The sequence below is a fragment of the Nomascus leucogenys genome, chromosome 5, assembly GCF_006542625.1.
Source record: "Nomascus leucogenys isolate Asia chromosome 5, Asia_NLE_v1, whole genome shotgun sequence".
NCBI lineage: Eukaryota > Metazoa > Chordata > Mammalia > Primates > Hylobatidae > Nomascus > Nomascus leucogenys.
This window is the reverse complement of record NC_044385.1, coordinates 72,024,791-72,168,969: the sequence shown is the minus strand read 5'-3', so window position 1 is coordinate 72,168,969 and position 144,179 is coordinate 72,024,791. Positions and strand designations below refer to the sequence as shown.

The 144,179-nt window shown below is 43.4% G+C and overlaps 1 protein-coding gene across 1 annotated transcript; it reads left to right on the top strand.

The window, feature by feature from the left end:
• The first annotated feature begins 51,241 nt into the window (after positions 1 to 51,241).
• On the top strand, positions 51,242 to 134,159 carry SIAH3 (siah E3 ubiquitin protein ligase family member 3). The gene is made up of 2 exons (XM_012506912.2): positions 51,242 to 51,495; positions 127,355 to 134,159. The coding sequence occupies exons 1-2, from the start codon at positions 51,361 to 51,363 to the stop codon at positions 128,027 to 128,029; spliced, it is 810 nt and encodes a 269-aa protein (XP_012362366.1). The 5' UTR covers positions 51,242 to 51,360; the 3' UTR covers positions 128,030 to 134,159.
• Positions 134,160 to 144,179: the final 10,020 nt, after the last annotated feature.

Here is a 144,179-nt window from a genome sequence, read left to right as displayed (position 1 = left end):
CTTTTGAGATTGCTGGAGTGGGTGGTGGCGAGGAATTATTACTAGTTCCACAGCAGGTATAAATGGGCACCATTTCAAGCAACTATGCTGTTACTTACAGGACCCATTGAGTTCTTTTAGAGTCTACAGTCCAGTTCCTGGAGGATGGATCTGAAAGTTGCTTCCGTGTTAGTTCTTCTGATATAAACTCAGATTTAAATATGTGTGTAGCAAAATAGTGCAAATTTTCCCCCTGACATACCTTTATGACATAAAGTGAGATCATCTAGGTTGTACATTTGAATTTTTGTTTTTATGGTGCACAGTATTGCTACTTTCATTGGAAAGAGGGAAATGCAAACATATTTATTTTTCCAGAATTGGCTTTTATGCAGACAGTGTTGCCTATCCCAGTGCTAAGAAGAGGAAACAGCAAGTGCAAGAACTTGGGGGTTGGGGGTTAGGGGTGGTGGGAAGCAGGGCCCCGCAGCGTTTCGGAGTTTGGGTTTGGCTGGGTCTTCTCCCCTCTGCTTCTTGCCCTAACAGGGCTTGGACCTCTTTCTCAAAATGAAAACCAAACCAAAACAACAAAACAAACAATTCCCTCCCCAGAATCTACTTTTCCTCCTTTCTGTCACACAGCCCAAGTATATATACATATTATTCTATCTTTTTTTTTTTTGCAGGAGGGAGGAAACATTTGACATTTTTTCATGAGTATTTAACCATACATAGTGGGAGAGACACCCTTATTATGCTACTACCTTCAGTAAAGCAAAGACTGACAATGAATCCTGTTACTGGGACACACCAGCCTCATTACTGAAGGTGCTATGTAAGGCTACGTGATGGTCACCTATGCTGTCCTGTCTCTCCAGTGAGTGCTAAGCTTGTTGAGGAAGGGATTGTGGCAAATCTTTTTTCTAACCCTAGAATCATTTAGTTGCAAAAAACTAATTCAATTCAAATTAGGTCAAGTTTTTTTTTTAATGCCTTATTGGAAGGTTATAGTAACATCTCACACCATCACAGAATGGAGAGCAGGAAGAGTAGCTGACCTGCAGACAACAGGAACAGTGCCTGGAGCAGAGCCGTCCCACCACCTTTCAGAGCCATGAGGTCTCCCTCATCTTCGTGTCCCTCTGTCTCCTTTCTCTGAATCCACTTTCTCTTCATGCCTGTGCTCCCATAAAGCAAAAACAAACAAACAAACAAAAAAACTATCTTTCTTTGACTTTGTGTTTTTCTAATGGAAGTGCCATTGGCAGCTCAGGTGGGACAATTCTTTGTTGAGTTGATTGTCTGATGTGTTGGTGTATATTTTGCATCCCCGAATGAATGCCAGTGACATCTCCTCACTTGTTCATTGTAGCAAACTGAACTACCACAATGCCTTTCCAAATGACTCCAACTCTGTGATAAGATGGGTAGAGCATCCACTTTCAACAGAGTTTCAGTGTCTTCAGTTCAGATTTTCTAGAAAGAAACTGATTGGTCATCCTGCAACAATTAACTTGGACCCTGGTCCACTCAGCCATGATTGGAAGGCTGCCAAGTCCTGCCCCTTCCACAGGAGCTGAGAGAGGGATTATTCCCAGAAAGGGGTCTGTGACCAGGCAGTTATCCCCAGATAATTAACCAATTTTTTCCCTCTTTGCTCCTGGACACCTAGCTTTTGGTAAGTGCCTATAAATATGTATTAATTGTTGACTGACTAAAGGATGGGGCCAATGGAAGCTAAGGGATAATGAGACTGCCAAGTATAAAAGGGTTACTGGAGAACCTCCAACCAGCCTGCACACTGGGAGGAGTGCTCACTAGTGCCTGTTGAAATTTATGAGGTTTGCGGAGGGGGGTGGGGGGAGCCTGACCGCTCCTGTTCCAGTGTAGCACCTGGGATTCAATCTGTGAGGTGGCAAGCCAGCTAGCTAGCAGGACTTTTCGCTTTGCTGAGAGCTCCTGTTTCCCTTTTTGCCCTTTTTGCCCAGAAATTTCCATTTTCCTCACCCTTCAAAGTGTCTGCAAGCCTAATCTCTTATGGTTGTGTGACAAGGACCCTGTTTTTAGCTGAACTAAGAAGAAGGTCCTACAACAATAATAGTCATGTTTGCTCAGGAGGCCCTGATTCTGTGCTGTCTCTTGCCGCACTTTTGGAACCAATACCTCCAAGTCATCTATTTTCCCTTCTCTTTTCCTCTGAATCCCAACCTTAACCCTATCTTTCATTTTCTGTTTCCACTTTCCCTCATTTTGCATTTTTCTATACCCCCTTCAATGTTTTATGTCCATAAACATGTGACCTTAGTGGTTCTCACTCCTCTTGCATACCTGATAACGTAATATTAATTTACTAAAGCCTGAACATACTACTTTATAATCACAAGAATATATGAAAATGCCCTAATTTACCCCCTGAATTAACATACTTTTTGCTTATGTGTTTGCTTTGCACAGCTGTTCACCATTTGAAGAGGTCATCACAATGCTCAAAAGATAATCAAAGAAGCTACTTGAGAATAACATGCCCTTTTTAAAAATAACAAACAAACAATCCCCATGCTGAACTTGGAATGGTAATGAGCTCAGGCAGGAACCCAACTGCGACCTCCACGGCCAACCCACCCAGATGGGATATTTGCATTTTATACAAACCATTTTATGATACTATAAATTTCACATTTTTTACAGTTACAGGTCTTAATCATCATGAAAACCATTTCTGCATGTATCTTTGGTAAACGGAATTAAAATTTCCACATGATCTGAAAATGCTAAATTGTTAATAGCTTCTCTAGGGCTTTGCAGCTTGCTTTGACCTCTGATGATCTCGTCATTGTTTAGGCATATAAAAATCACAATTTAGGCTGATGAGCCTAATTTAAGTCTCCAGGCAATTTTCAGTCCATTTTTGCTGCTTTTTCATGTTCTTCACCACAGAAAAAGCCATTTTATAAGCAACTTGGGTACAAAATAACAGACCCCAATTAACAAACCTGGCATATATTATAAACATCACTCTATCTATTGCCATCTCTAAAGCATTCTTTTGTAACATTCAGTCACAATGTGTAATCCTTAGATTTCTAGTTGTTTTATTCAGTAGTTGGCCCATAAACAAATCTGCTCTTCCATTTAAAATTTTCTTCTTAGAGATGGTTTTAACCTCATTCATTTGAAGTTTTTAACTTGTTCTTTTTATATTTGCTTTAATTTTAGGTCATACAGCTTTTTGAAGCACACTCAAGCAAACTTCTTGGATCTAGATAAGCATTTGATTTAAAAGTGATCTTTGGGCTGTTTAATAACTTCTTATGAATATTGTGTGCTCTATGGGAATTCTTCTGAGTTTTTCATTCACTGGCATTTTCTTTATCAATTCTGTATATTTTGAGTAAAAAGAAAACATAAAATAGGGGATGTGTTCACAAGACAATAAATATAACAAGCTATTCTTGATTTAACCATGAAATGAAAGCTTGTACTTTGTTGAAAACGTCTTTTGCACAAAATGAAGCCATTGATTATTTCTGCAGCTATTACCTGCCATAGTTGATCAACAAACACTGGGTGAATACTGAGCAGGAAGTAAGTGGCTGACTGGCTCAGGAGCAGCAGCACTATCTTTGCTGCAATCTTGAGGACCCGGGACTGGAAGAGCAGTGAGTGTACTGGTTGAGGCTTGTAAACCTTTTTCTCCCACCAAGTGTGTGTAGTTGATGGAGTAATGGGGAGATAGAAAATTGACTATTCATTAAGTTTTCATGAGAATAAGTGAAAACTGAAGAACCTGGACACACTGGTAAAGGTTCTGATGAATCCATCTTGTCCTTATGGTTTTGGGTCATATGAGATGCTGAATTTGTCATTTGGATTCATGTTAAGAATTTCCGGGAGGCCGAGGCGGGCGGATCACAAGGTCTGGAGATCAAGACCATCCTGGCTAACACGGTGAAACCCCGTCTCTACTAAAAATACAAAAAAAAAAAAAAATAGCTGGGTGTGGTGGCGGGCGCCTTCCCAGCTACTTGGGACGCTGAGGCAGGAGAATGGTGAGAACCCGGGAGGCAGAGCTTGCAGTGAGCTGAGATCATGCCACTGCACTCCAGGCCGGGCAACAGAGCAAGACTCCATCTCAAAGAAAAAAAAAAGAATTTCCTAGTTGATCTTGCCTACTTCAGTCTCATCACACTGCCCCTAGTTTATCCTTTCCAAACGTAAATGTGATTCAATTACGCCCCTATAAAACTCTTCAAAATTGTCCTATGGTTTGTAGGGGAAAAATACAAATGAGTTGGCAAGACCTCTAAAACTAGCATCAGTTGGCCCCAAGCCACCCATCTGGCCATGCCCCAAAGCATTCCCCCTTTGCTCATTCCACTGCATGGAGCCTCTGCAATGAATCAGTTTTCTCCTCATGTGTATGCATCTAAAGAACTCTCCCTTTTCTGCCCTTACAACCCCTTAGCAAACTCCTATTCATCCCATAAGACCCAGTTCAAGCACTACCTCTGAAGTTTTCCCTGACCACATCCCTCTCCTAACTGAATTAATAGTCCCCTCCTTGCTGACACATCTCTGTGTTCATATCTCTATTCCAGCACTTATCATATAATATTGTAACTACTTTTCTCCGACAGGCTAATAGTTCTTTCCTTGGTTACATAACAAAGACACACAGGAAGACTTTTTTGAAATACTTGTTCTTATGCTGCAATCTTAAAGATTCCAATGTAGTAGGACTGGATTGTGGTAGAGCTCAGGAATCTTTTTTTTTTTTTTTTCTTAAGTGTTGGAGGTGACTCTGACCAGGTGCACGTCTGGTTGAGAATCATCACACAGAACTGGGAGTTCTGGGCAGGCCAGGACTGGACCTTGTTCATTTTTGTCTCCCCTGCCCTTAGCAGAGTGGCACTTAGTAGACTCTCAGGTGATGTGGAAAGAAGAAAGAAGGAGAAAAAGGAAGGAAGGAAGGAAAGAAGGAAAGAAGGGAGGGAGGGAGGGAAGGAGGAGGGAGGGGAAAGAAAGGAAGGCAGGAGGAAAGAAAGAGGAAGGAAGCAAGAGAGAGTGAGAGCAAATGAGAAAGAGAGAGAGAAAGAGAAAGAGAAGGCAGAGGAGTTCTAGACTTATTGGAAGAATCTTACACTCTGGGAGAAAAATACTTTCTGTGAAAAGATGTCCCCTGGTTTAGCTATAAGGACCAGATCTATCTCCCAAGAAGATAGAAACCAGAAGATGGATACACTTAGAAAAGTGTACTGGTATCTGCTGAGTGTATGGGCACAGTCCAGCCATGGGAGTTGTTCCTCTTCTTCTAGTTATTGTGTAAGCGCCAATCTGAACCATCTATAGAAAACACCTCAATCAGCCTCTTCAGTTTGACCTGCAGTACATCACCTTCTCTGGTAGTCTGACACCCAGTTTCCGCTTCTGTAAGTGGAAGCCTCGCCAAATATCCCCATTCTCAGAGCAATTGTGTGGCCATCAGGCAGTCCGTATGTCACTGCAGAACACAGGGATCCTCCTCAAGGCTCCATTTGTCCGTCCCGCCCCAAGCCCAGAGCCACGGCCAGGCTGATTTGCTCTGATGTCAAGGGTCTGCACAGGACTGGCATCTTGCAGACTAGGATCGGGCAGACACAAGAGAAGATTCCAGAGTGGGGATCTTTTCAATCTCTGGAGGAGCTTTCCAGTGGCAGGCATAGTGCCATCATTTTGCTCTGTACTGAATACCAGGCTTAAGGCTAAGCACCATGCAAAATCAGCCCCACCAGGGCTGCCAGACTGGTGCAAAAACAGATCTTTCCCAACTACTGGGATAACGCTTTTACACTCCTGGTTTTCGCAATCATTGGAAAACAGACCTCAAGATTTCGGCAGCCTAGGTGCCCGATATGCGCCTGGTCAGAGCTGTCTGGAATTGCTAACCACTGTGGGATTTTGTTTTTAAATATATGCACTGGTTATGGAAGGAAAACTCATTGTGCAGAGCCCTGCATTTCAAGCACAAAACCTGATATGAGGAAGAATTATGATTGCAGCAACTACAGTGCAGCTCCACTTTGGGGCTCTGCCAGAGTTCCCATAAAACCCTCCTTTTTCTGTAGTCTACACCATGCTCTCTCTGTAATCAATTTAAGAGGCTTTTATGAGATGCCAGAGCATGTTACTTAAAACATTCCCATTTATTTTGCCTTACTTTATGTTTTTATTACACAGAATTTGAATTAAATCCATTTGGCAATATTTTACAGTGGAGGGAGGCCAGGCGGGGGTCCGTCAGGAAGAGAAAAGGCATTTGTCATGGAGGGAAAGCGCACATGGTCAGGTGGCTTAGACTCCAGCAAGGGGAAGAGAGATGGAGGCGCCCGAGGGTGGGGAAGTGCGCCAACCCTCCCCTCAACTCAGTGAGACATGGAAAATTCCTCATGCTCTTCTGGAGCCTCTCTCCTTCCTACAATTTTTGGTAATTTTTTTGAAGGGCTGGCTCGGCCTTCCATTGTTCCGTTCAAAAATCTTCCATGACAAAATTTGGCTTCAGAATAAAGACCAAATTCCACATTGTGGTATTTTTCATCACCTAGGATTTTCCCTCAGTCTGCCCCTACCGCTTGATGAAGTTCTTTCCTTCTCTTGCTTTTTACTCTCCAGCTAAACATGAAGTGCTTCCTGTTCATGCCTCCTGCACCAGCCTTCAAATCCTACCCCATGGTTGAAGCCAAACAAAATGTCAGCTCAGCCCCCATATTTCCCTTGATCCTTTCAGAAGGAAGTAGTTGAGCCCCACTGTGAATGCCTATTGCATTTTATTTGTACTTCTTATGACAATTAACATGTTTTGTCTTGATGTCTGCAATACATGCCCTTTGTTTTCCAAATTATAAGTCTAGAGCAACAGTTGCCTGAATATTTTATCTTTGAATCACACTTACCATCTAGCCCAGTGACTCGAACATCAGAGGACTCAGAAAGTACCTGTTGAATGGCTATGTGTGTGCTGGCACCAATAAGCAAGTTCAGAAATAAGAAACATTTGCCACTTATCTGTAAGTGGGGCTAAAGCACTTGTTTTAGAGGCTGTTTCCACTGTTGCAGCTAATCGCACACCCTACCCAAAAGCAGACGGGAGATCACTTGAGTCTGCCCCATGGCCTCATGCTCTCACAGATCAGCCTGCTCCATGCCCAGAGCCACACCAGGCTGATTTGCTCTGAGGCCAGGGATCTGCACTCAATGACATCTTGTAGAAGCAACTTGGGCAGACAAGAGAAGAGTGGCATCAGAACGAAATCCTCCCCATTTCTGGAGGAGTATTCTAGCCACAGGAATAGTGGCATCCTTTTCCTCTGTACCCAGTACCAGGATTGGGTTCACTTGGCTGCAAGAAAGAGAATCTTATTTGGCCCCGAGGACCCCTATGGTGCTGTAATCAGGCCAAGCCCCCGGGGGACTCACCCGGATCTGGAGACTGACAGAGGAAGATGGCGGAAGATGGCAAAAGTTTAGTCAAGGACCTAAAATGAAGCCAGGAGGCCATTTTGGCTTGAGCCTCAGGCACATCTTAAGTAGAGAACACTAGACCCTGGAGATCACAGCCCCTGCTTGAGCAACTGCCAAAACACCTGCTGTTACCTTCATTATTTCCTGCTGAGCTGGGCAGTCCCTGACCACAGGCGCCCTTTTAGACTGTTACAACCAACCCCTTGACTCCAAGCCTGCTTTAGATACAATCACACCAATTGTAATATTTGAAAAACAGCTCTTGTAATTGCCCCATCTTCTGGTTTGGCCTTTTTTTCTTTAAAAGCTTGAACTTCATTTTTGTTCTCAGGAGCACTTCCCAAAGTAACTTTAAAATGTTTCTTGGGCTGTGGTCACTCAAATTTGGCTCACATAAATTCATCGTTGCCTAAGCCATGCCTTAGTTTCTTTCTAGGTCCACAGGACTGTGCCACAGGGTTGAAACTTTATTCTGGTGTTCCACCTTGACTGGATGCAGCCACACACTTCATATCTGTTTTTTTTTCTGTGGAGCCACCAGCAGGGCTGTTCACCTAGATAAGGTCTCCTTATCTCTGACTCTGCTGCATGACCTTTTGGCTATAATTCCTGCAACCAGTGGGCACATGCACTGTGTCTTTCTTGGTTTGAATTTCTGAGAAAAAAAAAAAATGGGATGGGTCCTGCTCATCTCTGTAAGCCAGATGATCACAGCCCTTGGGACAGGTGCCTTCCTTTGAATCAGTTAGCAGAGACCAGGAAGCAGGGGCAGGTGTGCACCATGGGTGTGAGCACTGGGAGCTTGATCAGGCAGGCACCACAGCAGATATGTCCAATAGTATCAGTGCCGTCCTCTGCCATGACCTTACAACTAGGGAAGGGTGAGGAAGAAAGGCACTCTGCTCCCTAGTCAGAGCAGCAAGAGAAACCTGGTGATCAGAAGATATGGCAGCTCATTTGCTCAGATGTCAAAGCTCTGACACACTGCAGATGAGACCTGGGGAGAAATGAAATGACTACAGGTGAGCCCAGAGTTACTGGTGCTATGATCTGCTATTGGTGTGGCTCCCAAATTCATATGTTGAAATCTAATCCCCAATGTATTTGTAGTAAGAGATGGGGCTTTTGGGAGGTGGACTAGGTAATGAGAGTGCAGCCCTTGTGGACGGGATTAGTGACCTTATAAAAGAGGCTTGAGGAAGTCTTTTTGCCCCTTCCACCATGTGAGGACACATCGAAGTTGCCGTCTACGAGGAATAGGCCCTCACCAGACATTGAACCCACTGGCGCCTTGATCTTGAACTTCCCAGCCTCTGGAACTATGAGAAGTAAATTTCATTGTTTATAAATTACCCAGTGTATGGTATTTTATTATAGCAGCCTGAATTGACTAGGGAAGTTGCAAAATAGAAACTAAAAATATACATAAGGGAGAGAAAGAGAGAGGAAAAAAGTATTTTAAACACTTTAATTAGTAGCTGAAGCCAGAGGCCAGTCTTTTGAACTGAATAATAACCTGTTATATTTTAGATTCATTTTTTATGCTGGGTCCTCATTTTTAAGACATTTGAGGTTTGGCCTTGGATACTTGAAGAGAATAAGCCCTCATAAGACATTGCTTGATTCATGCACAAGACACAACAGCTTCTGATGTTCATTGCAAGTTTTGCCTCTAGAAGTGACTAATGCCCATTCAATTCTTACCTAACAAGCTCTCCATTCTGAGCAGCTTTCGCTCCTTTATAATCACAGATGGAGAGCCATGATTAGCTGTTTAATCTGGTGACCACAAACACTAGTTATTTCTTTTAGCAGATTCAAGCAATCGCCCCCATGTATCTCTGAGAGAAGAGTCTGCTAAGATCTGATTACAGGGTGCTAATGATCAAGGGTAGTGCCCTCCTCTGCCTCCTCCCTCCTCCCTCCCCTACTCCCCTTTCCTCCTATTCCCCCTCCTCCTTCCTCCTGTTGCTTCTTTCTCTCTTTCTCCCTCTAGGCATGCTCTGGTTGAGAGGACAAAGCCAATAATGATTATAACAGCCAACAGCTATTGAATGCTGAATACATGCCATGCACCCTGGCAAGCACATTCTGTAATTACCTCATTTAATTCTCATGACAGTCCTAGGAGGCCCATATCTCTGTTTTGCAGAGGGAACCACAAAGCAGAGAGGATGAGACCCAGGGAGGCCACCCCAGAGTTCCTGGGTCGTTCCACTGGCTTCTCTTTGTATCTTTTATGCTCTCCTCCCAGTCCCAGGTAGGAATGCAGTTGAGGGAGAGGGGGAGGAGGGCACAGGGAGATGAAGGCAGGGCATACGCCCAGCAGGGCTGGATTTGACAGAACTTACTAGGTATGAGACCTGAAGCGAGCTACAGAACCTCTCTGGGCCTCAGTTTCCTCATGTGCAAAAGGAGAATGATAACAGCATCTCTCTCATTGTTGAGAGGGTTATCTCATGCCTGAAACAGATGAACAGCTCAATTAATGAAAGCATTACTATCACGTTATCGTAATTCACTTTAGGGCTACGCTGTGGCCCATCCCTGAAAGGTCTTGCTTCCTGAATGGACTAAGACAGCCGGGAAATAAAAACTGAAAACATACACAAGGTAGACAGAGAGAGAGAGGAAGCAATCTGTACTGTTGATTATTAGGACTTTCTGAATTTACCCTTCCTAAGAGAACTACAAGTCTTTGACAAGAGGGAATCTTTTTTCGACAAGATGGAATTTCTGGATCCACAAGGTGATAAAATGTTCTTAGGTTGTGGCACATGGTATTAGTTTAGGTTACATAATTTGCATAACAATTTCTGAGATAATAGATGCAATTATCCTCATTTTACAAGTGGGGAAACTGAGGGACTTGCCCAACATCACAACTGGGTGAGTGGCAAAGCCAACATTTATAACTGGGCATGAATTGGCAGCAACCCCACCTCTTACCACACGGAATTGCCACAACCAAAAGAGCAGAAAGCCATGGGAACGTATCTGGAAGAGACCTGAGTTTCATCAGTGGGTCCCTGTCTGCGTGGGCTTTTTTCCATCCAGCAGCCCTGCCACCTCCTGCTCCCTAACCTTGGCAGCCCCTGCCCCACAGAAGATTTAGATCTAGGAGTCAATGCCACTCTAGCACCAAGACAACAGAAATATATGACGATTATGGGCTACTTGTTTTGTCAATTCATTTTAAATTTCACATTATTTTCTGTTTACTTTCTTGGCGAAAATTCCACATTCTGCTCCTCTGCGCTGTGGGTGGGGGTCTTCAGATCTCTATTATGTTCCCTTGTTATTTTCATGCTTTAAACAAACAAACAAGCAAACAAACTTTTTTTTTTTTTAAACTTTTGTCATTCCCTGGGGGTTATACAAACTCTCCCAGCTTCAGTGATCTCCTCTCCCCGGGTCACATTAAAATTTACACCTGACCTCTGGCCCCTGGCATCTCCCACGAAGTTTCTCATCTCCTTACAGCCAGGGCTTCTCTTGTTCTGACTCTGTTGATGGAGAAAGACAAATGTGAGGGGACTTATCTTTTGAAATCTGGTCGCATCCTGTGTTCAACATTTGCTGCTTTTGAGTTAGACAGATGAGTGCTTTTTAAAGAAAAACTTGAACCGTTATTTCCATTTCCCTCAAAAGAATTAAATTGTGGCTGGGCATATAATCCAAGCACTTTGAGAGGCTGAGTCGGGCGGATCACGAGGTCAGGAGATTGAGACCATCCTGGCTAACACGGTGAAACCCCGTCTCTACTAAAAATACAAAAAATTAGCCGGGCGTGGTGGCGGGCGCCTGTAGTCCCAGCTACTCGGAGAGGCTGAGGCAGGAGAATGGCGTGAACCCGGGAGGCGGAGCTTGCAGTGAGCCGAGATGGCGCCACTGCACTCCAGCCTGGGTGAGACAGCAAGACTCCGTCTCAAAAAAAAAAAAAAAAAAAAGAATTAAACTTCATCAAATTCACATAGATTTTATTCTTCCAACAGAAAGTTCCTTAGTGGTCTTTGCCCTGGGCTGGAACAATTCTATTTCATACATAATCTTATCAAAGCTAGAAGACCCTCATACTTCAGCCTTGGAGGCGTCTCCTGCCCCACCCTTGCCCTACCCCTGCCTGGAAATCCCGTGTACCCAGTGTTGCGTGACAGTGGGTGTGCTTTGCACTTTTCTTACAGTGGAGAAGGAAAGTAGGGGCCTCCCATCCCAGAATCTTTGACTAATTTATTATCCAACAGATTGCGAGCACCTATATTATGTACCAGGCCCTGCACTAGTCATGAGGATAGAAGCGATAAGGAGACCCTAGTAGGGTTCTAAAGGAGAAAGAAATCACACTCCTGTCTTCATCCTCTGAGTTTGAAACCAATGGAGAGATATTCAGCAGTCGGAAGGAGGGAGATTAAAATACCAGCTTTATTATTGGTAAAAATGGATTGAAGGATGTGGCTTAGATGTTCCACCTCCCATTACTTCACAAGCTTGTCCAATGCATTACTGCAGAGCCAGACCACTTGAGTGTCCTCCCCAAAAGGGCTGAGTGTGTCCAGGGAGCTTGCTGTGAGGCTGAGGGCTGATGGACGTATGCTGGTTCCTCCATGGGCAGCCAGATTAGAGACAGAGAGAAAGGGCAGAGTCCAGTGTACCAGGCATTTCAGCTCATCAGCTAGATATGCCAGTTACTCTTCTGCAAAGAAGGAGTTAATGTTGGGGGCAGGAAGGAATGTTCTGGCCGAAGCCCTTCCACCTGGAAACACGGCCAGGAAAATAGAGATGCCTCCCTATCGAATATGCTCCCTCCTCCCATAGAGGGAACAGCCCAGCGGGAAGAGAGAAAAAGACTTATATAAAACAATACAATCATTGCTTTATAGAGCAGGTGGTCTCTGGACTAAGGCCAGAGGATGAGCAGGGCCCCACCTGCTGGACAAGTTGCAGGAGAACTAGGGTGCACCAAAGATCACAGATGCAAGAGCCTGAGGTAAAAAGGGTGAACATGAGAGGAGTGTGGACCTGTGGGAAGGGACAGAGGCGGCCTTCCTCCTCCATCTCTTTTGTGGTCAAGGAGTAGAGAACTGAGCGCAAGACCTGGGAAGCAGAGGCACCGCAGGGCAGAGACTGTCTTGTTCATTGCCTGCTGCAGTGCCTGTTACGTGTCTGTGCTCAGCAAAGATTTGTTCTTTGAATTCACATCATGATGCTTGGGCCTCTCTATATCCTGCCTGGAGCAGGCCACTTTTCCTTTACGCCTGTTTCTTTTAACTATGGAGATCCTAGTCCAAGTCACCTTCTCACTTCCCTGAGCCTCTGTTGTCATTCCAGAGTGATGTTTGTACAAAGCCTGGTGCTCTCAGAAGCACAGCTCTCAGTAAATACAGAGTTTTATTATTAGACGATACTGAATTTTAAAAATGTCAGTTCTGGCCTTTTCATTAAAGCAGAGTGAACTCAGGTCTGCATACAATTTGCTTCTTCTTCATCAGACACCTCCCCTGAGGCCTCGGCTCTGGGCTGAGGGCATGAGTTCAGGTGGCAACCAAGGTCACAGATGCACAGAGAGCTAGGCAGGTCCTGCGGGGAAGGGAGCCCACCCAACTGGAGCACTGCTGCCCAACTCCTGCGGAATGCTTAGGAGCATAGGTCCAATGTGGCATGTCAAAAAGAGGCAGAAATTAGTATTTTATGTAAAATCTCCTGAACTGTAAACACTGGGTTCAAGTTCAAAAATGCTAAAAACATTTTTGAAGAAAATAAATAAGGCCAGGTGCAACGGCTCACGCCTGTAATCCCAGCACGGAGGCCAAGGCAGGCTAATTGCTTGAGCCCAGGAGTTCAAGACCAACCTGGGCAACATGGTGAAATCCCGTCTGTAGTAAAAATACAAAAAATTAGCCAGGTGTAGTGGCATGCTCCTGTAGTCCCAGCTACTCAGGAGGCTGATGCAGGAGAATCACCTGAGCCCAGGAAGTCAAGGCTGCAGTGAGTCGTGATCCGGCCACCGCACTCCAGCCTGGGCGATGGGAGTGAAACATTGTCTCAAAAAAAAAACAGAACAAAAAAAAACAAAACAAAAACATTAAAAGGTCAGACATGATCTAGCTGAGGGCTGAATTGGCTCTCCCTCCCCTCCCCCAGGCTCCTGGCTTCTGATCCACTGCAACCTGACCCTAATGTCAAGTTGGACCCTATCACAGGAAGGAGAGCCGAGGTCTCAATGGAGTCAGCCTCAGTCACCCAGGGAAGTACGGTGTCTGCTGTGCATGATGTTTTAAACTACTGGTCCTTAACATTTCCAGCTTCACACTAATTTTTCCTTTCACGTTTTCAGCTGGAAACTTGTCCTAATTAAGTTTTATGCCCGATAGTGTTGATTCTTAGCCAAACTGGGAAGCTGTAGGGTGAGGTACACAGAGCAGAGCCTGGACCATCAGACAGGCCTTGGTTCCAATCCTGATTTCATTACTTTTTGACTGTGGAATTTGAGCAAATCACTGAACTTTTCCAGGCCTCATCTGCAAAAGAGGGATGGCCATAATCCCTATTTCAAAGGATGACTGTGAGAGATACTGTAAATGAAGCACTGAGCACCTGTCCTGGCAGAGATCAAAACCCAGAAATAGGGTTTCCTTGTCCTTGATGCTTCCCACCTTCAACACACAACCCCAAAGAATATGGGAAGCCAGATGGGCAACTCTTGGGGAGAGAAACTAAGAAGGAGACCAGAATCAGCTGGCACTTTGAGCATGTCCTAAATTCTCAGCAGGCTGCTGATCTAACTAGAAAATAATTTGCCACACGCATAACTGGTCTCCTTTACTGATGGGATGAATTTCTTTTCAGAACAGCCTTTGGGGCGCAGAGCCCTGGCATGTACCATCAGCCCTGCATGAGTAGACAGTGGTTCTTTCTCTTGGATGGAGATGACTTCCCTTCCTCCTCTTGGACTTGCACGGAGCTTGATGTCTCCTTCCTCCCAGAGCACTGACTATTCTACCTCATTTTCCAGTTGCCTGTGGGCAGGTTTCTGTCCCTCATTAGAATGTCAGTGGACAGCAGGTGGGATTGAGGGCAGGCAGAATCTGTGCCTCCATCATCATTTTATTTCTCTCTTCCTCCATCAACCTGGTTGGTGGCTGCTAAACCCTCACCGCCCCCCCTCCAAAAAACAAACAAACAAACAAAAAAAAAACCAAAGAAACCCTCTGTTAATTAAGGGGCTAAGGCCATGAGGCATGAACACCACGGTGCCTAAATTCTCTATTATTCCTCTTCCAGCTTTTATCCATGAATAGTTTTCATGTACTTTTCCGCTTTAGAGCTCTCAATGATATTGAAATTGTTGCCTCCATTTCTAGATTGTTGTCTGTCTCCTCCATTACATTATAGATTCTTTGAATGCCCATACAACTCCAGACATAAAACTGAAAATAATGCACTGTGAGGAATAAAAATTAGATCTTAAAAAATTTATGTTTATTTTGGTGAAATTCACACAACATAAAATTAACCGTTTTAAATTGCACAATTCAGTGGCACTTAGTACCTTCACACAGCTGTGCAACCACCACCTCTAGTCAGCTCCAAAACATTTTCATTGCCCCAAGAAGAAATTCCGTACCTATTAAGCAGTCATTATCTGTACTGCCCTCCTCCTAGCCCCTGTGTTCTGTCTCTACAGATTTACCTATTTTGGATATAAGGGGAATCTTTAATATGTGACTGCTTTGGTTTGGATATGGTTTGTTTCCACCAAAACTCATGTTGAAATTTGATCCCCAATGTGACAGTGTTGGGAAGTAGGGCCTAGTGGGAGGTGTTTGGGTCATGGGGGTGGATCCCTCAGGAATGGCTTGGTGCCATTCTCGCAGTACTTAGTTCTCATTCTCAAGAGACTGGATTTGTTCTCTGGGAATGAATTCTTCCTGCAAGAGTGGGTTGTTATAAAGTGAGATTCCTCCTCCCGTTTTGTCCCTCTTTGCATGTGTCTGCTTCCCTTTAACCTTCTCCACCACGTTATGACAGCACAGAAGCCCTCGGCAGATGCCAGCACCATGCCCGGGAACTTCCCAGTTTGCAGAACCATGAGCTAAATAAAACTTTTTTTTTTTTTTTTTTTTTTTTTTTGAGAGAATCTCACTCCATCACCCAGTCTGGAGTACAGTGGCGTGATCTCAGCTCACGTCAACCTCCTCCTCCTGGGTTCAAGCGATTCTTCTGCCTCAGCCTCCCGAGTAGCTGAGATTACAGGTGCATGCCACCACGCCTGGCTAATTTTTGTATTTGTTAGTAGCAATGGGGTTTTGCCATGTGGGCTAGATTGTTCTCAAACTCTTGGCCTCAAGTGATCCACCCGAAGTGCTGGGATTACAGGTGCCCAGTCTAAACCTCTTTTCTTTATAAATTACCCAGTCTCAGGTATTCTGTTACAGCAACACAAAACAGACTAAGATAGTGATTGACTTCCTTCATTTAGCATATGTTTTCAAGCTTCATTCATGTTGTAATGTGTATCAGGACATCGTCTTTTTTTACAGCCGAGTAATATTCTGGTGTGTGTGTGTGTGTGTGCACACGCACACACACACACCACATTTTGTTTATTGATTCATTTGCTGATGGCCACTTGGATTGTTTCCAGCTTTTGACTATGATGAATACTGTCATTATGGACATCCATGGGGAGCTGGGTCTTGTTCACCATTGTAGTCTTATGGCAGTAGTCCTGCAATCACTATTTATTAAATAGTTGGGTGGATGCTCAAAAAAGGCCTGTAAAAAATGCCAATGCAATAGATTTTAAGCTCCAAGTTTAAAAGGTGATGTTGCCTCTTCTCCTCTAGCCCCAAGGAAAACAGCTCACACTGTTTTGGTGCTTGACAAATGCTATTGGTGCTGACTGTTGATAATATAGGCAATAATAATGAAGGAGAAACCAAGAATGATGTTTCTTCTAGAATCGGTTCTGGTAGTAGCATTGCATTTCATAGAATCATAGGTGAATTTATGATCATAAAATTGGATAATTTAAAGACAAATGGCTTATGTTTTAGATGTTCCTCAGCTCCTGCAGAAATCCAGAAAAGGTTAATCTTGTGTGGATTAGAATCCAAACAAGAATTATGATATTGGAAAAGAGCTTCACATCATCCCCACTCCTGCATAAGGGAGCATTAGAATTGCAGCACACAGAGCAGGGCTGCTGCACGCTGGGCTCTGGAACCACTAAGATTCCAGCCTACTGAGAGATGATGGGTGACAGGCTTTCCTCTTTGGAGGAAAGGCAGCAAGCGGACCTGGAGTCCAAGAGAAGAAGCTGTGAACAGAATACTGACAGATCCTGAGGAAAGAGCCACGCGGTGACATATCAAAGCAAATCGCATTGTAGGAAGAAAAATCAGTCATGTAATGGCCTTTTCAGTGACACCTGAACAAATTGTTAGTAAGTATTTTCAAGGTATTCATGTGAATATAAAGTATATCCTAGTTTATGACACATTTTGAACTATAATGAATTGCACAGTTATGTCGTTAGAGTGCCACTCTAAAGTTGTGTGGGATGGAGAGCTTGAAACAATCAGTGATCCCACATTGATTCACTTATTCATTCATTCATCAGACACTTATAGAGTAATTACTATGTGCAAGGCTCTGTAGTATGGATGACTGAGTGGAGCTCATGGTCAATGGTGAGATACAATTTGGTCTTGAAGACAGAATAGAAATTTACCTGGATGCGCATGGACTGGGGAGAGGAAGGCATAGGACTGAAAATCAAACTCAGTGAAGATGGAAAGATATGACATAGGGACAAGGTTATTTTAAACCGCAGATAACGCAATTATTAATTTTGAATTATTTGTGATGCTCTATGGCTGGGCAATATTCAAAGAAAATGATTTTGGAGTAAAATATCTTACTTGTAATTTATTAAACAATGTTACCTACCAACACTTAAAAAAGAATCGAGGTGATTTACAATAAAAATTCCTTATTCTCAACAAAAAAGAATTCTCTTATGAGCCAACCTGAAGTTGGAGTGGACGTTCTTGGTAGTCCACGACCCTCGCTACCCCCAGGTATGATGACTGTCTACTGCCGACAGGACTCCTGTGACTCTGCCCCTGTGCTCAGGTGCTGGGTATCTTGCTGTGTGCTCAGATGCTTGTCATTGCACTCCGTACTGGTTGGCTTCCTCCTCTTCCCTTTCTCATTTCCCCACTTACTTCCCAGTGCTTCCTGAGACCTCCTCACCAATAAGCTATTTGCATTCCAATGTTTGTCTCAGGGTCCATTTTAGGAGGAATCCAACTGCTGTAATTTGAATTGTGTCTCACATAAAGATACATTGGAATCCTAACCTCACCCCCTACTTGTGCATGTCACCTTATTTTGAAATAAGATCTTTGCAAATGTAACCAATCAAGTTAAGATGAGGTCATCCTGGATTAGGGGAGACCCTAATCCAATATGACTGGAGTTCATATAAGAAGAAGAAAAGAGACACAGACACACACAGGGAGAAGAGTGTATGAAGATGGAGGCAGAGATTGGGATGACACATCTGCAAGACAAAGAACACCAATGAGTGCCAGACGCCACCGGAAGCTAGGAGAGATGTACAGGAAGGAATGTCCCTCAAACCTCCGGAAGGAGCCAATCCTGCTGACATCCGGATTTTGGACTTCTGGCTTTGAGAACTGTGAAAGAATATATTCTTGGTTTTTTTAAGCCACCCTGGGAAACTAATACACCACCCTATGACAAAAGTATTTCATTCTTCTGAATTTTCCAAGAGTCTGGGGCTCCCAAGTCCCTTATAGCTGGGGTCTACATTGTTCCTGCTGTGGCATCAGACTATGATGACCAGAGAGATCAGGCAGAGGGGATGGAAGAAAGAGATGAATGGACTTTTCTGGAATCTTCCTGGGTGGTTAGAGCCAAGGAAAATAACAATGCAACAAGATATTACAAAGAGAGGATTGGAGAGCCTAATGCTTCTGTAACATTTACAGATCTTTCTACACACATCTACAAACCCTACACGCACATGTAACTGGCCTTGTACATCTTTTAAATACCAAGGTATGTTGTTTGTCCTCTTTAGATGGATCACAGCACTTATCAAAACCTGGCATAAGACTGACTTGCTGGAGGGTGTATAATTTTGAAACTTGCCTGTGTCAAACTATGCATTCCAAACCTCTTTGCTTTTTACATTTCCATTCCATTTTTTAAAACAAAAACAAAAAAACCCCACAGGCACAATTATTGAGATCTCTTGAAAATTATCTTAATTCTTTATCAAAAACAAATTCCAATTTTCAAATCTTCAAATGTTTTTATCTTCTTTCATCTGCCTTCATTGAGCAAGCTACCTCTTCACTAGCTTGCATGCCAGTCCATTTCTATGACAGATAAATCTTCTGAGTGTTTGACTTTGAATTTGGAAGATGGGGCAAAGACAGAGGAAAACAAGCACAGCCTGATAAAGACCCTGCAAACCCACTCCTGAGGCTGGGGGAGATGCTTCATATGTTTTCAGTAAGTAAGTTTGACTCCTGGATTTTCATGCCTTAGACTAGGGTCATCAGATAGATACTCACAGCAAAACCCAGTGTGGGCCTCTGACTGCAAGTGGCTACACCAATTTGGAAGTCTCTTTTAAGGATTTGATCCTGCCGTTCTGCAGACAGGGGTTGCCATGGTAACTCCCTTGGGGGCATTTTCAACTAGGCAGAGACATTCCAATACTTGGAGATGGTTGGTTAAGAAAAGTCTCTCTTGACAAATAGTTGGTGTTTTAATTTGGGGCAGAGTCAGAAACTCTGCCTGCAGCTCTGAGTGATCCTTTGAGCAGAAGAATGCCGGTGATCAAAGTAATCCGTGATGTCTGTAATCAGATTCCCAGTGGGGGAGCGGAGGGCCCAAAGCCCTTTGTGGGAGGACTCTTCTTAAGAAAGCAGCCCAGTCATCTAAAGACCCTGTTAGCGCTGTTAAGAGCAGAGTTAATGATGTTGATTTTAGAAAGGGATATCAGCATTCTCTTTCTTTTACTCACTTCCTCACTCATTCGCTGTTCCCGTCTCCCTCCTAGAATCTTCCAGTCTTTCCGAGTTCTTTTTCTCTTAGCCCACGTACCATGTTGGATTTTGGATTCATTTGAACATGGAGTTCAATTCCAGTTGTGTGACCTTGTTACCTAATCTCTCTGGGCCACAATTTTCTTATCTGTTAAAAGGAGATAATACTACTTATGGTAAAGGATACCTGAAAACAGTAAATAGATGAGATCTGTAAATTGCTTAGCATAAAAGGAGCACAGTGCTATCCAATAAACACTGGGTCCTTCCCCTCTTGTAACTTTTCTTTTGTAGTCTTTGTGTAAAGAAGAATGACTATAAACTAGAGATAAACATATTATTCACCATAGTTCTGTGGGAGGTTGGCTGAAATTAAAGTGTTTGGTGGTATTACTGTTCAAATGGAGGAGAGACCTTCACAGGACAAAGGTGTGATATCCTCCAATAGTGTTAGAATGGGATGAGTAGGAATATCAATTAGTCAACAGAGTCTTCTGTGACCATTATGTGAGTCCAGACTGATGAGGGTGGGGGTAGGAGGAAGGGCAAAATTGTAACAAATAGCACAATACGAATGTACTTAATGCCAGTGAACTGTATACTTAAAAATGGTTAAGATGGTACATTTCATGTTATATATATTTACTGCAATTTTTTTAAAAAAGATCACAAGTGGTTTCTTGAGGATTTTATACCAGATGGAATAATAATAATGTAGAATGAAATTAATGCATTAAACTAAGAAAAAATCCGTTTAGGTTTTTCATTAATAACAACAGCGACATGCTTCACTGGCGCTCTGCAAAGAAAAAAGCTGCTGTACATTTTGAAAAGCCAGTGAGAGAATGAAAAATCATCAAATCCCACAGATCACAAATGTCTGTTCAAATCTCCTTGAACCAGGATCTTATGCACACACAACACTGATAAAGCTTCAGGCTACCTTTAAAACATCAGCATTTGGTTTTCTCTCTAAATGTCTCCATATTTTACCCCTGAAGGTAAATTAATCTCCATGGAATTGCAAAGTCATTAGACAACTGCATGAATTGCAAAGTCATTAGACAACTGCGTTTTGCCAGAAAATAAGTGAGAGCTTCTGGCTTCTCATATTACCCAGATTCCCGATTCCAGAAAACATGGCCTCCTCCTGGAGGAAGGCTACTTCTCATTTACGGGATGGGCCCTAGTGAGGCACTAGGTCCTGGGCTTCTCTTTGATAGGAAACTTTTTAAATATTACTGATTCAACCTTATTACTCGTTATTGGTCTGTTCAGGTTTTCTATTTCTTCATGATTCAATCTTGGTAGGTTGTATGTGTCCAGGAATTTATTAATTTCTTCCAGCCTTTCCCATTTGTTAGCATATAGTTGTTCATACCAGTCTTTTATGATCCTTTGTATTTCTGTGGTATCAGTTGTAATGTCTCCTTTTTCATCTCTGATTTTATTTGAGTTGTCTCTTTTTTCTTTGTTAGTCTAGCTTATAGTTTGTCTATTTTATCTTTTCAAAACACCAATTCTTCATTTCATTGATCTTTTATAATGTTTATTTAGTCTCTACTTTGCTCATTTCTGCTCTGATCTGTATTATTTCTTTCCTTATACTAATCTTGGGCTTAATTTGTTCTTGTTTTTCTAGTTCCTTGAGGAGCAACATTAGGTTGTTTGAGATCTTTCTCCTTCTTTGATGTAAGCGTCTATTGCTGTGAACTTCCCTCCTAGAACTGCTTTTGTTGTATAGGTTTTGGTATGTTGCGTTTCCATTTTCATTTGTCTTAATAAATTTTTTAATTTCTTTTTAAATTTCCTTGTTGACCCATTGGTTGTTTAGGAGCATGTTGTTTAATTTCCATGTAATTATATACTCTCCAAAGTTCCTCCTGTTATTGATTTCTAGTTTTATTCCAGTGTGGTCAGAAAAGATACTTGATATAATTCTGATTTTGATTTTTAAAAATTTGTTAAGATTTGTTTTGTGGCCTAACTTATAATCTATCCTGGAGAATGTTCTGTGTGCTGTTGAGAAGAATGTGTATTCTGAAACTATTGGATGGAATTTTCTGTAAATATCTGTTAGGTCCATTTGGTCTAGAGTCCAGTTTAATTCTGATGTTTCTTTGTTGATTTTCTGTCTGGATGATCTGTCCATTGCTGAAAATGGGGTGTTAAAGTACCCTACCACAAGTGTATTGCAGTCTATCTCCCCCTTTAGATCTGTTCAATGTTTGCTTTACATACTTAGGTGTTTCAATGTTGAATATAGATATTTTTTTCAATTGTTATATCCTCTTGCTGTATTGACCTCTTTGTTACTATAGGATGGCCTTGTCTCTTTTTACAGATTTTGGCTTGAAGTCTATTTTATCTGATATAAGTATAACTACTCTGCCCTTTTTTGTTTCTATCTCAAAATTTTTGTTGTAAAGGAGGCTTCAAGGATGGTTGTATTAAATTACCACTTAAAATGGCAAATGTAGTAAATTATTTAATGACTTTTCACTGCAAGGTTTGGGCTTTTGTTTTCTTCAAATTAAAAATGAAAAAAAAAAAAAAGCAATTTCAGCAAGACACCGTTCAATGTTTTTCAATCCTGTGGAGTTCCATTCCCAGCTTTACTGCCGGAAAAAAGCATGTCAATCATGTAACTGAAAGGAGCCGAAGGAAGACCTTTCCAGGGGAGCTCTGATTCAAGGCGTGAGGACCAGTGCCAGCAACCACCAGGTGGCTTCTGCTATTCTGGGAGTGAATGAGGCCATGTGCCAGAGGTGCGAGACCACTCATCGGCCAAAGACAGAGGCACTAAACACTGACCCCTGGGTGACACGGATGAGCCTGTTCCTGCCTGGCTCACAGGCTCCCTGTCAGGGAGAAAGAATCGTATTTCTCAACCTTCTTATATTAACACAGGACAATTGGTGCTTTACGTTCTGTATCCTTCTGAGTCCTCACACCAACCCTGTGCAGTAGGTACAACTCTGCCCATCTCCTCCAAGTGGAAAACGGCTCAGAATGAGAAAATAACTCCCTGAAGTTAACACAGATAGTGAAACAGGGGGCCAGTAGGACTCTGGAACCCTCCCTGCTTCCGCCACACCACAAAGCTTCATTCAGCAAACTCAGGGGAGAAGCTGCAGCAGCTATTGGGAGAGGAGGTTTTTCCAGTTTAGTGGAAAACATGAAAGTTGGAAAGCAGCAATAAAATATGGTGCTGCTAAACCGACCAACCAGTTAAGGCCAAGTTCTAGGGGCTTTGAGTGCTGCGATGAGGCTTACTGCCTGTGTGGAATAATTAATGGGTAGCCACTGAGGAGCTGTGAGGAAGGCGACGTCTACACCCGATCTTTAGGGCATCTCTTCCCACAGCTATCTGAGGACAAACCAAAATGAAAGGGCTTTATGAGTGTCAGACAAGAGTGGGGGCACTAGGAAGAGACACCAGAGAACACATGATGATGATGTAGGCTCCAGAGTGTGGACTATGTCTGTTTTCTGAACAGTGAGACTTTCTTTCTGTACACATCCTCTCATGGGGGGAGGCAGCATAGTGAGCTGGTCATATGCACTACCCCGCTCTGCCTCTATAATTATAGCTGTGTAATTTAGGGCAAATTACTTTCCCTCTCTGTGCTTAGGTTCCTCTTCTATAAAAGGGGCATCAAACATGCACCTCACAGGATTATTCTGAAAGATATCTGAGAAAAAGATTATTTAATATGTAGCAGAGTATTACATGTTTATGAATGGCAGCCATTATATCACTATTTGAAATGGATAAAAGTACTTTGCTCTTTCAATATACCTGGGCAGGCAGGTCTGACTAGAGTGAAAACTATGAAGCAAGTAAAATTAATCTTTGATCTTCCATCTCTAATTCTCATCTCCCAAGCTTCAAAGACCAATGATTATTTTGTAACTCATTTGGTGCCAAACCTGACCCAAAGTCAGGAAGGCTAATGATAGGCTTTATTTTACTTAGTGTGAGGACACATTTTGCTGCTGAAGTGTTCATGTGTTTGCTATTGGGGAGTTAGGCTGTGGTGCCCAGCTGTTTCATCAAATACTAGTTTAGAAGTTGTGAAGGTATTTTGAAGGCGTGATTGACATCTACAATCAGTTGACTTTAAGTAAAGGAGATAATCGTTAACTTGCGGGTGGACTCCTGTGTGTTGGTTTGTTAGGGCTACCGTAACCAAGTAACACAGACTGGGTGGCTTAAACGACAAAAATGCCTTCCTCACAGTTCTGGAGGCTGGAAGTCCAAAATCAAGATGGTGGCAGGGTCGGTTTCTCCTGAGGCCTCTCCTTGACTTGCAGATGGCTGCTTTCTCCCTGCATCCTCACATGGCCTGTTCTCTGGTGTTTCTTCCCACTACCCCACCCAGTCACCTCACTTAACCTTCTTCACCTCTTTAAAATCCCTGTCTCTGCTGGGTGCAGTGGCTTAAGCCTGTAATCCCAGCACTTTGGGAGGCCAAGGCAGGCAAATAGTGAGGTCAGGAGTTCGAGACCAGCCTGGCCAATATGGTGAAACCCCATCTCTACTAAAAATACCAAAATTAGCCAGGCATGGTGGTGCATACCTGTACTCCCAGCTACTTGGAAGGCTGAGGCAGGAGAATTGCTTGAACCCAGGAAGTAGAGGTTGCAGTGAGCCGAGATTGCAACACTGCACTCCAGCCTAGGCGACAGAGTGAGACTCTGACAAAAAAAAAAAAAAAAAAAGCCCTGTCTCCAAATGCAATCACTTTGGGGGTGAGGGCTTTAACACATGAATTTTGGGAAGACACATTTCAGTCCATACCAGCCTCATCCAATAAGCTGAAGGTCTTAAGAGCAAAAGCAGGTTTCCTAAGGAAGGAATTCTGCCTCAAGACTGAAACGTGGAAATCCTGCCTGAGTTCCCGGCCTGTCTTATAAAGTTTAGACTTACCAGCCTGCACGATCATGTGAACCTCACTCTTTTTGTTTGTTTGTTTGTTTTTTGATATGGAGTCTTGCTCTGTTGCCCAGGCTGGAGTGCAGTGGCACAATGTTGGCTTACTGTAACCTCTGCCTCTTGGGTTCAAGCAATTCTCCTGCCTCAGCCTCCCGAGGAGCTGGGATTACAGGCACTCACCACCACACCCAGCTAATTTTTGTATTTTTAGTAGAGACAGGATTTCCCCATGTTGGCCAGGCTGGTCTCAAACTCCTGACCTCATGATCCACCTGCCTCAGCCTCCCAAAGTGCTGGGATTATAAGCATGAGCCATCATGCCCAGCCAGAACCTCACTCTTTAAATCAAATCTCTTTATGTCTATCATATGTATATTTTATATGTGATATATACTTTATAGGTATATTTTAAATACATATGGTATATATCTAATAGAATATCTATAACTATATCATATTAGTTGTGTAGTTGAACATATATAGTTGGATTTTCTCTAGAGAACCGTGACTGATACACTTGGTAATTATCTTAGTTTTCTCTTTAAAGAACCCTGTGAGGGAAGAAGGGGAAATGTATTACCCTTTTTTTTCAGTTGAGGAAACAGGTTCAGCATGTCAAAATGACTTGGTGACTCTCAGAGGTTACAGAGCTCGAGAGGGAGTGCCATGCACACCTCTCTTCTGGCCTCTCGCCTGGGGCTCTGTAGGTCGTGCTGCCCAGAGGCTGTGGGCACCAGATCTGGGGAGTCAGGGCATGCTCCGTGAGTGGAGCCAGGTTGAAGAGAAAGTGGTGAGAATGTCAGTGAGAGTAGCTCATTGAATATACATTTTATTCAATAGGGACTGGCCTTTTGAAAGTGAGCCCCTTTTGGTAAAATGGAAACTCATTTTATTTCACTAGATAACACATTTTCTCAGTCTTCGGTGGTCAGTGCTCCTTGCCATTTGATCTTGTCCGTTGGCCTTATAAATGATCTCAACCGTGACTCTGGGCTACTAATTAAGTCTGCTAAACACTGAGGATTTTTTGCCTCTAGCAGTGCTAAAGAAATCAAGTGTTTTGCTGGTAAGTGACTAATCTATCTGAATATATTAATTATTGCATGAACTGCTAAAGCTTTTAGAACACTCTAAGAACATTTTAAGAATACCTTGGTAAAGAAACATCTTCCCCATGACTGTTCTTTTCATGGCCAGAAGAATGTCTCACACCAAAAGAAAACCTCTGTGTTAGACACATTGAAATAAGAGCTCAAAAAATTAGAATTAGGTTAAGTGATCATTAAATGTTTGATGAATGAATAAATGAATGTTCTTTCATTGTGTTCGATATGAGTTCTAAATTTCTTTTTAAAGAATCAATATGTCAGTATGTTCAACTCTTTGCCTTCTACTTTTAAACTTAACTTCCTCATAAAGCAAACTTTTTCGATTACCCGCTCTACCCTGACTCATTCCAATCACCTGCTCCACCCTGACTCATTCCGATTACCTGCTCCACTCCCGATTACCTGCTCCGCCCTGACTCATTCTCCACTGTGACTTTCCCCACCCTGCATAACAATTTCTTTCCCGCCAAACCACTCACACCGTCACTGTCTTTAAATTAGCCGATTGGAATTAGTTTAACTTGTGTAGTCTAACCCTAGCCAATAGGGGAAAGACACAGCAGCAGGGGCCACATGCGTCAGGGATAAAAACCCCTTTTCCTCCCTTGTCCAAGTGTGCGCTCACCATTGCTCTATCTGTAAGGGCACACCCTTCTATAGAGGTAACTTGCCTTGCTGAGAATTAAAAAGAAAATTTTATATTTGAGTACTATTTTTTTTGCAGCACCAAAACTTTATTTATAATAACTGGCTTCCCCTCCATCTTGGATTTTGTTTTAAATGAAGGGAAATAGTACCTTGGCTACATATAGCCACCTTAGATCTTTCAGAGAAATTAGACACATCAAAATAAGGACTCAAAACATTTCTCTCTTCTGATGTAAGTACTAGTCATCTATTGTCCTTGTTGACAGAACATTCCATCCAATAGCTTCAGAATACACATTCTTCTCGATAGCACATAGAACAGTCTCCAGAATAGGTAATAGGTCAGGCCACAAACCAAGTCTTAGCAAATTTTAAAAAATAAAAATCATATCAAGTACCTTTTCTGACCACACTAGAATAAAACTAGAAATCAATAACAGGAGGAACTTTGTATTTGCATAAATACATGGAAATTAAGCAACCCAGTGACAAATCAGAGAGTTACAAGTGTGGATGGTGTATGTCCACAAACCCAACATGTGTTTCATGTATAACCAGAGAAACTCCTTCAAAGGCAGGCCAAAGAAATGAGGGAGAAGGTTCATAGCAGCACTGTTTGTAAATCCCCAATCTGGAGCACACTCCATGTGCGTCACCCATGGAGTGACACATACATCGTGGTGCAATTATAGGAAGGAATGCTGTGCCACAGTGAAAATGAATAAGCTCCAGCTGCACACATCATCAGAGATAGATCTCACAAACTACCAGGAGCGGAAGAAGCAAATCTCGGAAGAACAAGTTACATAGACCTCAAAGACAGGCCAAACAAAACTCTCTTTTTCCTGATGTATACATGGGTGGTAAAATCATAAAGAAAAGCAGGGAATTATCATAAAAGTTAGGATGATGGCTGCCTCTGAGGAGATGGAGGAAAGGGAGGGAAGGAGAGTCCAGAGATGGCTTCTAAGGCACCAGCTCTGTTCTGGTTCTGAATCATAGCAGTAGGAATTCAGGTTCCTGCTTCCTTAGACTCTAAAATAGATAAATTGTATATATGCTGCTGGATGTTTATTTCAATTTCACAATAAACATGAAGGTTAGGCTGGGTGCGGTGGCTCATGCCTGTAATCCCAGCACTTTGGGAGGCTGAGGCGGGAGGATCACTTAAGGTCAAGAGTTTGAGACCAGCCTGGCCAATAAGGTGAAACCCTATCTCTACTAAAAATACAAAAATTAGCTGGGCGTTGTGGTGTGCGACTGTGCTCCCAGCTACTCAGGAGGCTGAGGCACGAGAATTGCTTGAACCCAGGAGTGGGAGGTTGCAGTGAGCTGAGATTGTACCACTGCACTCCAGACTGGGCGACAGAACAGGTTGTCTCAAAAAAAAAAAAACAAAAAAAAAACAAGAAGGTTAAAAAATAAACAGAAATACATAGTATGTCTTACTCTAATACACACATTCATATATCTGTGTGTATGTGGATACACTAAAACGAAAATTTCACAAAGAAATGTATCTTTATTACGAGAAGTACACTCATATTTTAATCCTATTCTATTTGTTCCCATTTTTAAATGCCAGTTGTAAACTACTAAGCTGATTTCAGAATCCACTAATGGATTACAACGTATAATTTAAGAACACTGCTTTAGACTAACGATAAATACCACTATTCCTCCTTGCTTAGCTCAGAAAGGCAATTTGAAATACTTGGTAAAGTCCAGTGTAGCAAGGGCAGCCCTTATTCTCAGAAGGGATTTACCTCTTTTGATCCGACATTTGTATTTCAACAGCAGAGCTTTTCCCCCGGGAAGCTCGTCCAATAAGTGGCTGCTGGTTATTGTATTGCAGATTCAGATGCCCTTATCATCTTTTTCAAACAGTTGAAGAAAAAAGAAAAGACCCTATGCAACAGTTTAGGGGCTGTGTTTCTGGGGTGGAATAACAGCATTGCCAAGAGACAAAGTATATCATCAGGAAATAAGCAACAGAAACTATTTGCAGAGGCAGCAGGAGTAAGAACCGTAGCAGGCACACCCAAGAGACAAGGAATGCTGAGATGAAAATGGAGCTGGGATAGCGCATCCCGTGAAGAGCACTTTGTTCAGTGCTGTCCTGTTGTGGTTGGCAAAATATGTCCAAGGTACGGCTTGTGGATGGAAGAGCTGCTCACTGGCCAGATAACGGGGTGGCAAGAGAAATAATCAATAGACAACGGGGGAACAATAGACAATCCTTCAGTGCCTAGATTACTCAGAACATTCCTCTCCAGTGATTCAGCTTTAGCATTTTTTTTAAAGCAATGTCTCGCTCTGTTGCCCAGGCTGGAATGCAGTGGCATGATCTTGGTTCACCACAACCTCGACCTCCTGGGATCAAGAATCTTCCTGCCCCAACCTTCCAGGTAGTTAGGACTATAGGCATGTGCCACCATGCTTGGCTTATGGGCTTTTGTGTGTGTGTGTGTGTGTGTGTGTGACAGTTATGGAGTCTCAATTTTTTGCCCAGGCTGGTCTTGAACTCTTGGCCTCAAGAGATTCTCCTGCCTCGGCCTCCCAAAGTGTTAGGATTACAGGCATGAGCCACTGAGCCTGGCCTAGCATTGCTTTTAAGGTTGAGAATGATCCCAGGTAGAACAAGCCAGCCACAACAGAAAGACCAGGTGCCTGCTTGGATGGTCTCATGTCTTTCAGGATCCCTGGAGTAAAAGCCTTGCTGCCTTCTGACTTTCCTAGACACTCCCAAGTTCAGAACTGAATATACGTCCTATTCAATAGGACAATAGAAGCAAAGAGGCATTAACAGTTTTCCGGGGGGAAGGGGCAAGTTCGGCAAATGATGACTTCCACACAGCCTCCAGAACCCAGTTAGGCCAGGGTGAGAGCCTGTGGGGTGCTGTTTCCAGGCCCCCCTGCTCATCTAGCAAAGCCCCATATGGGCTATATCAGATGGCCTCTGCCCTGGGTTGGTCTCAGACCCTTCTTCAGGGTGTGACTGGAGGAGGGGAGGCTCTGGCTGCTTCTGAGTACTTTGGGACACACTCTATTCAAGCTTTGAGAAGGTAAGCAGATGGAGCATCCACGTGTTACCCTCTGGGAAGGGTCAGAGTTAACTGCCACCCAGTTCCCACACTCAACCAGAAGGAGATAGAGTACCAAGTGTCATTCTGACAAATCCCAGCTGGTGGAGAGGGTCAGAACCTTTAATGTGGGCTGCCAGAAGGCAAGGGGATCATCTGGGCTCCAGATGGTCTCTGCAGAGGGAGGACAGGGCTGCCAGAGTCCGGCCTAATTGCATGGGTGGGTTTTGGTAGGACAAGGGCAGCAATGGGAGAAAATGAGGAAGAAGAAATGACAGCACTCTCACGTTCCCCTATTTTCTCCATAGTCGCTGAAAATTTCTAGCTGGAGTCATAAAATCTGGGCTTTCAAATTCCTTTCACTGCAGTATTTCTCTTCCTAAGTAGGAAGGAGACATTCTGCAACATTATTGGCTCTCTACAAATCTTTTTAAAGTAAAAAAAAAAATTTCTTACAGGGGTAACCAAGTTAAAACTACAAATCTTTTGTCACCTTTTATGTAGAGGAGAAGACAGTCCCCAGGGGCAGTTGGCCTGAATATACTCATAGCCTTAGTTTTGCATCAGGATACAAGTAATGCAGAAAATTAGAGCATTCTGTCCTCCAAAAGTGTCCATGAAGGAGGATCTGCTGAGATGACACAAGACACATTCCCTTCACCCCGGAAAACTGTTTAATGCTTTCTTTGTGTTGTGGATAGGACTGCAATATTGCAGCTGTGTGTGTGTGCGCGTGTGTGTGTGTGCATGGTTTTTCACAACTTAGAGAAAGAACAAGCTTCAGAGAGAAAGACCAGAAACTAAAGGAAACACAAATGTTGGCCTAATCAGGAACCAGATACTACTTTTCAGGGTGGGGCTTTTAGCTCACGAGGCCTTCTCCCCAACAGCCATGGCTCTTGGCTCCTAGCCCAGTCTCCTGAATAGTAATGCCTGTTTCTAACGTACGGGATAGAGAGGGCTCAGATATACATTTTAGGTAGCCCCTAAAAGGAAAACCCAAGTTTAAGAAGTATGCCATCAAAGCTTCATTAAACAAAGACAATGTTTCACTGTAGGTGCACACATCTTGATAAACATGGAGATACAGCTGCTGTGGCTTTCTCCTGTCCTACCTGTAAATGCACCAGAGGGTAATGAGCCATGAGCACATCCAATAACTCTAATAACTGAATAATAAATAAGCATGCAATCAGGACACACTGTGAGAGAGTAATGCCAACAGGCTGAGGCAGCACCTCCCCGGGGCAGGGCAAAGGCAGGTTGAGATGAGCGAAGAGAGAGACCCTCTCATATTGTTTTATATTGTTTTATACTCAGTACCTGTTTTAAGAAAAAAAACAAAGAAGTGAAATCAAAGACAGGCAGCCCGGCGCCAGGCCCAAAACCAGGCCTGGGCCTGCCTGGCCTAAAGCCAGTAGTTGAAAATTAACTCATAACTTAGAAACCGATGGTATTCATAGATTCCAGACATTGTATAGAAGAACATTGTGAAACTCCCTGCCCTGTTCTGTTTCTCTCTGACCACCAGTGCATGCAGCCCCTGTCAAGTACCCTTTGCTTGCTCAAATCAATCACGACCCTTTCATGTGAAATCCTTAGGGTTGTGAGCCCTTAAAAGGGACAGGAATTGCTCACTCGGGGAGCTTGGATTTTTTTTTTTTTGAAATGGAGTCTCGCTCTGTCCCCAGGCTGGAATGCAGTGGCGTTATCTCGGCTCACTGCAAGCTCCGCCCCCCAGGTTTGCATCATTCTCCTGCCTCAGCCTCCCAGGTAGCTGGGACTACAGGCGCCCGCCACCAGGCCCAGCTAATTTTTTGTATTTTTAGTAGAGACGGGGTTTCACCGTGTTAGCCAGGGTGGTCTCGATCTCCTGACCTCGTGATCCGCCCGCCTTGGCCTCCCAAAGTGCTGGGATTACAAGCATGAGCCACCACACCCTGCCAGGGCTCAGATTTTAAGGCAGTAGCTTGCTGATGCTCCCAGCTGAATAAAGCCCTTCCTTCTACAACTCCGTGTCTGAGAGGTTTTGTCTGCAGCTCATCCTGCTACAGAGACAGATCAAAGAGGAAATATTAGGATCACCCATTATAGATTTCCTGACCTTGGCATTTGTCCGGGATGTGCAGCCACAAGAAAACTCCTAAATACATAACTAGCACATCACCACCAGCCTTCTTGGAGCCCTGATAGAGTCTACTGAAACCTTGGTAGTTGTTTTCACGTGGGCTTAAGATAGTCCCTGGCAGCTTCAGGCCAGTCGCCTTGAATACTTAGATCATGGCAAAATTGGATGGATTCTGACTTCAGCATCAATCAGCTTCTTCACCAGGAAAAAAAGAAAATGTGTGTGGTCGGTGAGGAAGGGAATTAGGTTATTGAGTTGGAAGAATCAACGTAATGGAAGGGAACTAGGAGCTACAAAAAGTGTGTGAATCCATTGCCATGTATAACTCATTCCTTGAAACATTTTTTTTCCTCTTTATGACTCCTGGAGGGTTTGGCTCAGTGATTTTGGACAATGTATGAGGCTGCATTTAAATCTGAAGCAGGGAGGATGGAGCTCCTTCACTGAGGAAAGAACTATGGGGCAACGGCGAGTAGAGAGGAACAGCGGATGCGTGTGAGGACTTGCAGAGCTCACACTTCTTGAAGGAATGCAAAGAGGAGGCACTATCTAGTTAGAGGAGTAGTCCCTCTCTCCCAGGAGCCTCTACCAGGAATGCCATAGCCACTTTTAATAGAAACACCCAGAGCTGGCCTTTGGCCATGTTCCTTTGGGCCCTGGGAGAGGAAAAGGGGCTTGGGGCCAGTAAATTGTGGTGCGTTCTATTACTATTGTTAGCATGACCTTCAGAGTAGCAACAAGGTACTAGAGTGGCATTTAGAAATGGAAGACACAGTCTCTATTTCAGTCCACAGTGTAAAACAGTTCCAAGGTCACACATAAATTAATCTAACAGTTCTCTGTATTCATTTTACACACTTAGCATAGTACCCTGTACACAGGGCCTTTGGCAATGGTTGTGGCTGATGACTGAAGGAGAAAGGGAGGGGGAGAAAATGAGGGGGAGGAGGGGAGGAGGAGAAGGAGAAGAAGAAAGAAAAGGAGAAAAGGATCAAGAAGAACTGAGGGAGAGAAGGAGGTAGAGAAGGAGGAGAAGGAAGAGAAACAGAGGGAGGAGGAGAGTTTGGTGTTGAGACCTTGGAATGGTTGGTGTAGTCTTTTCTGCAGAAAGGGGTAAAACAAATGATCTATAGTATTTCTTATAGCCTATGACAAACTACTTTACTTTCATGTCAGTCCCAAATTCTATAAATACTAGTATTTCACCTCTCGGTGTTGAGCCTATAATCATTGAATAATAAATACCTATTAACTGATTTTGTGAATCTATTTAATGATATGTGAGTGGAAAAACTAAGCCTGCTCCACCACCAGGCAGCTTGTTAGCAGTGGTGTGCAAAGAGAAACTGATTAGGCAGGATCCCAGATGGAGAACTGGTCCTTGAGTACTGAGCTTTTTTGATTCCATTGCTAAGTCCATCTTTTCTGCTGTGAGGGGAAGAGTAAGAAAGCATCAAAGCTGTGATGTCAGAGGCAATGCCTTCCTTAACAAAGGAGAATCACACACTACCACCAAACCATTAGGAGCTTGAAAAGTTAGCTTTTGTTTCTCTTAGAGAAGTCCAACTTCTTATTCTCTCTGTTGATGGAAGTGAGTGGATTTTGAGCGCCTGCTGTTCATTCATTCATGCAATAATTCTCTGTTTAACTAGATATCTGCTAGGTGCTGTACATCATTCATGCCAAGCCAATTTAGAAATTGTTGGTGCCCTCAGGGAACTTTCAATCTAGTAAGTCTTAAAAGTATTTATATATCACTACAGCTTAAGGCAGGATAAGGTAAATGCCCTGAGAGAGTTGCTTGGGAAATCTAGCAGGTGCCCCAAGGTGATAGAGATGTGGCGAGAGAAGAAACCTGCCATCTCCATTGTTGTGTGAGGACAGGAGAAGGATGGTGCCCATGAGAATGCTGATCATCAGGTCCTGAAGCTGATCTGACACTGCAGGTGTACAGCCAATGTGCTGCCTTCCCACCTCAACCCCCTCCTGCCCCCACCTGGACACACTCTTTGCTGCCTCTTTAAGAAACAGTGACTTTTGGCCCTCTGCTTTGAGTTTCAGGTTCTAAAAGTCTGAGACTACTTCAAGCGCTCTTAACATTTGTGCAGTCAGGAGACTAAATCTCTGATTACAAGTCAGCAGTCCAAGAAAGGAACAGGGTAACACGATTGCATGCTGACATTTCTGTAGTGTCCAATCTGAGAAGTGCTGGCTGTTTTCTAGGTTATCTATTCTATGAGCACTCAAGGTGAAATATCCCAGCATTATCAAGAAATAGCATCATTTCAAGCCCTGCCATTACATGCACTAAAAATATCAGGTCTCAGGGTCTGCAAAGAGGAGGAAAAGAAATCAACTGTCTTCACTGAAACACACACACACACCCCTGTGCGCACACATGCACACACACATACCCACACACGGTTTCTCAGTACTACCTTTGTTTATATTACTGACTTCTGTTTTTTTGTCATTAGCCCCAGAACCTTCTTGATGAATTTAGGTTAGCAAATCTCAAAGAGATGCTGTTTTTATGACAACATGGTAGCAGGGCCTCTCCTAGAATTAACCAGCTGCCTTCACTCACTATAGTACATGATCCAGACTCTTTACAAGGAGCTGTCTGGTATTGGTGTCCGTGAGCATTTTCTTTTTTACAAAAGAGAAGGAAATCCAATCTAAGAGGTTACCATCAACATTGATGCTAAAATGCCAGTGGAGGGTGAAAAATAACAGATAATGCTGAGAACAATTTTCCTCCCCGGATGCCCTCATGGGCCTCAAGGAAACCTATCATCTGCCCTTCTAACCAGAGAAAGAAGGTCATAGGACAGCAAGCAATTAATACCTAAGAAAAGCACTTTCACTTTGGGAGGCCGAGGTGGGTGGATCATGAGGTCAGGAGTTCAAGACCAGCCTGACCAACACGGTGAAACCCTGTCTCTACTAAAAATACAAAAATTAGCTGGGTGTGGTGGCACGCACCTGTAGTCCCAGCTACTCAGGAGGCTGAGGCAGGAGAATTGCTTGAACCTGGGAGGCAGAGGTTGCAGTGAGCCAAGATCACGCCACCACACTCCAGCCTGGGCAACAGAGCAAGACTCTGTCTCAAAAAAAAGAAAAGAAAAGCACTTTCCCCTATTTTTTTAAACGTACAAGTAAGCATAAATTTAATGGAGAAAAATTAAAAATACAGACAAGTAAAAAGATAAAACAAAATTCTACTAGCCAGAGAAAGTCACTCTAAATATTTTGGTGTATATCAATCAAAACTTGTGCATGGGTTTTAATGGAATTATTTTTATATATAATATTTTATGACCTAATTTCCTTTTTAATATGTCGTAAATAGCTTTGCATATAAATGTTAACAGAAAAACCTTAGTCAAATTAAATTTAACAGAGTTTAATTGAGCACAGAACAATTCATGAATTGGGCAGCCTCCCAAGCCAGAGTGAGCTCAGGCAGACTCCAGTGCAGCCCCATGGTAGAAGATTTATGGACAGAAAAAGAAAAGTGACAGACAGAATATTGAAGTGAGGTACAGAAACAGCTGGATTGGTTACAGCTTGGTGTTTGCCTTATTTGAACATGGTTTGAACAGTCGGCCCCCTTTTTTGATTGGCCAAAACTTGGTGATCGACACAAAAGTAAGTTGCAGTCTGTTTACAACCCCATATAGGTTATAGTTCACTATGTAGAGAAAAACCTTTAGGCTGAATTTAAAACATGTAAAGAGGCAGCTTTAGGCTAAACTTGATTTAACGTATATAAACATATATTCGTTATATTCCTATCTGCAGGAATTCTGCCTGCAAACAGACACACTTGTATATCATCATTTTATCATTTTTAATGGTTACATAATATTCTATTCTCAAGATGAATTGTAATTCATTTATTCAATCCTGCATATTGTTGGACATTTAGGTTGCTTGCAGCTTTTCACAATGAAAAGAATACCCTAATGAGTATCCTTGTATATACATTTTGCTTTCTTGTCCATCATTTTTTTTAGGATAAATTTCTTAGAGTAGAATTGCTAGGTACATACACATTTTTGAAGCACTTGCTATATATTTTCAAAGTGTATTCCAGGAATATTGTTCTCATTTACACTTTTAGCAACAGAATCTAAGAGAACCTCTTTCCCCAGACCCATGAGAGGCACCTTTTAAAATCCTGGGTATCATCTTTGCCCTTGGACTTCCAACCAGGACATGCTGCTTTTCTGACAGCAGGTTATAGAAAGTGCTCTGCACCTCTCATGTGTACCAAACAAAAAAAGATGGGCAAGCAGCCATAAACTGGGGGATAACTGAGATGGGCTGTCAGAACCTGGTGAAATTTTGCTCCAGAGAAAGAAAGAGAGAAAAGAGCAAGGTATCATCCTCAGAGATACATGGCTCAGTTCTCTTTCCTTTTTGTCTGTTTTAAAAGGAAGCCATACCTTGAGTTTATAGAGCATCACCCTTCTGAGAAAATTAAATCACCCCAGCAAGGTCTTGGCTTTCAATCCTTCTCCAGATTCAAGTACAATAAAAACTCATGCACTTTTATGTAGATGACTGAAGCAAATCTTCCTGCTACTGTATTCAGTGTAGGTCTGATGATCTACTTCACTATGGCTGGCCTAATGGCAGGGTGGAGGGGGAGACTCTGGTCCCGAGTGCAGTGCTCCCTTTAGATATTTTCCTTTTTAATTTAATATGTAAGATATTGGCATAAACATCTATTAACTGCCAAATCTGTGGAACAAGTTGCCTTTTTGACATTATTCTTGGTATCAAACTTTTGTTGTCCTTTGTTTTATTTCCTCCTAAGGAAGCACAAATAAAGAAAATCTAAGGTCTGGTCCCAGCTACTCTATGCCATTAACGACATCAATAGGACCCTATTCGTTGTGTGAGTGACTTATTAGGGTTATGGTTACTGACTTCACAGAGGGTTTATGGTATGAGAATTACTGATGTTTAGACAGTGCTCTGTGGGGCCCCTTGATGGTTATTTTTAAGTGTCAACCTGGCCAGTACCCAGATATTTGGTCAAACACCAGTCTAGATGTTTCTGTGAAAGTATTTTTCTCTATGAGATTAACATCAGTAGACTTTGAGTAAAAGAGATTACCCTCTTTAATGTGGATGGGTCTCATCCAGTCAGTTGAAGGCCCTAGTAGAAAAAGACTAATCTCCCTTGAAGAAGAGGGAATTCGGCCTGCAGACAGCCTTTGGACTTGAATCACCTAATTGGCTGTTCCCTAGGTCTCCAGCCTGCCAGCCCCCTCTGCAGATTTTGCACTTGCCAGCCTCCACAATTGCATGAGCCAATTCCTTAACACTCTCTCTCTCTCTCTTTCTCCCCCCAAGCCCTTCTCTATCCATCTATCTATTTGTTGGTTCTGTTTCTCTGGAGATCCCTAACACAGGCCCAGTGCCAATTTGTAACAGAGCTTCCTGGTCAGGGTTTCTACCTCACCTAATCTTACTTTTAAGTCCCGGCAGCAAGCACAGGTGAATTCCATTCCTTCCCATGCTCCAGTGAGAATGATAATCCTAGCAATGTCCCAGGTACCACACCGAAGTCACTGCCCAACACCAGGAGGGTGGCCTCAGCTCCCCTGTGTATAGAAGAGGAAGCAAAGGACCCAGAGGGTGGGCTCCCTGCCTCTAGCCTCATATGTGTGACTATGAACAGCTCTGAGCCCAGGGTTCAGAGCTGCCTGATTCCCAAGTTCAGGCTTTTTCTCTATGCCATCCTGCCTTGTTGTAAAGTGGTTTGGCATTTGAAAACATATTCATTCCCAACTGGGCACCAGCAGGACTCTAAATGCTCTTACTTGTGAGTGAGTGAAAACCACCCAAAGACTCTTTCAGGTTCTGAACACACTAAATGAGGTTCCGAAGGAGACTCAGAACAATATTCCTGGGATACACTTTGAAAATATATAGCAAGTGCTTCAAAAATGTGTGTGTACATAGCAATTCTACTCCGAGAAATTTATCTTGAAAAAATTACAGACAAGAAAGCAAAATGTATATACAAGGATACTCATTCGGGTATTCTTTTAATTGCGAAAAGCTGCAAGCAACCTAAATGTCTGTGTTAGGACTCTGTTTCTCCAGTGTAGGACTACTTAGATTCTCAGCCTCTCCACACTGATTGTTTCCATGTCTCTCTCTTCATGCCCAGCTCGGATCCTTCTCTAGGACCTGTTACAGGTAGAACTGGCCTCTGCCCTGCCTAGAGAGCCCCTGACCCAGCTCTTCACAGGTTCCCAGTGGCCGTCTCAGGGCTGCCTTCTGGAGGGGATCCTGTTGGCCACTCTCTCCTTTGGATGAAATTTCTTTAGCACCCTCTCATAATCTCTCGCTCCCTCCTTGCTGCCGCATTCTGCTGCCTTCATCCTCTTCCTTTGCAGGTAGAAATATTTGTAGGCAAGAGCTAAGGGGAGGAGAGAAAGAGGAGGAGGAGGAGAAGACCAATGCTATTTCTTTCCTCTCTTCTTCCCTCTCAAGTCCGGGCGAAGTAAAAGCATAATAAGCATCTTTCAACCATGTGAATAGATGCCGCGGCAACTGTCACAGAAAAACATCAATGTGTGTTAGCACTCAAGGGGGTAAAACTGTAAGAAAGCCTGTCCACCACTGTTTGGAGACGTGGAAGGGAAAATGACAACATGACAAGAGCCACTGGGCTCCCATTGTGTTCTAGGAGGATTATAATATGAAAAACACCATTTGCCTTTCATTGTTGACATATCAAGTGCTAGGGAGTAGGCTCACTCAGAAAGTGTTTGCTGTTTTATCATATTCTTTCCCATTTCCGTAGGAAAAATTTACAGAATCATCTGCCTCTTTATTCCCACAGTTTTCCCCTCCCACCACCCTCCTTGTTGCCAGAAGCAGCTGCTGTTGCCTTGGCAACGTTACAGAATAAACTTGTTGCTCGTGGACCATCTGTACCCAACCGGGCTGTGTGGAGGCTGTTTGCCTCCTTTGCTTGTTATCTACCAAAAATCAGACTACATAGTTCAGCTGCTGACCATTCTGAACAGTTCTACGAGGGCTAACTGAACTTCTCATTCCTATCTCAGAGCCGGAAGGTGAGCCCCGATTCATTCCCTCGGGTTCAGGTCTTTCCCACAAGACCCCTGGTAAAATACATGCCTGTTACCAGGGAGACGGGACCCATCAACACATTACAATCCAAGGGATTAGTCAATTTTCTTGTAGAAAATAGAATCTCAATGGATGAAAGCATAGGGCCTTGATGTGAAAAAAAGAGTGTTTTAAAACTGTATGATTTTTACTGATTTTTAAAACTGAGTTATCTATTTCTCCGTATTCCAAAAGGGATATAATACAGTGATTATAAAAATAATATTTGCTTCTTAAAACAGATTTTAAAAATAATTTTTTAAAAATTGCCAATAATCCTGCTACCTGAAGACAATGACTGTTACTATTTTTGTATTTTTTCTTTCATACTGTACAGCATACTTCTTTTTTTAAAAAGATGAATTTTTTTATAAAGACAATTTTATATCCAAATTTTCCTAACTTAATATATGTTGGACTTTTTTGCACATTATAAAGATCATGTAAACATGATTTCTTTCTCTTTCTCTCCCCTCCCCATCTTTCTCTCTTTGCAATGTGTTTGTTATTTGTTAAAGAAGTGGGTCAGTTTTCCCGTAGGGTTCCCTGCAATCTGGATTTTGCTAGTTGGATTTTCATGTTGTCATTGCTAATGTTCCTCTGTCCCCTATAATTGCGAAAAAAATGGTAGCTAAATCTAGAGGTTTGATCAGATTCACGTTTGATAATTGGGCAAGCATACTTCATAAGTGGGATGATAAGCTTCCCGGGAGAGACACGGTACCTGGTTGTCTGTCTCTGTGTGGTCAGCAGCCATTGAGGGTCACTGCCCAGAACCATTATTTCATTAGGAATCTCCAAAAGGTAATAGCCTCATCTGATCATTATTTCTTCATTTATTAACTAGAATACTTCTGCAAGAAAAAACTTCTCACTGACGATTTGATTATACTAAGGTGCAGTTCATACAAGAAAGGCAGGATAAATGCTCAATTTATTCCCTTTGTTTGCCAGTTATCAAAACGTGAATGAATTAAGTGCCAAACATAATCCAAAGCAAGCTAGATTTTAAGTATCATTATGAATGCAAGGACTTAAACATGTTTGGTGTGTTTCAATCCATTGCAGCTGTCATTTTAATGATGCTCCAATTGTCCCATCTTCAGCAAGTAAGAACCTCTTCATGATCGCTTCTGAGTCTTTAACAAGACCTTAGTATTTTTTTTCCTTGTCTTTTTAAATTGCTTCCTTACTTTCTGTGGTGATGGGATGCTCTAGGCTCATCTAATACACTTTCTGCTTCAGACCTAGAGCTAGCCACTTCTTCAAAGATAACTAGTTTGTTTGTTGTTGGGAAAGTTTATGTGGAAAGTGGAAACCACAATCTGTGTTCTTTTTTTTTTTTTTTTTTGAAACAGAGTCCACTCTGTCACCCAGGTATGAGTGCAGTGTGCAATGACACGGTCTCCACTCACTGCAACCTCCACCACCCAGGCTCAAGCGATCCTCCCACCTCAGCCTCCCGTGTACCTGGGACTACAGGCATACGCCACCATGCCCGACTAATTTTCTTTATTTTTGGTGGAGATGGGGTTTCTTCATGCTGCCCAGGCTGGTCTCAAACTCCTGAGCTCAAGGATCCACCCCACCTCAGCCTCCCAGATGACAGGTGTGAGCTGGGATTACAGGTGTGAGCCACCACTCCTGGACCTACAGTACTCATTTTTAAAGGTCTTTTCAGTAGACAGAACTAAGTAACATACCTTCTTCTCCTTCTCCTCCTTCCCCCTTTCCTTCCCCTTTCTCTCCCTCTTTCTCTTCTCCTTCTCCTCCATCTCCTTTACCTCTGCTCCACCTCCTCCACATAAAATACACCACTGCAATCATTGCAATTCAAATTCAGGACTACAATATATGTACTTTTCACTTCATGCATCTTATACCTGTAACTTCTTTCTTTCAATGACACCAACATAATTACTCATTTGCTTCATCAACAATACACACACATCAAATTACTCCAAAACTTGGTGACTTGCCACAAGGACAAACACTAATTATATTACAGCTTCCATAGATCCGCAAGTGATAAGCAGCATGGCTGCATGACTCTGGAACAAGGTCTCTCATAAGACTGCAGATAAATTATTGGCCAGAGCTGCAGTCATCTGAAAGCTTGACTGGTGCTGGGAGATCTGCTCCCACCAGGGCATACTCACATGGCCAGTGAGTTGATGCTGAGTTGATGCTGGCATTGACAGAGGACCTCGGCTGCCCTTCACATGGCCTCTTACGCAGCTGCAAAAGGGTCTTTATAGCATGATGTCTGGCTTCCCCCAGAGTGAGTGATTCTAGGGAGCAAGATGTAAGTGGCAATGCCTTTGATTGTCTAGCTTTGGAAATACACAATTTTGTGTCTATCACATTCTATTGTTATAAGTGAGTCATTATTTCTGGCTTACTTTCAAAGGGAAGGAATTCATCTCTTCCTGTTGAAAGGGGAATGTTAAAGAATTTGCAGACCTATTTCTTCCTACCCTCTGGCTGCAACTTTCTTACATTTCTCCCACATGCAATATACACACACCAATTCCAAAGATCCCAAAAGTCTTATTCCTTTACAGCATCAGTTCACAGTCCAGGATCTTGTTATCTGAGTCAGATCCAGGAGTGACAGAGACTCCTTAGCTGTGGTTCCTTGAGTTCAGCTCCTTGAGTACAGTTTCTCACAATCTGAGGACCTGTGATCTAAAGAGAAAAGTTGTCTGCCACCTGCTCTCCAACATACCCTTAATACAATGGTAGCACAAACACAGGATAACTGCTATAGACCTACCCCTTTCAAAACAGGAGAAACCAGGAGACACAGGTGGCAGGAGAATCACTTGAACCCAGGAGGCAGAGGCTGCAGGAGTCCCTGACCCATAGCAATTCTGAAATCCATCAGGGCAAATGTTGGAAGTTCCTTGATTAGAACACAAGACCTGAGAATGAGTTTCCAATAGCTCCCAGCTCCCATATTTGAGCCCTTAGTTCTACCCACTAGGTCATTCATTCTTTTCCATGAAAGGTAGCCTATGTTCTCTGCTGAATAGTTTTCTGATCTTGCGTCTTGCCGGTAGAAGCTTGAGGGTTCAAAGGCCTCTTTCGATTTTATATGGATTCTGCAAGCTTTCAGTCCAAGCTCCTGATATTTCTGCCAATTTACTTCTCTTAAAAACTTCATGGATCTCCTGTGATTATTATTTTTTTTGAGGTCTTTATTCTCCTTTAAAAAATTTTTTTTTATTTTACTTTAAGTTCTGGGACACATGTGCAGAATGTGCAGGTTTGTTACACAGGTATACACGTGCCATGGTGGTTTGCTGCACCTATCAACCCATCATCTAGGTTTTAAGCCATTCATGTATTAGGTATTTGTCCCAAGGCTCTCCTTCCCCTTGCCCCCCACCCCTTGACAGGTCCCGGTGTGTGATGTTCCCCTCCCTGTGTCCATGTGTTCTTATTGCTCGACTCCCACTTATGAGTGAGAACACATGGTGTTTGGTTTTTTGTTCCTGTGTTAGTATGCTGAGAATTATAGTTTCCATGTCCCTGCAAGGCTGCAGATTTCCTGTGATTCTTATTGTAGCTTACTCAGATTAAACACAGAATAAACTCTTCTCAACCTTGGGCTTCCACTAAAAGCCTTTTCAAGATCCTTTATGTTTTCATTAATATTCCCAACTCCTATCCACTACCCAATTCCAAAGCCACTACTAAATCTTAGGGTTTAGTGATGGAAACACTCTATTCCTGGTGCAAACTCTCTATTAGTTATCTATTGATGCATGACAAATTACGCTTGGAGAAAAGTTACCCTAAAACTTAGTGGTTTAAAGCACTAAACATTTATTCTGTCACAGTTTCTGTATGTTAGAAATTTGAGAGCAGCTCAGCTGGGCAGCTCTCATAAAGTTGTACTAAAAGATTTGGCCAGGACTACAGTTATCTAAAGGCTTGACCAAGACTTTGGGGTCTCTTTCCAAGGTGTCTCATTACATGGCTGGCAAGTTGGTACTGGCTGTTGGTAGGGAGATATTAGTTCCTTTCCAAATAGGCCTCTCCAGAGGGTTAATGGAATGTCCTCATGGCATGAGGGCTGGTCCCAGAGCAAGCCATCCAGGAGAACAACAGGGAGACTGCAATTCCTTTGACAATCTAGGCTCAGAAGTCAAATATCATTTTCACCTTTTTATTAGAAGGAAGTCCCTATGTATGGCCCAGTTTCAAGGGAAGGGGAATTTGGTTTTACCTTTTGAAGGTGAAGATATATTTTTAAACTACCCAAACACTACTACCAACAATAAAATTACTAAAAGTAGTTAAAATTTTCACATTTGTTTTTGTCCTTTGATGGTATCTTACTAAGGACTTCTAGTCAAATTACTATGTCTAAATTCAATTAAAATTGTTCTCTCTATGTGCTTATGCCACCAACTTGAAAAATAGTTGATTTATTTTGCTTTTGACAAGTTTTTGTCAAAAGCAATTTTGAAGAATTTCTTGTTTTGTAATTTTATAAAATAATTTCAAGGTTTCAATGTCAAACTATAGAACAAGGTATATTCAGAGAAGTCTGGCTTCATTTCTGCATCCTCTGCCCTCTTCTTTTCCCTCCTGTATATTAACTTTGTTTTCAGTTTTTTATTTATTCTTCTTTTTAAAAAACATAAATAGCTATTCAAATAAACATGTATTCCTCATTCGAAGATAAACATTTGCACATTATGCACACTATTCTTCATATTTCTTTCTTTATCTACCAGTATAACCTGAATTAATTCCATAGTAGTATTTGGAGGTAATAGTTTCTTCTATGGCTAATGGTCATCATTGTGGAGATATGTATAGTTATTCAACCAGTCCCCTATGGAGGGATATTCTGGAGGTTCCTAGTCTTTTATCCTTATGAATAGTGTTTCAGTGAATAGTGTTATGCATATGTCTTTCTTTTTTTTTTTTTTTTTTGAGACGGAGTCTCACTCTGTCGCCCAGGCTGGAGTGCAGTGGCTCTATCTCGGCTCACTGCAAGCTCCGCCTCCTGGGTTCATGCCATTCTCCTGCCACAGCCTCTCCGAGTAGCTGGGACTACAGGCGCCCGCCACCACGCCCAGCTAATTTTTTGTATTTTTAGTAGAGACGGGGTTTCACCGTGGTCTCGATCTCCTGACCTCGTGATCTGCCCGCCTCGGCCTCCCAAAGTATTGGGATTACAACCGTGAGCCACCGCGCCTGGCCTATGCATATGTCTTTCTACATTTTTTACAGAAACATATTTTCATAGCCATAATTTTTTCTGTATTGTGGATAGACATACCTTAAATACTTTAAGTCTACTTCTATTGTGGACATATAGTCTCTTTCTGTTTTTTTTTTTTTTTTCCCAGTAGTATACATGATACAACAGTGAACATCCTTGTACTTAAATCTTTGTTGAAATTCTGATTATATCATGAAAACAGATTTCTAGAAATTTAGTTAATAGGTCAAACTTTATGAACCAGCCAGGCACAGTGGCTCAAGTCTATAATCCCAGCACTTTGGGAGGCTGAGGTAGGCAGATAACTTGAGGTCAGGAGTTTTAGACCAGCCTGACCAACATGGTGAAATCCCATCTCTCATAAACATACAAAACTTAGCCAGCTGTGGTGGCACACACCTATAGTCTTAGCTACTCAGGAGGCTGAGGCAGGAGAATCACTTGAACCCAGGAGGCAGAGGCTGCGGTGAACCAAGATCACACTGCTGCACTCCAGCCTGGGCACCAGAGCGAGATTGTCTCAAAAAAAAAAAAAAAAAATTAGGAACCATTTTAGGCTGTTGGTGTATATTGTCAAATTGTTTTCAAGGAAAAGGTTCAGTAAGTTTATATTCTCAGAGGTAGTAAATCTCAGTATCTCTCATCAGAGAGATCTGGGCTCAAATCCTACCTTTACAAATTACTAGTTGTGTGACCCTGGGCAAGTTATTTGATTTTTCTGAGCCATAGCTTCCTCATCTGTAAATGAGACAAACATTATTTATGGTTTTGTGGTAAAGAAAAAAAATAAGATATTTGACTACATATGTACTTGAATACATAGGCCAAGTATTTAATATAGTTCCTGACATATGGCAAGTATTTAAATGCTTGTTTTTATTATTCTTGCCACTAGCAGAAGAGAATGTCAGCCTCATAACAGATTCATCAGCACTGGATATATATATATGCTCCTCCAACATACACTTAATACAATGGTAGCATGATCATAGGATAACTGCTATAGACCCACCCTTGATATATAATATAATATATGTTACATATATATTATATATAATACAATATTTTAAATAATTATATCATTTTAATATTCAAATACGTTTTCACATAATATTTAATAATAGTAAAAATATAAAGTGCTGATTTAAAAGGTAAAAGAATGTTATTTTGTTTTAATTTTCATTTCTTTGATTTCTTGTTCTGGTGAACTTTTTTATTTTCATATTAATTTTTATTTTTAAGACTATTTTATTGAGGTATGATTGAGATGCAAAAATCTGTACATATTTAATGTGTACAGCTGGATTCTGGAACTCTCCTAAAGCTATTTTTATCTATAGATGGTGGTTCAGTTTGTGGGGGATGGAGGGTGGGGATCTCCTATTTTACCATCTTGTTGACCTCATCACTCCCTACTTACTCATCTTTTTATTACTTCTTCTGTGTACTCTGTTCATATTCTTTGTCTATTTTTTCTATATGATTTTAGTTCTTTAAAATGCATGTACAAGAGTTCTTCATTAGAAATGTAAAGCTTTTCTCATACTAGCTGCAGCTATATCCTCAATATTTTGTTTACATTTCCATTTTATTAGTTAGACATTATTTTGACATACGGAGTTTAATATTTTATGTAATCAAGTATTTCCCCTTGTGATTACTTCAACAGATTTTTAAAAATCTTTATGAAGTACTTCACTATTTCAAAATTCAATTATTTGCTCATTCACAGGTTATTTTAGTGTTATAGAGGGCATAGATCTTATGTACAGAAAAGTGCACTGATCATACGTTCACAGCCTGATGAATTTCCATGAAATGGACATACTCATTGTATCAGTTTGCTAAGGCTTCCATAACAAAGTGCCACAAACTGTGGGGCTTGGGTAACAGAAATGTATTGTTTCACGGTTCTGGAGGCCAGAAGTCCAAGATCAAGCTGTCAGGAAGGTTAGTTTCTTCTGAGGGTTGCAAGAGTTTTTTCATGCCTCTCTCCGACCTGCTAGTAGTTTGCTGGTCATCGCTGGCCTTCTTTGGCTTGTGGATGTGTTGCCCCAATCTGTGCCTTCATGTTCACAGGCTGTGCTCTCTTATATGCATGCCTCTGCCTACATTTTTCCTTTTTATAAAGACACCAGTCATATTGGATTATGTCCCACCCTAATGACCTCATCTCTATTTGATGATCTCTGTAAAGACTCTATTTTCAAACAAAGTCACATTCTGAGGTGCTGGGGGTTAGGGCTTCAGCAAGAATTTTTGGGGAGAAACAATTCAATCCATAACATTAATGAAACTAGGACACAGATCAAGACAGAATAGTGCCAGCTTTCTACAAGCCCACCTCACATGCCCTTCAGCTGTCCCTCCTTGCCTAGGTTACCACTCTCCTGATTTCTCACACTATAGGTCACCTTGTCCTTGAACTTCCTGTAAATGGAATCACACGTACATATTCTTTTGCATCTGGCTTTTCTACCTGAAACTTATATCTGTGAGATCCATTTGTGTTATTGCATTGTTGCATGTAACAATAGTTCATTCTTTTTCATTTCTATGTGGTATTTAACAGAGGAAAAGTAATGTAATGTATTCATGTTATTGCTGATAGACATTCAGGTTATTTCCAGTTTTTAGCTCTTATGAATATGTTGCTATGAAAATCCTAGTGCATATCTTTTGGTGAGGACATGCTCACATCTCTGTTGTTTGTGTATGGGGAGTAGAATTTCTGGGTCATAGAATATATATATGTTTAGTGTTAGTAGATGATACCTAATGGTTTTCCAAAGTGGCTTCTAACAATATATGAGAGTTTTGGTGTTCCACAACCTCACTGGTAGTTTGTGTTATTTATACAAACATGTTTTTGATAAGAAGAAGGTAATGATGGTAATGATGATGACAGCTTCTCATTGCTACATTTATCACAAAAACTAGGCATTTGGCTGGTCATTTTATCTCTAGTTACTCATTTAACTTTTAAACTGTGCTTTAGTGAAACTAATGGCTTTATTTTACAGACAACAAAACTAAGCATAAATGAGGTTAAGTAATTTGCCCAAAGTAACAATAACTAACAATTCAGGGTTTGAATCCAGATTTGTCTGATTGTTAATCCCAGACACTTTCTAGTACAGGTAATATGGAAATTTGGTTGCCATAAAAAAGAAGGGGATGTCCTAGGCTTCATGGGTAACATGAGGGGATTGGTGTGTCTCTTGAAAGGAGCCAACTTGGTAATAAGAAGTGATCATAACTCCAAATCTGCACCTCAAGGCTAGTTTGTGCCACCCTATTTTGGGACACTAATCATCGACTTTTATTATTAGGGTAAGTTCCAAACATCGCCCATTGAATGATTATTTTTAAGACTGTCTCTAGGAACAGATTGATGTACTTCATATTCTAAAATAGAGTGACAGAAGCCAGTTTTGGGGTACAGAGTTAGAGCTAGGGCTCAAGTCTGAAGCCAGGGAAAGAATCTGTAGTAGCAGGTGTGTGCTGCTAGTCTCATGGCTGATATGGATCGGCACTCTGCAGCCCTTCAGGCTTCACCTTCCCAGTTCTGGTCTCTGGGTAATATCAGGAACATTTACCCTTCTAAGTATATTGCACTTAGAAAACTTTTATTTCTATTATAATAGAAATAAATGTCTATTATTCCCATGTCATAGTTGTGGGAATTGAGCCTTGGTGAGGTTAAGATAACTGGCTGAGGTTATAATAAAGGAAAAAAGCTATATAATAATGGGTTTGCTCCACGTACACAAGGCTGGTTCAACATTTAAAAGTCAATTCATGTAATTAATTACATCAACAGGCTAAAGAAATAAAATCACCTGATCATATTAATAGATGTAGAAAAAGCATTTGACAAAATCCAACACCCATTCATAATAAAAACTCTCAGTAAAGTAGAAGGGAACTTCTTCAACTTGATAAATACTAACTACAATAAACCTACAGCCAACATCATATTTAATGGTGAGAAAATAGAAGCTTTCCCACTAAGATCAGAAACAAGGCAAGGATGTCCTCTCTCACCATGTCTTTTCAATATTGTACTGGAAGTTCTAGTTAATGCAGTAAGACAAGAAAAGGAAATAAAAGCTATACAGATTGAGAAAAAAGAAATAAAACTACCTTTGTTTACAGATGGCATGATTATTTATATAGAAAATTCAGAAGAATCAACAAAAAAACTTCAAACTAATAAATGATCATAGCAAAGGTGTAGAATACAAGGTTAACACATAAAAGTCAATTGATTTCCTGTAAGTAAACAATGACCAAGTAGAATTTGAAATTAAAAACACAATACTATTTACGTTAGCACCCAAGAAGACATAGTTGTAAATCTAACAATTTTTCAACAAATGGTGCTGAAACTGGACATCTGTATGCAGATTTAAAAAAGGAATCGAGACACAGATCTTACACAATTCACAAAAATTAACTTGAAAGTAACCAAGATATCCTTCAGTAGATAAACAGATAAATAAACTGTGGTCACCCAATGGGATATTATTCAGTGTTAAAAACATATGAGCTATCAAGTCATGAATAGACATGGATATTAAATGCATGTTACTAAGTGAAAGAAGCCAATTCAAAAAGACTACATACTATATGGCTCCAATTACATGACATTTTGAAAAAGACAAAACTATGGCATAGATAGCATAAAAATCAGTGGTTGCCAAGAGCTGGGGGAGGTTGGTGGGACGGAATGAATAAGCAGAGCACAGAGGATATTTGGAGCAGTGAAAATACTCTGTATGGTACTCTAACAATGGATTTGGGTCATTCGACATTTGTTCAAACCCGCAGAATGTACAACACCCAGAGTGAACCCTAGTATAAACTATGAACTCTGGATGATGGTGATGTGTCAATGTGGGTTCATTAATTGTAACAAATGCACCCCTATAGTGGGGGGTGTTGATAATAGGGGAGGTGGTGCAGGTGTGGGGGTAGGGGCAAAATGAGATATTTCTGTACTTTTCTCTCAATTTTGCTGTGAACCTAAAGCTACTCTAAAAGCATTAGGTCTTTAATTTCTTAAAAATCAAGATAAAATTAAAGGAGCATCGATTTTTATATCTTAAGCACAAGCATGAGATTATCAACACAAAGTTATAGATCTTTGACCTATTTGATGGCATCCTCATTTTGCATACGATCATTTTATTTTAAAGACACCTTTTCCCAAAAAAAAAAAAACCAGCAGAAATCCCCATTCTCATGGAACTTACTTCTAGCAGGATGACAGAAACAATACATTTTTAAAAAGTAAAGAAAAACGAAACAAAACAGAACAAAAAATCAACACAATTGTTCCACTAGAGCCAAAGATGTAAAAAAAATTTGAACCTTTCTGAATTACGAATATATCTTTAAGGAATCTATGGGAGTATCTACACACTTTTAGTTTTTAAAACAAGTAAGCCAATGAAAGGACATTAAATGTTTTCCCAATGAATTGCTGACAGTTTATTTTCTGGACAATTCAAACTTTAGAAAGCAGATTCTGGTATTGTGGGCCAGCAACTCTTATTATATGCCATGTAACAAGTGGCTCCAGGGACTCATGTCCTATAAAAAATCACATTGATGAGGTTCTAATCAGTTCAAATGTTGTCATCTTCTAGTTTGGTGCCAGTGTCATTATTTTAAAAGTGCAAAGTTTCCATTTTCAATTGGTGTTCGGCTTGTCTCTTAAAACATTGGTTTGGTTTTAAATGCAAGTTAAAATGAACAACCTGGGCTCTGTCCTGGCATCAATATACTTGTGCATTATTTTTATCCTGTATGTTATTCTGTTGTTAGTTTAATTGCCTGACCAGGTCACAGACGTAGGTGTTCCACGTGTGCATATGTTTTGCATACATTACAACCCAAGCATTGTAGCCAGAGCAGAACAAGAACCACGCGGGAGGGGGCTCACACTCACAGGGTACAATTCACAGTGGGGGCTGATCCTGCTCCAGGCAGCACTGGATCTGGCCTGACTTCTCAACAGAGAAACAACCAGTGAAGAGGGAAAACACAACACACTCAACTCCCCTGCTTTAGCTGCAAAGACTAAACCATCAGAGCTAGTCCCGAAAAACCCAAAGCCCTTCAAGTACTGCTTAGGAATCTTTCTTCAAGAACCAGCGGCTTGGCAGGCGCCTGTAGTCCCAGCTACTCGGGAGGCTGAGGCAGGAGAATGGCATGAAACCGGGAGGCAGAGCTTGCAGTGAGCCGAGATGGTGCCACTGCACTCCAGCCTGGGGGACAGAGCCAGACTCTGTCTCAAAAAAAAAAAAAAAAGAACCAGCGGCCTCCCGCGCCCCCCACCAGCCCTGTTCTGGGGAGCAAGGACAGGTTTGCAATCTGAGGACTGGAATGCCCTCTGCCTGTGCCAGCACAGAAATGTGCTGCTAGCATTTGCAGAAACAAGTAAGTGATGTGGTATGTGCATCCTTAATCTCTATTTTAATGTCTCCAACAATCTAGTGGTTAATTAGCAATTTGCTGCCCACCAATATGCAAATGAATGACAAGCAAAGGTTCTCTGCATCTGTAATTGTTTTGCTGATTTACAAGCCTCTTTTCTCTCAGTGTAGGTTTTTCTGTGTGTGTGCATTCATGCATCAGGGATTTCATTCTTTTTTGAAGCATACTCTGTGCATTTTTATCCTTTAATACTTTCAGACTTCAGTAATCACAGTATTTTGAAAAAAGAATATATATATATATAGTAATATATATGTATGTGCTTCCTTCCACTCCTCAACTCCAAATGCATTTGTCAGGAATTCTTTTCTTTGGTAAAGAGTGGAGAGTAAGATTTATCAAGGGGCTGTAATCCAAATTGCAGAAAGTCAGAACGCAAGATTGAAAGATACACATTTTTGCTGCTGCCAAGTCCTTATCTGGAATCAGAGTCTAGTAATATTATATTTTCTCCCAAGCAGCTCTGGTGAGTCGAGCCACGATCTGCGTTATCCATCTGCCTACTTTGGAGCGGGGTGTTGTACTATTTGGCGGCTTAAACGCTTTACGTTCTTGCCAGGGCATTAAGAAAGGCTCTCATGTTAAATTAAGTCAATTAATAAATGGAGACACATTAAGCAATCAATTTTGTCAGCCTATCTCCCCAGCATTAGGTATGGTTGGCTGTAATCACAAGATAAATGCAATGTGCTGATCTATGGTAATGTTCAATAATACATTCTCCGCCAGGCTCAATTCATCAGGGAGTTTCGGTAGGGAAGGCATTTGTTATTGGCTGTCTCTGCACCTCAAGGATAACATTTCTGTCCTTTTGATTGGCCGCCTCACTGCTGCAAGATTCTAACCGTCTTATTTTGATGATGAATAAGAAGGCGCGCTAAGCCGGGCTGGAGCGGAGTTGTCTCAGAGGCTGCGCTCCTTCCAGGGCCCAAGGACTTACAGCTTCCTCCGCTGCCTTCCCGGACCAACAACCCCCCAAAAGTTGTGATGCTTTTCTTTACCCAGTGCTTTGGGGCTGTATTAGATCTCATTCATCTCCGGTTTCAGCACTACAAGGCTAAACGAGTTTTCTCCGCTGCCGGGCAACTTGTCTGTGTCGTCAACCCCACACACAACCTAAAGGTGAGTCGCTGTGTCATTTTACCTTCACCGGGCTCAGGTTCAAGTCCTTTCTCGGAGGCGGCAGCGACCGTCCCGCGAACGCGTGCAGCCCTTTGCAAACCCAGGTGGCGGGGGCTGGGACGGTGTCTGGAACCCGGCGTGTTTGCCTCGGCTCACTCTCGCTCTCCGGGTGACCGAGTGCTGTTTCCCCAGCTGGCAGGAAAAACTGGACTGATGGTCTGGTGTCTTTCCCCGACGCTGTCAGCCTGAGAGTGGCGTGGGGGGCAGAAGTGAGGGTGGTGGAGGGAACAGGGGGACGTCCCCATCACTCCCCCTAATATTTGTTGGCAAGTGCTCAGGAGACAGGATTTGAAGTTAGCCAAATTGCTCTCTGTCCCATGTGTTGGGAGAGGTGGTCAAACGAGGATTTTAGAAGCTACTAGGGGGTGAGGAATCCTGAAACAGGGACTTGCAGGTTGGTGGGGTGGGGGTAGGGTTCTTTCTGCAAAGTGTCCTTGTCCTCAGACGTTTGTGTGTGTGTGTCTGTGTGGTGTCGGGAGGATTTTGGCTTATTTCCTTCCTGCTGGTTAGATGCGCTCGGTGTACTGGAGCAGGATTTGCCTGGCTTGTGTAATAATGACACCAGCTCCGAGCTGCTGCCGCGTTGCCTGGAACTCCCTAGGCAGCTGGGTGCTGGGTTGCTCGCCGCTGCCTAGCTGCCCCGCGGCCTCTGCATTTGTACCCTCAGGTCAGTGCCCCTTTAGAGACCAGACAAAATATGGGGTCCGGCAGAGCCGCTAAACATCACAGCCAAGACTGACTGGGAAAGGAACGATGGGCCACTGGCTAGGGGTGGTAGGGGGGAGGGGAAGTCAGGGGGGTGGGGGCTGGGGAGAGGGTGCAGCTGAACTCCCTGGATGGGAAACTCAGCACCTTGCCTGTCTCCTAACATAAAAGATGGACTCATTGGAAGTTCCTTTCCTGTCCTCCTGTGTAAGGCAGGAAGGACTGAATGCCGGCGGGAGGGGCCATGTCTGCGGCGCCAGTGCCTGGCAGTCTCTGTGAGGTTAGATCTGTCCCTCTGACCACCGCTATTGGGCAGGAAGAGCATTGCCTGTTGTCCATGACTTTATAAACTCCCACGGCCAGACAGTCCTCAGCTGGAGCCCCGCAGGTCAGCGCTGATGGGTGTCCCCACTCCTAGAAGTTCCGCGGAAAGACAGCTGCCTGGAGCTGCTGGGGTTACATGCCAAGGCCAGTCCTGGGGGAGGGCAAATGGACTGTCCTGGGACCCCTATGGCGCATCTGACCTAGGATCTGACTCTTTCTGGTACCCCAGCTGTGACGAATGCCATCGCATGCAACCGTTCGCACTTGCTCTTGCCTGCGCGCTCTTTCCTCTCATTCCACTATTTCTTTTTTTGCTTCTATAGCTTAGTTTTATAAATGAGAATTTACTACCAGTCATCCTTGGCAAAGCAAGTATATAGTACACACATTAAAATACAATTCTGAATTCCATTTTATGGCCACTTTTGAGACTGCATTCAAACTTCCATTATTTTGTCACTTTGCATTAGTTAGTTCCCTGCGGCAAGAAATTTTGTTTACTTCTCTTTCGTATTTTAATACCTTTAAAAATTGCTTATGAGACTTTAGCATTACTGGAGTTTGAATTTATATGGTTCATTGACTGCAGCTGATGATGGAGAATAGAGAGGTGTTAAGGTCTCTGTGTGGAGTGAGGGGAAACCACTTGTGTATATTTCTCAATGATGTCTGCCTAGATATTGACAAGTCGTCTTGCTGCCCTGACCCAGGAGTTTAGAGTCAGGGTTGGAGGCCTTGAGTCATCTCTGGCCAGCTGTGTGAACTTGAACTCCTCTTCCACCTCTTTGAGCCTTCCCTTCCTCACCTTTTAAATGGGCTTATGAATATCTGCCCTTTCTCCACCTCAGCTTTTGAGACTGAAAAGAGGTATCAGAGGTGTTTCATAACTCTCTTCTAAAAATAATGTATGTTATTGTATATATAATTTGTAGAGTTCCAATAGCAATTACAAAAGTTGTCACTTAACACCTTCAGGCAATTTAGAAATCATGTAATCAGCAACATAAAAATGGATGACATATGCTTTGAGAGGCCATGGCTCATTTTTTCACTTACACTCTTTTTTTTTTTAGTTCTTTTTTTTAATTTTTAATTTTTTATTATTATACTTTAGGTTTTAGGGTACATGTGCACAATGTGCAGGTTTGTTACATATGTATCCATGTGCCATGTTGTTTTGCTGCACCCATTAACTCGTCATTTAGCATTAGGTATATCTCCTAATGCTGTCCCTCCCCCCTCCCCCCACCCCACAAAAGTCCCCGGAGTGTGATGTTCCCCTTCCTGTGTCCATGAGTTCTCATTGTTCAAGTCCCACCTATGAGTGAGAACATGCGGTGTTTGGTTTTTTGTCCTTGCGATAGTTTACTGAGAATGATATTTTCCAGTTTCATCCATGTCCCTACAAAGGACATGAACTCATCATTTTTTATGGCTGCATAGTATTCCATGGTGTATATGTGCCACATTTTCTTAATCCAGTCTATTGTTGTTGGACATTTGGGTTGCTTCCAACTCTTTGCTATTGTGAATAGTGCCGCAATAAACATACGTGTGCATGTGTCTTTATAGCAGCATGATTTATAATCCTTTGGGTATATACCCAGTAATGGGATGGCTGGGTCAAATGGTATTTCTAGTTCTAGATCCCTGAGGAATCGCCACACTGACTTCCACAATGGTTGAACTAGTTTACAGTCCCACCAACAGTGTAAAAGTGTTCCTATTTCTCCACATCCTCTCCAGCACCTGTTGTTTCCTGACTTTTTAATGATGGCCATTCTAACTGGTGTGAGATGGTATCTCACTGTGGTTTTGATTTGCATTTCTCTGATGGCCAGTGATGATGAGCATTTTTTCATGTGTTTTTTGGCTGCATAAATGTCTTCTTTTGAGAAGTACCTGTTCATGTCCTTTGCCCACTTTTTGATGGGGTTGTTTGTTTTTTTCTTGTAAATTTGTTTGAGTTCATTGTAGATTCTGGATATTAGCCCTTTGTCAGGTGAGTAGGTTGCAAAAATTTTCTCCCATGTTGTAGGTTGCCTGTTCACTCTGATGGTAGTTTCTTTTGCTGTGCAGAAGCTCTTTAGTTTAATTAGATCCCATTCATCAATTTTGGCTTTTGTTGCCATTGCTTTTGGTGTTTTAGACATGAAGTCGTTGCCCATGCCTATGTCCTGAATGGTGTTGCCTAGGTTTTCTTGTAGGATTTTAATGGTTTTAGGTCTAACATGTAAGTCTTTAATCCATCTTGAATTAATTTTTGTATAAGGTGTAAGGAAGGGATCCAGTTTCAGCTTTCTACATATGGCTAGCCAGTTTTCCCAGCACCATTTATTAAATAGGGAATCCTTTCCCCATTTCTTGTTTTTGTCAGGTTTGTCAAAGATCAGATAGTTGTAGATATGTGGCATTATTTCTGAGGACTCTTTTCTGTTTCATTGATCTATGTCTCTGTTGTGGTACCAGTACCATGCTGTTTTGGTTACTGTAGCCTTGTAGTATAGTTTGAAGTCAGGTAGCGTGATGCCTCCAGCTTTGTTCTTTTGGCTTAGGATTGACTTGGTGATGCGGGCTCTTTTTTGGTTCCATATGAACTTTAAAGTAGTTTTTTCCAATTCTGTGAAGAAAGTCATTGGTAGCTTGATGGGGATGGCATTGAATCTATAAATTACCTTGGGCAGTATGGCCATTTTCACGATATTGATTCTTCCAACCCATGAGCATGGAATGTTCTTCCATTTGTTTGTATCCTCTTTTATTTCATTGAGCAGTGGTTTGTAGTGCTCCTTGAAGAGGTCCTTCACATCCCTTGTAAGTTGGATTCCTAGGTATTTTATTCTCTTTGAAGCAATTGTGAATGGGAGTTCACTCATGATTTGGCTCTCTGTTTGTCTGTGATTGGTGTACAAGAATGCTTGTGATTTTTGTACATTGATTTTGTATCCTGAGACTTTGCTGAAGTTGCTAATCACCTTAAGGAGATTTTGGGCTGAGATGATGGGGTTTTCTAGATATACAATCATGTCATCTGCAAACACGGACAATTTGACTTCCTCTTTTCCTAATTGAATACTCTTTATTTCCTTCTCCTGCCTGATTGCCCTGGCCAGAACTTCCAGCACTATGTTGAATAGGAGTGGTGAAAGAGGGCATCCCTGTTTTGTGCCAGTTTTCAAAGGGAATGCTTCCAGTTTTTGCTGTTCAGTATGATATTGGCTGTGGGTTTGTCATAGATAGCTCTTATTATTTTGAGATACGTCCCATCAATACCTAATTTATTGAGAGTTTTTAGCATGAAGGGTTGTTGAATTTTGTCAAAGGCCTTTTCTGCATCTATTGAGATAATCATGTGGTTTTTGTCTTTGGTTCTGTTTATATGCTGGATTACATTTATTGATTTGCGTATGTTGAACCAGCCTTGCATCCCAGGGATGAAGCCCACTTGATCATGGTGGATAAGCTTTTTGATGTGCTGCTGGATTCGGTTTGCCAGTATTTTATTGAGGATTTTTGCATCAATGTTCATCAAGGATATTGGTGTGAAATTCTCTTTTTTGGTTATGTCTCTGCCAGGCTTTGGTATCAGGACGATGCTGGCTTCATAAAATGTGTTAGGGAGGATTCCCTCTTTTTCTATCAATTGGAATAGTTTCAGAAGGAATGGTACCAGTTCCTCCTTGTACCTCTGGTAGAATTCAGCTGTGAATCCATCAGGTCCTGGACTCTTTTTGGTTGGTAAGCTATTGATTATTGCCACAATTTCAGAACCTGTTATTGATCTATTCAGAGATTCAACTTCTTCCTGGTTTAGTCTTGGGAGGGTGTATTTGTTGAGGAATTTATCCATTTCTTCTGGATTTTCTAGTTTATTTGCATAGAGGTGTTTGTAGTATTCTCTGATGGTAGATTGTATTTCTGTGGGATCAGTGGTGATATCCCCTTTTTCATTTTTTATTGCATCTATTTGATTCTTCTCTTTTTTCTTCTTTATTAGTCTTGCTAGTGGTCTATCAATTTTGTTGATCTTTTCAAAAAACCAGCTCCTGGATTCATTAATTTTTAAAGGGATTTTTGTGTCTCTATTTCCTTCAGTTCTGCTCTGATTTTAGTTATTTCTAGCCTTCTGCTAGCTTTTGAATGTGTTTGCTCTTGCTTTTCTAGTTCTTTTAATTGTCATGTTAGGGTGTCAATTTTGGATCTTTCCTGCTTTCTCTTGTGGGCATTTAGTGCTATAAATTTCCCTCTACACACTGCTTTGAATGTGTCACAGAGATTCTGGTATGTTGTGTCTTTGTTCTCGTTGGTTTCAAAGAACATCTTTATTTCTGCCTTCATTTCATTATGTACCCAATAGTCATTCAGGAGCAGGTTATTCAGTTTCCATGTAGTTGAGCAGTTTTGAGTGAGTTTCTTAACCCTGAGTTCTAGTTTGATTGCACTGTGGTCTGAGAGACAGTTTGTTATAATTTCTGTTCTTTTACATTTGCTGAGGAGAGCTTTACTTCCAACTATGTGGTCAATTTTGGAATAGGTGTGGTGCAGTGCTGAAAAAAATGTATATTCTGTTGATTTGGGGTGGAGAGTTCTGTAGATGTCTATTAGGTCCACTTTGTGCAGAGCTGAATTCAATTCCTGGATATCCTTGTTAACTTTCTGTCTCATTGATCTGTCTAATGTTGACAGTGGGGTGTTAAAATTTCCCATTATTATTGTGTGGGAGTTTAAGTCCCTTTGTAGGTCACTCAGGACTTGCTTTTTGAATCTGGGTGCTCCTGTGTTGGGTGCATATATATTTAGGATAGTTAGCTCTTCTTGTTGAATTGATCCCTTTACCATTATGTAATGGCCTTCTTTGTCTCTTTGATCTTTGTTGGTTTAAAGTCTATTTTATCAGAGACTAGTATTGCAACCCCTGCCTTTTTTTGTTTTCCATTTGCTTGATAGATCTTCCTCCATCCCTTTATTTTGAGTCTATGTGTGTCTCTGCACGTGAGATGGGTTTCCTGAATACAGCACACTGATGGGTCCTGACTCCTTATCCAGTTTGCCAGTCTGTGTCTTTTAATTGGAGCATTTAGTCCATTTACATTTAAAGTTAATATTGTTATGTGTGAATTTGATCCTGTCATTATGATGTTAGTTGGTTATTTTGCTCGTTAGTTGATGCAGTTTCTTCCTAGCTTCGATGGTCTTTACAATTTGGCATGTTTTTGCAGGGGTTGGTACCGGTTGTTCCTTTCCATGTTTAGTGCTTCCTTCAGGAGCTCTTTTAGGGCAGGCCTGGTGGTGACAAAATCACTCAGCATTTGCTTGTCTGTAAAGTATTTTATTTCTCCTTCACTTATGAAGCTTAGTTTGGCTGGATATGAAATTCTGGGTTGAAAATTCTTTTCTTTAAGAATGTTGAATATCGGCCCCCACTCTCTTCTGGCTTGTAGAGTTTCTGCCAAGAGATCAGCTGTTAGTCTGATGGGCTTCCCTTTGTGGGTAACCCGACCTTACTCTCTGGCCGCCCTTAACATTTTTTCCTTCATTTCGACTTTGGTGAATCTGACAATTATGTGTCTTGGAGTTGCTCTTCTCGAGGAGTATCTTTGTGGCATTCTCTTTATTTCCTGAATCTGAATGTTGGCCTGTCTTGCTAGATTGGGGAAGTTCTCCTGGATAATAGCTTGCAGAGTGTTTTCCAACTTGGTTCCGTTCTCCCCGTCATTTTCAGGTACACCAATCAGACGTAGGTTTGGTCTTTTCACATAGTCCCATATTTCTTGGAGGCTTTGTTCATTTCTTTTTATTCTTTTTTCTCTAAACTTCCCTTCTCACTTTGTTTCATTCATTTCATCTTCCATCAGCAATATCCTTTCTTCCAGTTGATCGCACCTGCTACCGAGGCTTCTGCAATCTTCGCGTAGTTCTCGATACTTGGCTTTCAGCTCCATCAGCTCCTTTAAGCCCTTCTCTCCATTGGTTATTCTAGTTATCCATTTGTATAATTTTTTTCAAAGTTTTTAACTTCTTTGCTATTGTTTTGAATTTCCACCCGTAGCTCGGAGTAGTTTGATCGTCTGAAGCCTTCTTCTCTCAACTCATCAAAGTCATCCTCCATCCAGCTTTGTTCCGTTGCTGGTGAGGAACTGCGTCCCTTTGGAGGAGGAGAGGTGCTCTGCTTTTTAGAGTTTCCAGTTTTTCTGCTCTGTTTTTTCCCCATCTTTGTGGTTTTATCTACTTTTGGTCTTTGATGATGGTGATGTACAGATGAGTTTTTGGTGTGGATGTCCTTTCTGTTTGTTAGTTTTCCTTCTACCAGACAGGACCCTCAGCTGCAGGTCTGTTAGAGTTTACTAGAGGTCCAGTCCAGACCCTGTTTGGCTGGGTGTCAGCAGCAGTGGCTGCAGAACAGCGGATTTTTGTGAGACCACAAATTCAGCTGTCTGATAGTTCCTCTGGAAGTTTTGTCTCAGAGGAGTACCCGGCAGAGTGAGGTGTCAGTCTGTCCCTACTGGGGAGTGCCTCCCAGTTAGGCTGCTCGGGGGTGAGGGACCCACTTTAGGAGGCAGTCTGTCCGTTCTCAGATCTCCAGCTGCGTGCTGGGAGAACCACTACTCTCTTCAAAGCTGTCAGTCAGACAGGGACATTTAAGTCTGCAGAGGTTCCTGCTGAATTTTTGTTTGTCTGTGCCCTGCCCCCAGAGGTGGAGCCTACAGAGGCAGGCAGGCCTCCTTGAGCTGTGGTGGGCTCCACCCAGTTCGAGCTTCCTGGCTGCTTTGTTTACCTAAGCAAGCCTGGGCAATGGCGGGCGCCCCTCCCCCAGCCTCGCTGCCGCCTTGCAGCTTGATCTCAGACTGCTGTGCTAGCAATCAGCGAGACTCCGTGGGCATAGGACCCTCCGAGCCAGGTGCGGGACACAATCTCCTAGTGTGCCGTTTTCCAGGCCTGTTGGGAAAGCGCAGTATGAGGGTGGGACTGACCCTATTTTCCAGGTGCCGTCTGTTACCCCTTTCTTTGACTAGGAAAGGGAACTCCCTGACCCCTTGCGCTTCCCGAGTGAGGCAGTGCCTCGTCCTGCTTCGGCTCACCCACAGTGCGCTTCACTGACTGTCCTGCACTCACTGTTTGGCACTCCCTAGTGAGATGAAATGGGTACCTCAAACAGAAATGCAGAAATCACCCGTCTTCTGTGTCGCTCAGGCTGGGAGCTGTAGACCGGAGCTGTTCCTATTCAGCCATCTTGGCTCCACCCCTCACAGATTAGTCTTTTCACTTACACTCTTATTTGGCTTTTCATTTCCCATAAAAAAAACACTTAGAGATTTTGCTCAGAGGAACATCACCCCAGATAAACAAAGCAAGTTGAGTGCTGCTAATGCCCCCTCAGGATTAGGCACACAGGATTTGGAGAGGGCGCCAGGTAGGGAGAGACCTGGAGGGTCCAGGTGGCCCATCAGGTAAGTCTTACTCCCTTCTCAAACCTAAGGGCTAATAGCCATTTGCAGAGCTTTAAAAGGACTAACTCCATAGGAGCATCACTGCCCCATTGTTTGTATAAAAAGCACATGTAACCTCAAAAAATTCTCCTTCTAAACACTGATTTCCATAAACAGACCACGGAAATATGCCTTGGATGTAATAAGCTGTGATCTATGTAATGAGGAGGAAAGTCCTTCTTTTGTTAAAGGAAAAAAAAAACCTGTGGCAGTATTAACACAGAATAGCTATTGATCTGCCATGCTTCCCCACACTTTGTATGACAGGCCAGTACATGAAATGGTGACCAAGGACAGAGAGACTGCAACCTTGCTTTCAATTTTCTGGGTTGCATGTAGCTACAAAGAGGGCTGGGAAGCTTGTGTTTTTCCTTGTGGAAGCATTTATGTGTTTTATCCTTTCCTGGGCTTTCCTGAGAATTCGAACCAACAGCATTTTAGAACCTGAGGCAAGTGCTGAGTTATAATCAAAATTCACTTACCAAGCAAAGAAAATTGTGTATTTACCATGCTTCTATAGGTCACCTTCATTCTCAATCTTATTATGGTGATTAATTAGTAACCTGGGATTCCTTCAAGCAAGCTGATGCTTTTCCTTCTAAATGGAAGGCAGAGCCTTCCGGGGGACATCAGGTCCTCTGGTTAAAGCCATTACACCCCTGAAGCTCACCCTAATTAAAAGGGACATTTAGAGTAGCCACCCTTGAACGTAAGAGACCTCAGCTTTCAGTGGGTGCCAGGCAGTGGAGTTCAAACAAGACCATTTCCCTCAGTCTCTGCCTGTCTCTGTCTCTGAGGACCACTTGCACAGATTAGGGCTCCAAATGGTGCCCCCACTTCTTTCCACCCCATGAAAAGTGACCATCAAGGAGCCAGCTCTCTTGGTCGGCTGCCGTCTGCTTCCTCATTCACAGAGGTTATTGAAATGTGGCGAGCAGACTTCAGGCTGGCGCTCATGAGGGCACCTGCTCCTGGTCCTGATTCAGCACTCCTCTCTCCCTCCTGTCCTTTGCTTGTTTCTAAACCAAGAAAGCCTTTCTCTCCCGGCTCCATTCCCATTGGCGCTAGCTGCTTCTACAGCGCCCTACCCTGGGCAGCCCTGCCTTCTTTTGCCCCATCTGCAGAGGTGCCCTTTGAGGGGAGGAGCAGTCAGTCCCTGTGCCCAGGTTTTTCCAGAGAAGGCTCTGTAGTGCTAGAGGTTGGTCTGGGGTCGGTCATCGGCACTTCCCAAGCAGGCAGTAGCTAGGTTGAGGCTGGCTGAGTGACTTCCTCCTCTTAACCACAGCCTTTGATAAACAAGTTTCTGAAAGAAGAATAGCAAAATGCTTTCTGGCAAACTTCCATGAGGCCCTCTCTGATACGTCCACCCCGTGCCTGCACCACCCCAGACAACCCCATTAACCTTGAGTTACAACAGAAACACACACATGCACGCACACACACACACACACATGAACACGTGGAGTCGGAGGGGCATATGGGTCAATCGTGGCTTTAAGTGCCCGACAGATATGAAATCTAAAGCTGGGGCACTTCAGTACCATTTGCTGATGCATCCACATGCCTTTCATTCTAAGACCAACCTGTGTGGATAAATGTGTATTGAGTGGCAGTGGGGAGGGTGGGAGCTGTAAGGAAGAGGAGGAGGCAGGGATCAGGAAAGGAGAGATGTGAGATGTGTGCCCACCTTTGCCATTTATGGGATAATCTTTGGAAATCCCATGCTGCCTTGGGCTTTGCTAATTCTGTTTCACACAGCACAGCAGGTGGCTCAATGAGAGGTAAAGACCTGAGCATTGTCTTTAGAGATTTAGAGGTAGCCTTTGGAGTGTTCTGCGTGAATACCTGCTTTAGAGCAGTTAAAGCCTTCCGACAAGATTGTTTAATAGCTGGTATGTGGGTTACTCAGTTCCTTTCCACAGTCATCTCTGACAGTCCCATTCCCAGTCCTCCGGGCATTTCACTGTCTTCTTTCTCTGTCCAGTCTGGAGCCACTTTGCCAGAGGAGGTGGAGAAAGGGTAAGGAAGGGTACTCCAAGCTGGTGGTGCGAGAGTTATTCTAAAGGCTTTGCAGCCTCTTCCGGCCCGTGGGTTTCTGTGAATATTGTATGACACTCCACTATGTGGGCTCAGAGCAGTCGTGCGGCTTTTCTGGTTAATGGTGATTGCAAATGAGGCTCCTGAGTCACATAACAGGGAGGCCCAGAGCCCGGAGCAGTAATTTGGTTAGCCGTGTGCCAGTGATTGAGTTGCAGGGGAGGCTGAAGCTGGCGGCTGTGATGAGGTGAGCCGATTACCTCTGTACTGCATTTATCCAGCAGCCCCGAAGCAAATTTGGTGGAATTCTCTTCACTGTGATCCCTCAACCTGCAGGGACTGTTTGGGAAAATTAGAAAATAGATACGGAACGCTTTCTTTGAAATCCGCAGCGAGGTCTGAATTATTTGGATGGCTTCCCTGGGGTAAGATGGATTAGTTTCCTAGCAATTAACAACAAGAAAAAAAATTAACTGTCTGTGGAGGTATTTTACCCTTAGCAAAGCCATCTTCACCCAACTAGCTCTGTTCCTCCAAAGGGAAACACTGACCTGGTTAGACACGAAATGTCCTGTGGAAGGAATCAACCCAAAGAATGGAGACCTTACTGACAAAACTGAGACTAGAAGTTAGGTCTTCTAGGTCAGGTGCGGTGGATCACGCCTGTAATCCCAGCACTTTGTGAGGCCGAGGCAGGAGGATCACCTTAGGTCAGGAGTTTGAGACCAGCCTGGCTAACATGGTAAAACCCCGACTCTGCTAAAAATACAAAAATTAGCCGGGCGTGGCGGGCACCTGTAGTCCCAGCTACTCAGGAGGCTGAGGCAGGAGAATCGCTTGAACCTGGGAGACAGAGGTTGCAGTGAGCCGAGATCACACCACTGTACTCCAGCCTGGGCAACAAAAGCGAAACTCTGTCTCAAAAAAAAAAAAAAAAAAAAGAAGTTAGGTCTTCTAACATGAGATCTATATTCCTACACTGCCCCAGGTTGCCTTCAAATTATGCTAAGTTAATGTCCCTTCCTCCAGATGCATGGTGTGGGAGCGAAAACTCGCAAGGGTCCCCTTCCTGTACCTTATCTCTCCTCCTGGAGCCAGCAGCATGACACCCTGGGCTGCACCACACACCCTACCATCTCCCCTTTACCACAGCCACATTTTCTTCACAAATTAGAGCTTCTAAGTCATCATCCTTCCTTACTCCCTCACCCCTTCTATGAGTTTGGGCCATAATTTTGAAAGACACAATCCTGAATGTTGAAACTGGGAAAGATGAAAGTCCCAAAAATATAATTATGGAAAAAAAATTAAAAAATTTTAAGACCTTTATTTACATTTTTAAGAGAAACATACAAAACACAACAGAGTGTTTCACAGGCCACTTACACAATAAAAGAGGCAATAGTAACATACATATTTTTGCAAGCATAAACACTCAGATATACTAACAACTGTAGCATGGGGATAAGTTATAAGCAGACAAACTATATTCATAAAGAAATAGATCAAAAAGGGAAATGTATAAATGCGTATTACTATGGTTGGTAATTGTGTGCACCCAGCTTTATAACTGTGGCCATCTGAAACACTGTGATGGACAACTTAAATCTTTTGATGGACAGCTCAAAAACCAGCGAGTCACCATTGCATATACAGTCACCCAAACCGCAGAGATCTCAAGAAATTGTATCTTTCACGAATGCAGATGTACAGAAAGGACATCTCTTTATTTACTGAGGAAGTTTCAGCGCTTTTACACACATGCACAATGTGTACACACAAAGTCAACATTGTGATAATGCACTTTCCTGGAGTCAAATTTGCAAAACAAAAAAAAAATGCATAAAACAAATGAGAACTCTCTAAAAGTCTTTACACAATGTATACACAATGTATACATCTATTATTGGAGACATTATGAAGATTAAATATATAGCATAGTATATTGGCACTATGTGTGAAAGGTCAGAAGTAGTACATGATTAAATAATTTGGCAGGGGAGATTTTTTGTATCTTTCACCTGCATTTTCACTTCTTCTATAATCTTCGAAATAGTCGCTGCACTTGTATTTGGAGAGTGGTTGTGGTCTACAAATTTTATAAGTGTATGCTGTCCATTTGAAAGTTTGGTTATTGCTGGGCCATTGCAATTAAGTAATTTTCTGCTATCACAGCACCAATGTAATTAGCTTTTAAACTTTTATCTTTCACCAATAAGTAGTGTCATACACTTAACTTATCACAGCATTTCTGTGAGGGGTCAATTTCACAGATCTCTTCCATTGTGTTGTAAGGAATGCATAAGAATGAATGGTATTTGGCTTCCTTAGTACCAAATATGTATTAGTCAGGGTTCTCCAGAGAGCTAGAACCAATAAGATATGTATGTATATGGATATATGAGAGGGGATTTATTAGGAAAATTGGCTCACACGATTATGACGGCTTAGTAGTCCCATGACATGCCCATTTGCAAGCTGGAGATCCTGGGATGCCAGTAGCATGGCTTGCTCCAAGTCCGAAGGCCTCAGAACCAGGGAAGCCAATGGTTAACTCTCATTTAAATGTGGGTGCTGGTGTAAGTCCTGGAGTCCAAAGGCTGGTGAGCTTGGGGTTCTGATGTCCAAGGCAGCAGAAGAAAAGTCTGTCCCAGCTCTCAGACAGAGATCAATTTGCTTTCTGTATTTATTTCTCCCAGCCATCGGCCAATGAGATGGCGCCCACCAACACTGAGAGCAGCTCTTCCCCAGCTAACCCACTCATACTCACACACTAACCTCCTCTGGAAACACCCTCACACAAACATCTGACATAATGCTTTACCAGATTTCTAGATACTTTTAAATTCAGTCAACTTGACACCTAAAATTTAGTTCACAAGTCCACAACTTAACACCCATACGCATCTCTTTAAATCATACTTCATTTCCACAGAAGACAATAACAAGGTAATAGTTCTGCCTAACATGATACAATTAACATGGGGCAGTTATCCTGTGCACAAACTAAATGTACTAATCCTTTCTCCAGATTTTGACTTTCAGAATTTTAACATTTGGGATTTTAATCTTTTGGGAATGAGATTTTCAGGGTTTTAGACTTTAGGGATTTTGATCTTTGGGGAATTCAGCTTTCAGGATTATGATGTTTGGGATTGCATCTTTTGGGATTACGACTGGCACCGATCGTTAGCATGGTCATTATGATGACAACAGCTACTCAAAGCTGGCTTTGACTCCCCACAGTCCCCACCTGGCTGTCTTTCTCCACCTTCCCTTCCTCTCTGCAAGCTTTGGTGCTTGCTGTTTCTTGATATTTTGTGAGTTATCTTTGGCCTTGAAGAGAATTGTGAATAGAACAATTTTTTGCCTCATGTGAAAGTCAGATTTGTCCTTAATGTTTAGCTTCAAAGAAAGCACGGAACCCCGTTGGGCTCTGAGCCTGGAAGACAGGCTGGGTCTCAGGAAGACACTCATGCCTGCAGTGGGACAGGAGCTGAATGAGCTGGGACCTGTCATTCACAGAGCCAGGAGCCATGCAGATAAATCCCCTTCTCTGCTCATCCTGAAAACTTGCCCCTCATGACTTATGCATTACTTCTTTTCATTAGCAGAGGCTTGAGTAAGCACGTGGGTAGGTGGCTCTGTGAGGGGTGTCTGATTCGAAGGGTATATATCTGCAGGCTGGATGACACCACTCTGAGATTCAGCATGGTAGAGACAGAGATGGAGGCAGAAACTGCATATCCCTGTGAGGTTGTACATTTTCTCTCTGCCCTGCAGTTCATTGCACCTTGAGGACATAGCTTCCCTCTGAGGGGGGCATGGATGAGAAGGGGGATGATGCTCAGTCAAGGCTGCAGCCTCTGGAATCGAGGAAGGGCAAGGCAGAGCTAGATCCCACTGTCATCAGAAAAGTAAACATTAATGAGCTAAGCCCTAGGCCTGAGTTCCCTACACTCCAACCTGAGTTTCTACACACACACACACACACACACACACAGAATTAATGGCAAATCTGAGATGCTCCCCTGTGTGGGCCCTGAGTGGACTCTAATAGAAGATCACAGGATGCAAAGCCCAGTGGGTGGGGAATACTGGTCCCCAGCACAGTGGAAGAACAAATAGAGGTAAACAAGACCCTTCTTCCCCACCCAGCCTGTAACCAACCAGCTTCAGGAAAGAGTTAAGTGGGGAAAGTGGTGTTGGGAAAGAAGAGAAATGTTTTAGTTGAGGACCTAAGGTATGAGTTTTGGAGTCAGATCTGGGTTTGAATCCAATGTTGCATTCCTTGGATAATATCTTTGGCCTCCCAGAGTCTGCATGCTCTTCCCTATAAAATGGTTGTTGTAAAGATTAAATAATATGACGTACAGGCCAGGCACGGTGGTTCACGCCTATAATCCCAGCACTTTGGGAGGCTGAGGCAGAAGGATTCTTGAGCCCAGGGGTTCGAGACCAGCCTGGGCAACATAGTGAGACCTCATGTTTCCAAAAATATAAATGTTAGCAAAGCATGGTGGCCCACACCTGTAGTGTCAGCTATTCAGGGTGGAGGGGCTGAGGTGGGATGATCGCTTGAGCCCAGGAGGTCCAGGCTGTGGTGAGCCATGATTGCACCACTGCACTCCAGCCTGGGTAGCAGAGCAAGACCCTGTCTCAAAAAATATACATATGATTTACATAAAGTGTTCAGCACAGCACCTGGCATATTATAATTACTCCATCAACTGTAGTTATCATCATTACTAGTAGGTGAGTCCTGCAGAGATGTTACCTGATGCACAAAATGTGACCCAAGTTCCTTTGCCTAAGTTTGGGTGACCAAACTTTTACTCCAACTGTATGTTGGAGGGAAGGGGGAAGGTACAGCAGTAAAAGGACATACCTGTTGAGGACCACGCTTTTGAAGCACACAGTGTTTAAGCTGAGAGCCAGAATAATGTCCTAGTTCAAGGACCCGGTCTAACAAATGTGGCTCAAAGGGATGAAGTGACTTGCCTGAGGTTCCCACTGATGAGGCTCCAGCAGAGCTGGGGACGGCACTTTGGTTAAGGACATTGCATCTCTAATATGTCCCCATGGCAGTGTTGGACCTCTTCCCAGAGGGGTCTTGTTCTCAGGAACTTGCCAAGGTATAAACCAGCTGGACAACAGCGGGGCATTAAAAAGGCAAATGTTCCTTGTGTCTCTAGTGCTGGCACAAATATATAGTGAGGGACAGGGATGAGGCTCCAAATGAAGTCACCAAACCCTTGCAGACATCAACCCAGACCTTCAAACAGTAGGATGGATCCAAAGGCTACATATTCATCTTGACTATGGTACCATCAGAAAACAGATCAGAAACAAAAATAATGTTTTTACCAGAAGAACAGGGTCTTTGTGGATACTTTAGAATTGTGGTCTAACTGGAAATGTCAGTTTTACTTGCAAGTTGCTATATCTTGTAATAATTTCTTGGTCCTTTAATGTATTTTTAATCAATAATCCATGATAAGGAGGGCACTGCGCATTGCAGGGCTATTTCCAGCTGTGGCACAGCACTCTAGCAAGGAGAGAGTAGCCTGAGAAAGGAAACGGTAGGCCCTGGCTCCCCAGGACAAAAAGAACAGGATCCTCTGCAGAAGAGATGGGCCACTGCAGCCCCTTGGAGAGGGAGGGCAGGGTTAGCTTGGCATTAGGAAGGCCCCACAGAGATGAAACCAAATGTAGATCAATAACACAGATTTTACAAGAGACTGGCCAGCAAGCCTAGCCACCTGCCAGCTTCATAACCAGGCTTCATGTCCCCTCGATCTAACTGCTATGACTCTGCCAAGATGTGACAGGGAGTCCGGGGCAAGTGGCCACTTGGAACCCTGGGTTCCCGCTGTGTACTTTAGGGATGTATAATGACTTATACTGGGCCAAGGCAGCTAAATATCCTGAAACCCTGATAATAGTTTTCTACTGTATTAGTTACACACAAAATAAAAACAATAATGATAATAACAACCACAAAATGCTACATCCAGGAACTATGTTAAATGCTAATGCATTTAATCATCACTGGGAAGTAGTATATTGTTATCGTTCCCCATTATACAGAATATCAAAACAGAAAAAGGTTAAAAAGCTTACTCAGTGTCACCCAGCTCTTTGTGGCAGAACCTTTTTTAAAAATTAAAATTCTGTGCTTTAAAGCACGTCTTGATGTATCATCCCTCAGTTACTTTTCACAACAAACAACTGAGTCTACATGCTTGGCCTTAGGATTAATATTGAGTATATTTCACTTTAAAACGCTGAGCTGGGACCCTGTCTTATTCATTCCGTGTGTATAAATGCACAAAAAGATGCTCCGGCTCTGGGTGGGCAATCCTGGTAGCATCCTCTGTGCTTCTCTATGCTGCCTGGGGGGATCGAGTTCCTGTAGCCTGCAGCAGTGACTTGTTCCCTTCTTCCTGCTTGCTGGAATAACCTCCCAAATTTACTACTGCATCCGAATCAGTATCTCAGGCTCTGTTTTTGGGGAACCCAAATTAAGACTATGTGTATATTTTTTAACTACCTAACATTTATTGAGCACTTACTAAGTGCCAAGCACTGTGCCAAGTGATTTACCTGAATTGCCTTTTAAAAAATCCTCAGGATAATTCATTAGTCTATTTCCAGTTTACACATGAGGAAGCTGAGGCACAGAGAGATGAAGTAACCTGTCCAGAACCCACTCCATGAGCAGCAGAGTTTAGCTTGTGGTTTTTTTTTCTTTTTTTTTTTTTTTTGCCAGAGTTTCCCTCTGTCACCCAGGCTAGAGGGGAGTGGTGCGTCTCGACTCACTGCAACCTCCGCCTCCTGGGTTCAAGTGATTCTCACACCTCAGCCTCCCAAGTACCTGGGATTACAGGTGCACACCACTATGCATGGCTAATTTTTGTATTTTCAGCAGAGATGGGGTTTCACCATGTTGGCCAGGCTGGTCTTGAACTCCTTACCTCAGGGGATCCACCCACCTTGGCCTCCCAAAGTTCTGGGATTTCAGGCATCAGCCATGGCACCCAGCCTAGCTCTTGCTTTTAACCTTGATGTTGAGCTAGCTCTCCTTCCTGATCATAGAATTGATTGTCTGGAAGCTTCTACAAAGAGCTAAGCCCTCCAAATTCAGGCTTGGTAAAAATTAATGATTTTTGTTTGTTTGTTTGTTTTTTGAGACAGAGTCTCACTCTGTTGCCCAGGCTGGAGTGCAGTGGTGCTATCTCAGCTCACTGCAACCTCTGTCTCCTGGATTCAACTGATTCTCCTGCCTCAGCCTCCCGAGTAGCTGGGATTACAGGCGGGTGCCACCACACCCGGCTAATTTTTTGTATTTTTAGTAGAGACGGGGTTTCACCGTGTTAGCCAGGATGGTCTTGATCTCCTGACCTCGTGATCCATCCACCTTGGCCTCCCAAAGTGCTGGGATTACAGGCGTGAGCCACTGCACCCGGCCTAAAAATTAGAATTTGTATACAGTATTTCTGGAAAATCTTTGCCACAACTTTATGTAAATGCTCAATTCAAAATTATCCTGTAGGAAAGGAAGTTTGTGCTCTATGACCATGTTTTTTTAAGAAATGGGTTATCTGGTTTAACAGGTGGACAAAAATGTCTGAAACTGGGACTGATCTCCAAATCTGGGCCATATGATTGTCTTGTCATTATCTAACAGTGGAAGCCGGTTGACCACATTGGAAATGCAAATGCTCTCTAAGCATCCAGATACTATGAAACAGACTGCTTTTTCTCTAAAAATTAAAAAAGTTAAAAAAAAAAAAAGAAGAGGAGAAAGAAGTCTTTTTATACAAAGCAAAAATGGCCTTTAAGAGAATGTGGCTTTTAGCATGTAACACCTGTTCTCTAAGAGATCCACAGGCCTTTGAAATTTCCTTTCTTATTAGCAGCCATACTCTATAACTAAATTTATTTATTTTTCCTAAAATCAAAGAGGAACGAAATTTTAATGACCATTTCCTACCTAATTTAACTCAGCTTCTACCTTGGTTTCTGGTAAACTCTTCACCTTATGCCCTTCCAACATTTTCTTTTTCAAACACTGCTGTGAGAAGAACCAAGTGAAGGAGGCGTCAGGGTGAGAGGTGGGCTTCTGGAAGGAAAGCGGGATGATGCCTACAAGCCGTGTGTCCAGGTCGAAAGCCAGAGAAAGGAGGGACTGTGTCCATTGACCCTAGAAAGCGGGAGAAAAACACTCAGGCAGGAGCCAAGGAGGGAAAATCACCAAAGGAGGCCCCAGAGTCACTTCATTAAACAGCACTGACATCTGGGAAAAGTCACCAAGGGGTGCAGAAGGCTCACAGGAGAGACTGGAATGGAAGGAATGAAAAGGAAACCTAAGGAAAGGCCTCAGACATGAGTGATATGCCGTCATCACCATTCCCTGTCCTCCATGATGTCTGCTTGTCACAGTGCCCCCCAGGGTGGTGGCCTGGGGGCACTGGGGCGGGCGCTGCACTGCAGGAAACTGACTGTTCTCTGCCACCCCCATGCCCTATGCGAGCCTCCCTGTAAGCAGGAGGGCTGATGAGCACATCAAGAAGCTGCCTCATTGAAGCCAAAGTGCTACATCTGTTTATGGTAATTAAATAAATGCCAGTTGGACCCTTCTCAGTGAGCTTACTGAAGCGAGTGCCAGAAACGCGCTGCTCTCCAAGAATTGGAGAGAAGTTAGAAACAGAAAGGCGAGCTCCCAGGCACTTACCACCCACTCCTTGAAAAGACTTGGCCAAGGAGGTTTATGCAGAATCAAGAGGCTAAGCTTTCCTTTGCAGTTCTGGCTTGCTTCCTTGTGCGGTCTTGAGCAAGTCACTTAACCTTGGCTACTTCATCTGTCAGATGAGAAGATGACACTTGCCCTTTACCTCCCTCCAAGGTGACCTTGGTGTGCAGAGATGAGTCTTTACAATTGAATTGATTTACAGGCTGTCTCTTTTCAAAAAAGTTTGAGGCAATTTACACCAAATGGGGGGTGATGTGGTGAATACAATAGACATAAAATAGAGAATGCAAACAGGTTAATTTTATGAGTTTAACCCATTTATCGTGGGTGACAGAAATTGAGTAGAAAAGAAAAGTCCACAGAGGTATTTTAAACACTTCTCAACGTGTTGGAAACATCACGGACTTTGGACTAGGGTGTGGCTTCAAATTTACTTCTAATATTCATATCTATGAGATCCTTGGCAAGTTACTTAATCACCTTGAGCTTGGTTTACCTTGCCTGTAATAATACATACAATGTGAGGCTAAAGAAGAATTAATATGGTAAATATAAGCAGAAGTACCTACACAAGAGCTTGGCACACAGTAGTTCTTTCATAAACATTGATTTCTTTTGGCCTGCATGCATTCCTTCTTCCCTCCCTTCCTTCCTTCCTTCCTTCCTTCCTTCCTTCCTTCCTTCCTTCCTTCCTTCCTTCCTTCTTGTCTTTCTCTTTCTTCCTTTCTCTCTGTATTTCTTTTCTTTCTTTTTCTTTCCCTCTCTTTCTCTCTCCTTCCTTCCTCCCTTCCTTTTTTTCATTCTTTTTCAAATTTAAATAAGGAAGTCCCCAAAAAGCTCCTCACATTATTTGATGAGTAAGTTAGAGAAGAACCTCTGGGAATGAGAAAGAGTTTGAAGTTAGGAAAGGAAATGAGCCTTGACGTGCAGAGAAGGGACAAATTTTCAAAATGAGTAATGACTCTATGAACGAATCCAAAGTCACCAGATGAGTCTCTTAACTTCTCTGAGTCTTATTTTGTTACTGGAATGTAGAATTAATAAGATTGGTTTTCTCCTTTGCCCCCAGATCTCCCCAAAAGATTTGGGAGTAGAAAAGGGAGAGCTGGGAAGATGTTTTCTCCATGTGAAGCTGAGAAGACAAGGGCCACTGTTACGGTGTCCCTAGGGGACACAAATCCAGACAGACGTGAAGCTTCACTGGGAGGCATGGGGCTGGCACTAGGGCGGCAGATGTCTACACACTTACCACTAACCAATTATAAAATAAAGATGACAAATGCAATTCTCTTTTACTCTCTGAGGTCACGTGGGTATGTCCAAGCAGGCAGGATGTGGTGTCTGCAAAGTGAACACCGGTAAATATTACAGGCAACTGGGGACATCCAGGAACGTCCAGCAACAGGAAGCAGGGTCATGGCCCACAAGGTTACTGACTGAGGCAGGATTTCTTTATTTCAACTTTTAAGTTGGGGTACATGTGCAGGATGTGAAGGTTTGTTTCATAGGTAAACGTGTCCCATGTTGGTTTACTGCACAGATCATCCCATCACCCAGGTAGTAAACTCAGCATCCATTAGCTGTTCTTCCTGATGCTCTCCCTTCCCCCATCCCCTCACAGGTGCCCAGTGTGTGTTGTTCTCCCCTGCCATGTGTCCATGTGTTCTCATCAATAATCAGCTCCCACTTATAAGTGAAAACATGCTGTATTTGGTTTTCTGTTCCTGCATTAGTTTGCTGAGGATAAGGGCTTCCAACTCCATCTATGTCCCTGCAAAGGACATGATCTTGTTCCTTTTTACAGCTGCATAGTATTCCATGGTGTATATGCACTACATTTTCTTTTTTTTATTATTATTATACTTTAAGTTTTAGGGTACATGTGCACAATGTGCAGGTTTGTTACATATGTATCCATGTGCCATGTTGGTGTGCTGCACCCGTTAACTCACCATTTAGCATTAGGTGTATCTCCTAATGCTATCCCTCCCCGCTCCCCCCACCCCACAACAGTCCCCGGAGTGTGATGTTCCCCTTCCTGTGTCCATGTGTTCTCATTGTTCAATTCCCACCTATGAATGAGAACATGCGGTGTTTGGTTTTTTGACCTTGCGATAGTTTACTGAGAATGATGATTTCCAGTTTCATCCATGTCCCTACAAAGGACATGAACTCATCATTTTTTATGGCTGCATAGTATTCCATGGTGTATATGTGCCACATTTTCTTAATCCAGTCTATCTTTGTTGGACATTTGGGTTGGTTCCAAGTCTTTGCTATTGTGAATAGTGCCACAACAAACATACGTGTGCATGTGTCTTTATAGCAGCATGATTTATAGTCCTTTGGGTATATACCCAGTAATGCGATGGCTGGGTCAAATGGTATTTCTAGTTCTAGACCCTGAGGCATTGCCACACTGACTTCCACAATGGTTGAACTAGTTTACAGTCCCACCAACAGTGTAAAAGTGTTCCTATTTCTCCACATCCTCTCCAGCATCTGTTGTTTCCTGACTTTTTAATGATGGCCATTCTAACTGGTGTGAGATGGTATCTCATTGTGGTTTTGATTTGCATTTCTCTGATGGCCAGTGATGATGAGCATTTCTTCATGTGTTTTTTGGCTGCATAAATGTCTTCTTTTGAGAAGTATCTGTTCATATCCTTCGCCCACTTTTTGATGGGGTTGTTTGTTTTTCCTTGTAAATTTGTTTGAGTTCATTGTAGATTCTGGATATTAGCCGTTTGTCAGATGAGTAGGTTGCGAAAATTTTCTCTCATTTTGTAGGTTGCCTGTTCACTCTGATGGTAGTATCTTTTGCTGTGCAGAAGCTCTTTAGTTTAATTAGATCCCATTCATCAATTTTGGCTTTTGTTGCCATTGCTTTTGGTGTTTTAGACATGAAGTCCTTGCCCATGCCTATGTCCTGAATGGTATTGCCTAGGCTTTCTTCTAGGGTTTTTATGGTTTTAGGTCTAACATGTAAGTCTTTAATCCATCTTGAATTAATTTTTGTATAAGGTGTAAGGAAGGGATCCAGTTTCAGCTTTCTACATATGGCTAGCCAGTTTTCCCAGCACCATTTATTAAATAGGGAATCCTTTCCCCATTGCTTGTTTTTGTCAGGTTTGTCAAAGATCAGATAGTTGTAGATATGTGGCATTATTTCTGAGGGCTCTGTTCTGCTCCATTGATCTATATCTCTGTTGTGGTACCAGTACCATGCTGTTTTGGTTACTGTAGCCTTGTAGTATAGTTTAAAGTCAGGTAGCGTGATGCCTCCAGCTTTGTTCTTTTGGCTTAGGATTGACTTGGCGATGTGGGCTCTTTTTTGTTTCCATATGAACTTTAAAGTAGTTTTTTCCAATTCTGTGAAGAAAGTCATTGGTAGCTTGATGGGGATGGCATTGAATCTATAAATTCCCTTGAGCAGTATGGCCATTTTCACGATATTGATTCTTCCAACCCATGAGCATGGAATGTTCTTCCATTTGTTTGTATCCTCTTTTATTTCATTGAGCAGTGGTTTGTAGTTCTCCTTGAAGAGGTCCTTCACGTCCCTTGTAAGTTGGATTCCTAGGTATTTTATTCTCTTTGAAGTAATTGTGAATGGGAGTTCACTCATGATTTGGCTCTCTGTTTGTCTGTGATTGGTGTACAAGAATGCTTGTGATTTTTGTACATTGATTTTGTATCCTGAGACTTTGCTGAAGTTACTTATCAGCTTAAGGAGATTTTGGGCTGAGACAATGGGGTTTTCTAGATATACAATCATGTCATCTGCACACAGGGACAATTTGACTTCCTCTTTTCCTAATTGAATACCCTTTATTTCCTTCTCCTGCCTGATTGCCCTGGCCAGAACTTCCAACACTATGTTGAATAGTAGTGGTGAGAGAGGGCATCCCTGTCTTGTGCCCGTTTTCAAAGGGAATGCTTCCAGTTTTTGCCCATTCAGTATGATATTGACCGTGGGTTTGTCATAGATAGCTCTTATTATTTTGAGATACGTCCCATCAATACCTAATTTATTGAGAGTTTTTAGCATGAAGGGTTGTTGAATTTTGTCAAAGGCCTTTTCTGCATCTATTGAGATAATCATGTGGTTTTTGTCTTTGGTTCTGTTTATATGCTGGATTACACATTTTCTTTACCCAGTCTATCACTGATGGGCATTTAGATTGATTCCATGTCTTTGCTATTGTAAATAGTGATGCAATGAATATATGCATGCATGTGTCTTTACAGTAAAATAACCTGGCAGGCCTTTTCAAGACCTAGTCCCTGCCTTCTCCTCTGTGAAGCCTTTCCTGATAACCTTTGACCCCCTCTATCTGCCTCACTGGTTCTCACTGATTTTAAGCGCAAAGCTCAGACTCTCCACTCTATGCATTCACTTGCATATCTGTGTCCCTATCAGATGGGGAGTTCCCCAAGGGCTCTGTATCCCCAGGCCTGGTATAAATGACTGGCTCGTATACTGGGTGCATAGTAGATGTAGGTCTAATTAATAAATAAAAGGCTAAGAACTGCAAGAACAAGGCAAGAAAGTGGGAAAACTAAGCGTGTTATCAATACAGAGGCTGAAGAACAGGGAAAGAACCAGGCGTCTCCCAAAGCGTGCTCTAAGGCAGAAACGTGATATTCAGAGAGCTGTCATATACAAGTCCAGAGCCTGAGGAGCAGTGAGACTTGGTCCCAAGCCCCGCAGATCCCTCCAGCCTGTGGAGAGTGTTAAATTTCTGAGCCAGACTGGGTCTGAGCTCACAGATGGGGTAGATGATATATAAGGTTTAGCGTAATGCTAAGTGCTGGTCTCGAGTCACACTACCTGGGTTCAGCTACTGCCTCTACAGCTGCCAGCCATGTGACTTTGGACTTGAGGTTTAGCTGTTTGGGGACCTCAGTTTCCTCATCTGTAAAATGGGGTAATAATAACTGCCTGCCTCTTCCGGTTGTTCTGAGGACTAAATGAGTTAATATAATAAGGTGCTTGGCACAGAATAAATGCTATACAGATGTTAGCTGCTATTATTGCTATTGTTGTTGTTTTTATTATCATTACTAGATGTGAGGAGGGAACCCTTAGTTCATAGGTCCTGATGCTGGTGTAGTGAAAGGAGAGAAAAGAATCTAGTGTGTCCGGCTTCCATTTACTCGATTACAGCTGCTCTAACCTTGACTGATTAGTAGTTGATAATCTGAAGACTAGTTCTCTACATGCCATTGAGAAATACTTTTAGTTTCATTTTTGGAGAGGCTGGGAAATAGTCACTATCACAATAATACCAAAGGTTGGCTTTTTTGAAAAATGGGTTTGAGATTTGTTTGTGAGTACATTCAGATAAATCAGGGAGCTTTGTGGTTTGGGAGGTGGTGGGAGAGAATCAATCTTCCTCTTTCTGCCTTTCTAGTCTATCTTGTGGGCTCTCACACCTGCCGAAGGGAACAAAAGAACATGAAAAGGGCCCTTTAATAATTAAAGGAAAGTTTATATTTACTTGTCTTTAACTACACATTTATAAAGCACTTACTATGTGTTAGGCACACCCTGTTCTAATTACCAATATTAATTTATTTGATCCTTAAATAATCCTGTGAAATAGAGCTATGATTATATAGATGAGGGATCTGAGGCTCAGAGAGGTTTAGCAGTGAGTCCAAAGCCACACAGCAGCAAGTGGTAGAGTCAGGATTGTGAACTCAGGAGTTCCTCCTGCATCACCTCCAGAAGGCCTAAGTTTAGGTAACTGCACAAGACGGTCAGCACCCCTCTTCTGGCCCACAGTAGGTCGGTTTGCGGGCCTGACTCTGGGTGGCCCAGCTTTGGAAAGGAGGTGTCATGCCCCACAGACACTGAGCTGGAAGCCCGACGGGACAGCCTCCAAGAGGACCGGGATGCTGCCCACCAGCCATGGGCCCTGAGCTCCCGGGGAGAACCGCCCTGGAACCCGAGGCCTCTCTGCTGCATCTTCCTGTTGGTTTCCTATTCCTCAGTCTCCGAAGGTGCTAACTTCTGAATTTCAGTGACATTTGAGGCCCAGGGGATATTCTCTCTTCTTTTCCAAGCAAGAAGAGAAAGTCCCAGGGAGGCCATCGATGTCAGTCAGCAGCTCTGTGTGATTGCTGGGCCTTCACAATTGGACAGCCTTTTCTTTCCCCCGGTAGAGATAAATGTTGATAACTCAAGGATGATAAAAACATTGTAAAGTGTCAAGCACAGCATGTTTAGTTACAAAAGCTAGGAATAATTGCTTCAGCTTTGCTGCTAAGAAAACCAGTTGTTGAGTCCAGGATAATTCTAATAAGAAATTGGCATTCAGGGATTAATTGTTTGGAATGTAATGACTGCTACAACCCAAACTAATGAGAACAGAAGGCAGTTTCCAATTAGAATTCCGGGAATGAGATAGGCTTTGCCAGGCTGAATGTTACAGAATGGAAGGGCTTTTTTTTCCCTTTCTTTTTTTTTTTTTTCTTTTTGACCTCAGTATTGGTTGGGCGAAAAATAAGAAAGCATTTTGCAAGAACAGCTTCTGAGAAGACTAGCCAAAAGTCTGTGCAGACGCCTCAGGAAAACTCTTGATTGATTGTTAAAAGCCTGGCTGAGCTCTTCCTGGAGGCCCTGAGCAGGTTGGGGGCAAGAAGGCCAGGGTGAGTCATCGCCATGCTTGGGAGAGGGAGCCAGCTCTGGGCATGGAATCAGATCTGTCCCTGCCACTTACCAGCTCTGACCTTCAGCAGGTCATGTCCCCTTTCTGAGTCTGTCCCCCTGTTGCAAAACCAGAATGGATAGCAGCACTTACCCTGTCAACCGCAATGGTTTATCGCAAGGATCAAATGAGAAAATATCTGACAAGGTGCTCTGCAATCTTTAAATCACAATGTGAATAGAGAGTATCATTTGGATGAACCATCCTCTTTCTGTTCCTTTTATTTGTGTGCTTAGCCCTGCCTTGTTCTAAAAAGGACTGCCGTGTGTGTGTGTGCGTGTGTGTGTGTGTGTTTAATTTCTTGCAAACCTATGAGCGCCATGTAGAATAACTGTCATGGCAAGCAGTTGGTCAGTACCAAAAAAGACCCAGGGTTGTTGACTGGGTCCAGCTACACAATAGCCTGAGGGCCCTGGGAGGGAGTTGATTAGCTCTAAAGGAGTCTAGGATGTCTGACCTTCAGCGATGCCCTTGTCAGACCTGGATCATGGATGATGGAAGAGAAATGAGGAAAAGAAGTGGGAGTAGCGCCTTCATTCAAGTGTTTATTTATTGAGCACCTGCTATGAGCATATATTTATTGACACCTGCTGTGGAAAGTGGTGCTATAACGGGGAGAAGAAAAGAATCCTTAGAAGATGCCCACTATAATGGGTACCTCATGGGAGAGGTCCCAAATTTGTCACCTGTTTCCCAGTTCCTATCCAGATCCCCCCACCTCCGTCTCTGTTTTCTGGCTGTCATTGGCAGTAGGGACGCTGAACAGAATTTCCCGAATTCCTTCAACTACCCAGAAGGCACATGCATCAAAGTCCCACCACAAAATAAAGACTCTTCAGATTGCCAACAGGACTCAGATGATCAGAGTACGTTCTGAGAGAGGATTTAGACCTGATACTTTTAGGATAAATCAAAGTCAACAGAAAAATAGCAAGTGTTGCTGAGGATGTGGAGGAATTGGAACACTTGTGCATTGCTAGTAAGAATGTAAAATGGAGCAGCTGCTATAAAAAACAGTATGAAGCTCCCTCAAAAAAATTTAACATAGAATTACCATATGACCTAGAATTATACTTCGGGGCATATACCCAAAAGAACTGAAAATAAAAAGTCAAACGGATGTTTATTGCAGCATTGTTCACACTAGCCAAGAGGTGGAAACAACCGAGTGTCCATCAACAGAGGAATCAATAAACAAATGTGGCAGATACATACAATGGGATCTTATTCAGCCGTAAAAAGGAATGAAATTCTGATATCCTACATGAGTAAACCCTGAAAATATTATGTTCAATGAATTAAGCCAGACCCAAAAGGATAAATAGTAGATGTTTCCATTTACGTGAAATTTCTCAAATAGGCAAGTCCATACAGACAGAAAGTAGATTAGAGGTTACCAGGGATGAGGGAATTGGAAACAAGGAGTTCCTTCTTCATGGCCACAGTGTCTCTCTGGAGTGAGGAAAGGTTCTGCAAATAGATAGTGGCGATGGTCACACACATTGTGAATATAATTAATGCCACTGAATTGTACGCTTACACATGGCTAAAATGGAAGATTTTATTTTAGATATGTTTTACCACAATAAAAAATATATATACTTTGCTCAAATCAAAAAAGGCCAAGTCCCCAGGCAGAGTTGGACATGGCAGGGCCCTTGCCCACCTGGGTAGCCGCACCCCACACCTCTCTTCCCTCCTCCCTAGGCACTTCCGGCTGGCTCTCCCTAGTGCTAATCTTGCCCTCCCACCGCTGAGCTGGAAATGCTCTCTCACCCTCCCAAAGTCCATCTTCTCAGGCCACCCAACCAAGGTGGGATTCCACGGCTGTATGCTCTCAAGGACATATGCTCCTTTTCTCCAGAATATGCAGCTTAGCAGTGGGATATCTGAATGGTGTCTGACTCCTCCATGAGACATGAATGCTGTGAAAACAGGGTTTTGGTTTCATCTCTCCACTACAGAGACACTGCCCATAGTAGGCCCTCAATAAATACAAACATGTTGCGTGAAGAGACACATGAAGGAATGAGCTGTTCCATCTTCTTTCTCATGTCCCCTCCGTCCTCTTTACCCCATTATCCATTACCCACAGCACTCACCGCTGTCTGAAACAGTGTGATGTCTTTATTGCTTTGTGTTTCTATGGTGTCCCCGCCTTCTCATTAGAGTATAAACTGCTTGAGAGGAGGGACTATTTCTGCCTTGCCCACCACAGCTTCCCCAGTCTAGAACAGTGCCTGGCATATTGGAGGGGCTCAATAAATATCTATTGAGTGAATGCATAACAGACCTTCATTAACTCCTTACTGGATTATCTTCTACTCCACATCAGTGCCAGAGTTGTATGTCTACAGATATCGATTTGCGCATGACCCCCTTCTGCTGAAAGCCTTAGTGCCTCCCCCAATTCCTGGAAGTAATAAAATCTGTGTCCCTTTTGGTGCATACACTGGCCTACCCTGGCAACCCCTTGTCACTGATCATACCTTCTCACCACTGGAAGGCTCAAAGCTCATTACATAGACTATTCATTTTTTAATTTTATTTAATTTTATTTATTTATTTATTTATTTATTTTGAGGCAGAGTCTCACTCTGTCGCCCAGGCTGTGCAGTGGCCTGATCTCAGCTCACTGCAACCTCTGCCTCCCGGGTTCAAGCGATTCTCTTGCCTCAGTCTCTCAAGTAGCTGGGACTACAGGCATGTGCCACCATGCCCGGCCAATTTTTGTATTTTTAGTAGAGATGGGGTTTCACCATGTTGGCCAGGCTGGTCTGGAGCTCCTAACCTCAGGTGATCCGCCTGCCTCAGCTTCTCAAAGTGCTGGGATTACAGGTGTGAGCTACCATGCCCTGCCAACATAGACCATTCTTAACTCATTCCGTGCTCTCTGCCCAAAATACCTTCCTCTGCCTTTTTGGTTAGTACCTTCTCACCTTCCAGGACCACTCAGAGGTCCTCTCCTGCTCCGAACCCTTCCTCAAACCTCCTATGTCTGTCTCTGACATGGTATAAAACTGCTACCCAGCTGGGTTCTCCCACTAGACTTGAGGCCCTGAAATGCTGGGAGCAAGTTTAGTTCATCTCCACGCCTCAATGCCTGGTGGATGGTAAACACCAGTGAAGAGGGCTTTAACCAACCCCAACTCTTCAGAGTGAATTTGGGAATGAAGTAAGTTGCCTCTTGATTGAGATGAACGACCAATCAAGGTTGTAAAGCCACCCTTAGCCCAGGCAGGTGTGTACCCTAAGCTCTGCAGGACCCACCTGGCCTGCCTGGGGCTGTGCCCCCACCCCACGACTTGAGGAATGTGCAGCCCCACCTGAATGTCCCCACTTGGAGCTCACACTTCCCTTTCTAGGTCTCTCTCTGGGTACCTGGGTCTCGCTTGTCTTCTGCAGGTCTGTCCTCCTCCCAAGAGTGCACAGTGCCACCAGCGTGCATGCTCCTGACAGGTATCCAGGCTCACTTTTTATGGAGACTTTAGACAGAACTTAGACGTACAGGCTCAGGTGGCCACATACATCAGGTGTGGGATGGAACTAGGGATAGGAAGAGAAGCAGGTGGCTGCCCCTGGAGCTACAGCTGACTCTTTCCAAGGGACATATTCTAGAACTCCAAGGAGTCCAAGCCCTCTAATTCAAACCTGGCTTTCTCACGTGTTATGAAGATGTTCATTTATCAAGATAGGAAGAAAAATGAACTGCATTTAACAACCTATTGGCTTAGTGTGTAACTCTGAAACATTTAGACAAATGTTTCTGTGACCCTTGCCCAGGGTCTCGCAAATGTTAGAAGCAGGCCTGTACCGCAGCCAGACAGGAAAGCTGCACCCCGGGACAGAAGGCTCCTGGGGTGTGGTTCATCATGGCCTCGAATCCAAGCACCTCTAAAAACAAGATAATTGCTGCCCTAAATAGGAGTGAGACTTATTAGAAATTAGAAGCAATGTTTGGTCTTCTCAGAGGGAAAAAAAAATACAGAAAGGGAAACAAGCAAGACTGTTTTGCCTCAAACTAATTGATGGAGATAGATGTCAGAACAGGGGTTATCTCTGGGGGCAGGAGCATGGGTCTGCCTGGGAAGCAGCATGAGAAAATCTTCTAGGATGTAGCAAGTATTCCATATCTTTTGAATCAGGATCTTGCTCTGTAGCCCAGGCTGGAGTGCAGTGGCATGATCATGGCTCACTGCAGCCTTGACCTTTTGGGCTCAAGCAATCCTCCAACTTTAGCCTCCCAAGTAGCTGGGACTACCGGTTGACACCACCACACCATGCCCGGATAATTTTTTTTTAATTATTTTTTGCAGAGACAAGGTCTTGCTATGTTACCCAGGCTGGTCTTGAACTTCTGGGCTCAAGCAATCCTCCCACCTCGGCCTCCCAAAGTGCTGGGATTATAGGCATGAGCCACTGCACCCAGCCATGTTCTATATCTTGATCTGGGTGGTGGTTACTGGGTCATGCATATGTTAAAATTCGCCAAGCTGCACAGTTGAGATTAATGCATTTTACACACAAGCAGTTTTTGGAGTCAGTCAGCTTGCTGACTTGCTAGCTCTATGCCCTTGAGCCAAGTTACTGATCCTTTGAAACCTCAATTTACTCCACTGCAAAGTGAGTAAAATCATCACATCTACCTCACAGCGCTGTGGTGCTGATGAAGGGTCTTGGTGCTCAATCAGAGGTAATTCTAGATTAACTATTATTAAATTAGTCATGTAAGCTATTGCTTATTAAAATGCTTTGAAACTTTGAAAAGGGTGGATTTTTTTAAATGCAGTTTTTCTGCAAAAAAAAAAAAAGTAGAGTTAATTCTGTTCAAAACTCTCCTCCCTTGTAATTATTCTGTCAATACCACTTGTTTTCACTGACTGATTCCTTTTAAACCACACATGGGTCTAGATGCTGGCTTTTCTGCATGGTAAGCAGGTTTCCCCTTCACCATCAGGCAGGACAATGAGACCGGAATTCAATCCTAGAGGAAACCAGAGCACACTGTTGAAAATGACTTATTGAAAGAGACCTTTATTGTCATGGACTTCACCTCGGGCCACCTGAAAGAGGCTTGGTCCTGGGTGCGTTTGATTCCTTATGGAAATGTCCTGGCTCTAATCTAATTCCACATGGAAGCTCAGCCTGGATTGAGAGGAAATTTGGACTATCTTTCATTAGATAAGCTGGGATAGCAGTTTTTGAGTCTCACAAAATAGTGAATTATGCCTTCCTTATTATACTGTGGTTAAATTTTGCTGTTCCCAAAATGCAACTTCAAAAGGAGAAGTGGGCTACAACACAGAATCCTAGCAGCTTTCAGAGTAACATTCATTCATTTGTCAAACCTTTACTTGGTGCCTGCTAAGGACAGGCACCACTGGGGTGAAGATCATCGGAATAAAGATCACCACGCCCCTCAAAGAGTTTAGCTAGTTCATCTCTAAATGAGGCGTCAGGACCATGAACTTCAGCCACGGAAGGTTATGAACCAGTCAGGGTCAAATACCCAAGAGGAGAAGGGCAGGAGAAGAAACCTGCACAGAGCACTCCCATAGGCCAGACAAAGGGGGATGCTTTGCTTATGATATCTCATTTAGTCCCCCCAAAAACCCAGTAAAGCAGTTATTATTATTCTCATTTTACAGATGAGAAAACTGAGGTTCAGAGGAGCTAAGACATGGCCGAAAGTTGCAAAGTCCATGAGCAGAAGTGGGACTGGCTACCTAATTTGTGGAGCCCAGTGAAAAGTGAAAATGTGGGCCTCCTTGTTAAAATTTAAGAATTTCACAGCAGTGACAGTAGTGCATTAAATTGGGGCACTGTTGGAACTGCACAGATTGGATGTCCATGAAGCCAGCCTTGAGTGGAGATGCTACAAAGAATTATGGAAGCAGAGAGAAGGAAGGACAGAGGTTGGCTGGAAAGATAAAATTAAAAACTTTATTGGTAGAGGTGGCAGGGGCCTGGAAGGGGAATGTTGCTTTGGTGTCATGTAGTCTGGACACAAGGCTACCCTGGTGACTGCTTTTACTGAATTAATCAGAGGCTGATGTAGCCAGGAATTGAATGAAGTATCTCCTGAAGCCTATGGGACTCACGAGTCTGTCCTGGGAGCAAACCACCTATACTGAGGGAGGAAAGGAATCCAGCTGTAGGGTTCATTTGCTGCTGTTTGGAACTTTCCTAACCCCTCTGAGAACTCTGTGACCTCCTGGACTGGCTCCAGGCCTGGATTGGATATGTCTATAGAGTTCCATATTAGTTAGAAATAAAATCAGTTATAAATAGCAGAATGGTCAAATAACAGTGGTTTGAACAAGTAGAGGTTTGCTTTTCTTACAAATCACAGCCTGGGGGTAGATGGTTTCTAGCTCGAGTTCAGGTGCTCAGAATGTCAGGATTGGCCTGTCTGCTCTTCTCTTGCCCTTTCTTTCGCATTTGCTGCCTCGTGTTTGCAAGACACTGGCTGCAGCTCCAGCATCTTGACTGCATTCAAGACAAGTGGAAGGGGAAAGGGTGACACTGTTTCATTTTATTAGGAAAGCAAAAGCTTTCTCAGGATCCTCTCCTCCAAAAGACAGCTCTTAACTTTCACAGACCAGAGCTGGGTCAGTCACATAGGCACCAGAACTGTCAAGAAGGGCCAGGGAAACAAAAAATAGTGATTGGCTCAGACCTAAGAGTGGCCACTTAGCTGCCATGAATGAAACTAAAGAGCTGTTAGCCATGAAGAAAAAAGGAACTGGTGGTGGGCAGGCCGTTAAAACTGTGGTTTACTCGAGAGACTAATCTAGCCCGCTGAGTTTATCATACTTAATGTGTGCATCTCCCAGAGACAGTCCTAGGGGATCGCCAGGTCCGGGTCGGTCTGGGCATCAGTCTGGAAATGTTTGTCACCCCAGAATGTTGGAGGGGTGCCAGCCTCTGCAACCCACAGCCCTCAGCCCTCACATTATCTCTTTATTTTAGGGCACCCACAACTCACACGTAGAGTTTAGGTCTTTCTGAACCTGCTCTACCTTCCCTCCTGGACCATAAACTCCTAGAGAGCAGATTTTCACGTTCAATTTGAAGAAATATGTTTAACATGTCTACTATGCTAGGAGCTATGATCGAGCTATTAACATGTGATAAAGGCTGCAACATGAACAGGAGGCAAGTGATAAGATAAAGCATAGAGTGTAATAAATAATAAAGCCCGGAGAGTAAAGGAGCACTTGCAGAGAACACTATTGATTGATCCATCCATCCATCTATCCACCCATCCATCCTTCCATCTACCCACCCACTCATCTGTCCATCCATCCATCCATCCACCCACCCATCCATCCATCCATCCATCCATCCATCCACCCACTCACTCATCCATCCATCCAACCATCCATCCAACCATCCATCCATCCATCCACCCACCCACTCATCCATCCATCCATCCATCCATCCATCCATCCATCCATCCACCCACCCACCCACTCATCCATCCATCCATCCATCCATCCATCCATCCATCCATCCACCCACTCACCCATCCATCCATCCAACCATCCATCCCTCCATCCACCCACCCACTCATCCATCCATCCATCCATCCATCCATCCATCCATCCACCACCCACTCACCCATCCATCCATCCATCCAACCATCCATCCCTCCATCCACCCACCCACACATCCATCCATCCATCCATTTAAATGTTTATTTAGCACCTACTATATGCCAAGCATCATCCTAGGCTTTGAAGATGTATTAGTGAATGACATAAACAGGTCTGATCTCACAGGGTTTACAATCCAGTCCAGAGAAGAAGAAAATAATAATAAGTAAATAAATATATCAGGTAATGTTAAATGCTTTACAGAGAATTAAAACAAGCTTCTATGGACTGAGTCATCCAGGAAAGCTTTCTTTAAAAAAGTGTCACATGAGCTCACATCTGAATGAAAAGAACATGCACTGAACCAGACATACAAGGCTCAAGGGAAAACGCCTTCCAGACAGAGGCTAAGGAGAAACCAGGAAACAAAGACACAGGGCTGGGGTGTTGAGGCCAGGAGGAGAAAGGCAGAGATCTTTGAAGGCTGAGAGACTTGGGTTTTGGTCTTCATGGTCAGGGGAGGGAGCCTTTGGAGGAAAGCTGTAACTCAGAGAACAAGGCCTGGGAAGAGAGGGAGCTGGGGAAGGGCCATCCTACAAAACGGAGAAATGTCGCAGGCACAGAGAAGGTAGCCAGAGCAGGTGTGATATGAGGGCCCAGTGTGCACTGATGCTGTTGAATGAATGAACAGATGAGGAAGCTGCTCAGAGCTCAGGAAAGCAGCAACAGAAAGTACTGTCCCAAGTAACTTCTTGCTCACCTAGTTGTTTCCTAAGAGACTCAGCGTTTCACATTTTCCCCTATGGTTACCTTCTGCAGAAAAGTGAGCTGGGAAAAGTGGATCCTCAGGAAGACTACTTCACAAAGGTGTGAAAAGGTCAGTTCAGATGTCACTCCCTCCAGGGTGACACTAAGCACACGCCGCAGGCAGGGCTGGGGGCTGCGCTCCTGGCTTGGCGGAAATCCGTTTTCTGGGGAAGAGTGTGGTATGAGGTCTTTTCTCCATCATGCACATTCCCATCTGTTAATGCAGTGCTCCCAGAGTCGAGATAATGATTTAAAAGCTCTAATTTTGTTACATTCTGAATCCTGTCTGCCATCAAGGCTGATCGTAATGAGATTTGGCCAGGAGCTTGGCTCTTAGCTGGGGTCAATTTATCTTTGGGAGAAAGTGCTCCCATCAAAACGCCCAGGAATTATTAGCACTTAGAGGAAAGCTGAAGAGACCTATTAATGCGAGACGCCTAGGGAGTCCTGAAGTGTGAGGTGCAATTATATTTCTTATTTATTTCCCCCAGCTTCATGTTTAAGGGTGAAGAAAAGATGGGTAAGTAAGATCTCATGGAAATCGATAAATATATATTAAGCACCTACGATACCGTCATGCTGCCATACGTTTGCATACCGCTTTAGCACTCACAGCAGTGAACACATTAGCACACGCGTTGGTCCTCTGTCACTTCTCAGCACAGCCCTGCAGAGTAGAGGATGGCTTCTTTTTTGGTTTTTGTTTTTTAATAAACGAGGAATAAGGCTCAGAGCAAATAAATCCCCTTCTCTGATAAGTGATAGAGATTTAAACCTGGATTTTTCCAATTCTGATGCGCTGCTTTAACAAATTATACCACAACACATTCTTTGTGTGCCAGGATCTATGTGTCTGGAGGTCCAAAGACACTTAGCACTGGTCTCTTTTCCAACGGTGGTTTTCAACTCCACCTGCATGTTAGAATCATCTAGGGAGCTTTAAACCAAGGTGAAGGGCTGAAACCTGGGTCTCAATCCCAGATACTCTGCCTTAATTAGATGAGGTTAGGCCCAGAGCCTTCCAGCTTACAAAGAGGGAAGAAAATGGCCAGTGACAGGTGAGGGGTATGGAGGCTACCCCAGACCACTTTGGGTATTCTGTTATTGCTTTTGTTGATAGCAGTGCTTTATCGACAGCAGCAAGGGGCAGGTCCTGTGCCTGCTGTGGGCCTGACTACATTCAATCTGACTTACAACCCTTTGAGGCAGCTAACATTACTGACACTCTTAGGAAATTCGATATGGCATTGTGGGACAAATAAAGGGTTTAGCACTAAAAGGAACTGACTTCAAAACCAAGTTCTGCCAGTTTTTACCTGTATAATTTTTTAACTGTAGTTCACTTAAACCTAAGTCGGATTTGCCTAGTATGTAAAACGGGAGGTAAAAATTGCCCTAATTATAGAGCGGTGAAGATTAAACAGATGCGAATGGATATTTGACCTTTGTAAGGCCTAAAATGTGGACTATTTGGTACTATGTTCACTGTTTGGGTGATGGGTTTACTGGAGACCCAAACCTCAACATCACTTAGTATACTCATGTAACAAGCCTGCACATGTACCCTTGAATCTAAAATAAGATTTTTTAAAAATACGGTCCCAATGTTACTACAGAGGAGAGAGCTGAGGCTCAGAGCCAATAAATAATTTGCCCAAGGTCACGCCAGGTCGCAGCCCAGATCTTTGACAGACACTGTCATCACCACTCCCTATACTGTCAGGCCTATAGGACTAAACCACCAGATTAACACTTGCACAGTGCCCGCTGGCCCTGAAGGCCTTTGCATCTTTTGACCCTGTCTTAAAGAGAGGGTAGGATAGTGCTGAGTGATGAGAAGCAGGACAGGCTTCATGGTGTCTTTGGATAGCAGTTTTGAGACCAAAATCTTTCAAGTGCTTGGAGAATCACAGAATAGATGGAGTTCTCTAGGGCTGAGAGTTTACATTCAGATAACTGGAGAATTTTAAAGCTGAAAGGCATATCAACGGTAGATTTCACAAAGGAAAAGAAAACTGGAAAAACTCCAGAAGTAGACTGAGATTTAAGGTTTCTAAAGTAATGCTATAAAAAGACCTGCCTGGGAAAATAGGGCAGACTTGCCTTGCCTATAGTGGCTCTGAGGATCAGCTGAAATAGTGCACACGTGCTTTAAAAACTTGGAAGCAGCATTTCTCAGCTCTGGCCACATATTAGAATTGCCTGGGGAGCTTTTACAAAACTCCAGCTGTAGGCGCCCACCCGAGACTGATTAAGTCAGCACTTTCGTGTTGGGCCAGGCAGTGGTCTTCGTTAAACGCTCCCCAGGCAATTAGATTGTGCTGTTACAGTTAAGAAACCACCACTCTAAAGCGTCATGAGAATACCAGTTGTAATTCTTTTATTATTCAAGTAGACCCAGGACTATTATGGAATAGGATGCCTACCTTCTACTGAGGTTCAAATAAGAGCTAACAGCTTTAATCTGGAGCAGAAGGGATGGGTTAGATCTAAGGAGAAGCTTTCTGTCTGGAGAGGGAGGGATTCAAAGAGCTCCTAAAGTGCTTGCCCCTCTCCAGGGTGCAAGGACAGACCTTGGGACGACTTCATGGCCTTTGTTCTTCATTTCCTCATTAAGAAAGAAAATAAAAAGAGCCTCACAGAGATAACTTTTCTGGCTGGGGAGGGAGGCCGTGGGGCAGGCAGTGAAGTGCAAGAACATGGCACTTTAAAACCAGCTCCGTTTCAGGACAATGATGAGTTTCTGTCTTCCAGGCCTGCAGCACACCCAGCTCCCAAACAGCAAACATTTGTCATCTGTGCTGAGGAGTTCAAGTCCTTTACAAGTAACGTTTTTCTGATGATATAAAAAATAAGTGTTCATTTTCAAAATTAGGAAATCAAAAATATAAGAAAATAAAATCACCTATAATCCTACTGCCCACAGGCAATCATTATTAATACCATTTTTGCCTGTTCCCTAGTCTAATATATACATATATATATTTGATAATGAAAATGTTAGCTCACTTTTTCACAGCATTGGTTACTCAAGTTAGTACATTTGTAACTGAAGCTTAGATCAGAAAAGACTCAAATCCAAATGCAGTTTAATTATTTTAAAAGTCCTTTTGGCTCAGTCTGTTTTCAAATAGTCCAATATACTGTCTTACTATACTTGGAAAAAATAATGAATGATTGCTGAGAAAATATGTTCACATCTAAGAAAATTATATTGGAGCTGAAGAACAAGTTCCCAGATCACATTCCAGAAAGACAGCAATTTTTCTGTTCTCTGTTCCCGAATCATGGCAGTGGGACACCATATAGGTCCGCATTGAGACCCCAGTGTCTTCAGAAAAGCTCCCTGTTACACCAGCTAAGTCTCAGGGATGATGCTGGGAAGCTTGGACTGGGAGCGCCAAGGACCCAGATTTCTCCGAGACACTCTGGGTCCATGTGTCACTTGCAGCAGGGGACACATGTCACAAGAGCAAAGGTGTATAGTCCTGCTGGGGACACACAGGTGTGAAGCATTCCCTACAACGGCCACTGATAACCCTCATAAATCACTCCTGGCTGGTACTCAGGCCCCTACCCCTGCTCTGTGGAGGGTGGTGCTGAAAGACAAGAAGCAGAAATCAATTGAGCACATGAAAAAAACCTCCAGATATTTCACAGTGAACATTTGTTCTTGTTCTCTCTTCCTACCCAACTTGCTGAGCAACAAACTGTCTCTTGACTGCCTTTTGGCCCCACTCTCATTGATTTTCAACCCAAGAATTGAGCACAGTTATTTCCTAGGGGCCATATCTAGGTAATGATATAATTAAGAGGGCCACAGAGTCATTTGCATAACACTTGCTCATAATTAGCATCTTTGTTATAGTTAATTAGGACAATGGTTAAAATTCTCTACGGTGATTTTCCACCTTGAAGTCTAATTATTTTTATGACACCAGATTTTTCTGATGGCCTACTATGTGTCAGGCACTCTACTGGGCCATGGGGCAGTAGGTTCAGGCCCTTAAGAACCGATGGCTTTGCTGGGGAGACAAGAAATCAAATTCATGTGACAGTGTGATTGGGCTACTAGTACCTGTATTTGAGTCCTAGAGCTGCCACAACAAAGTACCATGAATCAGGTGGCTTGAATAACAGGAATTGATTGTCTCACAGTCCAGGTGTTGGCAGGGCTGGTTCCTTCTAGGCTGTGAGGGATAATTTGTCCCAGGCCTTTCTCCTGCCTAATGGCAGCCTTGGGCATTCCATGGCTTGTAGATGGCATTCTCCCTGTGTCCTCACATCATCTTTCCTATGTGTCTATGTCTGTCTCTGCCTCCAAATTCCACTTTTTAAAAAGACACCAGTCAGATTAGGGCCCACCCTAATGACCTCATCTTAATTCAATCAACTTTAAAGACCCTATCTTCAAATAAGGTCACATTAGTATGTTCACAGGTACTGGGGTTTAGAGATTGAACATCTTTTTGGGAGACTATTCAACCCATAATGGTACTCATATATATGCAGAAGGGACAGAGGGGAACACAGAGAAGGAAACAACAGACCTTGGTAGGAGAGAGTCTGGGGAGGACGGAGGTGGGGAAATTCCAGGAGGAGAGAATATTACGTGCAGAGGGCCAGAGGGCAGGCGTCAGCCTCCTAGAAACTGGAAAGTCAGTAACGCAGCGGGAAGCAAGCGCCAGGAGCTGCCTGGTTCCCTGGTAAGGCCAGTAAGTTCCGAGGGCCCCAGAACCTGGGAGAGGAGGGGAAAGAGAAGCCCCAGGTAACCCAGAAACTTGCAGAAGCAGCCAGGCAGTCCGTTTGCTCCAGGAGGGGATTTCGGAGGCTGGTGGAAAAGGAGGGCCGCAGTGGTGGGAGGAGGGCTGGAGGGAATGCTGCTGTTCGATAGTCCTCCGAAAGTGCCTGGCTCTACCACCCACACCGTACCATATGTCTGAACGCTGCAGAGTTAGAAATCAAATGAACAAACTCTCAAACAAAATATGTTCTCTCCTTCTACCTTTACAAACGTAGGCCTTAAACAGTCGGGAAGACCAGGTTCCAGTCACAATCCCTAGATTACAAGGAGCTCCTCACCAGAATGTAGTAGTGTGAGGAGACGCAGCCCCTGGCCCGCGGCCCAGACCCTTCTCGTCCCATCTCTGGCTCCATCTCCACCACAGGAGGTTCACCTGCATGGTACCCTGGCCCACTCATCAAAGCTTCATTTATCTCCCGGCCAACAGAGCTTCTTGACCACCTCTTGGCTTAGGGGTTCGCTCCTGGTGCTGTGAACCATCTGGGGAGGTGCTGTGGTTTGAATGTGTCCCCTCCTAAATTCAGGGGTTGAAACTTAGTGGCCAATGTAATGGTATTAAGAGATGGGGCCTTTATGAGACACATAGGTCGTGCGGATTCCTCCCTCCTGAATGGGATTAAGGCCCTTATAAAGGAGGCTTCACACAGCTTTCGGCTCTCTTGCCCTTCTTCCTCCTGCTATGTGAGGACACGGCATTTCTTTCCTCGGAGGATGCAGCAGCGAGGCACCATCTCCGAAGCAGACTGCAGCCCTCACCACGCAACTGAACCTGCTGACTTCCCAGCCTCCAGAACTGTGAGGAACCCCTTTCTTTTCTTTTTAAATGACCCAGCCTCTGGCATTCTGTTATAGAAGCACAAATAGACCAAGACAGGAGGGCAGAAGTCCTGCAGGCCCTGGAAGTGGGTTTGGGGCTTTGAGGGAAGAGACTAGGTCCCCGAACTGATGTCTATCTAAGTCACAGCCCTGGAGACCCTGCCCTTGAGGTGGGCACAGCCAAGGCAGCCAGAGCCAGCCCTCCGACATGCAGGGCCCATTTTACCTATCAGCACAGAGCAACCAGAAGCTATTTCTAAAGCTACATTGTGTGGCCACCCAATAATTATCTTCCTCCTGAATACCAATTTTCACCACAACCTCCTTTTCTAATTTTCCAAAGTCTGATTTCCTCTTTGCTATTTTTTTCCTAATTTGCAGTTATTGGTTTCTTATAGAGGCCATAATGATCTGACTCTTCCTCAGTGACCACCACTCCTTCCTGTCCCATCCACCCAGCCATGCCCAACACTGTGCAGCCCAAGGCCATGGCTGCCTCCTGGCTCTGTGAATGGGTGCACACTGTTCTTCTTTTCTTCCTTAAACGCTCCTCCCATCCTGTATCTGTTAGAAGTAAAGTCTAACCCAACAAAACAGTAAAAAAAATGGCTCACGTAAATTTCATTGTGTTGCTATATTAAAGCAATCTGGAGGCAAGTAGTCCCTGATGATTTGGTGACAGCACAGGGCCATCTGGGATCAGGCTCTTTTGACTTTCTACAATGGCCTCTCTTCCTTTCTATGCATCATGCGTGGTCAGAAGCTGGTCCTGGTGCTCTGAGCTATCACATGCACACTGCAGCCAGAGCCCTCTTCATGGCTCTAGGTCAGTATTTAGCCAGCACCCTGTAAAGGTGAGTTTCCTTGTCCATCTCTCCATTAGAATGTGAGCACCTAAGGGACAAGGACTGCCTTTTATTCATCTCCATACCTCTAACACCCTAGCACATGAAAAGGATTAAGAGTAAAATTGTTTTGCATGAATGTCTTATCATGGAGAACTGATGATGGCACGAACTGCTGTCCACCTCCTAATCCCAGGAACTTGTGAATGTGACCTTGTGTGGCAAAGTGTTTGTAGATATGACTAAGTTAACCATTTAGATATGGTGAGAATATCTTGGATTATCTGGGTGGGCCCTAAATGCCATCACAATGGCTCTAACAAGAGGGAGATCTGACACAGGCACACAGAAGAGAAGGTGATGTGAAGACAGAACAGAGAAAGATTTGAAGATGCTGGCCTTGAAATTGCAGTGATGCAGCCACAAGCCAAGGAGTGCCAGCTGCCACCAGAAGCTGGGAGAGGAATGATTCTCCCCTAGAGCCTCCGGATGGAGCACAGTTCTGCTGATGCCTTGATTTTGGCCCAGTGATAATGATTTCAGACTTCCGGCCTTCAAAATTCTGACAGCATAAATTTCTGTTTTTTATGCCACCAAGTTTGCTACAGCAGCCATAGGGAAAAACAATGATCTCTTTAGAAGTCATTATTTAACCTAACTAGATGCATGAAAATAGCAAATATACGTATCTATGTGTAGGTGTCTTGGCTTGAGTTCTTCCAGGAACAGACCCTGAAACAAGGACATGAACACAAGTAGCTTATTTGGAAGGTGACCTGAAGAAACACCAGTGGGGGAATGAGAACATGAGATACAGATAGAAAGGAAGTCATGCAAGGTGCATTCTCAAGCAAGTTACCACTGGGGGCAGGTGGGCTGCAGTCTCCCTGGGGACCCTGGGAGGTGATGTAGGATACCTCAGAGTTGTCCTGCTCAAGAGGAGGCATCTGAGTATTTTCCTCCAATTTCTCCGCATCATTTGTCAATAGCTGCCTCTAGGGCACAGAGTTGCAGGAACTTGCAGTAGGAAGGCATCAGTGAATACAAAAGGAATGCACGCTGGGCCTCTACTGTACCTTCTGCAATGTGGATAACAGGCAGGTGGTCTCTCCTCACACATACAATAGACAGCAAAAGGGGCACAGCGGGGAAGAGGATAGGTTCAGGGCTCTGACAGACCTCAGATCAGATTTTCATCTCTAAAATGGGAATAGCAATGTTGCCTGCCTCATGGGATTGTTGGGCAGAGTAAAATACATGTATGTATATTCTCTTTACGTATAAGCTCTAAGAGAGATTCTTCCTTTGCCTCTTCCAGCTTTGGATGGCTGTTGGCATCCCTTGCCTTGTGGTTGCATCACTCCAGTCTCCGAGGCCAGCATCCTCACATCTTTCTCTGCTCTGTCTTCACATTGCTTTCTCTTCTGTAGGTCACTCTTCAAAGGTCCCTCTGCCTCCTTCACATAAGGACACTTGTGATGGCATGTAGGGCCCACCCGGATAGAATCCAGGATATCTCCACATCTCAAAATCCTTAATTTAATCACATCTGCAAAGACTTTGCCTGTCTAGAATTGTGTGTTGTTTACAGAAATACGTTCTGAGAACTGCATCAGTAGGCAATTTCATCGTGTGAACATCACGGATTGCACTCACACAGACCTAGATGATCTAGCCTCCTCCACACCCAGGCCATATGGTATAGCCTATTCCTCCTGGGTTACAAACCTGCACAGCATGTGACTATATTGAATACTGTAGGCAATTGTAACAATGGTATTCGTGTATCTAAAAATATCTAAACATAGAAAAGACACATTAAAATTGCAGTATTATAATCTTATGGGACAACCATTGTATATGGCCTAAACATTGTTATGCAGTGCATGACTCTATGTGTGTCTGCGTGTGTGTTTACAATTATCCAGGCACTAGTTTAAGTGCTTTTAACAAATTAACTCATTTAATCCTCACAGTAATACTAAAAGGCCAGTGATATTATTCCTATTTTACCCATGTGGAAATTAAGGCATTAGCTAGTAAGGAGAGTAAACAGGATGCAGGATGCATCCCATTGCCTAGTGCAAATTTCTAATCATTATCTAGTACAGCCTTTTGTCAATGACATAATAGTACCTGGTTCAGTGAAATAATAACCTGGTTGGCAATAATCACTCCACATATTATTGTTATTACTACTGTTCATTGCTACTACCTGTGGGCACATGTAGTTACCATGGGCCCTTTCTCCCCACGGTCATCATACTCTGAGCTGTCACACTGGATTGGCTGTCTTGGAGCAGGTGAGGGGCAGTTAAATGCTGCCCAGAGTGAAGAGAGACCCTTGCTGAATGTGGGTGACGTCAGAGGGCAGCCTGAGCGCAGCAGCAAGGCGGCCAAGGTGCACAGAGCAGTGAGCCTCTATCTGGGGGAAGTGCAGTTGTGGGGCACGCCCCAAGGGGCTGACGTTGTGAGCGCTACGTTGACATTTACATTTGAATGAATGCCATTCCTCAGGGTTCATAACTCAGCTGTTGTAATTTTTAACAAGGCTTTTAAAAATAGATGAATGTTATTTTCCTGTCCATATGTTAGTGGAAATAAGTGGCTATAAACACCCTGTCTTCTTTGGCTGGGATATTGCTGTGTCTTTCTGGATAAACCTCACTTCATGTCCTTATTCCAGTTCAGTCATCAGGATCCTAAGACGAAAAGGCCAGCAGAAACAGGGCCTCAAGGGTACCATTCTCTGCGGGGCACCATTCTCTGCAGTCCTTGTGAATAGAGGCAAGGGATCCTGGAGTTGTACAATGCAGTGGCACAAAACAGACGCATCAGCAAGGAGGAAGCTTTGACGTCAGTTCCTTCAGGTCTCAATCAGGCCTCACAGAGCAGTGAAGCAGAGGGGCCCAGGCCAGCTGCCTGGGCCCCAATCGTGCCTGCATCTACCTGTGTGTGCCTGAGCATGGCAGCTACATTTCTCTGTGCCTCGGTTTCCTCACCTCTATAATGAGTGATGATGTTCTGTAACTCGTGGTTTAGCTATGATCATTAAATGAGATAGGCACAGCACGTGCTTCATGTGGGCCTGGGCTCCTAAAATACATTATAATACAATTTGCTGTGATTTTTGTTGTAGGGATGCCCCGTACTGCCATGTCACCTTACCGGCCTCTGTGGGCTGTGTGGCAGATAAAGAAACTGAATTCTAGGAAGTTAGTCCACTTATCTAGACTTGAGTCTCATTTCAGGCTGGGGCAGGAATGAAATTTGTTTTGTTTTGTGTTTTCCTACCCAGCCCTCTCACATCATGGAGTGAACAACTGTAATCATCAGGAAGATCCAGGAAGCATGGTCCTTCCTAGTGGATGAGATGTAATGCTTTCAAATGAGTCCAGCAACCTAAAGGGACCTGGGTTTATGCACTGTATTTGTCATGGTTCTCCAGAGACCAGAATGAATAGGATGTCTAATACATACACACATACATATGCACACACATATATAAAGAAAAAGATTTAAGAAATTGGCTCATGCGAGGCTGGTAAGTTCAAAGTCCACAGAACAGGCAGGCAGGTGGACTAGAGACTCAGGGAAGGGCTGTCGCTACAGCCGGAGCCCAAAGGCAGTCTGTAGGCAGAATTCTTCCTTCCTCAGGAGGCCTCAGTCTGTTTTCTCTTTAGCCTTCAACTGCTTGGATGAGGCTGGCCTGCATTATGGAGGGCCATCTGCCTCACTCAAAGTCTTACTGACTTAAATGTTCACCTCATCTAAACAACACCTTCATAGTAACATTTAGCCTAGCATTTGACCAAATATCTGGGTACCATGGCCTATCCAAGTTGACACATAAAATTAACCTTCACTGCCAGAAAGATGAAATGCCCCTCTCTAGCAAGAGCTGGAATTGTTTGAAATGGTTGATTAAAAAAAAAAAAATGAAGGTCTATTAGGTTGGTGCAAAAGTAATTGCAGCTTCTGTCATTTAAAAGTAATGGCAGGCTGGGTGTGGTGGCTCACACCTGTAATCCCAGCACTTTGGGAGGCCAAGGCAGGCAGATCACTTGAGGTCAGGAGTTTGAGACCAGCCTGGTCAATGTGGTGAAACCTCATCTCTACTAAAAATAAAAAAATTAGCTGTGCATGGTGGCACACACCTATAATCCCAGCTACTCCAGAGGCTGAGGCTGGAGAATCGCTGGAGCCTGGAAGGCGGAGGTTGCAGTGCAAGATTGCACCACTGCACTCCAGCCTGGGCAACAGAGGGAGCCTCTGTCTCAAAAAAAAAAAAAAAAAAAAACATGGCAAAACCCGCAATTATTTTGCACTAACCTAATACTAGAACTCTGGGGGCAAATAAACTCATGACTTCCCCAGCAGCCCAGAAAGATCTGAGCAGTGTGGGGTTGTGGGGAGGGGCTGAGAAGCTAGGCTGGTGAGAGAGAATGAAGCTTACTTAGGGCGGCAGCACCTCACATGTGCTGTCTCTTTGGCTGCAAGCCTGCTCCCTTTGTTCATCTTTGCCTGCCCAGCTCTTGCTCATCCTCCCAGAGGTCACTTCTAAGAAGCCTTCCATGATTCCCCAAGATGGTGTTGGTTTTCCTGCTAAATATCTCCTGATACCCAGAGCCTACCCCACACCGTGGCGCTTTTCCTGAGTAATGTAATTGCCAACTTGCTTGCCAGTTTCTCCCATTGAACTGTCAGCTCCCTGGGGACTATACTCCAAAAACACTTCTTGAATAGATGCATGAGTGTTATGGACTGTATTTTTTTTTTTTTGAGACGGAGTCTTGCTCAGTCACCCAGGCTGGAGTGTAGTGGCGCCATCTTGGCTCACTGCAGGCTCCGCCTCCCAGGTTCACGCCATTCTCCTGCCTCAGCCTCCTGAGTAGCTGGGACTACAGGCACCCGCCACCACGCCTGGCTAATTTTTTTGTATTTTCAGTAGAAACAGGGTTTCACCGTGTTAGCCAGGATGGTCTTGATCTCCTGGCCTCATGATCCACCCGCCTTGGCCTCCCAAAGTGCTGGGATTACAGGCGTGAGCCACCATGCCCGGCCTATGGACTGTATTTTTGTATCACCCCAAGATTCATATATTGAAATCCTAACCCCCACTGGAATGTTTTTAAGAGGTGGGGCTTTGGGAGGTAGTTGGGTTTAGATGAGGTCATGAGGGTAGAACCCTTATGATGGTATTAGTGTCCTTATAAGAAGAGAAAGAACCTAGATCTTTCCCTTCTTCCCTCTCTCTGCCATGTGAGGATACAACAAAAAGACAGCTGTCTGCAAACTAGGAAGCAGGCCCTCACCAGACACCAGATCTCCCAGTGCCTTGATGCTGGACTTCCTCGCCTCCAGAACTGTGAAATATTAGGTTAGTGCAAAAGTAATTGAGTATTTTAACATTACTTTTAAATGGCAGAAACCGCAATTACTTTTGCAACAACCTAGTAAGTGTCTGTTGTTTAAGCCCCTGAGCCTATATTCTGTTATAGTAGCCCAAACTGACTAAGATGGATGATGAAGGAAAGAATGAATGACTCTAATGCTGGGGAAAAGGGCTTGTGGTCACCAAGCTGGCCAAGGGGGCAGAGCCCTAGGGACAACATTCTCTAGGCCCCCTGGCACCAAGTCTTGGGCTTTTCCTTTTGCTATCTTTGCTCTGGGGAGGCCAGACAGCCTCTTTCCCATCTTCTCTCTCTCCTTATTTCAACTGCACAACAGCATCACAGACTGAAAGAGCTGAGTGCAGCCTGGTGCCAGGACTCAGTACTGAAATAGGCTCACCATGTTCCCATCGGGTCCGGGACTCGGTACTGAAATAGGCTCACCATGTTCCCATCGGGTCCGGGACTCGGTACTGGTATAGGCTCACCATGTTCCCATCGGGTCCGGGACTCGGTACTGACACAGGCTCACCATGTTCCCACTGGGTCCAGGCAATCGCCTTCTAAGTGTGAACAGTGCAGACAGCCAGGGCAGGACATCCCCTCACTTCCCTACCATCCAGATGGGAGCCCAGAAGGCCTGGATGGGCTTCAATACGCTGGCTTCCTTCTCCTGGGAAAACACAGCCTCACATTTCCAGCCCAGGAGGAGACTAGCGCCTTTATTTGCTTCCTGCATTGGAGCATGTGAAGATATGCAAAACTTTCTCCAATTGTGCTAACTTCCCTTGTGTGTTTTATCTGCAAAGCCTTTTATGTCATGAGTGCAACAAAAAATCCTAGGAAATTCCTGTTTAGTCATGCTGGGATCTCAGGCTTCATTCTCAACACTCAGTGCAAGCTTCCTTAGCTGGTTGCTATTTGGAGTGTGAGTGTGCACATGTGTGTGTGTGTTATATATTTATGTACCCATATGCATCACAGGAAAGCATAGCATTAAGGAAGCTATACCCCGGGGTCCTAGTAATTCTGTGTCATGATAGCAATCATTATAATCATTATAATCTTAGCCACCTGCTGCTCCTGAATAAATGTGAGGATTAATGGGATGCTATTAATAATGTTCCTTGAATCCTTAGGGAAAGCTCTTTAGCAGGCACTATTTTTTAACCTCTCTCAAGTGAAGAGAAAAAAAGGATGAACTGGCAGTTGGACCACATCCCAGCCTCTGCTGGCTGTGTCCTAGCCTGGGACCTTGGGCCAGTCATGTAACCCTTCTGATTCTATCTCCTTGTCTATAAAATGGGCTCACAGGGTTTGTCTGTCCCCTTTCCTGGGGTTTGGGTGAGGATGAAACAAGATGGTATCAGTGAATGTCCTTGAAAACTGGAAAGCATGGGACATAGGAGCACACTTGGACCCACGTCATCAGCCCTCAGGCTGTGTCTGCATCAGGCAGCGTGGGCATCCCCTGGAAGTTCTTCTGCAGAATTCCCCGGGTCCACTCCAAACATGACTCACTTGTTTCTGCTCCATCTCCACCGGTTCTGGGAGGCATCCTTTTGGTGAATGGCATTGAACTAACAGGTGTGCATCGGGGAGAGTGTGGCTGGAGTCTCTGAAAGTCCAGAGGGAGGCTTCCCATGGGATTCCAGTGTAGGCATGCCCAGGCCAGAACCCTTCTCGTAACTAAACCAGGCTGAAACTTGTCTGGTTCTTCGGAGACAGAATTGCCTTCCCTTTGGTAGACTCTTTTCCTAAAATGACCTCCAGTCCCTAGGTCAGTAGAGGTGAATGCACCCAAGAGACAAAAATGAAGAAGCCTGGCTGAGGCATACTTGGAAAGATAAAGTGAGTGACCATGAAGGTGGCTATCTCCTGCCCTGAACTCTGACTTCAGAACACTAGGATCCTGAAGTGGTTTCCTGAGATGCAATGAAAATATCATCTGTGAGTTTCATTAGAAGTGCTTTGCCAAATACAAAAATTAGCTGGGTGTGGTGGCATGCTCCTGTAGTCCCAGCTACTTGGGAGGCTGAGGATGGAGGATTGCTTTGGCCCAAGGGGTCAAGGAGGCAGTGAGCCTTGCTCATACCACGGCATTCCAGCCTGGGCAACAGAGCAAGACCGTGTCTCAAAAAAATAGTACTCTTTCAGGCAACAGAGCAAGACCATGTCTCAAAAAAGTACCCTTTCAAAATGTTCTATTACATATCAACAAAGATTAATTACAGAGTTTTCAAAGTCTAGTTAGCCTGAAAAAATTCATTTCTGTTAGGAAATATTCATTGCCCTCACCATGGCCAGAGTACCAATATCACCACCTCTCACCCTCTCCAACTAGTCCTGCCTCACTAAGCTCAAAGGAGAAGAATCATCACCATCATTACCATCACCAGCACCAACACTGATTACCAACTACTATGTCCCAGGCAATGTGCCAAAGTTTTAAATGAAATTCTTTTTAATTCTTGAAATCACCCTATTATTGTTCTGATTTTACAAATGACACTCTGAGAGGTTAAGTAACTTTGCCAAGTTGCACAGCAAATGAACAGCTGAACCAGGACTCAGCCTTAGGGTTCCAAAGCTCATTCTCTTAATCTCTTTCCTATTTTGCCTCTCTCAGTCATACCGGAACAATCCTTCAACCATCTGTCCATGGAAGCCAACTGACAGATATATGTATGCAAGCAGTACATTCTCTTTCCTTCTCACTCTGTTCCTGCTTTCTGCAAAGTTCACCCCAGGCATTTCCAGGCCCCGTGCTTACAGACACTCCTTCTCACTAAAAGGTCCATGGAAACAATGAACCAGAGAAGCAGGAGATGTTTGCCTCTTCCTATCTCTAGAGCCATCCATAACTGACCAGCAGCGACAATGCAGAGCCAAATTTTAGCAGTAGAAATTTGTTCAAATTAAACATTCTTGAGGGTATGAATTCTGGACTCCCATCACACTGCAGCACATTGTTTCTCAACATCTTTGTCTCTGACCATAAGCCCGGGAGAGGAGAAACCAACCTGCCCCAGGCAAATGCACTGGGACAAAATTCCAGTCTACATGGGTCCCTGTCACTGCATTTTTCTATTTCCAGAGGGTGATTTGCTCCAATTCCAGAACACATCAATACCCCCATATATAAGCCATCAAACACCAGCTGCTGGTAGCAGAGTTTGAAAAATACCTCCTGGATTTTAAGTATCCAGAGTGGTTTGTGGCAGCACTATAGCATCCTGACAACCACACACACAAGAGTCAAGATATATGCGAGCTTCTGGTGCAGACTATTCCTCACCCAGGCACTGGTGCTGGACAGGACTTCATCCATCCATTCAGCTGACTAGCCATGATGGAGAGTCCCAGTGAATGATGAATAGGACTGGGCCACTCACCTCTGATCTCCTCTGGGTAGTCCAGGTGGGATTGAGCATCCTCAGGAGGCTGGTGTCTCCTGCGGGAGGATGGAGAGTTCAGGGTCCAGAATGTTGGCTGCGGGCCCTGTTGTCTAAGCAACCTTTGTTGGACTGTGCCTTCAGGTCGCTGCCTCAGGACTCTGGGCTGCTTTAGGAACTTTGGGGGCTGTGACTCAGGACTAGCTTGACCAGGGAGCCCATGGCAACCTGACAATCTTCTGCCTGGGCTGCTGAAAGAAGTTCTAAACGGAAGCGGATTTTTTGGTTTGGTTTTGTTTTGTTCGTTTTGTTTTATGTCTCCCCCTTGACTACATTGTTCTTAAAATAACATTTAGTTTTTTAAATTATAAAAGTAGCATTTATTCTGTACAGACATTTGTAAAATATGGAAAACCACTAAGAAAAAAACTACCTGTAATTCCACCCAGAGAACCACCATTATCTGGTTCTTTTGCTTTCAGTAATTTTTTAAATGCAATACATTTGATTGTATTTTTATAAAAGCATTAAATCATATTATGCATACATAGTTTTACCTTACTTTTTTAAAAAGCTATATATTGTAAACATTTTACAATGTCAGAATGCAGGTAGGGACTTCTTGGGTAAGCAGTTTGGGGACTTTCCAGCCCAGTAATTTCTGATTTCAATCTCAGTCAAGCTAGAGAAAGAGGGCCCAAATTATTGATATTCTCGACTGAAACTTTCCTTATGGTAGCAAAGCAGACAATTCTGCCCTGGCAGTTTCTCCATGAGGCCCGGCCTCTCAGTCTCTGGTCAGCATATGCGATTTATCTGGGGCATCTGTTATAATGTCCAGAGATTCTGATTGTGCAGATTTGTGGACACAAAAAAACATGTCTAGCACATGTAATGATTTCCAAATCACAGTCTATAAATTTCTGGTGTAGCCTTAAGGGTGGAACAAAACTTACAGAGTCCATTTAAAGGTCTCAGTTCTGCGGAGCCCCCAACACACGCATTCTCCCCACCTTAAGTCCTAGAGGCTTAGCCAATTACCTTGAGGCAGCAGCCACTGAAAGTTCAGAGGTTATGCAGGGCAGCCTCAGGATTTATGTCCACTTCAGGAGCCATTGACCCACATCAACTTCTTTTATGAGTCAGGACCAGGCAGAGATCATCAATATTGTTACAATAGGGTTGGAAGCCCACTCATTCACTGTGTGGGATGCACTGCTGAAGGCGAAAACGGAGGCCTCAGAGCCTCTTTGTTCAGCTTTTAGGTTTACTTTTAGGTTTACTTTGCCTTATCAGATGCGAAATGGGTACAAGTCTTAAACATATTCATAATTTGAGATGTGCAATAAATATAACATTCTTTTCTCTATAACTGAATTTAATATATATTCCGGGTTCCCATTCCATCAAGAATGGAAACCTAATTTTAACCAGGATGGAGATTCCCTACTCTGCCCAGAGTTGAGTCCAAGTTTTGAGGGGCCTATGAAGTAATGTTCTGGTAGATAAGAAAAGTATGTATGTACATATGGACATAAGTTTATTATAAATTTTACTGATATAAAGTATGCGTAATACAATTTATAAATAATAACAAAATATACAATATTCTTTATTTTAAATTTCATATAACTACACAGAATGTATTTATTGGTTTTGTTGAACTCTTGTATCTGTAGCCAACCTACAGTTACAATTCAGCCATAGTTTGACAAAATTAGACTATTTTGGCTCTCCAGTTCATGGAAAAAGTCACCATGTCATTGATGAATGTGTGTGACTTAAATCTGAATGTTGGTTGATGTTTTCTTTTATGTTAACAGATAAAAGTGAAACAACAAAGACAAATGTCAGATTATCACTCACTGCTCAGTGACATGAACTATTTCTTTGCTGAGTTGGATAATAGTTTTAGGATACTAAAAGACTATTTCCGTAATTTTTTGTGCTATTTAACACAAAGTAACACCTATATACCAGGACACTTTTAGGTTTAGTTTGCCCTTATTAACATTTTCTTCATCACTTTCTTCAGTCTACTCTAGAAAATCAACAAAATAGAAAATCAAGCCCTGATTTACAGCATTTGCCAATTTCCATGGTGTAAATATTCCCACCAAGACTAATTTTAAGCTACCAACACAACATCACTGTACGTGAAGTTGGGAAGAGGTTTTTAGTATTTCTACCATATAGATACAGATACAAATACAGATTTACAGATATGTAAGCAACCTCAAGAACATATTTAATAGCAAAATATAATAAAATATTTAGGAAGTAAGAGCTTTGAGTATTTACTACCTGGGTTGTTAATATAAGTTATTTAATTCTGTTTGTTTAATTTTAACAATGGCTGTGTTTAACAATCAGCTCACAAAATTTCTAAAACTTCAACAATTAGCTCTTGTGAGCTAATACACTACTGGGCATATGTAATGTCAATGATTCGATTTGGAGGGCATTCTTTCTAGCTGTTGTCATCTATCCATATTGACACCCACTGAGAGTCCTTGTTGCCATCTGGTGTCTGGTCATTGGTCACAGCAAATTGCTGCTGTGTCCTGACTTTTTCACACACTGAGTCTTCTCTAGGTCCGTAAGTTCTCTCTTGCTTCTATGCCCCCTAGACGAATGGGGATGCAGATTTAAAAACTCAGTAGGAGTAGGGGATTTTTTTTCTCTAATAATATACAATGCTAAACTTCCTGCTCTACTAAATCTAATAAATAGAACCATATGTATTTGGTTCTCTGTGCTGTTCTGTCAATCTGCTTTGTTTTTTCATGCACTTGAATCACCATGTTTTAATACTGTAGCTTTATTCTATGTTTTCCAATTTTATTGAATAGTCTCCTTCATAACTATTTATTTTTCAGCAATCTGACTATAATTGCACATTTATTTTTTCATATAAACTTTTTAAATTACTTGAATTTTTTTTTAGTATTCTGGTGTATTTATTACAATCTTGTTAATTTTAGGGAATGTCAACATATTTATAACAGTGAACCATCCTATTGAATAGATGATACTTTTATTTATTCAATTCTTTCTTAGAGTTCTTCAGTAGCATTTTACTTTTTTTCTTATAGCCTGTGACTGTTTCCTATAAAATTTATTCCAAGGTATTATTTTTAATATGAACAGCTACTTCTTATTTACAAGTATGAAAATTATTGATTTGCATTTACTAAATTTGTCCTTTACTGAATTCTTCAAATTTTATGATTTTTTCCAGCTGGTTCTCTCATTTCCAAATTTTTATACCTTTTATTTCTTTTTTCCCATCAAATTGCATTGGCTACTTCCTGTGGAATGTTAAATAATAGTAATATAGTGAACATTCATGGTTTGTTTCTGATTTCAGTGACGCTTCCAGAATGTACCCACTAAAAATGTCAGTCTACTTGTTAAGAAAGTTTCTGTCTTTTACTATTAGTATAACAGTTTTATTGAAATAAAATTCACACACCTTTAAATTTTTATTTATTTTCTTCAACTTTTAAGTTTAGGGGGTAAATGTGCAGGTTTGTTACATGGGTAAATTGCATGTCACTAAGGTTTGGTATATGAATAATCCTGTCATCCAGGTAGTGAGCATAGTACCCAACAGATACTTTTTCAACCATTGTCTTCCTTCCACCCTCCCCACTCTCATAGTCCCCAATGTCTATTGGTGCCCTCTTTATATCCATGTGTACTCAATGTTTAGCTCCCTGTTGTAAGTGAGAACATGTGGTATTTGGTTTTCTGTTCCTGCATTACTTCGCTTAATATCATAGCCTCCAGCTCTATCCATGTTGCTGCAAAGGATATAATTTCATTCACTTTTATGGCTGTGTAGTATTCTATGGTGTATATGTACCACATTTTCTTTATCCAGTCCACCATTGATGGGGACCTCGGTTGATTCCATGTCTTTGCTATTGTGAGGAGTGCTGTGATGAAAATATGAGTGTGTGTATTTTTTTTTTTGTAGAACAATGTCTTTTCCTTTGCGTATATACTCCATAATGGAGTTGCTGGGTCAAATGGTAGTTCTGTTTTAAATTATTTGAGAAATCTCCAAACTGCTTTCCACAGTGGCTGAACTAATTTACATTTCCACCAACAGTATATAAATGTTCCCTTTTCTTCACAACCTCATCAACATGTTATTTTTTGTCTTTTTAATAGCCATTCTGATGGGGGCAACATGGCATCTCATTGTGGTTTTGATTTGCATTTCTCTGATGATTAATGATGCTGAGGATTTTTTCATATATTTGTATGTCACATGTATATGTCTTCTTTTGAGAAGTGTCTGTCATGTCCTTTGCCCATTTTTAATGGGGTTATTTGGTTTTGCTTGTTGAATTAGGTTTCTTATAGATTCTGGACATTAGACTGTTGTCAGATGCATAGTTTGCAAATATTTTCTCCCATTCTGTAAATTGTCTGTTTAGACTGTTAATAGTTTCTTTTGCTGTTCAGAAGCTCTTTAGGTCCCGCTTGTCAATTTCTGTCTTTGTTGCAATCGCTTCTAGGGACTTAGTCATAAATTCTTTGCCAAGGCCACTGTCCAGAATGGTATGTGCTAGTTTTCTTCTAAGATTTTTATAGTTTGAGGTCTTACATTTCCGTTTTTAATCCATCTTGAGTTAATTTTTATATATGGGGAAAGGTAGAGGTCCATTTTCATTCTTCTGCATATAGCTGGCTAATTATCCCAACACAGTTTATTGAATAGGGAGTCCTTTTCCCATTGCTTGTTATTGTCAACTTTATCAAAGATCAGATTATTGTAATTGTGCAGCTTTATTTTTGGGTTCTCTATCCTGTTCCATTGGTCTATGGTCTGTTTTTATACCAGTATCATGCTGTTTTGGTTACTGTAGCCTTGTAGTGTAGTTCAAAGTCAGGTAGTGTGATGCCTCCAACTTTCTTCTTTTTCCTTAATATTGCTTTGGCTATTCACACTCTTTTTTGGTTCCATAAAAATTTTAGAATAGTTTTTTTCTAATTCTGTGAAAGGTAATATTGATAGTTTGATAGGAATAGCATTGAATCTGTAGATGGCTTTGGGCAGTATGGCCATTTTGACAATATTGGGCATAGGAAGCTTTTCCATTTGTTTGTATCATCTATGATTTCTTTCAGCAGTGTTTTGTAGTTCTCCTTGTAGAGCTCTTTCACTTACTTGGTTAGATGTATTCCAAAGTACTGTGTGTGTGTGTGTGTGTGTGTGTGTGTGTTATAAATGGGATTGAGTTCTTGATTTGACTCAGCTTGAACATTATTGGTGTATAAAATGCTACCAATTTTTGTACATTGGTTTTGTATCCTAAAACTTTACTGAAGTCATTTATCATCTCTAATCATCTCTAGGATCCTTTTGGTGGAGCCTTTAGGGTTTTCTAGATATAGAATCATATCATCAATGAAGGGAGATACTTGGACTTCTTATTTTCCTGTTTGGATACCTTTTATTTCCTTCTCTTGCCTGATTGCTCTGGCTTGGACTTCCAATACTATGTTGAATAGGAATAGTGAGAGTGGCCATCCTTGTCATGTTTCAGTTCTTAAGGAGAATGCTTCCAGCTTTTGCCCCTTCAGTATAATGTTGGCTGTGGGTTTGTCATAGATGGCTTTTAATATTTTGAGTTATCACATACCTTTTAAAGTGTATAATTCAATTGATTTTAGTATATTCACGGAGTGGCACAACCATTACCACTATCTAATTTTAGAACGTTTTCATCACCCCAAAGGAAATCCCGTTTTTGTTAGCAACCACTCCACTCTACCCTCCCTCCAACCCTTGGCAACCCATCTTTTTTCTGTATCTGCGCATTTGCCTATTCTGGACAGTTTATGTAAATAGAATTATATAATATGTGATCTTTCGCCACTGGCTTCTTTGACTTAACATAATGTTTTCAAGGTTTTCTAAGTTGTAGCATGTAGTAATAACAATATATTAATATTAAATACATTAATAGAATTAATAGTAATAACAAACTTGCCTAAATAATAGATAGCTTTTATTTTTAAAAATATAGTATATATGCCCTCCCCAAGCTTGCATTTTTGACATTAAAGTTAACTTTTAATTTAAAAGTTTACTTTTAAATTAAAAGTTTTTAATTGGGGAAGAAAAAAATATATAATATGTAAAATAATTATTTTTGTAAAAGTTCCAGCCACAGTTTGCTTTTTAGGAATCAATGTGTTTTCAGTGTATAATTGTACATATCTCTACAAATCGGTTGTAGGTAATTGGATAAAAATATGGATTTTGTAACTGCTACTAGCCTTATATCCTTCTTTACATCTTACCCCACCTACCTGGAATTTTTTATTAGGAGTTTTCTAATGTCATCCTTGTCCATATCCCCCTTAAAATCCTTCAGTGGCACACCAAAGCCTTGATAACAAGACTCAAACTCCTTAGCAGTCTTGATAACAGGACTCAAACTCCTTATACATAGCTTAGGGGCCTCTTCTGTGCAATTTCTCATCATTCCCACCCACCTGGACATCAACTACCTTGACCTTCCAGGATTGCTGAACTATTGTAGCTTTCAGGGCTGCTGAATTGTGTTGCTTTTTGTCTACCTGAATATTCTTTCCTTCTCCCTATAAATGGTCCTTTGCCAAGATAATTCCCATTCACCCTTCAAGGCCCAGCTCACTTACCACCTCCTCCATGAGACCTTCCTTGGCCAGAGTTTTCTCATTGTCTTTCCTCTGTGGTCCCACAGCTACCTGGGCTTATTTCTATCATAGCATTTATCACACATTCCTTGTAGTTGTCTATTTTCCAGCCAACCCCCATTAGACTATACAACCTTTTGTGAACAGACACTTGGTATTATTTATCATTTTGTCACCAGGATCTGGCACATGAAAGAGGGTTGATAAAGTTTGATGAATGAATGAATGAATGAATGAATAAAACTAAATCCATATACTCCAGCTTTAGGCATTTGAATAGGGACTACCTGATCACTTGCTATATATGCACCTGTGACCTAAGACAGAGCTATACAAAATGCAGGCCTCACTTTCAAACTACTTAAAAGATTAAGGCACTCCTGCCCACACCCTGCCAAGCAGGCTTTCTAGTCTGCGGGCTGCCTTTTTTTTTTTTTTTTTTTTTGACAGAGTTTTGCTCTTGTCACCTAGGCTGGATTGCAGTGAGCCATCTCAGCTCACTACAACCTCCTTCTCCCAGGTTCAACAATTCTCCTGCCTCAACCTCTTGAGTAGTTGGGATTATAGGCGGCTGCCACCACGCCCAGCTAATTTTTGTATTTTTAGTAAAGATGGGGTTTCACCATGTTGGCCAGGCTGGTCTTGAACTACTGACCTCAGTTGATCCACCTGCCTCAGCCTCCCAAAGTGCTGGGATTACAGGCTTGAGCCACCACACCTGGCCTGCAGCTGCTTTGATCCGGCCTCCTTGCTCTGCCTTCTTTATCTAGCCTAATGCATATTAATTTGGGATGGCAACATGCTGAATATAGATCTGGAGCTAGCTGGGGGCTTCATAAGTCTCACCAAGGCCTCTGATCTCTGTTTTAGAATATTGCATTATCCCAGAGTGTCCCCACAGCCTATCCCAAGGTATAAGTCGGGGCTTCTAGCGACAGTAAATGTAGCTCCCTAGTGTCTGGGAGTGAATACCTCTGCTGAAAATCATCCTAAATATCCAGAAGCTTTTCCCATTATCCTTTCTGCTCAGGGGTCACATCCCCACATCCAAAAGAAGGACAAACTCAACAGTTCCTTCACTGCCTCACTGCACCTCGCCCCCTAACCCCACCCTCATCATTAGGTCCAGAGCTCAGTGACTAGAAAAGACAACTCCTGCCACCCTACCACTTTACCAAACTTTCTTCTTCTTGTTTTTATTTTTGTTGAGATGGAGTCTCGCTCTGTCACCCAGGCTGGAGAGCAGTGGCACAATCTCAGCTCACTGCAGCATCCGCCTCCTGGGTTCAAGAGATTCTCCTGCCTCAGCCTCTGGAGCAGCTGAGATTACAGGTGCATGCCACCACGCCCAGCTAATTTTTGTATTTTTAGTAGAAATGGGGTTTCACCATGTTGGCCAGACTGGTCTCAAACTCCTGACCTCAAGTGATCCACCGCTTCGGCCTCCCAAAGTGCTGGGATTTTACAGGCGTGATCCACCATGCCCGGCCCCAAACTTTCTTACTCTGCAACAGTCTTTCAGTTGATTCTTCTGTGTTATATCACAGTTTCCAGAAATGGCATTTTCCCTTCCTGCTACCCATGTCCTCCAGTGAATCAGCATGGACAGGCAGGATTTCCACCAAAACCCAGCCCTGCTGCCCCTTGATATCTTCATCTGCTTGCCTAGCCTAATGCCTGGAGCATGCAGAATATCAGCCAGCAGATGTTATTGCCCAGGTAACCAAAGCGTTTGACCTTACCTATATTCAAATTTACATGAGGTACTAGGTATGAAAACACTTTGTAAAATGCTGAAATGATGCTTCAAGGTAATAGTTCTTGACCAGAGAGATGGCATAAGAATAATGAAACATGTTATTAAGTGTATGTTGACCCCTAGCTGTGTGAAAGGCTGTATACACACACATTTTCATTGTAATTTTTAGTCCCTAATATTATAAAACATATAATATTCAATACAGCCTGCAAGTCATGGTCACATATCCAGGACATGGAACCAATCAAGTGTTGTGAAACTCCTTCTGTCTTTCTTACTCTCATCTTGCTTCCAAAGCTCTCTGTAATCTGATTGCACCTTCCTTACTTAGCCTACTTTCTCCTTGTTCTGTCAAGGCCTCATCAGTCTGTGGAAAGCACAGCTCCTCCCTGCATTCAGGGACATCCTCTGTCTTCCAGGAGTGCTCACCTCTCATCCCTCCGCTATCCGGAGTTCCTCAACTGTTTCTGACCCATTTCAAGTGTCACCCCCAACACAAACCTTTTCCTGCAACTCAAGCCATTTGGTACTGAGGGAGAATGTACCCTGTATCACTCCATGCATGCGTATATTGCGAAAGCATATGGCTTCACATATGTCAGGCACTGGTGAGCTCCCAGAGGCCAAAATAGCAACGTCTATAGCCATGCCCCACCCCCCACCCATCACTTCACCCAGTGTCCAGCATATTCTAGTTGCTTCACAGGCATATGCTGATGGATAAGGATCCTGGTAGAACATGACCCCGAGCCTAAAATCAAAGGTGGACACAGGCAGAGTCTACCCTTCTCATGGGATCGTTGTGGAAGTGAGCTTTCATCCCTTTCCCTCTTGCGAACATGACGCCAGGAGAGGTCGCCCACAAAGACGATGTTCTATCTAATTACCAATTCAGTGCCCGTGGAAGCCCTTGCCAGGGCCCTTAATTTCTTGTGTTAAAACAACAAATGAAGTGACCCAGGCACAATCTCTAATAGGTAGCATGGGTCAACAATTATTCATTTGTACTAGTGCTTTTCGCATGATGGGCTGAAATGAAAATTTGTCCTCTCCCTAGCAAGAGCTATAAATTAGTTTTATGCCACTGTTAAACCCAGAGATGAAAAAGGAAGGGATTGAAAGTGGGGGAGGGTCAGCGAGTAAGGCCTGGCTGCTTCCAGCAACAAAGCAAGCTGCTTTTTGGGCCATGTGAACAAGGAAGGTTGGGGGTGGGCAGCAGAGGTCAAGAGATTGGGCCCAAAAGAAATTGACGCAGTGACTCTGAGAAAAGACAGCAAATTCTTTGAGGCTCGGAACTACATTTTATTTTTCTTTTCATCCACAATATCTGGCAGGTTTGCCGAATCAATGAACAAATAAATAATTGGATGCATGAAGCAATTGTGTCTCTCTTGGCTAGGTTTGAATAAACCAATTATGCTACATTCATATGAGTTCTCCAAGGCCAATGGAGCCACTAAAAATAATGGTGTTCAGCTACATCTCTTGACGTGTATAGTTCCACAAGATATCAAGTAGAAAAAAACAGTTTACAAGACTACAAGTGCAATATTTAGGCATTTATGTCAAAAATGGCATTGAAAAAAGTACATGCCAAAATGTTAACAGTGATACTGTCAGGATGGTGCTATTCTGAGTTTTCTTTTCTCTTCTTTATACTATGCAGGCTATTCTAAATATTTTGTGATGAGAATACATGATCTCCTAATCAGAAAAAATTAAGTTTAAAAACAATATGTCATCAACCCATAGTTATCTGTGCTAGAAAGAGAAAAAGAGAACAGTGATGCGGATCATCTAGAAGATGGGAAAAATCACCCATGCTTGACTTTGGAATATGTTACATATATTTTCCCCCCAGAAGATTTATCTTCCTAATTATGCTTTGCTTTTTACTTAATATTAGGATTAGTTCTAACTCCCTGAGCTCCCCTGCCAACTAAATGAGCGAGCTGGTTGGCAGGAAAAGTCAGCTTGGAATGAAATGAAATATGAGCTGCAGATAATACACATAGGGATAATTGAGCGCTGGCTGCTTGCAGGGAGAGGAGCAGGAAGCCTGGGGCACAGTGCCCACACTCTGCAGCCAGAATCCAGAGAATCAAAGCCCAGCTCCACTACCACCAACCCCCAGGCCTTGGGAAAGACCCTCCTCCATCCTGCACTCCAGTGTCCTTGGGTACAAACTGCTTGTGATAATGATACCCACCTCCTGGAGGCCACATGAGGATTAAATGAGATGAGGCATGTGATGTGCTTAGAACAGACACTCAGCAGGTGTCAGCCAGGACCACTCCGTATTTCAAGCATGCCCTTCCATGATTGGCATCCATCTGATACTTTCTTCCAAATGGATCTCACCATTTAAAACACATTTTAATGCATTCCTCCTATTATCCAGGAGGGAGGCAGATATCATCATTCTTATTCTATAGACATGGAAATTAAGGTCTGAAAAAAGTGAAAGGAATTATCCTTGGTCATATAAGGAGTGGAAGACCTGGACCCACATCTCTGTTCTCCATGCACCTTTGTGCCACGTGTCCCTGCCCCAACCCCATCTGCCTCTTTATGCCTCAATTCCCTATCTTAGTCAATGCAGGGAAATTGAAGTTTCATCCTGTAGGCCTATCTATAAAGACTTGTGAAGATTACCCAGGGAATTACTGTTAAGTGCTTGGCCAGGACCTAGTGCTGTGGAAACGCAGAGTTCTGGCAGTGGGGAGGAATTGAAGAGGCCCTGGTTCATTCTGACTACTTGTCGTGAGGCTGGTACATTAGCAGATCTGGGATGGATGACTTGTCATTTCTCGTGAGGCTGGTACATTAGTAGATCTGGGATGGATGACTTGTCATTTCCGTGTTTTACAGAGGAAGGCTTTAGTGCCATCACCAATTTGTTTTCCAGAAGAATTAGTCACCAATATTAGAATCATGGAAGAAGATAGGACAATTTGCACTTGGACCAGTTAAAAGATAAATTTGGTACATCATAATTTTTCAAAATGTATTGTGCAAACAGCAATTCCTGAATCAGGAAGCTCCAAACCAGAAGTGGTTCAGGGCTCTACCGGAGGTGACTGCAGGGAGAGCTTCTACAGGGCCAGTGCCGAAGTGAGTAAAGCCATGATTAGACTGGTTACAGTTAGAGCATTGCCTCATCTAGATGGTTCCAATGGCAAGTTCAAGACAACTTAACTAAATACCAGTTGGCTGCATGTGATTGGTGGTCTAAATTACCTCCCATTTGATTATATTAAAAGACCTCTCGAAGATACTGGACAGGGTACCATCCTGAACGTTCCCCTACAAATCCTGTCCTGACTCCCGGAAGCAATTCCTCCCCCTACTAGAAAAGTGAGCTCTGAGGATAGGGACCACATGTGCTCTGTTCACCATTTTATACCCATCATCTCCCACAGCACATAGTGAGTGGTGAATTTATATTTGTTGCGTGATTGATTGAATGAATGGATTCACTGTGTAACAGCAGAATGGTATGGAAATCAATGGACCCTGCTGAAAAGCATGATATTTATTTGTTTATGTATTACTATTTAAAACTAAAAAGAGGAAGCTGCTTCTAAATTCTGAACATGAAGACCTAATTAAACTAAATAGTAGGGAATTACGAGTAGCCATAAAAATGGAGAATTTATTAATTAAAGCGAAGCTCTCTCTTAACAAATGAATTTAAATACTGTTAAAAGAAAGAAGATTAACTTCCCATTTTCTGCTTAAGAATTTCCTCGCAGCTCTGCTTCCCCTCTCCCCCCAGTGAAGTCCTATGTTACCAAGCTGTCTGCAAGGGGACACTGCATGCCTAACAAATCAAGGCGTTCCCTCCCTGGAATAGGGCAGCCCTATTACCGCCATCATGAAAGTAACCATGGACCCTGCAGGGACTTGTTGTTAAGGAATCAGAGTGTTAGAAAGAGATGTCTGAGGTTATTAAGAATATGCTATTTGATTCCTAAAGGGGTGTTAGGGCTTTAGTGAACGAAGAAGGATGCCCGGCATGATGGCAGTGGGCAAGGACGAGTGGATCTAACTGCTTGCTCGTCACCGTGAGATCTGTGACCCAGCAGCTCTGACATCCTTGAGAGCTGGTTAGAAATGCAGAATCTCAGCCCCATGCCAGACCTGCTGCACCAGAGTGTGCGTTTTAACAAGATGCCCAGGTGATTTGTGTGCACCCTGCACAGTGTTTGAGGATTGCTGGTCTAACCCTCTCTCCGCAGACTCATGAATGGAGAGTTTTGTGGCTTGGGTAGCTGCAAGGGAATTTATGAGAGATTTCTACAAGGGCAGGACAGAAAATCAAGTGCTTTGGCTCCGTTGAAGCTGTGCATTGCCTCATCTGGACCTTCCCTTCTACAACATCCCCTTAAAGGATGGGGAAATGCAGAGAGAGGAAGAAAGTCCAGCCTTCAGGATGATCCTAGAGGTCAGCCAAGCTGCAGGCATTATGCAGGCTGGAGCAATCCTGGCCTGGGAGAAGGCTGAGCTAGAGCCTGGTGACTTAATCTCCTTCCCCTGGGGCTAATTGGAGAGCTTGGTACTCTTGTAGAAAGTGAGCACCCTCCAATGGGGGAAATATGAACAAAATAGAACCAATGTTGAAATGTAGTCATGGTGAATTAAGTTAAAAAAAAAAAACCTACATGGAGACTATTTGAATTGCATTGAAGTAGATTAGGCTAATTATCTTAGCAGACACTAATAAACTTGTTCCTTAGAGATACTCAGTGACTATAATAACCCAAAGATGAATATTGAATGAACGAATTATTAGGGACTGGCCAGCCAGCCAGCCTCCCAAGCCCTGGGGGCAGGAATTCTCCCTTCTGCCTTCCCATCCCTGCCCCCCAAGCCTAAGATTTTTATTAAATATGTACCCAGCTACTGGCAAAGATTTAGAGTCAATAAAACACCTGCCCCCCACCTCGCTTAAGGGGATTTACTTGGAGCTGTCAGCAGCTTTTTGTGGCTGCTCTGTCCCTTAGCTCAGGGTGAGGAGAGCCACATTGCAAAGAGGAGGAGCCATTCATTCAGTGAGGCATTTATACAAAGTCAGGGTGCGCCTCCTGTGGCACTACAACCAGGCCGTGGCACTAGTGTCGGTCCTTAGTCGCCAAGTTCAATCTCAGAGAGGAGCTTTCTGCCTCTAGGACCAAAGGGCAAGGCCTGTGCCACTCCAGGCATGGCGTGAACGCCTTCAGCACTTTATCTTCTGAGTTTCTAGGCCCTGCTCCCTGGGAGTTTCAGCCGTGACTCTGCCTTTCTAAGCCAGGGAGCTCATGCTCCCTGGGCCCGTCCCTGATCTGACTCTCATCCCCATCCTCCAATCCCCCTAGCTACTGGTATCTCGGGCAACCTGACGCAACCAGACCTACAGACAGGCCAAATGAACAAGTGAAATAATGAAAGAAAAGACCCCCTAGGGTTCTTGAGCACCACCCCCATGAAATATGTCCATTTAATAGTGACCTGAAGACAATGGCCACATACATCCGTTCTCTGTCTCTCTCACTTTCTTTCATTCCATTTTGTTTTTTGATGTATAGCATGCAGTGAAGTACACAGATCTTAAGTGTATTCCTCGATGAATTTTTACACACACACACACACATATATATATTTATATAAAATCACATATCCATAGAGCCACCACCCATCCAGACCACGAGTTATATTTCCAGCCCTCAGGGGCTCCCTCAGGTCCCACCAAGTCAATATGTCCACACACAAAGATAACCACTGTTCAAGCCTCTGTCACTATAGATCAGTTTTATATGTTTTTGAACTTCAAACAAAATTCTTAAATATGTAATTTTCTGTGTCTAGCTTTTTAAAAAATTCAACATGTTTTTGAGATCTATCCATGTTGTTGGGTATAGCAGTAGCTCATTCTTTTTTTATAGTTGCATGATATTCCATGACGTAGATATATCACAATTTACCCATTAGAAGAACATTTAGGTGATTCTTAGATTTTGGCTATTATGAATTAGTGCTGCTGTAAACATTCGTGTGCATGTTTTCTGATCACATAATGCTCATATCTGTCAAGTATTGATTATAACTGTGAAGAGGCTCAGATCTTACCCAGCTACTTACAAGCTCAAAAAGTGTCCTGCCACAGTTTCATGGATGCTGGTAGAAGACACGAGACTCCTGGGTCAGAGATGAAGGGGCACAAAGTGTCAGCTTGTGCCAGGCAGCTAGCCCTGACAGGCTAGTAACTCAAGACACAAATTTACAAGCAGTATACTCTTTATGTGACCATGCCAAGCTGTCAGGGGAGTTTGTCTTAATAAACAGGCCCAGTCTATATAGAGGCATTTGTTTTCTCAACCTCTGTTGCCTGCTGAGTGCTGGGAAACTCTCATACCAGTATCACCTACCTGGTGTCACAGATTAGCAGGTCTGTGACTGGAGGCATCCCACATGGTGCCATGAGGAATGTGGGTGACTGAGATGCTGTTCACATAAACATCATCCTTAAATGCTTGTGGCAACAAGGGTCTCTGGGTTTCTTTGTGTATCTCTGGGAGTGAGCTTCTTGGATCATGGGGCTCACATCTTCTGTACCCACTCTGGGAATACCATAGTGTTTTCAATGGAAAAATTACCTCTGGGTCTGTCCATGAAAGGCTTATTGGTTTGAGTCATGTTTGGAATAAATAAATTAGCTATACTTAAAAGGAAGATTTTTAAAGTTGAGCTCTCATTCTAAACAACTACTGGTTATCTATGGAAAGATCAAAATAAATTTTTTAAAAAAAGGAGAGACACAATGAAATATAATGACTAATCTTAGAAACTTACTGGTCCTGGTGAGAATTGCTAGAAGGTCTTAAGGGAGATGTGGAAGGACATTAGTGTTTTTATGATTTAATCTTATTCATACATGATCCTAGAAATTATGGAGAGTGCATTTCCTTAGCTTACACCTCAATCAGCTAGATGTGTGTATTAGTTCATTCTCTCGCTGCTAATAAAGACACACCTGAGGCTGGGTAATTTATAAAGAAAAAGAGGTTTAATGGACTCAGTTTCACATGACTGGGGAGGCCTCACAATCAAGGCAGAAGTGAAGGAGGAGCAAAGGCACGTCTTACATGGTGGTAGGCAAGAGAGTGTGTGGAGGGGAACTGCCCTTTATAAAACCATCAGATCTTACGAGACTTATTCGCTATCAAAAGAATAGCACAGGAAAAACCCATTCCCATGATTCAATTACCTCCCACCGGGTCCCTCCCATAACACGTGGGGATTATGGGAGCTACAGTTCAAGATTAGATGCGGGTGGGGACACAGTCAAACCACATCACTGTGCAATAATGATGATGATGATAATAACATCTACCACTTATGCCTTCTTGGTCTGGACTAAGCACTATACAACATCCTTTGTATCTCTGGTATTAGTACATGGGTATGGAGTTGATAGTCATCCTGGGAAGGACCTATAGGCTACATCCAGGTGTGTGTAGACTTAGTGTTTCCTGATAGCAAGGCCATTCCCAGTCTAGGGTGCCTTCAGTCCCAGCTACTTAGGAGGCTGAGGCAGGAGAATCACTTGAACCCAGGAGTCAGAGGTTGCAGTGAGCCGAGATCACACCACTGCACTCCAGCCTAGGTGACAGAGTAAGACTCCATCTCAAAAAAAAAAAAAGTGTCAGGAGGGCCACACAGCTTCTGAAGATGCTGGGGAAGAATTCCTCCTTGCTTCTTCCAGTTCCGGTGGGTCCAGGTGTTCCTTGGCTTGCAGCCACATCACTCCAATCTCTACCTCCATCTTCACATGGCCTTCTCCTCTGCGTCTGTGTCTTCTCCTCTTCTGTCTTTTCTAAGAACACTGTCCGTGGATTTAGGTCCCAGCTGGACAATCCAGAATGATCTCTTCTCAAGGTCTTTAACGTAGTTACATCTACAAAGACGATTTTTGCAAGTAAGATCACATTCACAGGTTCTGGGGATTAGGATGTGAACACATCTTTTGGGGGCAGTCTTGTAACCTATCATAACTAGTTAGAAGGCTATTGTGTAGCCCAGAGAGGCAATGAGGGTGACTGCTGTCAGATGGTGAGAAGTGGTTGAATTGTTAGGGTAACCGGTCAATGGGAGGAGTCATTTGTTCATCCTCTCCCCACATACTTCGTGGGTACCTACCATGTTCCAATCACTGTGCTGACACTTCGGGTACAGTGGGGAAGAAATACAGTACTCACCCACCTGGAACCTTTGTTGTGGTCTAGCAGGAAGACTAGATGTTGAATAAGTTTGTTGCATCTTATAAGGGAGCATGCAACATACAGACCTGTCCTAGTCAGAATAAGGAACTCCTGAAGGATGAACACAACTTAATTGGGGATAGGGAACAGAGGAGGCAGAGAGTACTGTGGAGTTCCTGGTCATGACGTTTTTGAAGAACTCAGAGAAACAAGGATGGCATGTGGCCTGGAGGCATCAGATTGTCTCAGGCCACCCAGGACACACCTCTGCCCATTTGTAACCTCCTAACACATCTGCTTCTGCAGTTTGCATTTGCATGTGTAACCATTTCCAGCAACCTGCCTCCTCTCAAAGGTTACGGCACTGACTCCAGCCACAACAGTGTGGGCAACGCCGTTGCTCGCAATCTGAGGTTATCCAGATTGGCGGGACAATCTCTGGACATGGTGTCCAGTCACTGCTGTGGTTCTAAAGTCATCCTAAAGAAAGGCTCATAGTTAATGCGGCTTTGGGTAATTAAAAAGGTTAACCTTTAAACTGTTCACGCAAGCCCCAGGTTTCACTTGCCAATTACGGATATGAAAGTCTAACTACACAAAAAGTTGCCTTGAAGAAAAAGTCTCATCTACAAGATTGATTAGACTCATTAGCATACTCAAAACCCCGCAGATGAAAAGCAGAGCCAAAGAATAGGGACAGAGCAGCATTCCTCTGTATGGTTTGACTACAAGTCTGCCCCTAAGATTTGCAAGATGGGAGGCAAAAGTACACATGGTGGTCCACATACTGTCTATATAAATACTCAAAAAGAAAAAAACAAGGTATGAGACCCTCAAAATACATTCTGTCCTCCTACCTTAATAATTATACCTTCATGGCCAGACACGGTGGCTTGTGCCTATAATCATAGCACTTTGGGAGGCCAAGGCTGGCAGATCACTTGAGGCCAGTAGTTCGAGACCAGCCTGGCCAACATGGTGAAATCCCATCTCTACTAAAAATACAAAACTTAGCAGGGCATGATGGCACCTGTCTGTAATCCCAGCTACTTGGGAGGCTGAGGCAGGAGAATTGCATGAACCCAGGAGGCAAAGGTTGCAATGAGCCAAGATTATGCCATTGCACTCCAGCCTAGGGGACAAGAGCGAAACTCCATCTCAAAAAACAAAAAATTATACCTTCATAATAAGTGGCACGGCAGCAGCTCCCAGGTAGCAACCTGTCTCACTTTCTTCCTAACCCGGCTTCATCCTGGGCTTTGATGAGTCTCTTACAAAGGCAAGCGAACACCCCAGCCCACACATTCAAGCTCTGCTTATACCCGCACCCCTGAAATAGTCACCCATTGGCCATACCTCACATCTAATAGTCTACCTTCCAGAAGATGGATCCCAGAAAGAGCACGGGCTGCAGGAAGCTGACTTAGAGACACTGGGTAGAGAATTCCAGCATCCCACTTATGCAGAGTGTGGTCTAGAGGGTGGGCTCTGGGGTTCTGTGTGGGTACAACCCATTAGCTCCTCATATCATGGGTAGGGACAGCTGGAGGAGCTATGGTAATCTTTGGTTGGGTTAAAGTTACCTCCTGGTGATTGTTAACAGAAAATGGATAAGGAAGTGAGAAGGCATCCAGCCTTTTTAGCTCAGGGGTCCTGCCAAGGTGCAGGAGGGGAACATTGGCCTAGAGCAATCTGGGAGGTGGCCAGATTGATTTGCTGAGTTAACCCAGCAGACTGTCCTTCCCGAATTGGGAGAAGCAATTCATTATGAGAAAGAGAATGCCTGAAGCATCAAGTAATCTCAGTGAAAAGCAAAAGCAAAGCAAGTACCTCTCTGGCAGGAGAAATTTCTTCTTCAAAGCTTTTATCATACTTCTCACATTGGCAGCTGGGCATGTGTCAGTACCCTCCTCTTGGCCAGGGTCAAATGCAGCTTCTGTGTTCCATCACTGTTGGGTTCTGGGTGAGGAGCTGCTAGGGCACCTTCCTGAGGAGCTCACAGCCATGGACACCTGGCCACACACACACACACACACAAACCATATTTCTATAGCACCTGAGATGGAAGGGTAGAGGACAGAGCCTCTGACTAAAGACAAACAGCCTTTCCATTGATATGGTCCAAAACAGGGATCTGTTTATGAATCATTCATTCATTCATTCAAGCAGCATATGTTAAAAGTAATGGCAAAGACCGCAATTACTTTTGCACTAACCTAACATTTATTGAGAGTCTACTACATGTCAGACACAGCAAGTCCATCACTGAACTAAACACTGGGCAAACTTAATACAGCCTCTGCCCTCAATGACTTCCCACCTACTTGAGGAGAAAAGGCTACCAATTAGTGATTTTCTTTTTTTTCTTTTCTTTCTTTTTTTTTTTTTTTTTTTTTTTTTTTTTTTTTTGAGACAGGGTCTCACTCCATGCTCAGGCTGGGGTGCAGTGGCATGGTCTCAGCTCACTGCAGCCTCAACCTTCTGGGCTAACCTGATCCTTCTATGTCAGTCTCTGAGTAGCTGGGACCACAGCTGCCTGGCTAATTTTTGTATTTTTTGTAGAGACGAGGTCATGTTGCTCAGGCTGATCTCAAATTCCTGGGCTCAAGTGATCTGCCCATCTCAGCTTCCCAAAGTGCTAGGACTACAGACATGAGCCTCTGCACCTGGCCATAACTAGTGATTTTTCAATGCAAGTTGAAATAAGTAGTGAGTTGTGCGGACAGATCTTAACTGCTGCTTAACTACTTCACAAGTCAGGTAGGGAGGCAGCATTCCTGTCTTACGGCAGCTGATTGTCTCAGACAATGCCAGGTGGGACAGTGGCTGGCACACCTGAATGGTATAAAGGACAGAACCAGTGTGATCTTCATATTGGAAGCTGTTACTAATGCATCGATCTGTGCTATGAATATATGGCAAGCATACATTGCATGTCGGGCACTGTACTAGCAGTAAGGACACACAATTAGTCCCTGTCCTGAAGGCACTCAGCAAGCAGGAAAATATTCATGGATAAATCAGCTAACGCTTGTCAGCCAAGGATAAGGATCTGGAAACTGAAGGGCCCTGGGATCTCAGAGATGTATTTTTTTTCAGTGTCATCCACCTATTCCTTCCCATGTGGCTGGCAAATGTGTTTATAAGAAGACCGGCTTGGTCAGGAGGCTTTTGAGATCATAGGACCGGTGTCTATGAAGACATCCACATGGACCCTTTTCATTATTTTGCACCCATAGGTCTTGGTTTTAAACAGTTTTGTTCACAAAATTGGCATCTTTTCAAAGTCACAGCCTATTAGCCTCTTTTCTAGCTAAACAATGGCATAGATAGGTCAAGACTCAAGGCTTCTATGTGTACTTACTAACCAATGCCTCTACACTCAAGTTACATAATTTTGATCACCAGTAAAGAAAATTTGTATGCAGTGGTATTTCAGAGGCAAGATTCCAATACATTTAAGAAGTGGCATCAGAGCACCAGAAATCCTGACTTAGCAGCTGGACACAAGGATATTTAGGGAACCAGCTTTCAAGACCCATTCATAAAGTGAGAAATCTCTCTGCACTATACTTTACCACTCAAAAACCACTCATTTCCTCAACTAGAGCCCATTTCTAGCATCTAGTATGCTGATTAACAAACTACTAATTTCACCAACCAAAACATCTGTGGAAGTGTTAACTAGCAGCATCTGATGTGAATCTGAAATATGAATACTAATTGAGGCCACTGTAGTCATTATCTCAGGTATGGACTTTTCCAATACAACGTTAGGTGATTACCTTGATGTTTGAATTCCCGATTCAGGAATTGACAGGCCCTAGAGTATAGTTTAAAAATACATACATTTAGGCCAGGTGTGGTGGCTTATGCCTGTAATCCCAACACTTTGTGAAGTTGAGGCAGGCGGGTCACTTGAAGTCAGGACTTCAAGAGCAGCCTGGCCAACATGGTGAAACCCTGTCTCTACTAAAAATACAAAAATTAGCCAGGTATGGTGGCAGGCGCCTGTAGTCCCAGCTACTCAGGAAACTGAGGCAGGAGAATCACTTGAACCTAGGAGGTGGAGGTTGCAGTGAGCCGAGATCATGTCGCTGCATTCCAGCCTGGGTGACAGAGTGAGACTCTGTCTCAAAATATAGATAGATAAACAGATGATAGACAGGTAGGTAGATTTATATCACATTCTCTATACTAAAGTATTTTAAAGGAAATTGCAGACATGCTCATACTGTCCACATGAAGATCTCATCCATCTACGTAGCAAGAGCTGAATCTGATATGGAGGAGGAGAAGGAGCATAAGATACATTTTCTAATTAAGATGTTCCTATCCCAGGTGGTAAAAGCCTTACTGTTGTTTTCTCTCTTGGCTTAACTTATTTCTTACCTGTTTGGAAACAGCTAGAGTCCTCCTGAGTTTTGTGTGCAGGGCACAGTCCTGGAGTGGTCAGTTCTCCCTTCCTAGCAGACCTGACTCCCAACCTGGCTCAGACCTGGACTTTACCTCAGCACTCTGATGCCTGCCCAGAAATGTTACCCTACCCTCCACCCCAACCTGCTCATTCTCCCTTTGTGTGAACTGCATCGATAGCATTGCTGCCTTCCCCACTTCACCCAGGACTAAAAACTTCAGTTAATTAATATTCACAAATAAGGGCATGAGCAAACTCGAAGAAGTGCCTGCCATGTAAAATTGTGTACAAAATCCTCTTTCAGCGAAAATGCGTGGCAATGTTCCTGGAAGCAAGTGGAAAGGAAAAGCAATCCTCTAAGTGAGCTTGGTGACCACAGGGAGCAGAGGCCAGAGAAAGGGTCATGTGATGTTTCCAGAGGCAGGTTTCCCCTTCGGAAGCCAGGATTTGGAGGGCCATTACCAACCATCGGCGTGTGGCTGATCAAATTAAGGAATGTGTTTTTAAATTCAATTACACCCTCAGTAGAAATGGCCTCACTAATGCTTAGAGAAAGTATTATCCCCAACCTATAAAGCCTAACATTGCTAAACCCAATTTTGCGCATTATTCTAAAGGTTAATTCAAGATCTCTCTTCCAAATGGGAAGTTAAACACAGCCAATGGAAGGAAGGCATCCACTGACTGACTGAGGGGTTTATCAGTCTGTAAGAGTTCATTAGTTTTAATTAGTGTAATCACTAATGTTGCATTAACAGTTTAGTGAAGGAAAGTAATTACTCACACATCCACTGTATTAGATGGGAAGATTGGAATTCATTTTCTGAAACGATTAGCATTTTGCCAATTAAAAGAATCCCTTCTCCCTGCCAGCAGCCCTGTGACCCCACTCACCCAAGGATCATTTAAATGAAACATATTTTGCATCAGAAGATGGAGCAGGAAGAAATAAAAAATTAAGGTTGCGTTTATTCTGAGCACCTTCCCAGGGCACAGCAAGTACACAGGTCTCAATGAGTGTATCACGTCCCACTCTATTTGCATAGTTATTCACTTCAGGCTCTTTGGAGTATACCCTTGGCTGCTTTGTAACACAGCAGCAATTAAAAAACAAAAAGGCTAGTGGAAGATGAAGCCACAAGGAAGCATCGGGAGAGTCTAGGGAGAATGACCGTTGCTGGGGTCTGCTGGTTGGACAAGGGTTGGGTCTTGCTGCTGGCCCCATTTTGAGCACCAGCTTAGAGCAGGCTCTGCTGCTGGGCGTAGTGGGCATCGTGCTACCCACAGGAGCTCCCTAAAGCACATAGCTGTGTCTCTTGGATATTCCTGCTAATATCCACCATGCACTGGGTGCCATCTCAGAGCCTCAGCTTGGCTTACAAGGCCTGGGCAATATGACCCAACATCTCCTCTCCATCTCCACCAGATTCCCTGTCAGCCACTTGGGACTTCTTGTCACTTCTTGAACATCCATGTTCTTTCATACCCAGCTCCTTCAAACCTGCTCTTTTCCCTGTCGGCAAGCCCTTTGCCTGTTCTGCTAGAAAATTCACCCTTCACGCTTCAATTAGTTTAAATGTCACCTCACACTGGCTAGAATAGCTACCTCCCCCACTTGGTGCTCTCAGAGCCCCTGGTGTACCCTGCATTTTTGCATTGCTTTCACACAATCATAGTGAGCTAGTGAGGCAGGAACAAGGAGCTTATTCTGTTCAGTATTCTCAGCCCCTCGCACATGATGTGTGGTGTGTACGTGTATGCTGAATGGCTTAATGAACTACGGGCATCTCTCTCTCTCTCCCCCTGCCATAAGCCCCATCAAAACTCAGCCCAGGAGCCCCAGCCTGTTCAAATCAGCAGCATCACGTAGGAGGAATGGAGATATTTGCACACAGGTGCAAATATCTCCATTCACTCGTCTGCCTGACCCAGTACCACTTCCAAAGGGAGCCAAACTTTGCTGAGTGCACCTGCTGGACTCCCTTTGCTGGTAGGTTTCTGCTTGGATTTCACCAATGGAAGGCACTGGCAGAGATTGGAGAGAGGAAGATCCAGGTATTTCTTCTCACTCCCTCCCTACTACTTTGACCTCCCATCTCTGACATTAGCTGTACAGGCCAGGATAGAGAAGATGGAAAATGGATCTGGGGAAGAATATGGAGAAATTGGAAAGAATAGGGGAAAGCCCAGAGGTCATTTCTAAATGGGGATTTCAGGACATTCTATCTGTCCTCACAGGTCAGCACTGGGACTGGCGGCCCCAGGCCAAGTGTGAGGCTGGGTTCTCCAGGTTTTATGGTGGCCTGCGCTCAGCCCAGAGTGCTGCTCATGTGTGAAAGTGAGTTGATCAGAATGGAGACAGGCAGGCACAGACTGCAGTGGAAGGCTGCCAAGTCTTCACCCAAAACCACATCTAAATGGAAATGCCCCCTTGAGGCAACGCTTGATAAAGTTTGTAACGCCGTTTTACAGGCATTCTCTCATTTGATCTCCTAACATGCCCTTGAGATAAATATTTTGCCAATGAGAGAACTGACTGAACACGTAAACAGTGAAACCGATTAGAGTCTTTTGACCTCCAGCCTGTGATCCTCCCAGTCTATGATCTGTCACCGTTAACTGATCTGGGCCCCATTCCCGGCTGCAGCCCTTAGGAGCTGTGTGACTTGGGCAAGTGACTCAATCTCTCTGTGTCTCTGTTTCTTCATCTATAAGACAAACATAAAATGTTTCTCTCCTGATTGTTGTAAAGACTGGTAGAGAGGGGTCTTCTCAGAGACTGGAAGAAGGACACCATTTGGGTTTTTCATGAGAGCCCAAGACCGGGTCCTCTTGAGTATAGGAGAAGAAGTTGCCTGCCTACCAGGCCTGCAGACAGTGGGAAGGTCCACTGGAGGGTCCTGACACTGGCTGATGGAAGGTGTGGGCCCTGGGCTTCCTGCACGATCCCAGTAGAGGGGAGAAACCCCCCCGACCCAATCACTAAATGGTCCATGCCACCAGCAGGCAGGTGGGGACAAAGCCAGATTTTTATTTTTTAATAAGGAAATTGATCTTTTCTGTGAAAAATTAAATGAAATAATTGTTTTAAAAATACCTCCTTTCCATAGCAGCTGACACTTAGTAGATACTACATACCTAGTTAGTTTCCTTCCCCATACTTAACGCTGAGGGGTAAGTCAGACTTATCACTAGCAGGATTTTGGAACACAGCTTGTTCCTTCATAGCTGAAGACACACTGTTCCCCTTGGGGAAGGGCAGCCAGGTGGGGTTGCAGGATGGAGGACAGCAGGCTGCTCAGCAGCTACCATCCAGGAGCAGGACAGGCGCTACTGGAAGAGCCCCTGTAGATGACACTTCTGGGGGAAGAATGCAGAAACCAGCAGATGGAACTAGCAACTGGAGCGGAGAGCTGATCTGGACCCCGCCTCCTCCAGGTCACCTCCATCACTAGGGTGACAATCCCAGCGCACCGTGTGTGGTGTGTGTGTGCGCTCATGTATGTGTCATGAGCGTGTGTGTGTATGCATGCATGTGTATTGCGTGCATGACTGTGCATGTATGTACGTGTATGTGTGTCCTGAATGCCCTAAACTCCCTATTAGCCACAGGGAGTCAGGGGAAACAGAAACTCTGGCAGCAACAGTGGCTGGTGACCTTCACCCCTGTCCTCTGTACTTTGGGAATGAACTGAAGCAGGGTGAGGAGGCAAACGCCCAAAGGCATCTGAAGTCCAGAAAGCATTTGGAGAGCTAGGGCAGAAGGGACACTCCCTACCTGAGGACAGCCTAGGAAACGGCTGCAAGGTGAGCGACTCATGCCTGGAGCGCACTGCAGAGCTGCCACCTTCTCTGTGTGACCTAGATCATGCAGGCTAATTATGGAAAAGAAGGACTCGGGAAACAGGAGGGAGCTGAAGGCAGGCATCACTGGATGGGGGCGTGCTCCTGTGTTCAGAGTCAGGGGGCGTGAAAATGAATCCCAGTCTTTCACTTACCAGTTTTGCAGGCTCCATCACGTTATTACTGAAGCCTGTTTCTTCAGCTGAAAAATATGAATCACAGTCTTCATGTCACATGGAGGACCTTTGTCAAAACTATAATTAATTATAAGTGTAGTAATGTCTGTGCCACCCACACCAAGAGACACAGTATCTATTGTGCTCACAGCTGTATCCCTGCAAGGGCCTGGCCACAGCAGATGCTCAATAAATGTTCACAGACACCTGATCAGATGTCCTCACAGCTCTTGGTGCTTTGGGGGGCACTTGTGGGCACACCACCATGAGGAACAGAAGGTGGGGAGATTCTCCAGGTGGAGGCTGCCTGGTGATGAGGCTCTGGGAAGCCGCTCTGGGGCAGAGAGCTAGAAATAGGGTAGAAGTTTGCCTGGTGTGGCAAAGTCTCAGAGTCACAGTGGGGACTCTCTCTTTAGGGACTGTAGTCCCACTGCACACAATCAGCTCTGCATCCCACCAGATGCCTTAGGACGCAGGAGAAGGGCCCCCAAGACAGGACAATCCCTGGCTCCACTGGAAGGACCAATGGGCATTATGTAAATTTTGTTCTAAAATTGATAACTATGACAAAATAGAAAAAAAAATTTATTGACCTCCACTGCCTGCACAAAAATATCAACAATATCAAAAAAAGCACAAAAAAAAACCCAGCTGTCTTTGTTCTTTATGATTGATGACCATCCTACTGCATGTTACTTGAAGAGGAAATTGCCTATTTGCTTGTGTATCTTATTAAATAACCACAAAGTCATAAATACTGCATTTTCTTGGACTGAGTTTTCAGAATCTCAACACCCCCCACCCCAAGGCGCCCACTCTGTCCTTTGTTTTTGTTTGTTTGTTTGTCTGTTTTTTGTTTAAGAAATGAACCTTTCTCAGCCTGCACTGGAGGATCTGCTTTTTAACAGTTTGAACATCAGGGGAGTGGCAGCCAGGGAGAGATGGGCCTCATCCCCGCACTGACGTTCCTCTCTTTCTTACAGTATGTGTCCAGTCGGTGTGCCGTCACTCAGAGTGCTCCAGAGCAAGGCAGCTTCCACCCTCACCATCTCTCCCACCACCACTGCCACCACCGCCACCACCACCACCTCCGCCACCACGCCCACCCCCACCACCTTCACCACCAGGAGGTGGGGCTACACGCCACCCCGGTGACGCCCTGCCTGTGCATGTGTCCCTTGTTCTCCTGCCAGTGGGAAGGCCACCTGGAGGTGGTGGTGCCCCACCTGCGGCAGATCCATAGGGTTGACATCCTCCAGGGAGCTGAGATCGTCTTCCTGGCCACGGACATGCACCTCCCCGCGCCGGCTGATTGGATCATCATGCACTCCTGCCTCGGCCACCACTTTCTGTTGGTGCTGAGGAAACAGGAGAGGCATGAAGGGCACCCCCAGTTCTTTGCCACCATGATGCTGATTGGGACCCCCACCCAGGCCGACTGCTTCACCTATCGCCTGGAGCTCAACAGAAACCATCGGCGCCTCAAGTGGGAGGCCACCCCCCGGTCTGTTCTTGAGTGCGTGGACTCAGTGATTACGGACGGGGACTGCCTGGTCCTCAACACCTCGCTGGCACAGCTCTTCTCTGACAACGGCAGCCTTGCCATTGGGATTGCCATCACCGAGACAGAGGTCCACCCCTCAGAAGCTGAAATGTGAGGCCAGGAGCCACGGATGCTCCCCACACAGCCTCCCTAGGAAACGCCTCGGACCTCCCAATGCCAGGACTCCAGACTCCTTTTTATTCTTCTCCTTCCTTTTTTTTTTTTTTAATTTTAATTATTATTATTTTTTTTGTCTCAGGTACTTTGTGGGATTTAGTTTTTGTCTGCCATGGGCATTATATTATGTAAACATCCTGTAACTTAGATCTTGGTGTGACATTTGTCCTGTCTTGTTGGTGTTGTTTTATAGAATGTTTGTAAGATTTAATCAGAATAGTTTTTTCCTGTCAACCTCCAAGTCCTTTCTCCGCTGCTTTCGAAAGGATCAAAACACCATCAAGCAGACTGTTGGGGTTGAAAGGAGGCTTAGTGTGAGAATCATTTCTTGTTTCTCTTTTCAGTCTATTTCAGAGCAAGCTAAATCTGAACGTGTGAAGTCAGCAGGTTGGGGAAGGGGCCCAGCTCAGAGATGGATCACATTTCAGACCAACCAGACATGACTCTGACACATTCCCAGGAGCCTCAAGGTCAAAGCTGAGCTAGCCGGGCACGAGGAGATCGTGTCTCCACCGCAGGGCTGGGGACTGGGCTAGAGGTGTCATTGTGTGCTGAGTGCTCAGGTTGATGCTGGGGCTCAGGAGAGTAGTCAGAGGCCCACCTTCCTGTGACGGGCTCTTGTCACCTTGTTCCCAGGCTGTGTCGTCTTCTCCTGCTCTGGAATCGAAGTCCTCAGATTTTTGGTGCTTTCTTAAAAACCCCTTTGCCCTCTGTTGAGCAAGTAGTAGAAAAGAATAGGCAAGATGGGGGGTGGGGATGAAAAGCAACAGGAAAAAGAGAACATAAAATTAATCTCCCATCTCTGAGAGGACACTCCCTCCTCAGAGAGTTTTATTATCATGTTATAAAATCCATCAGTTCCTCCCTAGGGTGCAGTTCTTTCATATCATGCAAAAAGCAGAACCAGGACTCAGCATCAAATGCAAAGAACTCAGAGGGTGGCACCCAGGATCTCTGACCTGGCGGGCTGGCCATCACTTACAAACCTGGGAGGCTCTATTCCCTTTCCTCACTTTCTAAAATGCTCCTACTGTCCCATTCAGCACATGGATGTGACCACGGCTCAAGTATGTATTCAGCACCTGTTGCAGTGTGAATGACACAGTGACGGAAATCCACATTGCCTCTGCGCAGGCTGCTTTCTCTTATTTGGTTGTCAGAACAATTCATCAACATGTTGTAGAAGTCTCTCGTGTATTTGAAGAAAGTCAGCATGTTTAGTCAACTTTGTCTTTTCTGTTCTAAGTTGGACACCTGTAAGCCTTCCCAGTAGGACCTCTTCTAGCTCCTTTTTATCGCATTTATCCCTCCCTCTGGCTGCTCTCCAGACACTGCAGAAGCCAGGCACCCCATCCCCAGCACATCCCCATGACAGCCCAATGGGCCTTTGGCCAACCAGACATTACTCTCCGTGCCCTGTTCCTGCACCTCACCCCCTCGGCTGGGTCCTGGCGGGCCTCCAAGTGACTACTTAGTCTCAGGCAGATTGCCCTGGCTGGCCATCTGCAATTTTTTCTCCACCAAAAATAACTGATCCTGAAACACTACACCCTTCCCCCAACAACTGGGTTAATTCTCCTGCCACTTTTGCTGCCAACGTACACCCCATGCACCAGAAGGGAGGTGCCAGTCGATAGAAGATTTAATAACAGAGGCTGCTCTGATCACACAGTAATCGCTGGGCCCCTGGGGCTGAGACTGCATTCCATCAGAGCCCTGAGAGGGGCAAAAAACATCGCCACAGATGGAGGCACATGTCAGATGCTGCAGTTGCAAGGAAAGGATTGGGGCCTGCTCATTCTTTGAGCTCTCAGATGCCCTGCCAGGGCACCAGCCACCCTCCTCCAATCACACAGATGCCCAAGAACACCTGAAGCTGGTCCGTCTGTGCGTGGAGAGACTGGCTGTCTTCCTCCTCACTGCATCCCCAATCCCCTTCCCAGAACCTAAGACCCCCTTGGCTGTAAGTCTCATGCCTTTAGAAGCCACAGGTCCTCTCCTGGTTTTTGAGACTCAACCACTTTGAAAGCATTTGTGTAGCATCACAGGTGCTCCAGATCAACAAACAAAACCTCACTCAGAATATAACTAACATTCACAGGGCCTTAGGGCTCCTGCAGACATCACCTTTGCCTTCTGGTTGTGCCAAGTTACCTGAGCCACACTGGGAATGACTTCAGGTTATTTTCACTGCACACAAGACTGTATTATGAATAAGTGATCCCAGATGGGAGCTTTTATGTTGGTTCCTAGAAAGCTTTAGGACAAAGCATGGGAAATGTATTATTATCTTCCATCTATGGTGCTCCCCAAAAGGCCTCTCCATATCCATATGTGAAGAACTGGAGAAGAAGGAGCAAACTAACAACCAAGAATTGGGAATAGAAAATGGTAACAGCAGTTTGTATTTGAGCTTCATAGTTCCTGAAGGCCCCTTTCATTTGAGTCTCAGATTAATCCTCATTAGTATCCTCAATATACTAACAGAATAGAGGTTCTAAGACATGAAGTGATCTTTTCAAGGTCACGCATCAAGTGGTTAAACCACAACCAAAACCCAGATCAACTGACTGCAAACTTGGTGTTCTTGGAAAAGACTGACCCGAAATATTCAGCAGCCTTGCCAGCTCACCAGCGGACCGAGGACCTGAGCATCAACTGAGTCTTGGTCCTGGGATAGTTGAGGGAGCGGGGAGAGAAAGACTGGAGTAGATTTGCTTTCAGAAGCATCTCTGCTTTAAGAACTAGGCCAGGGATGGTGGCTTATGTCCATAATCCCAGCACTTTGGGAGGCCAAGGAAGGAGGATTGCTTGAGCTCAGGAGTTTGAGACCAGCCTGGGCAATATAGTGAGACTTCATTTCTACAAAAAATAAAAAATCAGCTGGGCATGGTGACACAAGCCTATAGTCTTAACTACTCTGGAGGCCAAGGCAGGGGGATGGCTTGAGCCCAGGAGGCTGAAGTCACAGTCAGCTGTAATTGCACCACTTGTTTAACTCCAGCCTGGGCAACTCTATCTCTTTAGACAAAAAAAAAAAGCACTAGTCCACCTGGAAGCAAGGGGCCCAGGAAGTGGGTGGGCTGCATATGGAGGCTTCAGTGCACCAGGCCCTTTCTGAATCCCTTTGCCCACACCCAGGTTTCTCACCTTAGAGTCCCAGGAGTCCCTGCACAGAACCCTGGGATCTGGTTGCCTCATTCACACCAAGGTGCTAGAGTTAATGACTCACTCTCTAAGAAGTAATTGCCTTTTAAAAGAAGGCCTGGAGAGACAGCGCACTTAACAGTGAAAAATGAGTTACCAGTATCTGAACTTCAGGCATCTGCCAGAGGTTTTTTTCAGGAGGTGTGGAGAGAGGAGCATTCCTCCTCTCGAGGCTGAGCCTAAATACATGGTTGACGCCGAAATGGAGGTCAGGCCACACGAAGATTGTCTTTAACAATTGGTATCTGCATGAATCTGTACCTGGTGTACCCCATCACTAGCTGTGGCTACTCTGGACATTTTAGGAATAGATCAGCGTGGTAATCATGATAGTATTCACAGCTACCACTTATTGAGGCTTTTCTATATGATCCAGTAGGCTGCGTACTTTGAATAGAGTAGATCATGTAATCCCCATAACAACCTTAGCAAGCAGGTGCTCTTTATTGTACTCATGTTACGGGTGGGAAACGTAAGCTAAGAGAATTTAGCCAACTTGCTTAAGGTCACCCAGCTGGAAAATGGCAGAGCTGGGCCTGGGACTGGGCACATATGGCTTCTGATCAACAGCAACCATGTCATTTCTATGAACATGTGGACCCAAGGCTCAGAAGGACCGAGTCATAAAGTGTGAATGCATAGAGGCCTTTTAGTCCTTTCATACTCGATATGGCCTTTTAGCTCTCCTTTTTCTCCCTCTTTTTTCAGCCCAAGACCTAGTGGAGTACTAGAGCTGGCTTGTATTCTGGTTGTTAATCTTTCAGGAATTTTGCAAACTGATTGTTAATTAAGTACAGTCAGTATTAAAAATGATATACATTTACAATTAAATAAATTATATTTAAAGCAAAGGTCAAAAGTACTTAAAACTCATCACTTCCTAATTATTTCACTACTCTTTTTATTCTCTATGCTCCTGGGGTTATTTACATCTATCACATCTGTATGATGAACATACTATACAATAATGTGCTGCACTGCATCTTCCAGCTCCACATTTATGACGTCATGGTGATTGCTTGAAATTAGCCATGGTGGAAGTATTCACACCATGGAAATTAGCAAATGCTACTAGACAGGGATTTTTCTCCCTAGAAAGCCAGTTGTTAAGCACTTAACAGTACAATCATCCCTCAGTATCCTTGGGGGATTGGTTCCAGGAATCTCGTGGACACCAAAATCTGAAGATGCTCAAGTCCCTTATATAAAGTGGCATAGTATTTGCATATAACCTACGCAATCCTCCCATATACTTTAAATCATCTCTAGAGTATTTATAATACCTAATACAACATAAATGCTATGTCAATAGTTTTTATACTGCATTATTTCTTATTGTTGTATTCTTTCTTTTTTTTTCCTGAATATTTTTGATTCATAGATGGTGGAATCCACAGGTGTGGAACCTGTGGATACAGAGGGTTGACTGAATACCACTGCCTAGACATTACTGATGAGCACAGCAGGGTGGGAGAGGGGACTTTGGAAGGAGAAGCAAGGCCCTGGAAGGCCATACTGACAAGGGCATAAATGACAGCCAAGCCAGCGGAACAGCAAATTGTTGGAGAAACACGAACTCTTCTGGAGAAGAGACTCTGAGGCTTAAGCAGCTTCAAGAGCATTTTCTGCCAAAGGGCACCCTCTGCTCTCCCCCTGGACACTTCCCTATTGCTGTTAGTGTGGAAAGTTCTATTTGGTGGCTTTCATGGAAAAATTGGGCTCCACAAACTCAGCCTATTGGCTCTCCCAATCCAAAAAGCAAAACCAGCTCTATAAAGCTCAAATTTCCTGTTACTTGTTCTTACAGGTCACCCTCCCTACCTCTTTCTGACATGCTGGCCAAAACCTAAAGAAATGTTTTACCTTGAAATTAGAAATTGGAAATATCTACCATTCAAGAGACATAGCAAGCAGTGGTGTCAAACACCACATAAGATGCATTACACAAAAGTGGGACCCCCGTAAAGCATGAAGCTGAGGGACAGAAAACATAATGAGCCAAGGATTGTCACATGAAGAACAGGGCCCAGGGCCTTACTTTCCTACTTGGCTACTTCACTTTTTTGCAACCCAGTAAGAACCCTGTTCACAATCCATAGCCTACCCAGACCAATACTCTTTCTAAATCTGGGGCATAGTTTCCACTAGGACAAGAGTCACTGGAAACTCCCTGCTAAGTCCCTTGAAGCAGGCAGAATCTTCAAGGTCAATAGAGCATCAGTTACTCTGATCCCAGTGGTTTCAGTGGAAGGGATGGAAGAAGTGAGGGTTGCTAAAGTTTCCACTTGGATGCATTTCTAAGGGAAAGGGGAAGGGATCATGGGTGGGACCCCAAAGAGTTAGACTTTGATTGAGGTTCAGCTGCAAATAGCATCATGAGTGGCGTCTCCTAGTCAGATTGTTAAATTTCAGATATTTTGTTCATAAGATTTTCTTCAAGAATTGGTGAGTTCCCCATTGTGTTCACCTGGAAAATAGCCAGCTGAAGAAAAACTTCACTGAAAAGAAATCCAAGAGATCTAGTGTAGATAAACATTAATTTCTCCCAAATCAGGTCATCACATGAACTACCTGGGTTAGAATTTGTCTTTTCCAATATTTTCTGAAAGTATTTCACCTTGGTTACTATACTATAAATACTCCTCAACCTTTTTCAATCTTTTTTTTTAGGGTATTGAGATAAGAAAGAGAAAGGAAATTGAGAAGCATTTTACTTGCCCTGAATTAATGTATATATAATTTTCTACGCTTTCTTATAATGTTAAAGACAATAACTTGAACAAACTCAAACTGCTACTTCATCTCTGCCCTGTCTCTCATAGAAAATGTCATTAAATTGCATTTGATATTGTTGCCTTTGACCCTTTGGAGTTGTTTCTGTGGCGGGTTCCTTTTCCTTCCACAGGCTACTGTGCAGCATGAAGGAATAGAAATGAAATGCTAAGAGGGAAAGTGCAATTATCAGGAAGTTGCCAGCTGCCACATTTGACTTATGCTTCATTATCTTCCTCCCCTGTTCTTTTCTGCCTCTATTTTAAAGTCATAATTGAATGTAAGGAAGAAAGTGCTACCAGAGGTGAATTGAAGCCCTGGCAACTAACTTGCCCTCGGAACTATTCCAGCATATGGTGCTGCCCTGAGAAGAGACACCAAAGCCTCTCGCTGGATTGTAAAGAAAGAGACAGGGCTTCCCTCCCGCTCCAAGCACCCCAGTGTCCCTTATCTTTGCTCTCCCCTGCCTCTGCCTGACAATGCTGCCCCTGAAATTTACTTCTGGGCCTATCAGATCAGTTGTCAAGGCAGTCTTCATGGTTTTAATTCTTTAATTTCAGGCCACTGTTAGTTACTGGCAAGATCAGGATTGAGCGGAGCTCTAATCCTATTGCCTGTCAATTCACTTTAACCTCAATCTTCTTCCCCGCCTCCTTACTCCCAAGACCTGTTTCCTGCTCTCACAAAGGCTTATAGCAAATGCCTTGAATTGATCTGAGTGATCAAAACTGACCGCATGGCCAGCATGAATATTCATGAGGCAACATACTATTCAGGCAAAGTCCTTTCTTGGGACCATTCTGCACCCCAATAGTGTCTTAGATATTCACCTCTTTCCTCAAAATACCCTCAAAGACCTGCACCGTGGTTGCTGAGTGCTGGAGAGAGATTTGCCTGAAAGAAGGGAGAAAGTAGCCCTCCTGAAACTAAGCAGGGGAAGAGAAATCCAGCCCAACTCCAACCCTGGGATCCAGGGTTTTGGTTCCCAAATGTCAGTGTGCTTGAGAATTACTTGGAGAACTTGATTTCTAAGCCCCAGAACTAGAGATTCTGATTCAGGAGGTCCAAGTGGAGGCCAGCATTCTGATTTTTAATAGCCTCCCTTAAGAGATTCTGCTAGGAGTATTTGGCTGAACTTTAGGTTCTTAAATTTAGAGCCAGGCATCTGGTGAGACAAGTGGCCACAAGGAACAAAGAAGCAAGTGAAGTCACCTGAAGAAGAGAGCTGGTGCTTCTGCAAGAGAGAGGAAGGCAGGAAAGTGACTGGAAATGGCCGCAGTTACATTCTGATGGAGAAGCAAGAAAATCTTAAATAGAGTCCAGAGAAGATAGCAGAGTAGTATTAGGTAGGAGGTCCCTGTCAACCAGTGCTAGAGGGAACACTAGACTTCTGTCATTTGGACATAGGAGGGAAAGGCAGAGGGGACAGCGGAGCAAGAGGAGGTTGTCCTGGCAGATCCAGACACAGGACCTCATCAGCATGACAGACGGACTGGAGCTGGCTGTGAGGCCAATGTGGTACAGTCTCACTGCTGAGTGTCACATAGTCACAGTCCCCACAGCTTGGTGCTGATGAGGTGGCTGTATAAATCTTCCTGTGAGCACAAAAGGGGCTCATTCTATAAATCCCTGCCTGGTTGGGATGGTAATTCATATTTAAATCTCCGCCCCCAGCCTTGACAGGGAGTTACCTAGCAAATCCCTTGGGAGGCATTTATTCATCCTGCAAATCTCCCCTGGCTGCCTGAGCAAGGGGCCACCATTTCAGGGCCCTCTGAGGGGAGTGTGAATTATCAGACCTCTCTCTCTGGCAGCTCAGAGCTAAGCCCCACGTAAGCCTTGCCTATAGGGTGAGGGAGAAGGAAATCCCTGAACTAGTTCCTTATTAGCCTAGAGGTAGACAAGATAGACTCTGTGCACTCTCTGCAAGGGGGCCAATGGGAAAAGTATATGTTAAGTATCAAAGTTGGGGGCTTTGATTACCACCCATTTAGGAAGTAACTGAATCTTCCATTCCCTCTGCCTCTTCCTTGATTCCAAATCAACCTCCATTAATACACAGGAGGTGGACATTTCTTGATTTTTAGATCTGAGTTTGCAAACGACTCTGGGAATTACAGATTTAAAAAATAAAACACAAACAGAAAAGCAATCACCCCAAAACACTGAAATGCTTCCAGGCCATTCCAAGGTGAGCTCACCACTCACCTCATGGTCCTGCAAACAGTGACAAAATCTAGGCCAATCAGCAAAACTCAAGGAAGTTCTCCTGAAAGGCTGTATTTCCTAAACATCTAGCTCTGCACCTTCACCAACCAGGAAAGGTGGTCTACTGAAAAAAAGAATAAAAAACCCATGATCATAGACAGGCGCGGTGGCTCACACCTGTAATTTCAGCCCTTTGGGAAGCCGAAGCAGTCAGATAACCTGAGGTCAGGAGTTCAAGACCAGCCTGGCCAACATGGTGAAATCCCGTCTCTACTAAAAATACAAAAATCAGCTGGGCATGGAGGCTAAGGCAGGAGAATCGCTTGAATCTTGGAGGCAGAGGTTGCTGTGAGCTGAGATCGTGCCACTGCACTCCAGCCTGGGTGACAGGGCGAGACTCCGTCTCAAAACAAACAAACAAACAAAAAACCCATGATCACAGGAAAGAGTTTAGAGAAGTGGCCAGATCTGAGGATGAGGCACAGTTGAGGAATGGGCTGTAGAGGAAAGAGGGCAGAGAATAAGCTTCCTTGGTAAAATAAAGGACACCTAGTTAAATTTAAATTTTAGATAAACAATGATAACAACAAAACTTAGTGTAAATATAGCCCATTAAATATTTGGGACATATTTATACTAAAAAAGCATTCAATATTTATCTGAAATTCAAATTTAACTGGGCATCCTCTATTTTTATTTGTGGAATCTGGCCAACCTAGGAGAAAAATGTCCACAAAATGCATTGGTTTCATTGTGGGCACAGGTGGCTATCTGAAGCAAGCAAGCGGAAGGGAAATTTCCCCCTGCCTTGCCAACTCTGCCCCTAACCTGGGGAGCTAAGTGTGTGGCCAATTACCTCTAGCCACAAGGCTGAAATGCTATAAGCCTGTTTTCTGTGTGGACACTGTTGAGGTGGAACTTGACTTTGAATCTTAACAAGGCCAGGATAGCTTTAGATCCCAGAGTCTTGGATAACACGGGCACGTGCGCAGAGGGAAGCCATGGCAATTTAGAAAGTAGTTCCAAGTCTTTGTGCACCATTAAGAAGAGAATTTCAGGACAGGATGTATCCTTGAGCAACAAAACATTACTGAATGCCTACTAGATGTTGGGCTTGCTGGAGGATCCAAAGAAAACAGAAGATTGGTCCCTTCCCTAAAGGAATTTCTCAGTGCACTTGAGGAGACAAAACAAATGCATTTATACCTGCATCAAGCAACTATCAAGTGGTCCATCAGTTCCTGAGCAGCAGCCCAGTAGCAATGGTTGGGTTGGTTTGCACAATTCCATAGATTAGGCCAGTAAGCAGAAAATGAGCCCAAATGTATTTAGACAGCTTATTGATACAGCAACAGAAACATTTTGGTGTTTGGTGCAGGTTCCTGGAGCCCCAGTTCCAACAAGACAACATAACAAGGGCTGGGTGCTGCCTGCACATGCAGTGGATGGGCATTACAGCACAAAAACCCTGAGACTACGAAAGAAACCCTGATCTTACATGGGGCTGCAAGCAAGCCTGCCATCTTCTCCTGTGCAGAAAGAAACTATTTTTATTACCCTGGAATACAAGCAAATCTCTCTGAGGAGGGAATACTTCTATCTTTACTATTCTCAGATAAATAAATTTGCTCCACAGCGAAACACTGTTTCCACGCTTATATAAACATTCCTGAAAAGATAGCTCTGGAGCAATTGATTATTCATGCCTAGACATGTAGAAACATGAGATTCATGGACAATTGTCTCCCAACAGCAATACACAGCCTTATATAACGAAGAGTTAATGAAATGATTAAGATTTTAACTGATGTGGTTTGAGAAGGAGCTTGATGGCAGCTATTATGGTTAAAGAATGCTTTGTAAAGGAAGAACTTGAGGTTGTCCCTGGAGACCTTGTAAATAATGTCCAATATTACCAGCCCATTTTATCCACTAAAACAGGGGTCAGCAATTGTTTTCTGTAAAGGGCCAGATAATAAATATTTTAGGTTCTGCAGACTATATAGTCTTTATCACAACTACTCAACTCTGCTATTAGATTGTGAAAGCAGCCATAGACAATATGTAAATGAATGAATGTGGCTGTGTTCCAATAAAACTTTGTTTACAAAAACAGGCATAATCTGGATTTGTCCCATGGGCTATGGTTTGTCAACTCTGCATTAGAACATACAACAATTAACGTTCAAACAGATGCAACAGGATAATCAATTGTGGGAGATGGTAGAAGGAATGTATTCAAGGGGAAGAAGGTTGGATGGAAAAGCACTGAATAACAAAAAAAGTAATAGAGAAAATACCTTGATGAGGTTATTCCTAGGGTTCTTTTTCACTCTGAAATTCCCTAAATGTTTAAGGATTGGGTAGAGTAACTACAAACTATAAAGGCATTCTGGGCTTTTTCCCAAATATAAGAATGAAGTCAGCATACTGTGGAAACTTAATCTATGTATTTGTATCCAAGATTCTACAAGAGCAGGCTACAGAATCTTACTCATATGGTAGCACGTAGGTTCCCTGAAATAAATGATAAAAGTGGCTTTGAGTCTGATGGCCCAGGACCTGTCGCTGGATAATTGAGTCTGTCGACATAAACTGACAATACAGGCAGATTAACAGGAGAAAAGGCATACAAATTTGTTAATATGCAAACACATGGGAGTCACACAAAATATGAAACTCAAAGAAGGGCCAGATTAAAGCTTACATACCTGCTTCCTAGGGGAGAGGGAAGTGGGGAATGTAGGCAATTTTAGAGGAAGAGTAAATGGTCTCCAGGGGATAAGATAGACCTGAAAAACAAATAATAGCCTGGAACAACGTTTTTCTGGGCTTGCAGGGAGGTGGTGACAAGCTGTGGGAAGGTGAGGGGCAGAACTGCTCTCAGTTCTTCCTAAACTGCCTTAGGAGGATTCTCGCTAAAACTGAGTGATGCAGGCCCCACAGGGAAAACTACTGAAGCCTGCAGTTGAAGCCTTGTTGAGAAAAGGCCTTAGAGAGCCTAACACAGGTGAGGTCAAGGAGAAAGTCTGTTACCGCAATCCTAGTTGTAAAAACCTGCTGCTTGTACTGGATGAAGTCTTCATCATAGCAACGAGGAGGAAGGCATTGCTGGGGAATCCTGCAAGTAAATTTCCTGAGGCAGAAGACAGTCAAAATGTCAGGGCTCTGTCTCGGGAAATCCAATTCATGATAAGAGATAAACACTTTGGAATATGATACTATGTGGTGAGATGACAGACATGGAGACATCCTCTTTTAAAAGAAAAGTTTATTACTTACAGTTTCCAAGAGAAAGGGGCATGTCACACCATGCGGGGCCACACAGGGAAGAACGAGGTCAATCAGGAAGCAGCAGGATGAGGAAAAAGCATGGGCAAAACCTTTACTGTTGTTTTCACAGAAGGCGTGGGTGAAACAGAGTAAGCAGCTGAGCAGGCTGAGGATTGGATAGTTTCAATAAATAGGCTCTAAGCTATGGGGTGAGCTCTATTTTTCTGGTTCCTGGCCCTGGGGTAATTTAGGGTAGGGGGACAGACTGCAGGAGCAGATAAAATAAAGATGGTGAGGGTGTGAACTCAGGATTGGTTGGTTTGCATAAATACATGCTCTCAGGTAAACTGTTTGCTCACGCTGGCAATTAGCTAACCCTGGGATGGGCAGTATGCCTCCTAGGTCTACAAGGCCCTAAGAAGTCAAAGCCTCACAAAATATGGAAAATAAAATAAATGATTAATATACCCAACCCCTCAAAAATTTTATTCTAAGAGTGCGGACAAAAGAAGCAATAGCCCCAAAGAGCTTAATCTCTTGGAGTTCTTGTGGGCTGAAAGCATTGTGATCTTTGTAGAAAACTCTCCTTTCACACTCAGGTGGAAATAGAGGCCCAAACTAAGGCAATAGGAGCAAAAAAAGAACTTAAAGAAAGAAAACGCCCTTTCAAGAGGACAGCAGTTCATAAGACAATGTTGGTAAGCTTGTGTGAATGGTGCCTCTGGATGGTACAGTACACTATCTGCACAACTGTGTACAGTAGTCCTGAGTTTGAGTGCCCAGGACACACAAGAAATGGAGGGCATATCAGTCAAGGTTTTTAGCTACAAACAACAAAATCGACTTTAGCTAGTTCAGTCAGAAAATATTAGGTCATTTATAGCATTGGGGCTCAGAAAACAATACCCCAATATATGGTGCTTTGGCATGCCAAGCACTCTGAATTCAAGAAAATTGGAAGGTCTTAGAAGCTGCTTCAGAATTAAGGTCTCTCTTATCTTGTTTTTCCCCCAAGGGTAGGGAAGTTTTCTCTCTTTCTCTCTTTCTCTTTCTCTGAAGTTTTCTTATTTGACTGAGGGAAGTTTTCCCAAAAGAAATACAATTGTCTTTAATCCCTGTCTGAAATCTTATTAACCAGGAAGAATTAATCACCAAAGATGAAAACAAAGGTCATCACCACATCCCTGCCCAGACAGATTTTTCATCTATTCTTTTGAAGGGTATTACCTGAGAGACTTTATCTTCACTGTAAGACAACCTTTGTTCCCAGTGCAGTTCTGCCCCTCACCTTCCCACAACTTGTCACCACCTCTGCGCAAGCCCAGAAGAACTTTGTTCCAGGCTATTATTTGTTTTTCAGGCCTATCTTATCCCCTGGAGACTATTTACTCTTCCTCTAAAATTGCCTACATTCCCCACTTCCCTCTCCCCTAGGAAGCAGGTATGTAAGCTTTAATCTGGCCCTTCTTTGAGTTTCATATTTCGTGTGACTCCCATGTGTTTGCATATTAACAAATTTGTATGCCTTTTCTCCTGTTAATCTGCCTGTTGTCAGTTTATGTCGACAGACTCAATTATCCAACCTTCAGAGGGTGGAGAGAAAGTTCCCTTTGCTGTGACAACAGGAAGGCTAGAGAGTGACAGCCAGGGGCAAAGCAGCCAGAGGAAACACCGAGCTACAGCACAGACCTCTTCTAGCAGAAATGCCACTGCTGCTGCTTTCTGCTGCTTGGCACCTTGATGCGAGGGACCGAACTCTAGTGGCAGAAACTCTACCCCAGCTGCCCCAGAAGAACCAGCTATGCCTGCCAGAAGATTAAGTCTCTAAATCATATGAGGATTCCTAAATGCCAGGGAAACTGGGGAATATGGATGTTAGCCTTTAGGCACTCTAGCTCAGGAAGGCAAATTGAAAGGGCACTGGAACCTGGGTTAAGTAAGCCGGAGTTTCAGGAATAAAACTGGGGATTAGAGGCAACTACCACTGGGATTTTCACCTGAGTACTTGACAGTCCTCATGCCAGCATGAGCTGGGGAACAAAGGCTGAAGCATCTGAAGTAAGAGGCACCAGAACTGTTTAAGTAGACAGCCTTTTGCCCATAGACACATTCCCGAAACAATGAACTAAATCACATGCTAAGTGCCACATACAGTATTTATCACTTTAAGAATCCCATTGTGAATTCTTTTGCAAAGTGAATACCATTCTCCTACATTTCTTTCCTGTGAAACTGGATTTAATATATTGAACTTTCTTAAGTCAAGGTACGTTGTCCCATTGGAGCCTTTTAAAAGAACAGAACATCACAAATCTCATGAAAGGAGGCTATAAAAAGTCACAGTTTTGACATAACAGGCATCACATAACTGCACATGGAAACTGACAACTGTCGATGCTATTGTTCAATTTCCAGCCTTCCAAATTAAGAGCTGGAACTCATCAGTTTGGACACGGACGGAGAGAGCTGCGTGATCCTCATACCTGGCCGTGTCTGCATAGTAGCTAAAGCCCTCAAAGGATCAGCTCAAACGTAGATCATGGGCCCCACATTCACATGTATACTATAAATACTCACGATGGTGCCACTGGTTGGGAGGAATGGGTAATCAATGCACTTATAAAAAGCAGCAGGCAGATGGTAATTAACACCTCACACCTTCCTTCCCCAACATGCAAAGTAGAATTGTTACAGTGGCAGCAGCACAGAGAGGGGTGTTGGGCTTCATGTCCAAGCTTTCGCTCTTATTTATTACCTTAAAAAAATTTGTTTTTTTGCCCAGAGAGCTGGAGGCCAAAGCAGCACATTATGAAAGATTTCTCTGCCTGCTCACTCAAATCTCAGCTCATAATGGAAGTTGGTTCTTGTTAATAGGTTCATGTACTCCTTCCCCAGTGCCTTGTCAAATAATAGCATAGTTAAAGCAATAGCAGAGTCCACATTCGCACATCTCACAAGCCCAACAGGAGGAGGGGGCTTGTTTATTGCACGGTCTGGAGCAGAATCAAATTATTTATGGATCATTTGGATGCAAATGTATCACTCATTTAGCAAACATGCTGCATATGCAGACAATTTAGCCAAACAATGGATCTATGAGGACATCCCCGCTAATCTCTGAGTATCAACTGTGCCTTTTCAAAGGGGATTTGGATTTTCTGTGAATTGATCAAACTTGACAAGTAATTTCTACCTAATGTTCGGGCTAGCCTCTTCTCTCTTCACCATTTGCAGGTGAAAAAATCCTATTTTCTGCTAGTGACGAGGTAATGCAAAAGGCTACAGATGCGGGTTAACGAAGAGAAAGAGATTTTGTGCCCACAACTATGTTGCCACAGAAAATAAACCCATTCTGAAGGACCTATTTTGTTTGGTTGCTTTGAAATTACAAAACATTTTCATTCAACACACACCCCATCCCCCAAGCCATTTATGCTTCTTGAGCTATTGCAGGAGAGGAAGCTGTGAATAAATCTAAGCCATCTTTGTACAAAGAGAGAGAGTGATCTTGCACACCCACTCAGAAGAATGTCTGAGTCTCTGCCTGGGAATTATAAAAAAGCCTCAGCTGCTCCAGCAACTCCTGGAATCAATGAAAACCGTATTAGGGAAAGAGACACCAAATTTGAAAACTCCACTAGTCTTGGAGTTTATTATCAAAATGTCAGCCTGATTCAGTTGTGCTAAACAATTTGGTGAATAGGAGAAAGGTAACATAATAAGCACAGCAAGTCAGGGAGGTAAAATGGAATTAGGTGAATTTTTCTGCTGCAGGCTGGGAGAGAGGGGCAGAGGGGCTGTGCTGCCTGAGTGAGGTCTGGGGATCAGGCTCTTAATATTTTAATTTCACAACTAAAACCTACATGCATTGCTGCCTGGTGCCAAATGAGTAATCTTTTTTAAAAATCATATCGTCCTTTTCCCATGTCAAAATGCAGAAATTGTCCATCACCTCCTCAAGGAGATTTAGCCCAACAGAAAACTCAAGTGACCACAGGTGATCCTTTGGCCTGGTCATTGGAAAACAATAATTACATTTCCAACACGTTCTTTAAGTAAGTTACCGCTTGTTTTACTGGAAGGCCAACCCAATGCCTGGATTCAACTGACAAGTGATAAAGTGCCTGTGATATGATCCAGGAGCACTGGGCTAGGTGCCTTTTAAATTTCTTAAGAAAACAACAACAACAAAACCTTGATATGGTTTTCTATTAATTCAACAGATTTTTTAACTAGAACTCATGTCAAATGAATTGTAATTCATCCTCATCTACCCTACTCTATATCCCTATTTGTCTCCCTCCCCCCGCCCCCACCACACACACACACACACACACACACACACACACCCAGTACCCACACTCATTTTCTACTCTCCAGTCCTTACAACTGCTAAGGAAATCCAGAGCCTGACAGTAGTTAAAGCGGTAAAAATAGATTTTACCCAAGAACAATTACAGTAGAAGAAAAAAGACCTCAGTATAGAACTGGTCTCAATTCTGAATACAGCCATAGCAAGTGGGAATTTACAGCCAAGGAGCAGAGTGGGGAGGAGGGTGGTAGATAGAAAAGTACCAAGAGGAGACAGCAAGGTAGGGGAGTTCTTGCTAAACTGGCCTAACAGGGGC

Bases quoted from the DNA above. Each gene is read 5' to 3' on its own strand.
- SIAH3 (XM_012506912.2), top strand. From the start codon at position 51,361: ATGCTTTTCTTTACCCAGTGCTTTGGGGCTGTATTAGATCTCATTCAT. The intron at 51,496-127,354 runs GTGAGTCGCTGT...TCTTTCTTACAG, and splicing joins ACCCCACACACAACCTAAAG to TATGTGTCCAGTCGGTGTGC.